This window comes from Helianthus annuus, chromosome 11, assembly GCF_002127325.2.
Source record: "Helianthus annuus cultivar XRQ/B chromosome 11, HanXRQr2.0-SUNRISE, whole genome shotgun sequence".
In the NCBI taxonomy this organism is placed as follows: Eukaryota; Viridiplantae; Streptophyta; class Magnoliopsida; order Asterales; family Asteraceae; genus Helianthus; species Helianthus annuus.
The window spans coordinates 124,868,003-125,012,181 of record NC_035443.2 but is presented as its reverse complement, the minus strand read 5'-3'; the positions used below and the strand labels follow the sequence as shown (position 1 = coordinate 125,012,181).

The following is a 144,179-nucleotide window of genomic DNA, read 5'->3' as shown; positions in this document are numbered from 1 at the left end:
ACACCAACAAAGTAAGTTTAACTAACTCACATCCTAGATCAAACTATCATTAGCATTGAGTTACCCATCCAAATCATTTGCTCCACCACTCACATGTGCGGATATTGAGCTCTCAAAATCAGTAACTGAGAAATTAGTCTGGATACCATGCATCCGAGACTCATAGATCAGTCTTTCATAATTTACTCCCTAGGAGTCAGCTGACTCCAGGATCCGGCGAGTTCGACGGAGCTTCGGTCCCGAAACGACGTGTTCGGTGCGTTTATTAACGACATAAACGAAAAGAAACGAGTAGAAGATAAATACGACACCGAGTAGTCACTAATAATCTGGTCTCTAATGATTATTCAACGATTACAGCACCACGAGACCAGTTGGAAAACATTTCCCCTCTGGGAACCAAAAGCTTGTCCAAATGGAACCCCAAGTTTCCTATTTATAGACAACTCACACTCAGCCTATCCGATCGAATTGCCACCCGATCGGATTGCCACCCGATCGGGTTAACCTTTATATTAACGCACCGTGTCCAACTTTCTCCTATACTATACAATATTCAACACACGCTCTATCTAGCTATTCGTACAGTGGCAGACGTACGAAATATGCACCAACAGTTTCCCCCTCGGATGTCACTGTCGAATCGTCTTTAACAATATTGTGAACCTTGAGCCGTGTTTGAATATTCTGCAATCTTCAACTTTTCTGCAACTTCAATCAGGATCTTGATCTTACAATACAAATTCCCCCTCAATTGATGATTCGGGTTTGCTTTTGTCACAGTATACAGCATGAATTCCCCCTGGAATAAATCTTCAGGTCTTTTGCACAGTTTACGACTCTCCTCCGATTTGCTAAACTGCAACCTTCACGAACAATCACCAACTTGAAACTAGTCAATGCAGCATTTTTTGTTTCAACTTTACCCGCATCTGAGTTCAGTTTTTGATATTACAATGTAAGCACCACGATCTGCATTCCGCCTGCTCGATCTAAGAATGTACAAAAACTCAACCGGCATATGATAGAAACTTCAAACACCCCACTGGTTAACTTCAAATCTGTGATTCCCCCTAAAGATCTGATATCCGTTTACCGTGATCCACGTTAACGCACCGTAAGAATGACAGATCCGTGTAAACGGTATTCTCTACAATCAGCAATTCTTCATCGGAAAAACAAATCATCTGGTAATGTAATCCGATCTCCGAAGGATTCGTCCACAATTAGATTCATCTCCTCGAATAATCTAGATCTCAGAAGCTATCATCCACGATCACTCTCAGATCTCCGATGCTCGATCAGATACCAACACCTTGGATCATCTTGATCTCGAAAGTCTTCACTCACGATCAGATTCACATTCCCCCTGACAATCTGAAGTCGAAACTACCCGAATACCGTTGCAGTGTCACGAATTTCAAAAATGCCGGAATTTTAACATACGACATTGAAATTTTGATTCCCCCTCATTTTTGCAAATTCTGACGCATCTATCACTGAATTCCCCCTCAAAATGAATTTAGTTTCTAATTCTTTTCTCCGAAAAACTCTGACCAATCTAGAATATCACAATATTCGCCACAATTATCAGTTTTTCGTCGTTGCGGATTTTACGTTTTGGCCCATAAATAGTCAGATACTTCAGAATATAACAATACTGCATCAATATCCTGACTACCCCACTAATTTCCACAATCCATGATCGCATCATCAAATATGTTCACTGAAGCCCCCGACGGTGTCCCCGAACAACCCAGCTTGGTTGATAAACAGCCGAAAAAATTGACAATCATCAAATTTTTTTTTTTGGAGACTCTCCTCGTCGTTGCGATCAAAAAATGCCTTTTTTAGGCATTTGATCATCTGGTCGAATGTCAAGAATCGGATGGTCATCCGATCGGATTGCCACCCGATCGGATTGCCACTCGATTGAAGGACAAAATGATATGATGGAACGGATTGCCACCCGATCGGATTGCCACCCGATCGGGTTACAAAGGAAACAAACAAGTGTCTGTGGATCGGGTGGTCATCCAATCGGATTGCCACCCGATCGGGTTGTCATGCGATTGAAAACAACTTGATCTTCCAAACATCCCATAGTGACAAGAATCGGACGGTCACCCGATTGGATTGCCACCTGATCGGATTGTCATCCGATTGAAAGCATCTTCAGTAAACCTTCAAGTATGATGGTGATATGGATCAGATGGTCACCCGATCGCGTTGCTACCCGATCGGGTTGCCATCCAATTGAAAATGTTCTAACAGCTCAAGAACACTCCAAATCACGTTTTTTCGATCCAGAATCTTTATTTGTGTGAATTTCATGATGAAACATCACAGGATTGTGCGCAATCCAATTCCGAACAGATTGATGTCTTCAATTCCAAAATCCATCTGTGAATTGACCGATATTTTTATAATTTTCTCTGTTTAACGTCAAAACTCCCGTTTAACCCGAAATTGATGAGCTTTGGGTGATTTAACCGACTGTTAGATCGATTAAATCGGTACCGTAGCTCTGATACCACTGCTGACTCCAGTATCCGGCGAGTTCGACGGAGCTTCGGTCCCGAAACGACGTGTTCGGTGCGTTTATTAACGACATAAACGAAAAGAAATGAGTAGAAGATAGATACGACACCGAGCAGTCACTTATAATCTGGTCTCTATTGATTATTCAACGATTACAGCACCACGAGACCAGTTGGACAGCATTTCCCCTTTGGGAACCAAAAGCTTGTCCAAATGGAACCCCAAGGTTCCTATTATAGACAATTCACACTCAGCCTATCTGATCGGATTGCCACCCAATCGGATTGTCACCCGATCGGGTTGACCTTTATATTAACGCACCGTGTCCAACTTTCTCCTATACTATATAATATTCAACACACGCTGTGGCAGACGTATGAAATATGCACCAACAGTGTCAATATATTAGTGGCTGAATATTACTGACCAATAAAATGGCGCCATTTTTATTAATGGGGGCAGTTATTTAGGACTGGATTTCAGTAACCAATAAGTTAATTTATTTTTAGACAAACATATTTGTGACTAAAGTTCAGTCTCAGATAAGTGGTCTAAGTATTAAGGACTGATTATTAGTCATGGACATCAGTCACAAAAAAAATCAGCCTCTAATACAATTAGTAACTAATAAATTAGTCTCATATACTACGTATTCGAGACTAATAGATCAGTCCCTCATAATTTAGTACCTAGGTATCAATATATTAGTGAATGAATATTAGTGACCAATAAAATGGCGCCATTTTTATTAATGGGGAAATTATGTAGGACTGAATTTCAGTAACCAATAAGTTTCCCTCCAAAAATTATTTTTAGACAAACATATTTGTGACTAAAATTCAGTCTCAGATAAGTGGTCCAAGTATTAAGGACTGATTATTAGTCACGGACATCAGTCACAAAATGCAGCCTCTAATACAATTAGTAACTAATAAATTAGTCCCAGATACTATGTATCCGAGACTGATAGATCAGTCCCTCATAATTTAGTCCCTAGGTGTCAATATATTAGAGACTGACTATTAGTGACCAATAAAATGGCGCCATTTTTATTAATGGGGGCAATTCTTTAGGACTGAATTTCAGTAACCAATAAGTTTCCCTCAAAAAATTATTTTTAGACAAACATATTTGTGACTAAAATTCAGTCTCAGATAAGTGGTCCAAGTATTAAGGACTGATTATAAGTCACTGATATCAGTCGCCAAAAAATCAGTCTCTAATACAATTAGTAACTAATACATTAGTCCCAGATACTATATATCCGAGACTAATAGATCAGTCCCTCATAATTTAGTCCTAAATGGTCATTTTTCTTGTAGTGATTCCAGCCGTTCGCGTTACCAGACTTTGGCAATGATTTACCCTTGTTGATGGTTTCCCTGACGAGGATCCTTTTGTCATCCCTGATCCAGTCCATGACCACCTCATCATTGATAATCCCGATGGTGCGCACATCGTGGCTTCAATCCTCGATCATGTTCCTCTTGAGGTCATTCTTCCCGAGGATTGGCCTTTCGACGATTTGTTTGATGATGACATTGATTTGTTTATTGATGATCCTCATGTCGACGCCCATGGTGATGGAGAGATAGATGAGGACATTGTTGCTGTTCCACCTCCTGAGATTCCTGTCATTGAGGTATCTTCTGGTTCAAGTTTACACTCGGTTTCAGACTCCTTTGAGTCTGTGACATCTTCAGCTTTACAGGCGACCGGATTTCAGCTTTTTACTACTGACTCCGATGACGACACTTCTATGTCTACTTCACCATCACCTGCTCAAGATCCCACACCTCCACACGGTACAGAACCTGCTCCTGAGTTAGCTCCTGTTCCTTTTGATCAGCCTGATGACACACTTGCTTATCCCGGGCCGATTCCTGATCCTGACCATGTTCCATTTGAATTACCAGATATTGCACTCCCTATTCCCGACCCAGTACCTGCACCTGTTAATCTTCCTTTTGCCGAGCCATTTATTCCTCCTCCCGCACCCGCTGATGTTGCTCTTCTCCTTTCTGTAGAGTCTGATGTCCATCGCACTGATTTGCCGAAGGTTTTCTTTAGGACATCCCTGCACCCCGTCCAGGGGAAGGTACTTCAGGCCAGCACCCGCATGACGATCCTCTTGTTTCAGCAACTTTTCCACAGATCCCTCAGTCTACAGCGTTTGCTCCTTTCACTTCTTCACCACTTGATGAGCCACTCCGATGGTTCCCACATTACTCTACGCCGATTTTAGATCCCTATCATCCCTCCCATTTTGTTGACTATACACAAGATGAGTTACTTTATTCGCTTCAGCTTCGATTTGAGGTTATGAGTTGCAGAGTCTTGGAGCTTGAGCTGAATCCGCGTCCCCCTACCATGTCCTTGTCAGCTTGTTTTTGTTCCCCTCGTTCGTCACCGTCCCCTTTCGCTCGTCCACCTGCTCCTCTTACTCCTTTTCAAGAGTTTGATGCTCGATTCCTTACCGTCGAGAAGCAGATTAGTTACTTGCTTCGTCATGTGCAAGCTCGAGGAGGAATTCGCATATGTTCTTAATTTGCTTTTCCTCCCTCCTCCACCTCCGCCATCAGTACAATAGGTTTTTGGTATTATGCAGATTGCATTATTTTTGGGGAGAGCACTACTATTGAGCCGAGATTGTGAAGCCTTTTGGAGACCACCTTTTGATCGTATGATTTTGTATATTGACAGACTTATTGGACAAGGGTAGTGTGACCCTATGTCCCTCTTGATGTAATACACTTTGAAAACAATGTAACTGTGGTCGGTAATTAATGAAAGCTCAGTCGTCATGCACTCACTAAACACATTGTTGAATTACTTGTTTACGCTATGATTGTGTTGTTGCATGATTGTTTGATATGATGATTGTTTATATATATGTACATACGACCTCTAGACGATTACTTATTTATGTAACAAATAAGACCTGACCTATCCCATCTTCTTCTTAGAAGATGTCGCCTCGAAGGAACACCGATACCAACAGACCTATCCGATCTTCTTCTTAGAAGATGTCGCCTCGAAGGAACACCGATACCAACAACCCTCTGCCAACGACAGAGGCGGAATTACAAGAACGCATCTCACAGGCCATCGCACAGCACGAGGCCCTTCGCTCCGAACACAACGAAGGTACCTCAGGAAATAACCCACCCAACGGTAATGTTTAGTTACTTAAGACACAATACAAAACGTTTGGACATTTCCAAGTGTGCTTTGCTAACGCCTTATGTGAATGATGTTGCTTATGTAGCAGGCTGCACTTACAAGCAGTTCTTGGGCTGCAAGCCCCTGGATTTCGATGGCACTGGGGGAGCCGTAGCTTTTGTGTGTTGGGTTGAGAAGACGGATTCTGTTTTGCGATTGAGCAAATGTACTCTAGGGCAACAAGTCACGTACATACATTTCTGGACGTTTTCTAGATGGGGCTCTGTCATGGTGGAACCTTCAGGTTCAGACGCTGGGCGAGACTGCTGCATATGCTTTGACGTGGGACGAACTGAAAGAGCTAATGCGTAAGAAGTATTGTTCGAGGGCAGAAATCCAGAGGTTGGAAACTGAATTCTGGAACTTGAAAATGGAAGGTTCAAAGATAGCTGAGTATGTGCAAAGGTTTCATGATTTGTCTAGGGTGGTTCCTTATTTGGTAGAGCCAGAGTTTAAGAGGATCGAACGCTTCATCTGGGGATTGGCACCTCAGATTCTAAGCATGGTGACAGCATCTAAACCTCTAACGATTACCGATGCTATTGACTTAAGTGTGGCGCTCACTGAAGAAGCAGTTAGGTTGGGAAAATTCTCAATCTCTAAGGAGAAGAAGGAGACTCTTGTAGAGTCATCTGGTGAGAACAAGAGGAAGTTTATCAATTTCAAGAAGGGTACTCGGGCGAATAACATCAACAATGCCAAAAAGGAAGAAAGTGCACATGGGTATCCTACCTAAGTGCGACAATTGTCAATGGTACTGAGCGACATAAATATGGAAAATGTGATAACTGTGGCAAAGTAGGGCATATCAGGGAGACGTGTTGCCATGGTACTGAGCATGGAAGTGGAGGTCGAGATGGTAGCGGAAATCGCGAAGGAAACAATGACAACAACAACTATCAAGGCGGAAATAGTGATGATCAAGGACGTGGTAAAGGTTGTTTTAACTGTGGAGACATAGGGCATTTCAGGAAATATTGCCCTAAAAACAATCAGGCACGTGGAAGAGTGCTCAACATCGGAGCTAGGGAAGCATGCTAGGATCCAAATGTGGTTATCGGTATGTCCCCTGTTAGTCAACGTTATGCATCTGTGCTGTTTGATATTGATGCCGATTTTAGCTTCATATCTCTAGAGTTTAAGAATATACTTGGTTTAGTAGCAAGTAAGTTAGATATCCCGTATTCGATAGAACTAGCTAATAGGAAGCTAGTAGAAGCCAAGGAGTGATTAGGGGCTGTGTGATAGAGCTTGGAGAGCGTGAGTTTTCGTTAGATCTTCTGCCAGTTGAGTTAGGCAGCTTCGACGTTGTAGTTGGGATGGATTGGTTGTCGAGTAATCGCGCAGAGATTGTTTGCCATAAGAAGATTATCCGCATCCCGATGACGAGTGAAGAGATGATCGTGATTCATGGGGAGAAGCAGGATACGCTCCTACGAATTATTAGTTGTTTGAAGACACGGAAGTTTTTGCGTAAAGGATGTGTTGTCTTCTTAGCTCATGTCGTGGACAAAGAAACCGAAGAACCGAAGCTCGAAGATATCCCTGTGGTAAGGAAATATCCTGAAATCTTCCCCGAAGACTTGCCAGGATTACCTCCTCAACGACAAGTCTAGTTCCACATTGAGTTGGTTCCAGGCGTCGCGCCTGTAGCTAAGACACCTTATCGACTTGCGCCTTCAGAGATGCAAGAGTTGTCAACGCAGCTTCAGGAGTTGTTAGATAAGGGATTTACAAGGCCAAGCATCTTGCCTTGGGGAGCTCCAGTTCTGTTTGTCAAGAAGAAAGGCAGTGGTTTTCAAATGAGTATCGACTACCAAGGGCTGAACAAGCTAACCATCAAGAAATCGGTATCCCTTGCCGAGGATTAATGATGTATTCGACCGACTGCAAGGATCCAACTACTATTCTAAGATCGATCTTCGATCAGGTTATCGCCATCTGCGGATTCAGGAAGAATGTATACCGATGAACAGTGAGTCAAAATTTGTTATTAGACATGCGCTATTGAACACGGAACACAAAGCCGTTACACACGGAATACAATCTTTGAGGGTTTAGGAAACATGCACTTAAGACCTTCGGGAACTTATGTCGAAGCTCATAAAAGGCTAGCACGTAGGAACCATGTCTATTAACTCGGGCAAACACCATTATTTTGCCATGCATGATATTTTCAGTTAACCGAATAGATAAAGCACTCAAATTTCATTTATTTAAATTCCCACTTTTGCTTCTAGCAAATAGATTTTTACATCTCTACTTCTCTTAATGGTAGTTGCATCACGACAATTTTCTTTATTAGAGCAAACACTCATTCGCTTCGGTACTTGATCATTTCATATGATACACATGCAATCGTTTGTTATGCATGTGGTTTTCCTTCTAATGATCGTTTTCATCCAAGTTACCAATTTTATTTCGCTATATTCAGTTATTGCCTTGTGTCTTGGATAATCAGCATTATTGTAAGTATCGACTCCTTGATACTGAGTCAACAAAACCTTCTTGAAATTTCTTTTCTTTTCAGTTACATACATGGTTTATCCTTGTAACCATGCCAAAATTCCCTTGTCGATACATACGTTTATTGTCAGATTACGCTCAGATTACGCTGAAACCAAGTTCAATTGCTTGAACTTGTCCATTTCGCATATTCAATTCAAGACACCATATGATGTATTGAAAGCATCATATTCAAATTCATTTTAGCAAGTGTTTCTTTTGTTCCGAGTCATAGTAGACTTGTTTGATCTGCGACTCCATTAAATCGTTTGTCGGTTTTGAAACCTTGTGGTGATGTTTTCACTAAATTACAGCTTGCGCTAATCTCGTTTACGCATCTCGTACACAGATTTAATTATTTATTTATTGACTTGCTCTAAATCCACACTGTTTTATCATGATTAAAGCAGCCTTAACACAATCGTGTGTTCAGAGAATGGTACACAAATTCATTTTATATTCCAATGTACCTCCTAACAGTTCTTTCATTATCGATTGAATGCCTTGCAGTACTTATTGCCTTATTCATCGTCAATCGAAAACAGTAGTTCTTTGATTTTGCATATTCAATCGAAAATCCTATGATGTTGTTTGAATTTCAGATTTGTTTCATTGTGCTTTCGTATGATTTCAATCACATTTGGTCACCGCTATTATCAAATTATCTCATTCACTACGACACCTTATAGCATCGGTATAAACTTGTAGCTTGTGCTAATCATGGTCAACCGTTTCATACGAAACTACGTATACCTTTCGTCTGACTCATCATTTAAACGTTCTTAATGCAACTACGAATTAAGACAATGATACACCAGATTCAGTTGTATTTCATTTCGGTGTATTCTCGCAATTCAATAATGTCAACACACTAATTTTAGACATTTCTTTGTTCGAAGGTTGACAGATCATTTTCATGTCACTATTACATTTGAGCTGGCTGATTTTGAGTGCCTCTAGCGGATGCTATTGTTTCCAGAACTCATTTGCATATTGTGAATGATCGTTCGGAGTTCTATTGGTCGAAACTCTTTTTTCCGTTGAACCCCTGGTAACTAAGACACACTAGGTTATACATCTATACATCTCGAATCCATTGACATCAAATTCTGAAAACATATACCTTTTAACTGATGGGTTCTTATTGTTGTAATACGTCCCTGGATTCACTTGATTCGAATAAGTCTTGATTCAGTTTCGTGGTTAATGACTTTGGTATTATTCGTATCCCTCTATGCATAACGTAACCCTAAGGAGTTAACATAGTCTAAATTTCGAGGACAAGATTTTCTTAACAGGGGGAGAATGTGACAATTGTCAAAGTTGCATGCATCCGTAGAATTATTAGACAATGATTAATGCTTAATGACTGTGCTGATTTACAAGTTATGACATGAATTGCTTTCTGATTATTATCATTATACATACATGTGCATCATATATTGCAAATGATATAACATTATTGCATGCAAACTTTATTTATTCAAATGGTGTACGAAACAAAGATAGCACAGTTATCACACAAATCAGAAAAATGCATGCTGATGGAGTTCAGTACATAGACAGACATGGTATCGGGATACAGAATTACACTAGTATAGTGTGTATGAAAGTAAGGATCATAAAACTGCCCTCCTAGTGATAGTTTAAGTGACAGAAAGTGCCTAAAACTCACATAAACTGCAGAATTCAGCTTTTAAACAACTTAATATTATGAAAAAATATGGTTAAATGGTCCTGAATGCTTTCCTAAGTGTCGGGAATCAAAACTGTCACAAAAGGTAACATAAAGCACACTAAACTGCGACGTAGTTTAGCACCTTAACGACGTAGTTTAGCACCTTAACGAACCGGTAACCAACCGAACAACCGGACACTACCCGAAACACCAAATTTTCACCAAAAGCATTGTCTTAACATTACCAAGCTAGTTATGGTCTCCGAACATCATAACACACTATATAACATCTAGTAACTAAATAACCTAACTAGATACTTGATTTCCAACTAACTAAACTAACTAATGGTTACAACCTACTCTAGACACCCCCCCCCCCAAACCTAGTTCACGACCCAACATGTGGGTCCTACCTTTGATTGTATTTTCTTATATAGTTGGATCTTGATGTTCCCTTTAGAGACATATTATACATGGGATAAGCACTTGTGAGAAGATCTTGATATAAACCACCATATCCTTAACATAACTTCATCTTCACAAAACAAGAAACCATCATTCTCTCTCCCTCCTCCATTGGCTACGGCCATGAACAACCACCACACCACCACCATTTTTCAATCATCAACAACCATTCTAAGCATATCCTTAGGTGTAAGAGGAAAATTTAAGTAGCTTGGTAGCATTGGAACTTGAAGGACCTCTCTCTAGTGCTATTAACCACCTCATCTTCATCTTGTGATCATCCCTAGCTTTGAGCTAGTAATAAGAACATCTACACCCATTTTTACATCTTATTAAGTTGGTTAAAAGGTGATACAAGTAACTAATCTTGAAGAACACTATGAATCATGAACATGAAACTTAAACATAAGCTTAAAAATCATAAGGAATCATGTTGCTTAAGTGTTGTTATGCTTGATTGATTGTTGATTGCTCATGTGTATGATGTTAAACATCATGTAATCTTGCTAGATGGTGATTAAAGACATAATCTAGCAAGATGAGAGGATGATTATGTTAAGATCAAAGTAATCATCCATATGTAAATCATGAACTTGAAGTGTAAATTATTTTTCTTGTGAAGTGATGATCAAAGTAAATGTAAAGTCTTGTAAATCTATGATTTCAAGAATGATTTTTCAAGAAACCAAGTTAAAAATACAAAGTTTACGAAAGCTTGGTTCTTAAAGGAATTAACCACATTTTTAGTGGTTAAACAAGTATGGAAATATATATGTAACAAGAAAAACTCAAAAAGAAACATATTTAGAAAAATGATTTACAAGTTGTAAACATCTAACTTCTTTAAAAATGATGTTTTTAAATAAACAATCACACTTTAAAGGGTAACTAAGCCTACTAAACACACTAGTAAGTTACTACAAATTTTTGTAAATTTTCAAGTTCATGAAGTAGATATTTATGCTTGATTTTCGCAAATTGGTAAGCGTTAATTGGTTTATTGTTGATTGTGGTGATTTATAAAAGAAAATGATATGCTTTAAAAGCATGGAAACCTACATTTTTAAGGGGAAACCATGGCAAAAATTTTCTAAAAATTAAACACTTAGAAAAATATTTTTAAACAAATATTTACAAGTATATTTTAAACCATAAATTTTCATATAAAGTTTGCCATAAATTTTGTTACAAAGATTATAAACATTGGAGGTTGGTTTTTGTAAATAAAAGTGACTAAATATGTATTTAGGAAAATATATATTTAGATGTCACCATGTGTGTGATTATATGTATATTATGTGTATTAGTTATAGTATTTTAGGACTTGAAATAATATAACTCACCAAAATACCAAGAAATTACAATCCAAAATATTACCAAAATTACAAGAAATAAATATATAATTTATATCCAAAATATTGGTAAAACCGAATAAGGAATATAACCTACAAAAATATTCTAGAATTTAATTCATAAGTATATTTTGGTAATTAGTATTTTGGACACCAAGAAGAACAAAAATATGATTTTTACAATTGTTACAAAATATATCTTATTTTTTACAAGGAGAAAAATATATTATTTTTGCTAAGTAAAAATATATATTTTTTCTTGAAATTTATTAGAAGATATACTATTTTTGGGAGAAAATATATATTTTCTTAAATAAACTTGGAACATATTATTTTTGGATGGAAAATGGATTTGTATATATTTTCTAAGTTAAACTTGAAAATATACTATTTTTGAGACTTATATGAAAATAAAAATATTTTGCCAAGGGAAAAATTATAAATAATTTTTCTATGTAATATCTCTTAAAATATATATTTTGAGAATATATATTGATGAATTCTTATTAGAAAAAATATTCCGGAAAAGTTTATACAAAAATTAAGTATAAGATACTTAATAAACACAATAAAAATACGTATTCTCGTACGTATAAATACACACCGGAATACGCCACCGATACTTGGCAAAAATACGCAAGGTTAAGAATACGAGTATGAATACCCCCATCCTTGGGGAATATATACATGTGCAAATACGTTATGTGACAAGTTAAAATATATTGTTTTAACTAATATTCCAAAAGTTAATAAATATAATTTAAGTTAAAATATTTATTATTTTAACAAATAATTATATACTTGGAATAACATTGATGACACAAAGAAATGTAACTCAAATATACTAAATAAGACCAAGGTCAAGGCATGACCCACCCATCTAATGAACCGTAGTACGCATGTAGGTAGTCGTGCAATACCAAGAACGCAAAACTGTGAGTTCATGTTCCCCCTTTTCTTTTAACTGTTTTCGGTTTTATGACTTCGGAGGTGAACTGCATGTTACAAATTGTTTACAAACGTTTATATGTGGTATGGTTAGCTAAGGAAAGGTACTGCTAGATCATGTGAGTGGTGGGTACAACGTTTAAGACCATTAATCCTCGTAGAAGGACCGAGGGACATGAGTGATAGATCTATTTGGGTGTAGCGATCCCCGCCCATGAGCCCATAGGATGGACCATGAGGTGACTATGTCTTACGGGCGGAGGCTGGTGCAAAATCTGCTAGGTTTGAGCCTTCCTGCATCACGTCACAAATATTAATGATGTATTAGCTACACATTAATTGATCTGTTTCCTTGTTGCTTTCGTACCGGTTTACAAGTACATACATACATACTTACAAATATTTTCAAGGATGTTCGTGCACACATACAAAACACATGAACTCGCTCAACTTTTGTTGATGTTTTCAAACTACATGTATTTCAGGAAACTAATTATGGATCTGGTGGGCGTCCAAGATATCAAGTTGTGTCTCAAATAAGTGATGTCTGAGTCGTGTGCTTTATCCTTGATAGGATACATGGTTTAAAGCCTCGTTTATATTAGAGTCTTTTGTGAAGTCCAGTATGGAACTTTAATCTTTGGTTGTAGTGTACTTGAATTTGAAGTCTTGGGTTTTGGTTACACAATGACGATTGTAATGTTTTGAAACTTAATATATGGATGAACATTATGGTTTTATCATATAGATGTTTGTTATGGTTGAATGCAATGATATTAGGCAAGTCACACATAATCACGCTTCTGCAAAAGTCAGGGTGTGACAGATATGGGGATTTTTGTGGATTTGGTTGTTGATTCAGAGATGATGGTGGAGGGTGGTGTGATGGTGGTTGTAGATGATGAAGGAGGGTGGTGGTGGTCGGATGATTTTATCTAACAACGAAGGTCTGTTCGGAGACGCTCATTTAATTCCGGCATGTTCAGTTCGGTCAGGTGAATGTGATAAGATTAAAGCTTACGCAGCCACCGGCTGGACCATTGCCACTATTATCTTCAAGGAATGGTTCTCAGATTTAAACCGGCGCGGGTGGTGGCATCATTTTCCGGTAAAGGACCTAACGGGATGAACCCGGAGATTCTTATGATTGCTCCCGGAGTTAACATTTTTGCTGCATGAACCGATGCGGTTTGGCCGACGGGGTTAGGTTCTGATGCCTGAAAACTGAGTTTTAATATATTGTCCTGGACTTCGATGTCTTGTCCCATGTGAGTGGTGGTGCAACTTTGTTGAAGTCGATTAAAAAAGTGATAATGTGTTACTGTGATTTTTCCCCACTATATTAAATTATTAATGCTTACATAATTTATCCTTGGAGTTGTATATAAAAAACGGTTTTAATCCCTGTAGTATACAATATATAGTTTTGCTATTAAATAAATCAGGTAAAAAGACTAAAATACTCTTAGGCAACCAGATTTAAATAAACAAAAATTAATTGGGTTAGCCTCAAAGGACATATCGTGTAAGAATTAGAAACATTAAGCACAGAACTCGTCAAGTTTTGCGACAAAGGATACTGCCTGCAAAAGGGTGTTAACGTAAAAGACAAAACTTTACTCTTTTTTTATTAATAGCAGTCGTAAATGTTGTAAAAAGCTGATGCCATACTTATGTTTTTAGTTTGTTACAGTTTTTGTAACAGGCCGAAAACACCACTTTAATTTTTTTTACAGCCTGCTTTGGAATATTTTAAACTAAGGGTGTAAAAAAAAGTAAGGTCGAAACTCGCACAAAAATATCAAGTTCTTTAAAAACGTCAAGTTCTCTAAATTCTCACAACGGGTTTTCTATTAATTTTTATCATATAAATAATAACATCCAAACAATAAACACATGTTGTCGCTCTATTTGCGACTGTCTCTTTCACCCTGAAACTCTCCACAAATTTTACCCAAGTGTCCTCCATACTTGTTACCCCACGTGTTTGCATGAAAATTAAAGCATATGCATTAAGTTTCCCTTTCCTGTGACACAGTCCCATCATCCCATCATGTTGGATTTTTCTCTACAATATCATATATGTATTTTTTTAACAACGATTTTTCTCACCGTACTTGAACGTCTCTTAAATCTACTTCTGATTTTTTGTTCGAATACTGTCATATGGATAACGTTAACTTATCGTTGCAACCTGTAAAAACTAGTTGCAACATGTAAAACTACAATTTATAATGAGGTTTTGAAGGTAATCGTGAGCACAAAAAATATTGCAACAATATTCAATAACCATTTAAAAAGAATACTGAAACTACTTAATCGAATGCGAGACTTTTTTTTTAATATGTATAAATTGATCTTTTCTTAGTATGTATTTAAAATCTTGGTGTTGGCGTTTAAAAATCTAGGGGCAGTCGAAAACAATAACATACTGATGGGTGCCGGTGAACCCACATAGTCCATTTTTTCCATGCATGTTTTTAGTGTTTAATTACTTTCAATGTTTCATTTATGTTTATAGGTTAAGTTAGTTTGTTAGTTGTATACTAGTGGGAGTTAATCTTTTTTGTTTCAGTTGTTTAATTACGTAAGGATATAAGGCAATCCGTAGTGGGACGGTATATGGTGGTTGAGTGAGCTATGGCACCCCATAGCGTACGGCCACACCGCTATGGCCAGTGCTATGGGTTTTTTTGTGTGTCCTCACGGAATACATAACGCTGGAAAACTTGAAGGTTTCAAAAAAACGACCGTTGAGCAGTCATGTTAATTAAAAAAATAAATTCTTTTAAATTTCTATATGTAATCACCTTTTCAACTCATTTTTTAAACAATCTACCACTATCTTCTATCTGTCTTTATTTTATAAAAATCTAGGTTTTTATATAATGCATCCCTACAACCGCGGTTTTGTTCCTCCGCGTTCTAGTGCGGACACGAACCAAACGACCAATCCTAGCCAACCCATTTCTCCGGTTCCCACTCGACCCGCCCCCTACGGATCCGGTTTTATCGAGTACAATCAAAATCAAACCGGCTTTATGAACCTACTGAACCAGCCCCTCTCATGGAACCCAAATCTATACGGTTGGAACCCGAATTACAACATGGGAGGAATCAGGTCGTCTCAAGCCTTCGGCTCGCCACTACGCGAGCCCGACTTTGTCCCGGATACACAAACGAAGCCACAACCGGTAGTAGAGGAGGCACAACAAAACAAAACCAAACGCAACCATAAAAAGATCGAGGAGGCGGGAGTCATCGTCGATGGGATCCGACTTGACTAATGCCTTTCGGAGATGAAACGACGCCTTCAAGACATACTTGACCTAGGGGATCAACATATGGAAGAGAATCGGGAAGTGACTGAGATTATACGGGATAGACAATGAGAAAAAGAATTTGAATTCTACTCGAAACTGCACGACCACCTAACCGGAAAAGCGTTGAAGATGGCGATACAACAAAATGAGTGAACCGAAAAAAGTATAATCTTTGAGTTTTACAGTTTTTTTATTTTATTGTAATGTTTTTTAATTTAATGAAATGGTTTTTTTTACTTTTTTAATGGTTTTTAATTTTATAAATTTACAAATTAATTATAAAAATTAGAAAATTAATAATTGAGTAATGTTAGGTATGAGGCTTTACGACTACACTCTCTTGTGATATAAAGCTCCATAAAGCCCCTCTCTTGCCCTTTTCACCAGTTGTTGTCGCATAACGCCCCCTAAAGAGCTTTATGACTACACATGGTATAAATAGCCAATAGTATTTTCATTAGGGATTATGAATGAAAATTATGAAATTAGTCTGATTATCCCTCTATAATTCTAATCTGATTTCCATCTATTTTCTTGGCCAATCGATTATGGGTTGGAACCACAACTCATACCTAACATATAAAAATTAAAAACTGCAAGGTCGACTGACAACACACCTTATATACTAGGTTCCATGCTAACCAAAAGGATTAGATAAATCAAAACTTGCACTAAGCAGGTGACCTTCAAGAGGCTATAACAGAAAAAACTGATGAAAACGAGACTTGAAACTAAGACATTTTTCAGAGGTAAATCATATGTTCCCATTGAACTACCCATTTAAGGTTATAAAATCGTATATTCACATATTCACGTACAAATCGTTATTCAGTTGGTATACTATCTCAAATTAGATGAAATGTGTGGTCTATCTTGGTGAATGGTGATGAATCTAGATCCCCACCACCATAAAAAAAATCTTCAAACACTGGTTCACACCTTTATAAATTCATGCATGACTCATGTGTTCAAGTGTCCAACATATTGGAATGAATTCGCTGATATAGATCAGAATGTATAATCTTGTTCTAGATTGAATTGGTAAATCTAAATGATACATACGATGTTTAATATATACATCAGAGGGTTTAAGAATAACTGCCCTAACTTAGGATAAAACTAATAATAATAGAAAAACATAATATAACCTATATTATATCGGATATAACTTATAATAAGATCTAGCTTAATACTGATATCCGTCTAATACCCTCCCGTAAGCTAGATCAGAGTTGTTGGTGATTCTTCAGGTATGTCCATCACCTACTTGCAGTTGATTCTTTAGTCGTGAAAAACTTTTGTATTGCAATGCCTTAGTTAAAACGTCTGCAATTTGACTTCCTGTGGAGCAGAAGCAGACATCAACATTGTTATTCTTGATCAAATCTCGAATAAGTGATATTTGATCCTTATATGTTTGCTTTTGCCATGAAACACAGGATCCTTAGCCAGGCAAATTGTAGATTTGTTATCACAATAAATAGTTACTGGGCATTTGATTCCTTCTTGAAGTTCGTTTAGAATCCCTTTGAGCCAAAGTGCTTGGCAACCAGCCATGGAGAGTGCAATGTACTCGGCTTCCGTCGATCATAAAGCCACTACTTTTTGTTTCTTTGATTGCCATGCTATCGTTCCTTTTCCTAATTGAAATACATACCCTGACGTGCTCTTGCTATCATCAACATTCCCTGCATAATCGCTATCACTGTAACCGATTAGTGTTCCTTTGCCTCCTTTTGAATATACAAGTCCTTGATTTAGAGTTCCTTTTACATATCTAAGTATTCTCTTCCCGGCTTCCCAGTGACTTCGCTTGGGTTGTTCCATGAATTGACTTATTTTGTTCACTGCAAACATTATGTCCGGTCTTGTATTGGTTAAGTACATAAGACTTCCAACTAATCTCCTATATAAATTGGGATCTACCTCATCATCCGGATCATGTTTGGACAGCCGTAACCCATACTCCATTGGAGTTGAAATCCCAGAGCAGTTCAACATATTGAACTTGCTTAACAAACCCTTTGCATATTGCTGTTGAGATAGGATGATGTTTCCGTTGTCAAATAAAACTTCCATGCCCAGAAAGTAGTGTAAGATTCCCATATCAGTCATTTCAAATTCAGTTTTCATTAAGTCTTTGAAAGATTCAAGACTTGACATTGAATCACTTGCAATAATGAGGTCGTCTACATACAAGCAAATGATTAATTTTCCTTCCTTGGATATTTTAGTGAATAAAGTATGTTCATAAACACACTTCTTGAAACCATTTTTGGTAAAAATATCCTTCTATTCTACTGTACCATGCTCTCGGAGCTTGTTTTAAACCATACAAAGCCTTTTTTAACTTGCACACCTTTCTTTCTTTTCCCTTTACAACATATCCTTCCGGTTGTTCGATAAAAACATGTTCTTTTAAGTATCCATTTAAGAAAGCAGTTTTTACATCCATTTGATGCAAGTGCCATCCATATTGTGCTGCTAGTGCAAGTACAAGTCGAACTGTATCAAACCTGATAACGGGTGCAAAAACGTCTTGATAATCTATTCCATACTTCTGATTATAACCTTTTACAACCAACCTTGCTTTGTGCTTGCTTATTTCCCCATGTTCATCATACTTAGTCTTATATATCCATTTAACGCCTATTGGTGTTTGATTCGGAGGTGGATCCACTAATTCCCATGTGTCATTCTTGATAATCGATTCCATTTCTTTATCCATGGCTTCTTGCCATATTGCTTCTTTGCTCGCTTCAACATAAGTTGTTGGATCCGTATCCGCATACAAAACAAAATTTACCACTCCACTCGAACGGCCTTGATCCTTCTTATAGAGTTCCTTTACTTGTGCATCGGTTAATTCTGTTGAGTCTTGATATACTTGAGTTATCGGCTTAGTTCAAATAACTTCATTTTCCGAGTCTGATGAGGAGCCAGTATCTTCATTATTTATTGTTTCTTCATTGTTTACTGTACCTTCATTAGGAGTTTCAGTAATTTCGTCGTCTATGTTACCAGACTGCACATTGCTTTCATCATTTATCACTGGTTCATTGATCTGATCTTCCACTGCAATATTTCTGTCTTCTTCACTTGTATTACTTATCTCTATGCAGAATTCACCATTATTTTCTTTAGTGGTTGCCCAATGTTGATTTTCACTGAAAATCACATCTCTACTAATAATCATTTTGTTTGTTATCGGGTTGAATAATTTGTATGCTTTGCTATTTTCGCTATATCCAACAAAGATAACCCGCTCAGTCTTATCATCTAGCTTGTACCGATTTTGCTTGGGAACATGCACATAGGCAATACAGCCAAACACGCGGAGATGCTCTACATTTGGCTTTCTTCCACTCCATACTTCTTGTGGAGTTAACTTTGGCACACTTTTAGTAATTGCACGGTTCAACAGGTAGGTAGCACAGGCCACTGCTTCGGCCCAATACGCATTTGGTAATTCTTTCATCTTTAACATACTTCTACTTAATTCCATTAAGGTTCTATTTTTCCTTTCAGCCACTCCGTTTTGCTGAGGGGTGTAGCTTGTCGTGAGTTGATGATGTATTCCATTATCCTTGAGAAGTTTCTGAAATTCATGTCCACAGTACTCGCCTCCCCTATCTGTTCTTATGCCTTTTATTTTGTGTTCCGCCTGGTTTTCAACCAGTTGTTTGAAGTTCTTTAAATAACATAGTGCTTCAGATTTGAACTTCAAGAAATATAACCATGTCTTTCTTGAGAAATCATCTATAAATGTGATGAAATATTTGCAGCCTCCAATAGATGGTGTTCTCATGGGTCCACATATATCAGAGTGAACAAGTTGTAATGGTTTTCTTGCTCGCCATGTAGCCTTCTTTGAAAATGGTTTTCTGGCATGCTTTCCGAAAATACATCCCTCACATATGTGTGCTGTGATTTGGCAATCTTTGGCAGTCCTTCCACTATCTTATTCACCCCCATATCTTGCAAAGTTTCAAAGTTTAAATGCCCATATCTCCGATGCCACAAGGTTGAGTTATCTTGTGTAGTCATATTACATACTCGCGGAATTACGTCATGTTTTAGATTCAACGGGAACATTTTGTTCCCTGTCATCTTTACGGTTCCTATATAACATCCAGACGAATCATTAATAATGCATCCTTTGTCATTAAACCTCACATCATAGCCCTTTTGCACTAGTTGTCCAACACTTAAGTGGTTGTGTTTCAATCCAGCCACATAAAATACGTTTGGTATTCGCTTCTCGTGGCCTTTAATTCTAACATTGACATCACCACATCTGAGAACTTCTAGTCTTTTGTCATCGCCGGTTCGAACCTCTCGTCTCTCTGATTCATTCAGGTTTATAAATAAATTTTTGTTACCTGTCATGTGATTACTGCATCCACTATCAAGATACCAGCAATCATCCTTAACTACTTCTTCCATGTTGAAAATCATGAACATGGTATCCTCGGTTTCTTCTTCTGCATCTTCTTTATGTAACAATGCATTGTTTGACCGATCACCTTCTTCCCGTTTATTGCAAAACCTTGCCGTATGCCCTAATTTTTGGCAATTATAACATCGGATCATTTTATTAAATTTGCCCTTTCCTTTCCCTCGTCCCTTTTCGGTGTTATCAAATCTAGATGATCTGGATTTATCAAAACCATTCCCTTGAACTTGAAAAGCCTGTTCTACTGATGTATCATCATCATATTGCTTTAATCTTAATTCATGCGATTGAAGGATTCCTAGCAATTCCTCCGTGGAGATTGCATTTAAATCTTTTGACTCCTCAATCGCCACTACAACCGATTCGTACTTCCTAGTCATATTTTTTCAATTACGCGTTGTTCTTCTATTCGTTCTTCATTCATGCGTAATTGATTGACTATTATGGTAATTCGGTTAACATAATCTTCTATAGTTTCTGTTTCTTTCATTCTTAAACTATCGAATTCACATCTTAGGGTTTGAAGCCTTACCATTTTAACCCTATTCTCGCCCCTGTAGACTTTATGAAGAGCTTCCCACGCATCCTTGGATGTTTTGCATGTTGCAATGCGTTCAAACACCATTTCATTCACTGGTGCACCTGTTGCAATTTCTGTATAGCCTTCCTCCACAATTGTCCACAAGTCCTGCGATTCCAGTAATACCTTCATCTTTATGTGCCAGTGATAGTAATTTTGTCCCAGTAATTTTGGGATTTGAGTTTGAATTCCACCATTAGAGGCCATATTTGTTGAATCGTTGAAATAGAGATTTGCGGATCTGAGATCTGATGTGATCGTGTAATTTGTGAATTGTTTGAAATTGAAACTTGATTGCGGATCGGTGGCTCTGATACCACTATATTGGAATGAATTCGCTGATATAGATCAGAATGTATAATCTTGTTCTAGATTGAATTGGTAAATCTAAATGATACATACGCTGTTTAATATATACATCAGAGGGTTTAAGAATAACTGCCCTAACTTAGGATAAAACTAATAGTAATAGAAAAACATAATATAACCTATATTATATCGGATATAACTTATAATAAGATCTAGCTTAATACTGATATCCGTCTAATACAACATCAGTTACTTCTTCTTCAGTTCTCTCTAGATCAACTTTGATTAGGGAAATGGAGATACCCGTGATCGACCTCACACTGTACATGGACGCAGCTTCTGGCAAGTTCAATTGCGACGAACGCCTGCATCCTGAACTGGAAACGGTGTGCTCAGAGGTGAGCCGGATTCTGAAAGAAACCGGAGCTCTTCTGGTCAGAGATCCGCGATGCTCGACCGAAGATAATGATCGATTTATCGATATGATGGAGAAGTATTTCGAACAACCAGAAAAAGTTAAGCGCGTCCAAAAGCGTCCTCACCAGCATTACCAGGTAAACTTGGTCACTGGATTAGTACAAAACTAATGACTTTTTTATTTCACTACAAGAAAATAGACCTGTGGGGACAAATTTTTTTAAGCTTTTAGGGAGGACATGTCGTCCCTACAGGTCTCAACAGCTTATAGAGACGACTAGTTGTCTCCATAAGCTTCATCTCTACAGGGCCGTCCCAATAGGTCTCTTAGGTCGTCTCTAAAGGTGTTGTCCCTATAGATTAACTTTTAGAGACGACTTTTCGTAACAACAATAGAGCTACCTTAAAAAAAAACTATTTTAAGTCTGTAAGGACGACATGTCTGTAAGTAATACTATTACTTGACAGGTGGCGTTGGTGATACTCATTTGTTTAGCAGTGATTTTGTGAATTGTTTGTGTATTTTCTTGATCTATACAGGTTTTTGATTGCAATGGATAATACTCGGAAGGATTTCATGTAATCCGGATCTTGAATGGGTTCCGATCTTAATCGGATCCAAACAAGACCCATTTGGTTCTATATTATTTCACAAAATGATAGAAGAAGAGGTGTTTAAATAAGAAAACATAATACCTGTCATTATTAAATGTTTGAAAAAAAGACACGTGTTGGTCACCCTTTTAGCGACGGGGTGTTAGCGGTGACCTATTAGCAACCACAGGTTGCCGCTAATATACTCTAAGACACTAAAATAGTAAAAATGATTTTTAGGTTTCACTTACTATAAAAGGTAGAAAACACTTCTAGCGAAAAGAACGTTCAATTAAGAAAGATTACAATTTTAAAGTTTGTCGTGATCGTTAGAGGAATTGACTGAGCAGATAACCTAAACCACCAATAAAATAAATTGAGTTTTTTTTTTTACATTAGGGGTGATTGTTAGTGATCGGTAGAGATCATAAACTTGAACTGATTACCGTCGGTGTCGGTAACCTGTAACTAATAAAAGTAATAACCAACGTATTTAATAAGATTTTTTTTAATGTATGCTAGTGATCCGTCCTTAAATTTGAAGATAAAACTTTCTAAACAAGGGTGCATTATTTGTAATTTTTTGTCACTCACTTCCAATGTATTAAAAGATTGATGACTAAAATTGTTTCCTTGTTTACGCATACTCACAAATTTGCATATATTAAAGATGCATTATTTGTAATTTTTACGAAAAAAAAGTAATTTAAGGCAAACTGAATAAAGTTAAATTGATTTAAATTGTAACAAACTAGCATTAACAAATATGTGCAAAATCAAAAAATAATAATTAATTAATCATTTTATATAGAAAGAATCATATACACCAGTTGAGATTAGCATTAAATATCAGTAAGTATTTACTGAATTTACATGTAGATTTTGATGTAATAAAGTTGCACATCGTATAAAAATAATAATGACCTTAAAAAAAGGTTCAAATTTGAAGCTAAATTATGTAACAGGTTGGTTCAACACCAGGAGGAGTTGAAATACCTCGTAGCTTGGTTGATCTTGAAATGCAAAAGAAGTTGAGAGCACTGCCGAAAGATCGACAACCTAAGATTCCAACCGGTCCAGATCTGAAGTCACGGTACACGTGGAGGGTTGGCCCTCGACCATCCAAAACTCAATTTAAGGTTAGGTATATACACCCTCTTTTCGAATGAATCTGTTTTCATGTTTGGTCATTAATCTTTGTTTTGTATGTGTTTGTTTGTAATCTAGGAATTGAACTCTGAGCCAGTCATACCTGAAGGCTTCCCCGAATGGAAAAAGATCATGGATTCATGGGGATCTAAAATGATATCAACCGTAGAGGTGTGTCATTGTTACATAAATTGAAAGTTGTGGTCCAAAATATTAAATATTGCAACCGGATTGTAAAATTAACGACCATCGACAGCTAGCAATCTGGTCAACGGTTGCACTATTTGTGACCACTTAATTTTGAATGCAAAGTTGACTTTTTTTTTACATTTTCTCAATTGCAAATCGGTAAAAAAAAAAAAAAAAAAAGAACTGAAACTACAAAATAAATAAAAAACGACAATGGTTGCAAAATTGTCGCAAAAATTGAGCCCTTTTTGGTCGAAAAATGAAATAATAAATACAGTTTGGTTGAAAATCGATCACAAATACTGCAAACGTTGCAACACAGTCACATACACTTATCGCATAAAATAGGTAAAGATAAATAAATTAAAGTTTATATTGCGGCCACAAAGTTAACAATCATGTCATATCCGCCGCAAAACGATCAAAAATACGAAAATATCATTTAATTTTTAAATTTCCGTCGCAAGTCGTCGCAAAACTTTGGTCACAAATCGTGGTAACATTTGCAACCGCAAAAGTAGTCCCCAATTTCAATTACACACAAAGATTTTTGCGACCACGGTTGCGGTCGCAAATTGCATTTGAACCGAAGTTGCAATTGCAACTATCCAATTTTCACGTAATGTGTAGTGTGTAAGACTATTAGTGATCGTCATTCCTTCATATTGTGGTGTATGTTTGTTTATTTAATTACTCCAATATGTTCTCAGGCTGTTGCTGAATTGGCTGCAATTGGATTCGACTTACCAAAGGACTCCTTTAGTAATCTAATGAAGTTGGTGAGTCTCTTCATATATCTTCTCTCTAATAGCAGATTATTCTAATAGAACCATATAATAGATTAGAGTTCAACCTTTGGCATTGCAGGGTCCACATCTTCTTGCACCAACAGGAAGTGACCTCGGACACCATGGTGAAGAAGGAAATATGTTCGCAGGTAATAGCCGATATATAATAGGAAACCATATTTGTTTATTTGTATGTAAATATTCTATCCATAATAGGAGATCTCTTGTAATCTTTATATATGATCATTGTGAATGAGAAAGATCAAGGAATTTTACAACCTTTCATGGTATCATACCTATAATCGGTCCTTCTCTTCCCCCTTCCGTCTGTGCAACCTTCTTTCTCTCACAATCATGTCTTCCTCATCCCCACACCCCGCTGTCACCGTCACTTCCATTAAAAACCTCATACCTATCACCCTTGACATCGAAACCGGTCACTACACCACGTGGGCTGAGATGTTCAAGATTCAATGCAAGGCTCACCTTGTGTTCGATCATCTTCAACCCAAATCAGCCGACGACACCTCTTCCTCATCGACCAAAGACAAAGCACCAGAAAAACCCGCATCGACACCTACCGAATCATGGGATCGACTGGACTCCATTGTCTTACAATGGATTTACAGTACCATCTCCACCGACCTTCTGCACACTGTCCTCAAACCCGACATTACAGCCTACGACGCCTGGACCACCATCGCTAATATTTTCCAGGACAATAAAGCTACCCGCACTATTGACCTGAACAATAAATTCGCCAACACTCACCTCGATCAGTTCCCAAATATGTCTGCGTATTGTCAGGCTTTAAAGGTCATCTTTGATCAACTGACCAACCTCGGCTCCCCGGTCACTGATGAACAACTGGTCTTACAACTTCTTACGGGTCTGAATGAACAATACGAGAATACCGCCTCTGTCATCCAACAAATGAAGCCTCTTCCTGATTTCTATGATACCCGCTCGAGGTTATGTATGGCCGAATCCCGCAAAATAAATCAGGTTCGTCAATCGGCCCAATCGGCGGGCACCGCTCTTCACACCGCGGCTGAGCCGCCACATCATGACAAGTCCGATTCTCGGGAGCAGCGTAGTGAATCTTCAGACAGGGGTCGCGGTCGCGGACGCGGCCGCGGTCGTGGAAGAGGGCGACATAACAGTAGCGGCGGTCGAGGTAAGGGAGGTTCAGGGTACTCCGGTCAATCATCTGGTAGCGGCGGTTATCCGCATACCCCTGGGAATCATAACAGCAGCGGCTTCTTCCCTTGGCCCTACTACACACCTTGGGTCGGCCCACATGCTACTCAGTCACCACATAATTTTCCTTGGGCTTCTATCCCACCTTGTCCCTACCCAACTAAATCAACCAATTCTGTTGCGGGTATTCTAGGACCTCGTCCGACTCAGGCTTTTGCTACCATGCCCACTGATATCAACCAGTCCATGTAGGTGATGTCGCTAAACGACCCCTCTTGGGCCATGGATACAGGTGCCACAGGTCACATGACTTCTAACTCTAAACTTTCGTCTTTATTTAATAAAAGCATGATTAGTAATATCATTGTGGGCAATGGTCAAACCATTCCCGTGTACGGACAAGGCGACCTTACCTTACCCCTTCCCCTCCCACCTTTTAAACTTAACCAAGTTCTTTATTCACCCTCACTAATTAAAAATTTACTATCTGTTCGTCGTTTTACTACCGATAATCAATTATCTATTTAATTTGACCCGTATGGTTTTTTGGTGAAGGATCTCAAGACTCGGAACCCTATCCTACGATGCAATAGTTCTAGAGATCTATACACATTTGATCCATCCCAAGTCATCAAGTTCACTCCCACCGCCCTCACTGCTATTTCTCAAGACACATGGCATCAACGACTCGGTCACCCGGGATCGTCTTTATTGCATTCTCTTAAACATTCTGATTTTATTACTTGTGGACCTTTAAAGAATAATGTTTGTCAATCTTGTGTTTTTGGTAAACATATTAAACTTCCTTTTGTTGATTCTACTAATATTACGAAAATGCCTTTTGATATCATCCATAGTGACCTTTGGACTTCCCCGATTCTTAGTGCGGGGGGTCACCGTTATTACATTATTTTTCTTGATGATTTCTCCAACTTTCTATGGACTTACCCTCTCACACAAAAATCTCAAGTCTTTTCCATCTTCACTACTTTTTCTAACATGATTTTCACCCAGTTTGAACGAAAAATCAAACAGTTCCAATGTGATAACGGTAAGGAATACAATAATCATATGTTCAAACAATATTGTAACCTACATGGCATGCATTTTTCGTTTCTCTTGTCCCTATACCTCATCCCAGAATGGCAAAGCCGAAAGAAAACTACGGTCCACTAATAACATTATCCGCACCTTATTGGCCCATTCTTCCCTACCCAATACATATTGGCCCCATGCTTTGGAGGTTGCCACCTACCTACAAAACATTTTGCCAAGCAAACTCCTTCACAACATTTCTCCAACTCAAAAACTATACCACCGCATCCCCTCGTATTCGCATTTACGAGTTTTTGGTTGCCTATGCTACCACCTCATCCCTCATACCAATATTCATAAATTGCAATATCGTTCCATGCCTTGTGTTTTTATTGGCTATCCTTCAAATCATCGGGGTTACAAATGTCTCGACCTAAATACACGCCAAATCATAATTAATCGCCATGTTATGTTTGATGAATCTATATTCCCTTTTGCCAATAATCCCCAACCCTCTATACACTCATACGATTTTCTCTCCGCCAACATTCACTCACCACCACCCAACCCAATACCACCCACTGCCCCTCCTTCTAATTGCCAACCCACTGCCCAATCCGATACCACTACTCACCATCACCCTATTTACCCACTATCGGCCCACTCCAGCCCATCATCCACATTACCTAACCCCGGCCCAACTTCCCCCCTCTCGGCTAACTCTAACCCACTTCCTACTTCACCCATATTAAGCCCTGGCCCAACTTCTCCATTTTCCAGCCCAACTCCCAATCACTCTATGTCTTTCGGCCCACATATATCACCCACCAGCCCCATTACCTCCACACCCACTGAATCGACTTCTTCCTCACCTTCTCACAGTACCCCTTCTCCCTCACCCTCACCCCCCCCCCCAACCCCCTACTCGCACTATACGCACCCGTTGGATGGACGGAATAGTCAAACCGAAAAACATTTTCAACCTTCACTCTTCGTCCATCACCCCACTTCCTAAAATCCCAAGGACGCCTTGTCTAACGCGGAGTGGCATAATGCCATGACCACCGAATTTAATGCTCTTATTAAAAATAAGACGTGGGTTTTAGTTCCACGGCAACCTCATATGCATGTATTACGTAGCATGTGGCTCTTTCGCCACAAATTTCGATCAGATGGTACACTAGAACGCTACAAAGGCTCGCCTTGTTTGTGATGGAAGTAATCAACAAATTGGGGTAGACTGCGGTGAAACCTTTAGTCCTGTTGTGAAGCCCACTACCATCCGTACTGTTTTATCGCTTGCACTGTCACAATCGTGGCCGATTCATCGACTAGATGTTACCAACGCATTTCTTCATGATAACCTTAGTGTCTGTCACAATCGCTTGCACTGTCACAATCGTGTCCGATTGCCACCCGATCGGGTTACAAAGGAAACAAACAAGTGTCTGTGGATCGGGTGGTCATCCAATCGGATTGCCACCCGATCGGGTTGTCATCCGATTGAAAACAACTTGATCTTCCAAACATCCCATAGTGACAAGAATCGGACGGTCACCCGATCGGATTGCCACCTGATAGGGTTGTCATCCGATTGAAAGCATCTTCAGTAAACCTTCAAGTAAGTATGATGGTGATATGGATCAGATGGTCACCCGATCGTGTTGCTACCCGATCGGGTTGCCATCCAATTGAAAATGTTCTAACAGCTCAAGAACACTCCAAATCACGTTTTTTCGATCCAGAATCTTTATTTTTGTGAATTTCATGATGAAACTTCATAGGATTGTGCGCAATCCAATTCCGAACAGATTGATGTCTTCAATTCGAAAATCCATCTGTGAATTGATCGATATTTTTATAATTTTCTCTGTTTAACGTCAAAACTCCCGTTTAACCCAAAATTGATGAGCTTTGGGTGATTTAACCGACTGTTAGATCGATTAAATCGGTACCGTAGCTCTGATACCACTGCTGACTCCAGGATCCGGTGAGTTCGACGGAGCTTCGGTCCCGAAAGGACGTGTTCGGTGCGTTTATTAACGACATAAACGAAAAGAAACGAGTAGAAGATAGATACGACACCGAGCAATCACTTATAATCTGGTCTCTATTGATTATTCAACGATTACAGCACCACGAGACTAGTTGGACAGCATTTCCCCTCTGGGAACCAAAAGCTTGTCCAAATGGAACCCCAAGGTTCCTATTATAGACAACTCACACTCAGCCTATCCGATCGGATTGCCACCCAATCGGATTGCCACCGATCGGGTTGACCTTTATATTAACGCACCGTGTCCAACTTTCTCCTATGCTATATAATATTCAACACACGCTCTATCTAGCTATTCGCACAGTGGCAGACGTATGAAATATGCACCAACAGTGTCAATATATTAGTGGCTGAATATTACTGACCAATAAAATGGCGCCATTTTTATTAATGGGGGCAGTTATTTAGGACTGGATTTCAGTAACCAATAAGTTAATTTATTTTTAGACAAACATATTTGTGGCTAAAGTTCAGTCTCAGATAAGTGGTCCAAGTATTAAGGACTGATTATTAGTCATGGACATCAGTCACAAAAAAATCAGCCTCTAATACAATTAGTAACTAATAAATTAGTCTCATATACTACGTATTCGAGACTAATAGATCAGTCCCTCATAATTTAGTACCTAGGTATCAATATATTAGTGAATGAATATTAGTGACCAATAAAATGGCGCCATTTTTATTAATGGGGAAATTATGTAGGACGGAATTTCAGTAACCAATAAGTTTCCCTCCAAAAATTATTTTTAGACAAACATATTTGTGACTAAAATTCAGTCTCAGATAAGTGGTCCAAGAATTAAGGACTGATTATTAGTCACGGACATCAGTCACAAAATGCAGCCTCTAATACAATCAGTAACTAATAAATTAGTCCCAGATACTATGTATCCGAGACTGATAGATCAGTCCCTCATAATTTAGTCCCTAGGTGTCAATATATTAGTGACTGACTATTAGTGACCAATAAAATGGCGCCATTTTTATTAATGGGGGCAATTCTTTAGGACTGAATTTCAGTAACCAATAAGTTTCCCTCAAAAAAATATTTTTAGACAAACATATTTGTGACTAAAATTCAGTCTCAGATAAGTGGTCCAAGAATTAAGGACTGATTATTAGTCACGGATATCAGTCGCAAAAAAATCAGTCTCTAATACAATTAGTAACTAAAATAAGTCCCAGATACTATGTATCCGAGACTGATATCAGTCCCTCATAATTTAGTCCTAAATGGTCATTTTTCTTGTAGTGATTCCAGCCGTTCGCGCTACCAGACTTTGGCAATGATTTACCCTTGTTGATGGTTTCCCTGACGAGGATCCTTTTGTCATCCCTGTTCCAGTCCATGACCACCTCATCATTGATAATCCCGATGGTGAGCACATCGTGGCTTCAATCCTCGATCCTATTCCTCTTGAGGTCATTCTTCCCGAGGATTAGCCTTTCGACGATTTGTTTGATGATGATATTGATTTGTTTGTTGATGATCCTGATGTCGACGCCCATGGTGATGGAGAGATAGATGAGGACATTGTTGTTGTTCCACCTCCTGAGATTCCTGTCATTGAGGTGTCTTCTGGTTCAAGTTTACACTCAGTTTCAGACTCCTTTGAGTCTGTGACATCTTCAGCTTTACAGGCGACCGGATTTCAGCTTTTTACTACTGACTCCGACGACGACACTTCTATGTCTACTTCACCATCACCTGCTCGAGATCCCACACCTCCACACGGTACAGAACCTGCTCCTGAGTTAGCTCCTGTTCCTTTTGATCAGCCTGATGACACACTTGCTTATCCCGAGCCGATTCCTGATCCTGACCATGTTCCATTTGAATTACCAGATATTGCACTCCCTATTCCCGACCCAGTACCTGCACCTGTTGATCTTCCTTTTGCCGAGCCATTTATTCCTCCTCCCGCACCCGCTGATGTTGCTCTTCTCCCTTCTGTAGAGTCCGATGTCCATCGCACTGATTTGCCGAAGGTTTTCTTTAGGACATCCCTGCACCCCGTCCAGGGGAAGGTACTTCAGGCCAGCACCCGCATGACGATCCTCTTGTTTCAGCAACTTTTCCACAGATCCCTCAGTCTACAGCGTTTGCTCCTTTCACTTCTTCACCACTTGATGAGCCACTCCGATGGTTCCCACAGTACTCTACGCCGATTTCAGATCCCTATCATCCCTCCCATTTTGTTGACTATACACATGATGAGTTACTTTATTCGCTTCAGCTTCGATTTGAGGTTATGAGTCGCAGAGTCTTGGAGCTTCAGCTGACTCCGCGTCCCCCTACCATGTCCTTGTCAGCTTGCTTTTGTTCCCCTCGTTCGTCACCGTCCCCTTTCGCTCGTCCACCTGCTCCTCTTACTCCTTTTCAAGAGTTTGATGCTTCATTCCTTACCGTCGAGAAGCAGATTAGTTACTTGCTTCGTCATGTGCAAGCTCGAGGAGGAATTCGCACATGTTCTCAATTTGCTTTTCCTCCCTCCTCCACCTCCGCCATCAGTACAATAGATTTTGGTCTTATGCAGATTGCATTATTTTTGGGGAGAGCACTACTATTGAGCCGAGATTGTGAAGCCTTTTGGAGACCACCTTTTGACCGTATGATTTTGTATATTGACAGACTTATTGGACAAGGGTAGTGTGACCCTATGTCCCTCTTGATGTAATACACTTTGAAAACAATGTAACTGTGGTCGGTAATTAATGAAAGCTCAGTCGTCATGCACTCACTAAACACGTTGTTGAATTACTTGTTTACGCTATGATTGTGTCGTTGCATGATTGTTTGATATGATGATTGTTTATATATATGTACATATGACCTCTAGACGATTACTTATTTATGTAACAAATAAGACCTGACCTATCCGATATTCTTCTTAGAAGATGTCGCCTCGAAGGAACACCGATACCAACAACCCTCTGCCAACGACAGAGGCGGAATTACAAGAACGCATCTCACAGGCCATCGCACAGCACGAGGCCCTTCGCTCCGAACACAGCGGAGGTACCTCAGGAAATAACCCACCCAACGGTAATGTTTAGTAACTTAAGACACATTACAAAACGTTTGGACATTTCCAAGTGTGCTTTGCTAACGCCTTATGTGAATTATGTTGCTTATGTAGCAGGCTGCACCTACAAGCAGTTCTTGGGCTGCAAGCCCCTGGATTTCGATGGCACTGGGGGAGCCGTAGCTTTTGTGCGTTGGGTTGAGAAGACGGATTCTGTTTTGCGATTGAGCAAATGTACTCCAGGGCAACAAGTCACGTACATTTCTGGACTGTTTCTAGATGGGGCTCTATCATGGTGGAACCTTCAGGTTCAGACGCTGGGCGAGACTGCTGCATATGCTTTGACGTGGGACGAACTGAAAGAGCTGATGTGTAAGAAGTATTGTTCGAGGGCAGAAATCCAGAGGTTGGAAACTGAATTCTGGAAGTTGAAAATGGAAGGTTCAAAGATAGCTGAGTATGTGCAAAGGTTTCATGATTTGTCTAGGGTGGTTCCTTATTTGGTAGAGCCAGAGTTTAAGAGGATCGAACGCTTCATCTAGGGATTGGCACCTCAGATTCTAAGCATGGTGACAACATCTAAACCTCCAACGATTACCGATGCTATTGACTTAAGTGTGGCGCTCACTGAAGAAGCAGTTAGGTTGGGAAAATTCTCAATCTCTAAGGAGAAGAAGGAGACTCTTGTAGAGTCATCTGGTGAGAACAAGAGGAAGTTTATCAATTTCAAGAAGGGTACTCGGGCGAATAACATCAACAATGCCAAAAAGGAAGAAAGTGCACATGGGTATCCTACCTAAGTGCGACAATTGTCAATGGTACTGAGCGACATAAATATGGAAAATGTGATAACTGTGGCAAAGTGGGGCATATCAGGGAGACGTGTTGCCATGGTACTGAGCATGGAAATGGAGGTCGAGATGGTAGCGGAAATCGCGGAGGAAACAATGACAACAACAACTATCAAGGCGGAAATAGTGATGATCAAGGACGTGGTAAAGGTTGTTTTAACTGTGGAGACATAGGGCATTTCAAGAAATATTGCCCTAAAAACAATCAGGCACGTGGAAGAGTGCTCAACATCAGAGCTAGGGAAGCATGCTAGGATCCAAATGTGGTTATCGGTACGTCCCCTGTTAGTCAACGTTATGCATCTGTGCTGTTTGATATTGATGCCGATTTTAGCTTCATATCTCTAGAGTTTAAGAATATACTTGGTTTAGTAGCAGGTAAGTTAGATATCCCGTATTCGATAGAACTAGCTAATAGGAAGCTAGTAGAAGCCAAGGAGTGATTAGGGGCTGTGTGATAGAGCTTGGAGAGCGTGAGTTTTCGTTAGATCTTCTGCCAGTTGAGTTGGGAAGCTTCGACGTTGTAGTTGGGATGGATTGGTTGTCGAGTAATCGCGCAGAGATTGTTTGCCATAAGAAGATTATCCGCATCCCGATGACGAGTGAAGAGATGATCGTGATTCATGGGGAGAAGCAGGATACGCTCCTACGAATTTTTAGTTGTTTGAAGACACGGAAGTTTTTGCGTAAAGGATGTGTTGTCTTCTTAGCTCATGTCGTGGACAAAGAAGCCGAAGAACCGAAGTTCGAAGATATCCCTGTGGTAAGGAAATATCCTGAAATCTTCCCGAAGACTTGCCAGGATTACCTCCTCAACGACAAGTCTAGTTCCACATTGACTTGGTTCCAGGCATCGCGCCTGTAGCTAAGACACCTTATCGACTTGCGCCTTCAGAGATGCAAGAGTTGTCAACGCAGCTTCAGGAGTTGTTAGATAAGGGATTTATAAGGCCAAGCATCTTGCCTTGGGGAGCTCCAGTTCTGTTTGTCAAGAAGAAAGGCAGTGGTTTTCGAATGAGTATCGACTACCAAGGGCTGAACAACCTAACCATCAAGAAATCGGTATCCCTTGCCGAGGATTAATGATGTATTCGACCGACTGCAAGGATCCAACTACTATTCTAAGATCGATCTTCGATCAGGTTATCGCCATCTGCGGATTCAGGAAGAATGTATACCGATGAACAGTGAGTCAAAATTTGTTATTAGACATGCGCTATTGAACACGGAACACAAAGCCGTTACACACGGAATACAATCTTTGAGGGTTTAGGAAACATGCACTTAAGACCTTCGGGAACTTATGTCGAAGCTCATAAAAGGCTAGCACGTAGGAACCATGTCTATTAACTCGGGCAAACACCATTATTTTGCCATGCATGATATTTTCAGTTAACCGAATAGATAAAGCACTCAAATTTCTTTTATTGAAATTCCCACTTTTGCTTCTAGCAAATAGATTTTTACATCTCTACTTCTCTTAATGGTAGTTGCATCACGACAATTTTCTTCATTAGAGCAAACACTCATTCGCTTCGGTACTTGATCATTTCATATGATACACATGCAATCGTTTGTTATGCATGTGGTTTTCCTTCTAATGATCGTTTTCATCCAAGTTACCAATTTTATTTTGCTATATTCAGTTATTGCCTTGTGTCTTGGATAATCAGCATTATTGTAAGTATCGACTCCTTGATACTGAGTCAACAAAACCTTCTTGAAATTTCTTTTCTTTTCAGTTACATACATGGTTTATCCTTGTAACCATGCCAAAATTCCCTTGTCGATACATACGTTTATTGTCAGATTACGCTGAAACCAAGTTCAATTGCTTGAACTTGTCCATTTCGCATATTCAATTCAAGACACCATATGATGTATTGAAAGCATCATATTCAAATTCATTTTAGCAAGTGTTTCTTTTGTTCCGAGTCATAGTAGACTTGTTTGATCTGCGACTCCATTAAATCGTTTGTCGGTTTTGAAACCTTGTGGTGATGCTTTCACTAAATTACAGCTTGCGCTAATCTCGTTTACGCATCTCGTACACAGATTTAATTATTTATTTATTGACTTGCTCTAAATCCACACTGTTTTATCATGATTAAAGCAGCCTTAACACAATCGTGTGTTCAGAGAATGGTACACAAATTCATTTTATATTCCAATGTACCTCCTAACAGTTCTTTCATTATCGATTGAATGCCTTGCAGTACTTATTGCCTTATTCATCGTCAATCGAAAACAGTAGTTCTTTGATTTTCCATATTCAATCGAAAATCCTATGATGTTGTTTGAATTTCAGATTTGTTTCATTGTGCTTTCGTATGATTTCAATCACATTTGGTCACCGCTATTATCAAATTATCTCATTCACTACGACACCTTATAGCACCGGTATAAACTTGTAGCTTGTGCTAATCATGGTCAACCGTTTCATACGAAACTACGTATACCTTTCGTCTGACTCATCATTTAAACGTTCTTAATGCAACTACGAATTAAGACAATGATACACCAGATTCAGTTGTATTTCATTTCGGTGTATTCTCGCAATTCAATAATGTCAACACACTAATTTTAGACATTTCTTTGTTCGAAGGTTGACAGATCATTTTCATGTCACTATTACATTTGAGCTGGCTGATTTTGAGTGCCTCTAGCGGATGCTATTGTTTCCAGAACTCATTTGCATATTGTGAATGATCGTTCGGAGTTCTATTGGTCGAAACTCTTTTTTCCGTTGAACCCCTGGTAACTAAGACACACTAGGTTATACATCTATACATCTCGAATCCATTGACATCAAATTCTGAAAACATATACCTTTTAACTGATGGGTTCTTATTGTTGTAATACGTCCCTGGATTCACTTGATTCGAATAAGTCTTGATTCAGTTTCGTGGTTAATGACTTTGGTATTATTCGTATCCCTCTATGCATAACGTAACCCTAAGGAGTTAACATAGTCTAAATTTCGAGGACAAGATTTTCTTAACAGGGGGAGAATGTGACAATTGTCAAAGTTGCATGCATCCGTACAATTATTAGACAATGATTAATGCTTAATGACTGTGCTGATTTACAAGTTATGACATGAATTGCTTTCTGATTATTATCACTATACATACATGTGCATCATATATTGCAAATGATATAACATTATTGCATGCAAACTTTATTTATTCAAATGGTGTACGAAACAAAGATAGCACAGTTATCACACAAATCAGAAAAATGCATGCTGATGGAGTTCAGTACATAGACAGACATGGTATCGGGATACAGAATTACACTAGTATAGTGTGTATGAAAGTAAGGATCATAAAACTGCCCTCCTAGTGATAGTTTAAGTGACAGAAAGTGCCTAAAACTCACATAAACTGCAGAATTCAGCTTTTAAACAACTTAATATTATGAAAAAATATGGTTAAATGGTCCTGAATGCTTTCCTAAGTGTCGGGAATCAAAACTGTCACAAAAGGTAACATAAAGCACACTAAACTGCGACGTAGTTTAGCACCTTAACGACGTAGTTTAGCACCTTAACGAACCGGTAACCAACCGAACAACCGGACACTACCCGAAACACCAAATTTTCACCAAAAGCATTGTCTTAACATTACCAAGCTAGTTATGGTCTCCGAACATCATAACACACTATATAACATCTAGTAACTAAATAACCTAACTAGATACTTGATTTCCAACTAACTAAACTAACTAATGGTTACAACCTACTCTAGAAACCCCCCCCCCCCAAACCTAGTTCACGACCCAACATGTGGGTCCTACCTTTGATTGTATTTTCTTATATAGTTGGATCTTGATGTTCCCTTTAGAGACATATTATACATGGGATAAGCACTTGTGAGAAGATCTTGATATAAACCACCATATCCTTAACATAACTTCATCTTCACAAAACAAGAAACCATCATTCTCTCTCCCTCCTCCATTGGCTACGGCCATGAACAACCACCACACCACCACCATTTTTCAATCATCAACAACCATTCTAAGCATATCCTTAGGTGTAAGAGGAAAATTTAAGTAGCTTGGTAGCATTGGAACTTGAAGGACCTCTCTCTAGTGCTATTAACCACCTCATCTTCATCTTGTGATCATCCCTAGCTTTGAGCTAGTAATAAGAACATCTACACCCATTTTTACATCTTATTAAGTTGGTTAAAAGGTGATACAAGTAACTAATCTTGAAGAACACTATGAATCATGAACATGAAACTTAAACATAAGCTTAAAAATCATAAGGAATCATGTTGCTTAAGTGTTGTTATGCTTGATTGATTGTTGATTGCTCATGTGTATGATGTTAAACATCATGTAATCTTGCTAGATGGTGATTAAAGACATAATCTAGCAAGATGAGAGGATGATTATGTTAAGATCAAAGTAATCATCCATATGTAAATCATGAACTTGAAGTGTAAATTATTTTTCTTGTGAAGTGATGATCAAAGTAAATGTAAAGTCTTGTAAATCTATGATTTCAAGAATGATTTTTCAAGAAACCAAGTTAAAAATACAAAGTTTACTTAAGCTTGGTTCTTAAAGGAATTAACCACATTTTTAGTGGTTAAACAAGTATGGAAATATATATGTAACAAGAAAAACTCAAAAAGAAACATATTTAGAAAAATGATTTACAAGTTGTAAACATCTAACTTCTTTAAAAATGATGTTTTTAAATAAACAATCACACTTTAAAGGGTAACTAAGCCTACTAAACACACTAGTAAGTTACTACAAATTTTTGTAAATTTTCAAGTTCATGAAGTAGATATTTATGCTTGATTTTCGCAAATTGGTAAGCGTTAATTGGTTTATTGTTGATTGTGGTGATTTATAAAAGAAAATGATATGCTTTAAAAGCATGGAAACCTACATTTTTAAGGGGAAACCATGGCAAAAATTTTCTAAAAATTAAACACTTAGAAAAATATTTTTAAACAAATATTTACAAGTATATTTTAAACCATAAATTTTCATATAAAGTTTGCCATAAATTTTGTTACAAAGATTATAAACATTGGAGGTTGGTTTTTGTAAATAAAAGTGACTAAATATATATTTAGGAAAATATATATTTAGATGTCACCATGTGTGTGATTATATGTATATTATGTGTATTAGTTATAGTATTTTAGGACTTGAAATAATATAACTCACCAAAATACCAAGAAATTACAATCCAAAATATTACCAAAATTACAAGAAATAAATATATAATTTATATCCAAAATATTGGTAAAACCGAATAAGGAATATAACCTACAAAAATATTCTGGAATTTAATTCATAAGTATATTTTGGTAATTAGTATTTTGGACACCAAGAAGAACAAAAATATGATTTTTACAATTGTTACAAAATATATCATATTTTTTACAAGGAGAAAAATATATTATTTTTGCTAAGTAAAAATATATATTTTTTCTTGAAATTTATTAGAAGATATACTATTTTTGGGAGAAAATATATATTTTCTTAAATAAACTTGGAACATATTATTTTTGGATGGAAAATGGATTTGTATATATTTTCTAAGTTAACTTGAAAATATACTATTTTTGAGACTTATATGAAAATAAAAATATTTTGCCAAGGGAAAAATTATAAATAATTTTTCTATGTAATATCTCTTAAAATATATATTTTGAGAATATATATTGATGAATTCTTATTAGAAATAATATTCCGGAAAAGTTTATACAAAAATTAAGTATAAGATACTTAATAAACACAATAAAAATACGTATTCTCGTACGTATAAATACACACCGGAATACGCCACCGATACTTGGCAAAAATACGCAAGGTTAAGAATACGAGTATGAATACCCCCATCCTTGGGGAATATATACATGTGCAAATACGTTATGTGACAAGTTAAAATATATTGTTTTAACTAATATTCCAAAAGTTAATAAATATAATTTAAGTTAAAATATTTATTATTTTAACAAATAATTATATACTTGGAATAACATTGATGACACAAAGAAATGTAACTCAAATATACTAAATAAGACCAAGGTCAAGGCATGACCCACCCATCTAATGAACCGTAGTACGCATGTAGGTAGTCGTGCAATACCAAGAACGCAAAACTGTGAGTTCATGTTCCCCCTTTTCTTTTAACTGTTTTCGGTTTTATGACTTCGGAGGTGAACTGCATGTTACAAATTGTTTACAAACGTTTATATGTGGTATGGTTAGCTAAGGAAAGGTACTGCTAGATCATGTGAGTGGTGGGTACAACGTTTAAGACCATTAATCCTCGTAGAAGGACCGAGGGACATGAGTGATAGATCTATTTGGGTGTAGCGATCCCCGCCCATGAGCCCATAGGATGGACCATGAGGTGACTATGTCTTACGGGCGGAGGCTGGTGCAAAATCTGCTAGGTTTGAGCCTTCCTGCATCACGTCACAAATATTAATGATGTATTCGCTACACATTAATTGATCTGTTTCCTTGTTGCTTTAGTACCAGTTTACAAGTACATACATACATACTTACAAATATTTTCAAGGATGTTCGTGCACACATACAAAACACATGAACTCGCTCAACTTTTGTTAATGTTTTCAAACTACATGTATTTCAGGAAACTAATTATGGATCTGGTGGGCGTCCAAGATATCAAGTTGTGTCTCAAATAAGTGATGTCTGAGTCGTGTGCTTTATCCTTGATAGGATATATGGTTTAAAGCCTCGTTTATATTAGAGTCTTTTGTGAAGTCCAGTATGGAACTTTAATCTTTGGTTGTAGTGTACTTGAATTTGAAGTCTTGGGTTTTGGTTACACAATGACGATTGTAATGTTTTGAAACTTAATATATGGATGAACATTATGGTTTTATCATATAGATGTTTGTTATGGTTGAATGCAATGATATTAGGCAAGTCACACATAATCACGCTTCTGCGAAAGTCAGGGAGTGACAGATATGGGGATTTTTGTGGATTTGGTTGTTGATTCAGAGATGATGGTGGAGGGTGGTGTGATGGTGGTTGTAGATGATGAAGGAGGGTGGTGGTGATCGGATGATTTTATCTAACAACGAAGGTCTGTTCGGAGATGCTCATTTAATTCCGGCATGTTCAGTTCGGTCAGGTGAATGTGATAAGATTAAAGCTTACGCAGCCACCGGCTGGACCATTGCCACTATTATCTTCAAGGAATGGTTCTCAGATTTAAACCGGCGCGGGTGGTGGCATCATTTTCCGGTAAAGGACCTAACGGGATGAACCCGGAGATTCTTATGATTGCTCCCGGAGTTAACATTTTTGCTGCATGAACCGATGCGGTTTGGCCGACGGGGTTAGGTTCTGATGCCTGAAAACTGAGTTTTAATATATTGTCCTGGACTTCGATGTCTTGTCCCATGTGAGTGGTGGTGCAACTTTGTTGAAGTCGATTAAAAAAGTGATAATGTGTTAGTGTGATTTTTCCCCACTATATTAAATTATTAATGCTTACATAATTTATCCTTGGAGTTGTATATAAAAAACGGTTTTAATCCCTGTAGTATACAATATATAGTTTTGCTATTAAATAAATCAGGTAAAAAGACTAAAATACTCTTAGGCAACCAGATTTAAATAAACAAAAATTAATTGGGTTAGCCTCAAAGGACATATCGTGTAAGAATTAGAAACATTAAGCACAGAACTCGTCAAGTTTTGCGACAAAGGATACTGCCTGCAAAAGGGTGTTAACGTAAAAGACAAAACTTTACTCTTTTTTTATTAATAGCAGTCGTAAATGTTGTAAAAAGCTGATGCCATACTTATGTTTTTAGTTTGTTACAGTTTTTGTAACAGGCCGAAAACACCACTTTAATTTTTTTTACAGCCTGCTTTGGAATATTTTAAACTAAGGGTGTAAAAAAACTAAGGTCGAAACTCGCACAAAAATATCAAGTTCTTTAAAAACGTCAAGTTCTCTAAATTCTCACAACGGGTTTTCTATTAATTTTTATCATATAAATAATAACATCCAAACAATAAACACATGTTGTCGCTCTATTTGCGACTGTCTCTTTCACCCTGAAACTCTCCACAAATTTTACCCAAGTGTCCTCCATACTTGTTACCCCACGTGTTTGCATGAAAATTAAAGCATATGCATTAAGTTTCCCTTTCCTGTCACACAGTCCCATCATCCCATCATGTTGGATTTTTCTCTACAATATCGTATATGTATTTTTTTAACAACGATTTTTCTCACCGGGGTAGGGTTTCTTTTAGTACTTGAACGTCTCTTAAATCTACTTCTGATTTTTTGTTCGAATACTGTCATATGGATAACGTTAACTTATCGTTGCAACCTGTAAAAACTAGTTGCAACATGTAAAACTACAATTTATAATGAGGTTTTGAAGGTAATAGTGAGCACAAAAAATATTGCAACAATATTCAATAACCATTTAAAAAGAATACTGAAACTACTTAATCGAATGCGAGACTTTTTTTTTAATATGTATAAATTGATCTTTTCTTAGTATTTATTTAAAATCTTGGTGTTGGCGTTTAAAAATCTAGAGGCAGTCGAAAACAATAACATATACTGATGTGTGCCGGTGAACCCACATAGTCCATTTTTTCCATGCATGTTTTTAGTGTTTAATTACTTTCAATGTTTCATTTATGTTTATAGTTTAAGTTAGTTTGTTAGTGGTTGTTGATGCACTTTTTGTGTCTGTCACTAGTCTTATATGTAATGTTGTATTTTGTACGGTCTTTATTGATTATCGAGTCTGTATTCGCAGTCGACCAAGTCGGATATCCTCCTATCCGCTTGTGTGTGACTTGTTTGTCTCTTTGTTTTATGTATTGGTCGTAAAACTATGCATGTTGCATGTTAAGGGTATATCTGTCATTTGTTTGTGTATTTGTGCCTTCTGTTTCTGCTGCATGTTGTTTGCAGAAACAGTCAACTGTTTGCAGGCTTTGGCGAAACACTATGTTTCGTCGAATACCTGTCGACGAAACAGACATGATAACTATTGGTTCTGTTTCGTCAAAGTGGTCAACGAATCATATGTGATTCGTTGACTGTTGGGCTTAGTCTTGGGCTTTCTTCTGTTTCGTCAGCCCAGATTGTGATTCGTCGAGCTTTTCAGCCCATCTGCTATATAAGGCACAGATGGTTCACAGTTTAGTCCTAGAGTTGAGAGAATACCCTTCAAGTTTGTAAGCTGTGTTTGTATCAGTTTGTCATTCTCAACCAGTTAATCAAACGAGTGTGTTTCTTTGGTTAACCATTGTGTGTTATTGTGTTCTATGTTTGATTGGATTAGTTAAGTGGATTCCGCACACTTAACTTTGTTTGTTATAAACAAGGCTTTGCTAGTGAAAATCGATCCTCCGATTTCGGGACCTACAAGTGGTATCGGAGCGTGGCTCTTATCCTTGTTTAAAATCAAACATAGTTCGGTTTGTTTTACAAGTATTTGTGTTCTTCTCAGAAATTGGTTCTCAATAACTTAATATTTTCTGGAAAAGATCTCATAAAAATTAGTGACTGTTTTGGTGTTTGCTAAAAATTTTACCAAAAACCTTGCTTGTTTAGGTGTTCACACATTAGCAGTAGGTTTTTGCTGAAAATTCTAGCCAAAAAATTGTGTTCGGAAGTTGCAAGTATACTGAAGTGCTCGTGTGTTCTTCAAACCTTCAAGAAATATTCAAACTGTTCTTGAGCATTTCCACTTTTTGATCCATATTTTTCAAGAGATAAGGTGTTTTCATGCTTTGAAAATTGAAATAGTCTGTACTATTATCCACCATACTTTTAGGTTGGTAAGAAAAGCATGGTTGAAAGTCGTGTGAGTTGACAGACAGTGTATAAACAAATCACCTACTTTTACCAACCCCTGACAACCTTTTTGACGAATCAGCTCTCGACGAATCAAGAAGTCAACGAATCAGAAAAGTGTTTCGCCAAAGTTCCCTTCGACGAATCAAAAGTGTTTCGCCAAAGTTCCCTTCGACGAATCACAAGTGTTTCGCCAAAGGTCCCTTTGACGAATCAAACATCTGTTTCGCCAAACTTCTTTGACGAAACAAAATCTGTTTCGTCATCAGTTGTTTCATCAAAACATAATTCTGTTTCGTAGAAAGTGTTTCGTCGTGAAAGTTATCACTTTTCAACAGAAGGTTTGCAAGTTCATCATAACATTGTGTTTTCAAGTGTTTGTTCAGGTATTCCACTAGTATACATCAAAAATGAGTTGTACAAGTCCGTGGGACTGGAGTACGGACCCACAACCCGGTCAAGATCAAACTTCCGCAGCCGCATGGGCAAGAAGTATGTTTCCTCAACCAGCGATCAGTGCAAGTCAATGGGCGTTGGTATCCAATCAGAATCAGAGTATTCAAAATCTTCTACTCAGCGAAAGTGAAACGGGCAGCAACAATCGCCCACCAAAGTTGAATTATATGAATGACTTTCCATCATGGAAAAACCGTTTTCACACATATGTTCAAGGGCAAAGCACCGAACTGTGGACGTGTTTCATCAATGCATTCAACCCTAATCTCGAAGTTGCAGCATCCACTTCAGCGGGTTATGCTAATATGCTTGAAGATGACAAGAAAGCCTTTGACTTGGAGAAAAAGGCTTTTGCAATTCTTACACAAGCGCTCACCAAAGAAATTTATCATCAGTTCTCTTACTGCAAAGACACGAAAACTTTATGGGAGGCCTTAGTAGCAAGAGGAGAAGGCAATGCAGCTACTCGAAAGTCTCGCCATGATTTGTTAAAGAAAGAATTTGAATCATTTCAGTTTGTTTTTGGAAAATGAGACCCTAAATGATATGACTACACGTTTTTATCACTTGATTAGTGAAATGTTTGCTTATGAGGTTATAGCATCTCAACAGGAAATGGTGACTAGATTTGCTGATGCTCTACCTCCAAAGTGGAGTTCATTTATTGAGCTGCTGAAGCATACGGGTACTCTGAATACAGTCAATATCTATGAATTCATTCAGAAGCTGGAACACAAGAATGATGAAGAAATCCGGAAAGCTAAACGAGTTCCTGCTCCTCAAAATATGGAAATGTATCTTCCAGGTTTTGACGCCTTGGCCAGATCCAGTGCTGCTCAGCAACCAAAATTGCAAACGGCATTTGTGTCCAATACAAGTTCCTTTCCGTTTCCTCAGTCAGCTCCTGCACTGGTTTTTGATCCAAGGGCTTATATTCCAACACCACAACCTCCACCTCAAGTTAATCCCGCACAACCTCAATTTGATCCGAGGGCTTACATTCTTGTCCCATCAGAACCACAACCACAAGTCCAATCACAACAACAAGCTCATTATACCAACAATCCTCAACCTTAACCTCAAAACCCTAACACTATCCGAGTCGACACCTCAAACCTTTCTCAAGTTAGCATTGAAGTAGCAAAGGAGCATATGGAACTTATCAATACAATGGTCAGTGCTTATTGCGGTTTGGTAGCCGGTCAGATTGGAAACATCAACATGACCCACGAAGATTATCAACAAATCGACAAGGATGAAATGGAGTTGATGGATATCAAATGGGCTTTTGCTAGTGCAATTAGAAGGGCAAAAGACTTCATGGCTCGAACTGGAAGAACTTCGTTGGAAGGCAAGAAGGATACGAAGTACGGGTTTGATATAAATGCTGTCACATGCTTCAATTGTGGCGAGAAAGGGCACTTCAAACGTGAGTGCACCCGACCAACTAAACAAGGCAATCACAACCCATTCAGAAACTAGACGAGTACTTCAAATGTGAATGCCCAGCAAGAGAATCGTGACAGGAGGATGGTGGCAGTCAACAACAATCAGAGCCAGTCCGGACCATCAAATCCCAATCGGGCTTTGACTGTTCAAGCTGATGAAGGATGTGACTGGTCTGTACAGTTTGGGGAAGTCGATCAAGGAGGTGGAACAGCATGTTATGCAAAGATCATCAATCACATTAAGCATGTTCATAAGGAAGAGTTTTCTTAAAGTGACGACAGTTCTGGTTATTCTGGGAGTTTTGATGAAGAAGGTTCTATTTCTGGGGATAATCACTCTGAGCCTGATGTGAAGGAGGAAGCAGGATCTGATGTTGAAGATTTATTAAATGAAGCTAAGGAGTTGAAAAGTCAGAAATCAGTTCTGATCAAGAAGGCTGCTGCTGTATCTAAGGAAATGGAGAAATTCTTTTCTGAAGATGGATCTTTTTCTTTTCAAACTGCCTTTATGGCAAACGTCTCAGCCTCTTTGAGTCAGGTAAATTCTGAAACTCCTGCCCCTAGTATTTGTAAATCTTGCGCAGATATGAAACTTGAATCAGAAAAGCTTCATAGTCATAATCAAAATTTGGTTATTGAACTATCTAAATGCAAAGAGGCAAATATGGCTTTAACTCGGAATGAAAAAGAATTTAAATCTGTAATCGAAACATTAAAGAAAAGCGTGTCCGAAGTGAACAAAGTGGTTTACCATAAACAAGTGAGTATAAATGAGTACATAAATATTGTTGAGGAAACCAAAAAGCAACTAGCCATTGCCAAGTGCGAGCATGATGCAATCAAACAAAAATTGGAAAGTTATTCTAACTCCCGATTTGTGCTTGATCACATCATCGATGTTCAACAACTGAAAGGAAACAAGAAAGGTGTAGGGTATGAGAAATGTCCACCCCCTTTGAGACATAACTATACCAAAATGCCTGATGAAGAAGATATGCCACGGTATGAACCCAGTGTGCCTCTTGATTATGAGGAATTTTCTACTGGCCTAGGGTTCAAACCGGACAGTTCTTCAAATACATCCTCTAAGCAACAAGAAACCTCAACATCCATGAAACAAAGTCCTCCAATTATCGAGGACTATGAGTCATCGGATGATGAATCAGAATTAGATGTAAGTGATCAGGATAAATCACTTGACAAGATGAAAGGAGTAGTAATTCCACTTGAGAATCACATTCTTTGTGATCCTGATACTCCTGCTGTTCCATCAGTTGTCAAACAAGTGATAGATCCTGTCAAAGTTGACAAGACGTCTGTGTCTGCTGTTAAAAGCAGTACTGTGTTGTATACATTGGTTGGTGGTGATAAAATCTACTCAGATCGCGATTTTCCAATTGAAAATGTCAATCAATCTTTGATTGATAAAGTCTTTGAAGATAACACAAACAAATTTTTGGGAAAACACTTCCGGGAATTGTTGTAACACAATGTGATCCAATTCCTAAGGCTGAGATCAGAAAACAGTTTGGTAATCAAAAATCACCAACCACTCAACAACCTAGTGCTTCTAATGGTAAACAACCTGTCAAGCGAGCTCAAAAGCCTAATGTCTCTCAAATGAAATCTGAAACGAAAGGAGCTCGTTTTCAAAAGAAAGTGAAAGATGTCAAATTCGTGTCATCCAAGGGTACTGATAAGATTGAGACTTTTGAGAACAAGTCAAACACCGATTTTGTACAACAAGTCACGATCTTAAAACGTAACAGTGATAACAATTACACTCAACATACAAACGGGTGTGATGAAAAGGCTAGTACCTCAGGTTCCACGGGATTGACATCTTGTGGTCAATCAAATTCTCCTAAATTTGTGGAAAGGAGAACATGCTTTAAATGTGGGGAATTTGGGCATATCATTAAAAATTGCCCAAACGCTCCAAAGGATAAATTTGTTGAGAAAGCATCACCTAAAAAGGTTCACCCTCAACGTCGGTCAGTTTCACCAAAACATGATAAATGAACAGTTAAAGAACAAGAAACGAAGCAACGACGTAAGAACATAAAAACTGTTGAAAAAGCTTTAAAATCTGAAGTTAAAACAGTTAAAAGGGAACCAAGTGTTTCACAACCAGTCAAACCAGAAGCTTCAAAAACTGTTTACAACACTCAATCTGGTAGGCAAAAACAAACTTGGAAACCTAAAGCGGGTGATAGTTCAGGGGGAGCTACTGTTTTTGAGAATCACCAACAAATTGAGATCACGTTTCGTGATGCTCAGGGACGACCAGAAAACTACAAGAAAATTGGCACTCGATGGGTTTTCAAATGCAAGAAGGACGACCGCGGAGTGGTTATTCGTAACAAGGCAAGATTGGTCGTTCAGGGATTTCGTCAAATCGAGGGGATTGACTACAATGAAGTCTATGCACCAGTTGCTCGTCTGGAAGCTATTCGGATCTTTCTTGCTTACGCTTCATTTAAAGGATTCAAAGTCTACCAGATGGATGTCAAAAGTGCTTTTCTTCATGGGATAGTTCAAGAAGAGGTGTATGTCGAACAGCCTCCAGGTTTCGAAGATCCTGTCCATCCCGATCGGGTTTGGTTGCTCAACAAAGCTCTTTATGGTTTACATCAAGCACCTAGAGCTTGGTACGCAACCCTATCCAACTATCTTCTGGAGAATGGATTTCGACGAGGTCTTATTGATTGCACTCTCTTTATCAAGGAACAAAATGGAGATCTTCTGCTGGTGCAGGTATACGTTGATGATATCATATTTGGTTCCACTAACGAGTCTTTGTGCAGGCAATTCGAGCGTATTATGCAGGAAAAGTTCGAGATGAGCGCTATGGGGGAGATGAATTTCTTTTTGGGCCTACAAGTTCAGCAAACCGAGTCTGGGATATTCATCCATCAGACTAAATATGTTGGTGACATCTTGAGCCGGTTCCAGATGTCAGATGCAACGCCCATTGGTACCCCTCTTCCGCAGAATCACGGGATTACTCCGGATTTGAAGGGTGAAAGCGTCAACTCCTCCTATTATCGTGCTATGATCGGGTCTCTCATGTATCTTACTGCTTCGAGGCCTGACATCATGTATCCAACGTGCCTGCTCGCAAGATATCAAGCTAATCCGAAGGCCTCCCATTTGTCAGCTGCAAAAAGGATTTTTCGCTATTTGAAGGGATGTCCAGACACCGGTCTTTGGTACCCTAGGGATGATAGCTTTGATTTGACTGCATACAGTGATTCTGATTTCGGCGGTTGCAAAATTGACGGCAAATCAACAACAGCAGGATGTCAGTTCTTAGGAAGTCGCCTGGTTACGTGGCAGTGCAAAAAGCAGACGTGTGTTGCTACATCAACCTGTGAAGCAGAATACATTGCTGCCTCCAGTTGTTGCTCCCAAGTCTTGTGGATACAACAACAAATGCGCGACTACGGTTTTGAATTCCTATCTACTCCTATTTTTGTTGATAACAATGCTGCCTTACAGATCACTAGAAATCCTGTGCAGCATTCCAAGACCAAACACATCGAAATTAAATATCACTTCATACGTGATTGTTTTGACAAAAGATTAATCGATGTTGTTCATATCCCCACCGATCACCAACGTGCCGACCTGTTTACTAAAGCATTTGATAAATCACGGTTTGATTATCTACTTTTGGTCAACGGCATTAAGGTGATACCCGAGTAAACCGCTTTGGCTAATCGTTTTTGTAAATATTTTCTTTCAAAATTCGAAAAATACAAAAAGATTTTCACTTTCGTAATCTTTTAGCATTTTAGGGGGAGAAAATTTCAAGAAAATACAAAAACATTAGAAAAACTCAAAAATCCAAAAAGATGTCTTTATGATTCTGTCTTTTCATTTGAAAAATTCAAAAAAAAATAGAAAACCCAAAAATGAGTTTCTTGGACAAAGGAAGGTGATGATATTTGTAACAACTGTCACTAAAATCCATAATTAGGATGGTAATTAGCTATTAAGGAAACCCTAATTGAGACACCCAAGTGATTCTACGCAAACCCTAAAATTTTCAGAATCATCAGAATCAGGATCAGGGCCCCTAAAACTCAGGGGGGGCAAAACCCTAGTTACGATTATCCTCATAACTATCTGTCAAATTCGAAATTTAAGAAACTGTCGACTCATCCAGCCTACATGCACGAAGGGCTACCCTATGAAGTAGGGTGACCCCTCGCGTAGCGCGACGCCCATGGGGGTACCCCTCGCGCTACGCGACGGGGGTCAAATTTCGTGTATAAATAGAGGAGTCTGGGACTTGAATTTGAGAGTTGAAACGACGAAAAAACTCACTGTATACGCTGAATTATAGCAGAAATCGTTCACAACACACACAATTCACGAATCGCTGCCGCAATCAGGGTAATAACTCGATCGCTATTACGATTCAACGTCCGATCGATTATAACTATCCAACGATAGTCCAGGTGCTGCTCAATTGAGCTTGTACTTTGATTATTCGTCGTGATTTCGACTTGAATATTAGAGTGCTGTTCGAATTCGGACTATGCTCTGTTATTCGTTGTGAATCCGATTGAATTATCGAGTATTGCACTGATTAATCATTGTGAAGGTTTAATCTCGTGAAGTGACGTAATTGCTGTATTAGTTACTAACCTGTGTGTGTGCATTGTGTTAAATTAGGTTTAATCAAGGCTAATCAGTAGGCATTATCTATTTGCTCGTTAATCTGCAATGTGAGTCATTCTTCTTTTTAACTGTTTTCTCACAGTTTGTGAGTAAGTATTACAATACCTCAAATTATTTTCAAAGTTATAATTACAGGGATTAAGTCTTTGTAATCACCAAATTACAGCTGGTATGTGGGGTATTGTGCACATTACTATTTTTATCACTCTATGTGAGTGAGTATTACTCTATGTGAGTAATTATTACTCTGTGTGAGTAAACCGTCACTATTGGGGCAACGGGACCCAATAGTGGTATGACCACAGTCACAGATCCGGTCGAGTGACAAATACCCATTCTTGATAATTGGTTGATAGAAACATTGTAATCGCTCTTAATACTGTGATTTATAACTAACGGGTCGTTTTAGAAAATGGAATGATTCACTCAGTATTCCCCCGCTGACAAAACCTTTTTCAAACATGTTTCAGGTGATCTGTGTGATCCAGGAAAAGTGCAGTAAAGCACTACAAGCTCAGAGAAGTGGCTCATTGTGAATAAATAAATAAAACATGTTTTGGAAAATAATGATTTCTGTGTGAAATCAACTGATTGTAAATGATGGGATTTATCCCTAAAAACTTCGTGTAATATATTAAAACGAGCATTTTCCGGTGAAAAGATCCTGTTGTAAAAAGACTTCCGCTGTCGCATAAATTAAATACCACGGGTACCACACTGAAATCTGCATCGCGGGCCCCGACTACGTCCAGGGTGGGTCGGGGGCCGCGACAATATTCACTGGTGTGGTCGGTCAACATGGTTAAAATCGTTAAACAAATGATAAGTATCTCTTCTAACGATGTATCGGTAGGCTCACAATCAAACTAAAATGTGCAGGATGATACAAACCTAAGGACTTCAAGTCAGATGGGAACCATTCATTGGCATATGGTCTTGGTACCGAAATTTCGTTTGATAGATTGCCGAGGTTCTGAGATATTCGGTCTTTATGCTGCTTATCATCTGGGTATCATGGTTGTATCTTTTACCGAAAAATAACGGGGACGCAAGTCTAGATCTTCCATGATACCATACATACGTGTACATATTGCATCCGACCTCAATAAGTGATAAACAATCACATGTCCAAACTAATAAGTGATAAAATATCACATCTATCCGGGAGTCAAGTTCGTCTCTCTGTTGTACGAAAGTACTGACCTGTTCACGGACTTGCTCCTATGCCCTCATGCATCGAAAATCAAGTTCCTCATCAATAAGTGATTCTATCACATAGGGATTGGTTTTCAAATCAAAATAAGTGAGTATCTCACATCTTATACGGTCAAACAGATGATAATCGGTATACTCACCGGTAAGATGAATTCTTGTGCATACCTTGATACGGGAATGTGTCGTGAAGTGGATTCACATCGACTTGTAAGTATAATTCTTACCGTAAAGCGTATCTCCTAAGTGTGATTACGTTTGATAAGCATGAGTTTATGTGGACAACAATATCGATAATCGAGGTAGTATACTTATCAAGAACTTTAAACAGAAATCAAATCATGTTGACTAAGACCGTAAGCTGGTATGATTCCTTATCCTTGAAACTCGCAAAAGTTGCATCTATATAGTTGTTTATCTTGTCAATTTCAATTGCATTTAGTTTACTTTTCAGCGTTTTAAGATTTACTCGTAGTGTAGTGTTTAAGTGTGTTTTGATTATGCCAAAGATGTTGCTTAGTGTTTATGACCGGAAGCCTGAAACCTACTTCATAAATCGTCCTTGTATTTGAAAATTCAAACTAATGTCAAAATGGTAAATTGCTAAAACCTGTGTGAAGTATGCAAAATATTTCATGCCTTGGTGATTTTGAAACAGAGGTCGACGAATCAAAACATAGTCGACGAAACAAACTGCTGTTGACGAAACAGAAATTGGTCAAAGTCAAAGTGTGAGCATTGGTCAACTTTTGGTCAATCTGTTTAGGGTTTGACGAAACAGATTGTCTCGTCAAGATGTTGACGAAACAGGAAGCCCAAAATCTGTTTCGCCATGGGCTAAATTCTCAGGCCCAAGTCAAGCCCAATTTCAGTTTCGTCAAAGCCCAGCATGCGATTCGTCAATTTCTATTTCGCCAAAAAGGTGAGTCGGTGTATAAAAGTCCTTCATGTCAGTAGAGTTGGTTACTATTTTCAAACCACTCAAGTTTCAACTGTTGATCTCCTCTCCCAAACACTCAAAACCCATTGTTGCGGTAACCCCATTTTTCACTCATATCTTCAGATTCTCATCAAAATCTCACAAAAATCAAAGGTGCAATCTTGTTCATTGTTATGTCTTCGGTATTTGGCACCATCGGGTTTCACCGGAAACCATCGGAAACCCCCTCTGTGACCGGATTTCCTTTTAATATTACATGTTTTTTTATATTAAACTTGTTGCCATTACCTTATATGACTGTTAAATCTAAGCATGTTGTGTTTGTTTTGCCTATGATTCGGGTTGGGGTTTGGATGAAAAACAGAGTATTGTAAACCATGTGAAAGTTCAATGTTTTTAAGTGGGTTTTTAACCGAAAACAGGGTTTTTATCATCTTAGGATAGGATCTAAAACTTGTTTAGGTTATTCATTAAGTTGTTGTTGATTTATGATCATCTGCACTCGATTTGAATGATGTTTGGCGAAACGCCCAAATTTTGAAACCCTAACTCCGGCGAATCGCAGTCGGCGAATCACAGTCAGCGAATCAGATCTTTGACGAATCAAAATAGTCAACGAAACAGAGATGGTCAAACATTCTTCTGTTTCGTCAAAGACATTATTGACGAATCGGAAGAGTCAACGAATCAGAACTGGTCAATACCAGACTCTGTTTCGTCAAACTTGTTTCTGTTTCGTCAAAGGATCTTTTGACGAATCACAGTGGTCAACAAAACAGATTTGGTCAACTATCAGTTTCTGTTTCGTCAAGCCATCCTCTGTTTCGTCAATTGTTTTCTGTTTCGCCGACCATGCCTTAGAAAATTTAACAGTTTGCAAGTGTTCACAGTGGACATGGTTTGACAGTCTGTCTGTCAAGTGGATACATGAACTTGTATCCATACATGTCTAAATGCATATGTAAGTGATTGTCGCTTATTGTGGACGTTTTCAAATTGCAGATGGCGCCGAAAGAAGGTAAAAGGAAGCCGGCAACCAAGAAGGAAAATAAGACGGAGGAGGAAATTATGTCCGAAAAACGCCATAACCAGATTGCTTACTTGGATCCGGAGGAGAAACTTACTGAATTAAAAGACATTACCAAGTGGATCCGGGAATCTCGTATCAACTATGCGGTTACGTTCACAACGCCAGTGTACAAGTCTCTCGTCAAGGCGTTCTGGGATTCCGCGAATGTTGGTCAAGTTGATGGTAAGGAAGTTATCAGTGGACGTGTTGAAAATGTGGATGTAATCGTGTCCCCGGATATTCTAAATGAAGTTCTTCAGTTACAAGATAGTCCGGACGCTCCAGATTCTGTCCCGATTATGTGTACTCGAGGCTGTTTATTACGGATGAAATGCACCGGAGATATCTTTAGCACGCAGATTAATAAAGGTGATCTGCGGCTGTGATACAAATTTCTGCTACATGTTCTGATCTAGTGTTTGAGCAATAAACAGGCCGGTTACGACATGGCTGGCAACGATCTCGTGGGTCTTTTGGTGGCCTTAGTGCTAAACAAACCGTTTAGCATTTCAAGGTACATCTTTGAGAACATGAAGGAGAATTTAACAAGAACAGGAAAGAACAGGACCATTGGAAGCAAGTACTGGATGTATCCACGTTTTCTACAGATGATAATGAATGTTCAACATCCAAGTCTTCCAAAAGCAGACAACGATGTGCTAAAGATAGAGGCTATGAACTTCAACTCGTTACGAATTATCAAGAACTTAGCTCACAAAAGATACAAGGAGAGCGTTCCTCCAAGAAAATTATTTGGTGCTCTTCATAACACAGCGTACGTTGCTCCTGCAGACAACAAGTGGCGTCATGAAGATAGTCAGTCTGATGATGAAGAACCTGAGCTGAAAAGAATGATGAGTGAGAAGTTTGGTCCTGAACCAGATGTGTCTGATGAATCGGACAGTGATGATGATGGTAATGAAGGTGGTGATGGTGGTGATGTTGGTGCCGTTGGTGCATCAAGTGTAGGAACTACTGGTGGCGTATCAGCTGGTGGTACTTCTGTTGGTGGTACCTCAGCAGGGGGAGTGTCAGCTGGTGACACATCAGCCGGTGGTGATGATGAGGCTGATTCTGACTCTAATGATGATCTTTTACTTGAACCTGGATACGAGATGTATCTGGATGAACGCGGGGTAAGAAGATACAGGAAGATCAGACAGGAAGATGATCCGGAATATGTTCCTTCTGATCCTGAAACGGAACGTGCAAGAAAAAGAAAAGCCGAAAAATCAACAGAGCATCAGAAGAAAAAGAAAGCTCGGAGATACTTGAGTACCTCCTCCCGAGGTTCTGTGCCACAAGCTCCTATTCCAGAACCACCTGTGGTATCGTCACCGTCTGCAGCTCAACCTGTGTCTCCTCAGGCGACTCCACAGCGATCAATGGCAGCTTCAATTCGAGCAACCACAGCTCAGCCTAGTGGTGAACGCCAAAGGATTTTCACGGATATGACACAGGAAGAAAAGAATAATTTCTTGTTTATGCAATTTGAGGCTGCAGCAGACCGCATTCAAAGACAGGCTGATTTTATTCGTATCACGAAGAATGATCAAATCCATCATCAAGTGGAGATTGATAGGTTGAAATCTACTGTTGGTGAACAACAAGCTACAATTCAACGCCAACAAGTAGAGATCGACTTTCTTAAGGCTGAAAACGTTCGGTTAAGAGCTGCAGACGAAGAGAGACAAAGAAGTAGCTCTGTACTTCAAAAGCTGGCTGAAGACCTGAGAAATAGATGCGATGCCATGAAAGAGTGGTATGACTCGCGAAATACCACAATACTTGAAGGGGCTAGGAAGATGAGTGCTAACTTCGATTTTCTCCGTAAACGAGTTGCTACTTTGTGGGAGGATAGGTGTAAGCAGCAAGAAATTCTGCAGAAAAGGGATGAAGATCCTAAGGATCAAGGGAATCCTGATTCAGCTGCTACAACACAACAGCCCCCAGCTGGTACATCATCTGCTATAGTCGTTTATCAGTCGTCAGTGATAGGATCATCTCAAGGGACATCCAGCGGTACAGTCGGTGAAGAACAATTACTTGAAGCTTTAGCTGGTACACCCTCTGTCCCTAGTTCAGCTGACTTGGCATTACAGGTTGTGCATCCGGTTACCGGAGAATCTCTTGAAGAGGGTGAGATTGTTGATGATCTCACGCCTCAACAGTTGATCACATTGAAAGCGATGCGAGACATTAATGATGATGAAGTTGAGAAGATGCCAAGTGAGCCGGAGTCTATAAATGTTGAAAACGTTGATGAGATTGTCTTCGAGGGTGATGTGAAGAAATCATCGTATGTTGTACAGGATGGTACCGAATTTGCTCCGTTTGATGAAGACTGGTTGAAAGACAACGTTGAAGATATTGATGAACATCTGAAAAACCGTGATACTTCAGAGAATGCCACGGATGCGTTCGCTGCGTGGCGTCAACGGTTTTTATCGAGGGTTTCAAAGCCTGTTCCAGAGGCTACACAAGTTGATTTCTTACAGCTGGAAAAGGCTAAGCCTAGTGGGCGAATCCTGTGTTGGATGTTTGTTAAGGAAATTCATTGTGTTGCAATCAAGCGGGAGTTCGGGATCCAGTATTTTAGGTCACTGCTGAGCATCCTATCTTTTCCATTTTATGATATGGCTGCTTTGACAAAGATAGATCTCATCAATTGCTCAAAATATGATGGTGCGACGTTATTTGAGCGATTGATTAGAATGAACAAGAAATCAGGGTGGAAAGACAAGTCTTACAAGCCGCAGTTCCCCAGGCATCAACAGATAAAATTCACTCTTGATCCGGAAACCAACACCGGGAGATACAAGCTTGTGTACGAGCCGGCGAGAGTGGTGGACAAAATTCCGTTAATGCCGATGAAACAAGATTTTCTTGGTGATATGCGCTTATGGTGCTATGATCCCGACTCTCATGAGGCAGTTATTGTGTTTAACGGTGATAAGGAAAACTTCAGGATGTTGGATCCTATGTGGATAGTCAATATGTCTGCATCCGACATCACCAAGCTGTACCGGCATGACATCTTTTATGAAGACAAGGATGCACACCAGGCACTAAAGTTTCAGCGCGTCGCCTGCTACTGTTACTACAGGGGAATCCATTCGGGCAGTTCCTGGTCCGAACGTCACTGAAGAAGAAAGAAATGAAGACCGAAGACGAGTAACAGACAAGGGGGAGTTTGTTGATGCACTTTTTGTGTCTGTCACTAGTCTTATATGTAATGTTGTATTTTGTACGGTCTTTATTGATTATCGAGTCTGTATTCACAGTCGACCAAGTCGGATATCCTCCTATCCGCTTGTGTCTGACTTGTTTGTCTCTTTGTTTTATGTATTGGTCGTAAAACTATGCATGTTGCATGCTAAGGGTATATCTGTCATTTGTTTGTGTATTTGTGCCTTCTGTTTCTGCTGCATGTTGTTTGCAGAAATAGTCAACTGTTTGCAGGCTTTGGCGAAACACTCTGTTTCGTCGAATACCTGTCGACGAAACAGACATGATAACTATTGGTTTTGTTTCGTCAAAGTGGTCAACGAATCATATGTGATTCGTTGACTGTTGGGCTTAGTCTTGGGCTTTCTTCTGTTTCGCCAGCCCAGATTGTGAATCGTCGAGCTTTTCAGCCCATCTGCTATATAAGGCACAGATGGTTCACAGTTTAGTCCTAGAGTTGAGAGAATACCCTTCAAGTTTGTAAGCTGTGTTTGTATCAGTTTGTCATTCTCAACCAGTTAATCAAACGAGTGTGTTTCTTTGGTTAACCATTGTGTGTTATTGTGTTCTATGTTTGATTGGCTTAGTTAAGTAGATTCCGCACACTTAACTTTGTTTGTTATAAACAAGGCTTTGGTAGTGAAAATCGATCCTCCGATTTCGGGACCTATAGTGGTATACTAGTGGGAGTTAATCTTTTTTGTTTCAGTTGTTTAATTACGTAAGGATATAAGGCAATCCGTAGTGGGACGGTATATGGCGGTTGAGTGAGCTATGGCACCCCATAGCGTACGGCCACACCGCTATGGCCAGTGCTATGGGTTTTTTTTGTGTCCTCACGAAATACATAACGCTGGAAAACTTGAAGGTTTCAAAAAAATGACCGTTGAGCGGTCATGTTAATTAAAAAAATAAATTCTTTTAAATTTCTATATATAATCACCTTTTCAACTCATTTTTTAAACAATCTACCACTATCTTCTATCTGTCTTTATTTTATAAAAATCTAGGTTTTTATACAATGCATCCCTACAACAGCGGTTTTGTTCCTCCGCGTTCTAGTGCGGACACGAACCAAACGACCAATCCTAGCCAACCCATTTCTCCGATTCCCACTCGACCCGCCCCCTACGGATCCGGTTTTGTCGAGTACAATCAAAATCAAACCGGCTTTATGAACCTACTGAACCAGCCCCTCTCATGGAACCCAAATCTATACGGTTGGAACCCGAATTACAACATGGGAGGAATCAGGTCGTCTCAAGCCTTCGGCTCGCCACTACGCGAGCCCGACTTTATCCCGGATACACAAACGAAGCCACAACCGGTAGTAGAGGAGGCGCAACAAAACAAAACCAAACGCAACCATAAAAAGATCGAGGAGGCGGGAGTCATCGTCGATGGGATCCGACTTGACTAATGCCTTTCGGAGATGAAACGACGCCTTCAAGACATACTTGACCTAGGGGATCAACATATGGAAGAGAATCGGGAAGTGACCGAGATTATACGGGATAGACAATGAGAAAAAGAATTTGAATTCTACTCGAAACTGCACGACCACCTAACCGGAAAAGCGTTGAAGATGGCGATACAACAAAATGAGTGAACCGAAAAAAGTATAATCTTTGAGTTTTACAGTTTTTTTTTATTTTATTGTAATGTTTTTTAATTTAATGAAATGGTTTTTTTTTTACTTTTTTAATGGTTTTTAATTTTATAAATTTACAAATTAATTATAAAAATTAGAAAATTAATAATTGAGTAATGATAGGTATGAGGCTTTACGACTACACTCTCTTTTGATATAAAGCTCCATAAAGCCCCTCTCTTGCCCTTTTCACCAGTTGTTGTCGCATAACGCCCCCTAAAGGGCTTTATGACTACACATGGTATAAATAGCCAATAGTATTTTCATTAGGGATTATGAATGAAAATTATGAAATTAGTCTGATTATCCCTCTATAATTCTAATCTGATTTCCATCTATTTTCTTGGCCAATCGATTATGGGTTGGAACCACAACTCATACCTAACATATAAAAATTAAAAACTGCAAGGTCGACTGACAACACACCTTATATACTAGGTTCCATGCTAACCAAAAGGATTAGATAAATCAAAACTTGCACTAAGCAGGTGACCTTCAAGAGGCTATAACAGAAAACTGATGAAAACGAGACTTGAAACTAAGACATTTGTCAGAGGTAAATCATATGTTCCCATTGAACTACCCGTTTAAGGTTATAAAATCGTATATTCACATATTCACGTACAAATCGTTATTCAGTTGGTATACTATCTCAAATGAGATGAAATGTGTGGTCTATCTTGGTGAATGGTGATGAATCTAGATCCCCACCCCCCATCAAAAAAAAATCTTCAAACACTGGTTCACACCTTTATAAATTCATGCATGACTCATGTGTTCAAGTTTCCAACATCAGTTACTTCTTCTTCAGTTCTCTCTAGATCAACTTTGATTAGGGAAATGGAGATACCCGTGATCGACCTCACACCGTACATGGACGCAGCTTCTGGCAAGTTCAATTGCGACGAACGCCTGCATCCTGAACTGAAAACGGTGTGCTCATTCTGAAATAAACCGGAGCTCTTCTGGTCAGAGATCCGCGATGCTCGACCGAAGATAATGATCGATTTATCAATATGATGGAGAAGTATTTCGAACAACCAGAAGAAGTTAAGCGCGTCCAAAAGCGTCCTCACCAGCATTACCAGGTAAACTTGGTCACTGGATTAGTACAAAACTAATGACTTTTTTATTTCACTACAAGAAAATAGACCTGCGGGGACAAATTTTTTTAAGCTTTTAGGGAGGACATGTCGTCCCTACAGGTCTCAACAGCTTATAGAGACGACTAGTTGTCTCCATAAGCTTCATCTCTATAGGGCCGTCCCAATAGGTCTCTTAGGTCGTCTCTAAAGGTGTTGTCCCTATAGATTAACTTTTAGAGACGACTTTTCGTAACAATAGAGCTACCTTAAAAAAAACTATTTTAAGTCTGTAAGGACGACATGTCTGTAAGTAATACTATTACTTGACAGGTGGCGTTGGTGATACTCATTTGTTTAGCAGTGATTTTGTGAATTGTTTGTGTATTTTCTTGATCTATACAGGTTTTTGATTGCAATGGATAATACTCGGAAGGATTTCATGTAATCCGGATCTTGAATGGGTACGGATCTTAATCGGATCCAAACAAGACGCATTTGGTTCTATATTATTTCACAAAATGATAGAAGAAGAGGTGTTTAAATAAGAAAACATAATACCTGACATTATTAAATGTTTGAAAAAAAGACACGTGTTGGTCACCCTTTTAGCGACGGGGTGTTAGCGGTGACCTATTAGCAACGACAGGTTGCCGCTAATATACTCTAAGACACTAAAATAGTAAAAATGATTTTTAGGTTTCACTTACTATAAAAGGTAGAAAACACTTCTAGCGAAAAGAACGTTCAATTAAGAAAGATTACAATTTTAAAGTTTGTCGTGATCGTTAGAGGAATTGACCGAGCAGATAACCTAAACCAGCAATAAAATAAATTGAGTTTTTTTTTACATTAGGGGTGATTGTTAGTGATCGGTAGAGATCATAAACTTGAACTGATTACCGTCGGTGACCTGTAACTAATAAAAGTAATAACCAACGTATTTAATAAGATTTTTTTTTAATGTATGCTAGTGATCCGTCCTTAAATTTGAAGATAAAACTTTCTAAACAAGGGTGCATTATTTGTAATTTTTTGTCACTCACTTCCAATGTATTAAAAGATTGATGACTAAAATTGTTTCCTTGTTTACGCATACTCACAAATTTGCATATATTAAAGATGCATTATTTGTAATTTTTACGAAAAAAAAAGTAATTTAAGGCAAACTGAATAAAGTTAAATTGATTTAAATTGTAACAAACTAGCATTAACAAATATGTGCAAAATCAAAAAATAATAATTATTTAATCATTTTATATAGAAAGAATCATATACACCAGTTGAGATTAGCATTAAATATCAGTAAGTATTTACTGAATTTACATGTAGATTTATATGTAATAAAGTTGCACATCGTATAAAAATAATAATGACCTTAAAAAAAGGTTCAAATTTGAAGCTAAATTATGTAACAGGTTGGTTCAACACCAGGAGGAGTTGAAATACCTCGTAGCTTGGTTGATCTTGAAATGCAAAAGAAGTTGAGAGCACTGCCTAAAGATCGACAACCTAAGATTCCAACCGGTCCAGATCTGAAGTCATGGTACACGTGGAGGGTTGGCCCTCGACCATCCAAAACTCAATTTAAGGTTAGGTATATACACCCTCTTTTCGAATGAATCTGTTTTCATGTTGTAGGTCCCTTTTCGCGGAGGATTACGAACCTAAACCTTGTTATACAAACCTACTAGCGAGTGCGGAATCCAAGCTAGCAAGCAAACCGAGTTAGTAGCAAGTAGAGAAACAAACACACAAGTTCACCGATTAACACAACTTGTATTAATGCAATGAGGGTTCGGTTACAAGCTCAATGTTTACAGAAGTGTTCTATAAACTCTCTAAGTGTGTGTGTGAGTTTTGGACAGAATGCTCTCAACCTATCTCTCGGTATCTTTCTGTCTGTGTATCTGTCTATCTGAAACTCAACACATGCATGGGTATATATACCCAGCCCATGAAGTCTGGATCGAAGGATCTGATAGATGGTCCGAAGGATCATCTATCGATCATAGTTCACACGAAAGATCAGCATGGACCTCGAAGGATCATCCTTCGAGGTCTAATGGTCGAACCATGGTCGAACCATATCTTTCGATCACCTCGAAGGATCAGGTGTATCCTTCGAGGCTATCCTTCGATCAGAACATCTTTCAACTGTTGTCCAAGTCAAACCGGAGGATGGTTGACTTGGTCAACTTACAACACAAATCAGGACATCGTTTATATCAGACCGAATACAGACAAAGTACAGACACAAGTGCACCAACAAACTCCCCCTTGGCTGTAGCTTTGTCTTTGTCTTCCAATAAATGTAGACTCGTCTTGGACTTCGACGGTCTTTGGTCTTCGAGTTCCCAAAACTCTGACGTCCTTACAAGTCTTCAATGTCGGAGGATCTTCAAAGTCTTCACGTCTTGAAAGTAGAGAGTGTATCAACAAACTACCCGTATCATGTAGGAAGTGTGTTGACAAACTCCCCCTTAACATAAGCTCCCCCTCGAGTTATGCTCGTGAAAAGACTTTATCTTTATGAAGTGAGATCCTTGTGGTGTTGATGATGGCCAGCGGCAACTCGATCATCTTCATCTTTTGAGCGCCTTCTCGTCGTGTCTTCATTCCAATGCTTGTCATCGACCATGTTCTCCTAGCCTTTAGAATCTGCACATGCAAGAAATCTAAACGCATAATGAGAACAACTGCTTGGAATATAGTATAAACAAATGACACACGAATGACCATGTCATAATCAAACACCGTCCGACAGTTTGAAAGTTTAATAAATTTGCCAATTTTAGTTTTTAACTTTCAAACATGCAAATTTTTGACCGTTTATGAAGATTTAGTCAGTTCGGTTTTCAGTCAGGTTTCAGGTAACGAAGACTTAAGCTCCAACATCGTACGATCGAAAATAAAGTAGAAAGAAAATCTTTTTGGCTTTTATAAAGTTTATATTAAAACACTCCTAAAATCTTTTTGGTATTTTGAAAGTAAAAGACAACAATTTAAAATCCTTTGAGTGTTATCAAACGACATCACCGCTAATGTCGTGCTGATATGCACCAAACGACGAAACTGTTTAAAAGAAATAATAAAAGTTAAGCAGTAAATAAATAAATATATACAGACATTCTTTTTGTGAGTTTCGAGGGTAAGAGAATCATATCAGTGTACGGTCATGCCAAAACACTCTTGTTGTTCAGTTAATTAACATTAAGATTAGCATCCTATAACAATTATCGGTATTGTTGTCCACTTAAGCTCAACTTATCAGATGTAATCATGTTTAGAGGATACGTTAATGTATGATTTATACTTACCGACCGGTGTTCATCCACATCACGACACATTCCCGTATCAAGGTATGCACGAGAGTTCATCTTACCGGTGAGTATACCGATTATCATCTGTTTGACCGTATAAAATGTGAGATACTCACTTATTTTGAATTGAAAACAAGCCCTTTGTGATAAAATCACTTATTGATGAGGAACTTGATTTTCATATGCATGAGGGCACAGGTGCAAGTCCGTGAACAGGTCAGTACTTCCGTACAGCAGAGAGACGAACTTGACACCCGGATAAATGTGATATTTTATCACTTATTTGTTTGGACATGTGATTGTTTATCACTTATTGAGGTCGAATGCAGTATGAGATATGTGCACGTATGTATGGTATCATGGAAGATCTAGACTTGCGTCCCCGTTATTTTTCGGTAAAAGATACAACCATGATACTCAGATGATAAGCAGCATAAAGACCGAATATCTCAGAACCTCGGCAATCTATCAAACGAAATTTCGGTACTAAGACCATATGCCAATGAATGGTTCCCACCTGGTCTTCAGTCGCTTAAGATTTATATCACCCTGCACACTTTAAAATGATTGTGAGCCTACCGATACATCTTATATAGAGCTGCTTATCGTTTTTCATTTAAGGTTTAAAGAGGTTTGGATAGACCACTGATGTACTATCACTTTCTCTTTTGCTCGCCAGGAAACTCATTTTTGTTTTTCTATTGTTTTTGTGTTTTTGAAATTTTTCGGTGTTTTTGTATTTTCAGATTTTGGATTTACTCCCCCTAAAATCAATAAACTAAGATAAATTTAAAAACACACAAAGATATTTACAAAAATGATTTTCCGATGTTGGTTTTACTCTTGCTTGACCTTAATGCCGTTTACCAATAATAAAAAGTCAAATCTTGATTTGTCAAATGCTTTGGTAAATAAGTCGGCACGTTGGTCATCGGTGTGGACCTTAACAACATCGATTAGCCTTTTCTCAAAGCAATCACGTATGAAGTGATATTTGATTTCGATGTGTTTGGTCTTTGAATGCTGCACAGGATTTCTAGTGATATCTAAAGCAGCAGAATTATCAACGTAAATAGGAGTAGTTAGGAATTCAAAACCGTAGTCTCGCATTTGTTGTTGGATCCAAAGAACTTGGGAGCAACAACTTGAGGCAGCAATGTATTCAGCTTCGCATGTTGATGTAGCGACACACGTCTGCTTCTTGCACTGCCATGTAACTAGGCGATTTCCTAAAAACTGACATCCAGCCGTTGTGGACTTGCCGTCGATTTTGCATCCGCCAAAATCAGAATCACTGAAAGCTACCAATTCAAAGTTATTATCCCTAGGATACCACAGACCGGTGTCAGGGTACGCCTTCAAATAACGAAAAATCCTTTTAACAGCAGCAAGATGTGAGGCCTTCGGGTTAACTTGATATCTGGCAAGCAGGCACGTTGGGTACATTATGTCTGGCCTTGATGCTGTGAGGTACATAAGAGATCCGATCATAGCGCGATAGATTGAAGGGCTAACAGCTTCTCCCTTCAAGTCTGGAGTAATTCCGTGATTAGTTGGCAATGGGGTACCAATGGGCGTTGCATCAGACATCTGGAACCGGCTCAAGATGTCACCAACATATTTAGTCTGATGGATGAATATCCTAGACTCCGTTTGTTGTACTTGTAGGCCCAAGAAGAAAGTCATTTCCCCCATAGCACTCATCTCGAATTTATCCTGCATGATGCGCTCGAATTCCCTACACAAGACATCATTAGTAGAACCAAAAATAATGTCATCAACGTATACCTGTACCAGAAGAAGATCTCCATCTTGTTCCTTGATGAAAAGTCATCATACTCAAACATCCAAGGTTGACCCGGATTTTTGACTGGCAAGGTGTGCCTTTGTACTCTGACCTCAGACCATTCCTCGACCCTTTTAGTCTCTAGATTCCAGACTCGTAAGTTAGGGGTGGCATACCCAAGAAAGTATCCATCAATTGCTCTTGCCCCAAACTTTCCATTAGGATCGATGATCGTGCATGGAGCTCCAAACGGTTCGAGATAAGACAAATCTGGTTTCCGTTTTTGAAGAAGCTCAAAGCAGGTCTTGTTGTGCCTTTTGACTGTAAGGACTCTGTTCAATGTGTAACATGCAGAGGCCACCGCTTCAGTCCAGAATGGAATGGGTAGCTGCGACTCTACTAACATTGTCCTAGCAGTTTCGATCAATGTGCGGTTCTTACGTTCAGCGACACCATTCTGTTGAGGAGTATAAGCTGCACTAAACTCATGAAGAATACCCTTTGAAGTGCAGAACTCCGCCATGGGATGATTCTTAAATTCAGTACCATTGTCGCTACGTATCCGCCTAACCTTCAACTTATACAAATTCTCAATCTGAATGATCAAGTTTTTGATGATGCCAAAGGTTTCACTCTTGTGTGCCATGAACGCAACCCAAGAAAATCTTGAATAATCATCAGTAACCACGAGGCAGTATTGATCACCCCGAATACTCTTGTGCTTGACAGGACCGAACAAATCCATGTGCAAACGCTCAAGAGGAACTGCCACTGTGTTGATCTTCTTTGTAGGGTGCTTCTTCTTTGTTTGTTTTCCTTTCTGGCACGAAACACAGATGTCTTGAAGATGAAAATTTTTGAGGGGAACACCATTCACCAATTCATTTGAAACCAAATGATTCATTTTGCGTAAGTGAATGTGACCCATTCGTCTGTGCCAAGAGATAGTGTCTTTTTCTGTGGCTTTAGAAACGAAACAAGTTGCTTGTGCAGACGTAGTAATAGCCTGGCTCATGTCAAGGACGTACAAATCATTTATCCTTGGAGCCGACAAGAGAATCCATTCTTTTGGAATTTTGAAGCCGGGTTTCAGCACATAACATCCATTAGCATCAAAGTGTACTGAAAATTTCTTGTCACAAATTTGAGAAACACTAAGAAGATTGTGATCAAGTTGTTGCACAAAATTGATCTTGTCAAAGCTGACAATCCCGTTAGATATCATTCCTTCACCCGTAATGTATCCACCTTTATCTCCAGCAAAAGCAACATAACCTCCTCTAATAGATTTAACGTCGTAGAGAAGCTTCATGTCGCCCGTCATGTGCCTGGATGCCCCACTATCAACAATCCAGTGACTACTGATAGTTCCTCCTGAAGCACCCTGCACATGAACTCAAATGAATTAGTTGGAGATGGGGACCCAAGCCATTGTGGTCTTGGGTCTTCCATTTTCATCAATGACAATAACTTCTTGTCTTTGATGGTTGGTGAATTGTGATGGTCCCCCTGATTCAGTAACCGATTTAGGTTTCCAAGTCTGTTTGGTTTCACCAGTGTTTTTCTTTAAAATTTTAACTTCTTGATGATTTGAAGTTTTAGAATTTTCTGGTTTTACAACAACAGATTGTTTTTGAACCACATCAGTTTTAATTGCTTTTTCAATTTTCTTGACCTGTTGGCGTTTCTGTGTCTTTTCCCTTTCTTTTACAAGGCGGGGATCTTGTTTTGTGGAAACAGTTGGCTTACGGTCAGTCTTACCACGGGGATCATCAACCTTTCCTTTTTGTTTATGAAGATATGGGCAGTTTCTAATAATGTGCCCAATGGTTCCACACTCAAAACATGATCTTCGTTCTACAAACCCCGAAGAATCATGTGATCGTCTAGCCGATGATGTTGAACTTTGTGAACCCGAGGTACTAGGTTTTGAACTGCTTGGTTCGTTTCTTTTCTCGACAATAGCTTTCTTGACAAAATCTAAGTTAGATTGATTTTCAAACTTTTCAATTTTGTCTGTTCCCGTCGATTTCACAAAGTTAACATTCTTCTTCTTCTTTTGGTTCGGCTTCTTGTTAGCTTGAGCCGGTGTTTTACCTTTGGGTTTGGTGTGATTTTGCTGTGTTGGCACTGTTGGTAATTTCTTGTTACCAAATTGTTTTCGAATTTCAACCTTTGGAATAGGAGGACACTGTGTAACTGTAATTTTAGGTCCTGCCTTTCCCAAGAACTTACTCGTCGAATTCTCAAAGACTTTGCAGATTAAGGATTGATTAACATTCTTAATGGGAAAATCTTTGTCTGAGTAAATTTTATCATCACCAACTAGAGTGTACAGCAAATTCACACTCTCCGGCTCTCCTGCAGATGAGGACTCAGTTGCAATAGTCTTAGCGGGTTGTACAGGGGGATCACATAGAATGTGATTCTCAAGAGGTATGTCCTCATTTTTGGCTACCGCATCAGACTTTGCTGGGACAGTATCGTCAGATTCATCATCAGACGAATCAGCATCCTCAATCACAACTGGAGGATCTTGATTCTGTTCAGCACTCACAAATGTATCTGCTGACACATCTGAATCTGAGGATACTTCCTTTTGGTATCCAAGTCCTGCAGCAAACTCCTTAACATCTAGAGGCACAGAAGGTTCAAAGAAAACCCTGTCCTCTTCATCAGGCATGGCGTCATAGTTATGTCTCACTGGTGGTGGACACTTCTTGTAGCCTATGCATGTGACATCTCTCTTTTCCTTCTGAACGTCAATGATGTGATCTAACACATAGCTAGAACTCAAATAACTGTCTAGCTTGAGTTTGATCGCATCACTTTCGGTTTTCACACAAGCCATCTCTTTTTGCATACTCTCAAGGCGAGATATATACAAATTAATATCAGTTTGTTTTCTTGAAACCATTTTAGTCAGTTCTGTTTTATCCTTCTTTAATGTTTCAATTACTGACTTAAATTCTTTTTCATGGTTTTCATAAAACATGTTGGCTTCTGTGCATTTAGAGAGGTCCACAGTCAACTTCTGATTGTGGATGAATGTCACATCATATTTCTCTTGCAAAGCCTCATGCTTGCTGTGCAAGTCACTCAAATTCTCATTCACAGTAGTATGTTTGTCTTGCAAGTCAAACAAACTAGCTTGTAAAGCATCATGTTTGCCTTGCAACTCAGACATACTTTTCTCCAGATCAGCACATCTAGCATGCAACCTAGCACATTCATCACAATTAACAGCAGTGGGTTCATCGACACATACCTGACTTGATGAACCGTCGACATTAGCCATAAAGGCTGAATGGAGAGAAGACGAAGTATAAGCAGCTTGATCCACCAGAATAGATCTTCTTTGAGTTTCTGCTACAGCTTCCCCCAAGAGTTCATCAATGTCAATATCATCCGAAACATTAGATGTCTCACCCACATGATCATCACCAGAGTTGGATGATTCTTCATCAGCACTCCTGCTATAACCAGAAGAGTCTTCATCTTCAGACGATTCACCACCACTGGCAGAAGATTCTCTACCACTGGTGTGAACCAACTCTTTCACAATTTGAGCAAAACATGCTGTTTCATCAGGAGCATCACCACCCAACTGGATTGACCAGTCACAACCTTCATCCACCTGAACTGCAAGTGCTCGGTTGGTTTGGTTATTTGCAGGCACCAATGAACGCTCATTGTTTCTGTTCTGATTCTGCTGGTTGCCTCGGTTTCTGAAGGGATTTTGATTCCCGTGCTGTGCTGGCTTTGTACATTCCCTTTTAAAATGGCCCCGTTCACCACAGTTGAAGCACTTAACAGCTTGCTTATCGAACCCATACTTGGTGTCTCGCTTACTTTCCAAGCTGGTTCTGCCAGTACTTTCCATCCAATCCTTTGCTCTTCTCACTGCACTCGCAAAGGCCCACTTGATGTCCATCAAGTCCATCTCTTCCTTATCAATCTGCCTGTAATCTTCTTGTGTCAGATTAATGTTTCCAATCTGACCTTCTATCAACCCACAGTACGCGCTCACTACAGTGTTAAGCAGCTCCATGTGTTCCTTAGCTACTTCTACACTGATTTTAGAGAACCTTGACGTGTCGAGCTGTACTGTACTTGACTTTGATTGTTGACCTGCAGCAGATGATGTTCCTCCATAACACGCATATTGAGGTTGTTGAGCAGGAGGAGGAGGAGGTGGTTGTATTGGATTTCCATACAGATCTGTGGTTGGAGGCGGCTTTACAGGAACTTGCACTGGATTGCCATACATATCCGTGCTTGTGACAAACGCCGTCTGAAGTGGAGCATGTGAACCGCCTTTTGCAGATGAAGTAGTGGAGGTGCCATAATACATCTCTGGATTCTGTGGCACTGCAACTCTCTTTGCCTTCAACGTTTCTTCCTGATCCTTGTTCTCCAGAAGCTGCACGAAATCGTTGATATTTGTGGTTTTCAACGTTCCGTTGTACTTCAAGATTTCCAGGAAGTTATTCCATTGAGGAGGCAATGCATCGGCAAACTTCTTTACCACCTCTGTTGGAGTCGTTGTGACTTCAAAGTTTGTCAGCTCAGTAAGCAGGTGATAGAAACGGCTTGTCATATCTCCCAAGGACTCCTTATCCATACATGTGAAGCCATCGAATTCTTTCTTCAGTAGATCTCGTCGTAGTTGACGTGTGGCTTCATTACCTACTCCTCTTGTCTTCAATGCATCCCACAGCTTCTTCGTAGTCTTGAAACTGACGAACTGATGATAAATATCCTTGCTCAGTGCTTGAGTGAGAATAGCGTATGCTTTCTTTTCTAAGTCATACGTCTTCTTTTGATCATCAGGAAGATCGGCAAATGTAGCTGTCGAAGAAGCAGCAACCTCGATAGTTTGATCGAATTCCGTAGTGAACCGCAACCACAACTCTGTATTTTGACCAAGAATGTATGTATGGAAGCGATCAACCCATCCCGGATATTCATTAAGATGCATCAACTTTGGAGGCCTGTTCAAACTTCCGGTTTCACTTTCGCTTAATAGAAGACTTTGAATACTCGGAGTTTGATTTGAAACAAACGCCCATTGACCAGCTGGAGTGGCATTTGTTTGTGAGGATGTAGATACTGGTGATTCGGCCCATGATGGAGATTGACTGGTATTCATGTATTTTCCACTGTCTGGAGCCGGACTTCCCCACCAACTCGGATTCATGATATATAAGCAAAATAAATGCTAAGTAAGAATGATCCGAAAGATACACAGCCGAAGGATCCTGGTCGAAGGATCTGAAATCACAGAAACTTGTTAACAACAAACTGACCACAATCGAAAGATATAACCTTGTTCGAAGGATCAACAGTACTCGAAAGATTACTGTTGATTCTCGAACAATGATCTCGAAAGACTCAAGAACACGAAAGATTCCCTTTTGAAAGATCCTTATCTTTCGTGTTAAATCCTTATCTTTCGACCAACAGATCTCGAAAGATTCACCAATACGAAGGATCCTAATCTTTCGGACACTAGTCTTTCGAAAAGATTCCTTTCTCGAAGGATATAATTCAAACTTTGAAAGATGAATCGAAGGATAGTAATCTTTCGACCCTTTCTTGATCGAAAGATGATCTTTCGATATCGAAAGATATCCTTCGAGACTTCTGACACAAACAAATCTGATGTGAAAGGTTGGTGAAAAGGTGACAGGTTGGTAGGTCAACTTTCGGCAAGATGGTATGTGCAGGCTGTCCTATCACCACCAACTTTGAAAGTTTGCCAAAAAAAGTTTTCCAAAAATGACAACCTTATCTTCAACACCAGTCACCGGAATTTTGAACCGGAATATAGCCGGAAAATTCAAAATCACTTAAAACAATTTTTCAAGTTACCCAACCCCACTTTAAACACTCCCGGTTAGTTTAAACACGTTTTTACTCAGAGAAAATGCAAGAAACTAAGTAAAAACAGGTGCAAAACCAAGTGTTTCAACACACCAAAACTTGTAAAAACCCGGTTTTAAACAAGGTAAAGAGCGAGGCTCTGATACCACTTGTAGGTCCCTTTTCGCGGAGGATTACGAACCTAAACCTTGTTATACAAACCTACTAGCAAGTGCGGAATCCAAGCTAGCAAGCAAACCGAGTTAGTAGCAAGTAGAGAAACAAACACACAAGTTCACCGATTAACACAACTTGTATTAATGCAATGAGGGTTCGGTTACAAGCTCAATGTTTACAGAAGTGTTCTATAAACTCTCTAAGTGTGTGTGTGAGTTTTGGACAGAATGCTCTCAACCTATCTCTCGGTATCTTTCTGTCTGTGTATCTGTCTATCTGAAACTCAACACATGCATGGGTATATATACCCAGCCCATGAAGTCTGGATCGAAGGATCTGATAGATGGTCCGAAGGATCATCTATCGATCATAGTTCACACGAAAGATCAGCATGGACCTCGAAGGATCATCCTTCGAGGTCTAATGGTCGAACCATGGTCGAACCATATCTTTCGATCACCTCGAAGGATCAGGTGTATCCTTCGAGGCTATCCTTCGATCAGAACATCTTTCAACTGTTGTCCAAGTCAAACCGGAGGATGGTTGACTTGGTCAACTTACAACACAAATCAGGACATCGTTTATATCAGACCGAATACAGACAAAGTACAGACACAAGTGCACCAACACATGTTTGGTCATTAATCTTTGTTTTGTATGTGTTTGTTTGTAATCTAGGAATTGAACTCTGAGCCAGTCATACCTGAAGGCTTCCCCGAATGGAAAAAGATCATGGATTCATGGGGATTTAAAATGATATCAACCGTAGAGGTGTGTCATTGTTACATAAATTGAAAGTTGTGGTCCAAAATATTAAATATTGCAACTGGATTGTAAAATTAACGACCATTGACAGCTAGCAATATTTGCGACCACTTAATTTTGAATGCAAAGTTGTCTTTTTTTTTTTTTTACATTTTCTCAATTGTAAATCGGTAAAAAAAAAACTGAAAATACAAAAAAAAAATAAAAAAACGACAATAGTTGCAAAATTGTCGCAAAATTTGAGCCATTTTTTTAGTCGAAAAATGAAATAATAAATAAAATTTGGTTGAAAATCGATCACAAATACTGCAAACGTTGCAACACAGTCACATACACTTATCGCGTAATATAGGTAAAGATAAATAAATTAAAGTTTAAATTGCGGCCGCAAAGTTAGCAGTCATGTCATATTGGTCGCAAAACGATCAAAAATACGAAAATATCATTTAATTTTTAAATTTCCGTCGCAAGTCGGTCGCAAAACTTTGGTCACAAACCGATCGTAACATTTGCGACCGCAAAAATAGTCCCCAGTTTCAATTACACACAGATTTTTGTGACCACGATTGCGGTCGCAAATTGCATTTGCAACTACCCAATTTTCAAGTAATGTGTAGTGTGTAAGACTATTAGTGATCGTCATTCCTTCATATTGTGGTGTATGTTTGTTTATTTAATTACTCTAATATGTTCTCAGGCTGTTGCTGAATTGGCTGCAATTGGATTCGACTTACCAAAGGATTCCTTCACTAATCTAATGAAGTTGGTGAGTCTCTTCATATATCTTCTCTCTAATGGCAGATTATTCTAGTAGAACCATGGCATTGCAGGGTCCACATCTTCTTGCACCGACAGGAAGTGACCTCGGACGCTATGGTGAAGAAGGAACTGTGTTCGCAGGGTATCATAACGACATCAACTTTCTAACGATTCATTACAAAAGCAAGTTCCCTGGTCTAAGTATTTGGTTAAGGAATGGGGAGAAACTTGAAGTGAAAGTTCCTGATGGATGTCTACTTATCCAGGCCGGAAAACAGGTATGTAACAAGGCTATCATCAACTCATTTCGAGTATTCTAAATTAGCGGCTCGAGTGTAAAAAGATAAGCTGAAGCTTGGGGCCTATATTTACTTAAGGGGCCCCAATTATTTAGAGCTTGGCTACGTTTGATTAAGGGAGTGATTGTTGGATTAATCGGGTTCGTTCACGGGTTAGACCGGCCGCGAGTCACGGGTTTTAGTTCGGTCATCGGGTTGCAGATAAGGAAGCTAATGAACCAGAGGTAGATTGGTCATTTAGTACCTTATGTTTACGTGACTGTAACTGGTAGAAGATTTGGTCAAGGATTTGACCGAGTTTCATGCTTATGAACGTGGGTTTATTATGCATGTGCTTTTTTATTAGTTTTGTTATTATAAATAGGATAGTTAGTGTTCATTTATTGATGTACCCTTCTTTTGTTTATCGAATATAACAAGCTGTTGAAGTTCCTTCTTCTCTGCAACTTTACACACAACACATACAAACATAAACAGAGTGTACTGAGTGTGTGAAATTTGGGGCCTGAACCAACATTTGGTATCAGAGCCTAGGGCTCGTAGAAGGCGAGTTTGAAGATAGGAGGAAGCCTCCGCTACCGGCGGGTGTGTCGGTTGGTGGAGGGCAGTCGTAAAAGAAGGTGTTGCTTCGGGATTGTTTAACAGCAGAAGACGGAGACCGGGAGGTTGTTCGTGTCAATCGTTGTCGTGCGGAGAGTACCGGTTGGGATGACGGGGGTGACGGGTGAACATCGGTGTGTCTGGTGGCTGTTAGTTGTGATTAAAGTGGAAGAAAAGGCTGTAGCGATCAGAGGTTACCTGTGTGCAGTGATCGGAGGTGATAGATCAGCAGTGATCGCGGGTCGGTGGTTTCGAGGGTTACCGTTCTAGCAGGTCAAGAGGGTAGCGGAGACGAGTCGAATGCCAAATCAGCGGGCTTGTCAACCCAGTTTGTTGATCGAAGAACGAAGAAGAGATCGTGTATTTTAGTTGTCGGATACTCTTTCTAGCCTAGGAGAAGAATTGCAAGGGGTGCAGAATTCTTTGGGTAGAAAAACCAACGGGTGTAGCGCAGTAGAAACGAAACAGCAGGTGGCTGAGATATTCGTTTAGGGACTCGAAGACGGTGCAGGTGGTAGGCGTCTAGTTGCTGGTAGATACGCAAGGTGTGCTTATCAAGGAAGAGCTTGACAGAATAGTGAAATAACGATCAGGGGGTGAACGGCTTTGGACGGGGCTGAAGTGACCAGAATGTCCGAGATAAGTCGAGTTGAAGAAAATCAGATGTGACCGAGGTTGAGGGCGGGTGTCCGGTAGAAGTCGAGATGATTCGGGAGAGGAGACGGTGACTCGGGTGTCGTGAACGAGTGGAGTGAACAAACCGATTAAGGGAGTGATTGTTGGATTAATCGCGTTCGTTCACGGGTTAGACCGGCCGCAAGTCACGGGTTTTAGTTCGGTCATCGGGTTTCAGATAAGGAAGCTAATGAACCAGGGGTAGATTGGTCATTTAGTACCTTATGTTTACGTGACTGTAAACTGGTAGAAGATTTGGTCAAGGATTTGACCGAGTTTCATGCTTATGAACGTGGGTTTATTATGCATGTGCTTTTTTATTAGTTTTGTTATTATAAATAGGATAGTTAGTGTTTATTTATTGATGTACCCTTCTTTTGTTTATCGAATATAACAAGCTGTTAGTTCCTTCTTCTCTGCAACTTTACACACAACACATACAAACAAATACAGAGTGTACTGAGTGTGTGTAATTTGGGACCTGAACCAACAATATCTTCTGTCTGATCACAACTCCCTCGTTTCCCAATCTCTAGAATTCTTTTTTTCATGAAATTGTGTGATTTCTTGCCTTTTACAAAAAAAATCATACATAAAATGTGTTATGATACTAAGCAAAAAAAAAATTACAAAAAAGACCTTGATTTTAGAATCCGCTTTAGGCCCCGAAAAGGATGAGCCAACCTTATAAATTTGTGTAATCATATTCCCCACGTTTTAGGATCCTAAGCAAAAAGCCTTTGGAGGGTATCCTCAACTGTGAGTGCATGATCAAACTTTCATCTTAGATCAAATCATAGTGTAGTCTATGGATTTAACTAAATCCTGAACCCTAAACTCTAAACTCTAATGTTGATTTTATTGTTCTTTGTTTTGCTAGCTATTTTCCAATGTAGCATCTGATGCTGTGTTGAAGCCTTTGGGACACTTTGCAAAATCACCTCTTGCAGCCAGTTATCCTCCCATGTATGCCGGAGATTATTTCGAAAAGGAGCTTTCTGTGATTAACCTCAAAGGAAAGAATGGGGCTTAGATGCTCATTTTAGTTAAGAATATATCATATATTTATGAAGTGTGTAAGATATAAGGTGAATAAAGAACATGATATATGATTGTTCCGTTGCGAGTTTGATATGATCTTGCAATGTTCATGAAGTTGTATTTGTGGTACCAAGGATTGTAGTCATATGTGGTTTCCTCTCTAAGTGTGTAAATCGCACTTTATATCTATGTAAGTCATGAATATGTAGTCATTTTTGCACATATTAATATAATTGCAGACTCCATTATACTAGTACACTTATGTATAGACTACGAATTCTCTACTCTCTACTGAAATTCATTGATTTTTAGTTCGAATTAAGAGTTAGGATTGTTCTGTTTTTTAATTTGTGATTCATGCTTTAGCTAATGCTTGTCAAAATATGATGGATAATCTTATGATACAGATTGTTCTGTTTTTGAATTCTTGATTTAGTTGAACAATAAGTTTGGAATTAGGGGTTGTTGTTGTGTAATTTGGTAAATGATGAGTCAGTCTTCATACAGAGCTTGATTGGTTGGGGAGTATGTGGCTGGGAAACAGCTCGGGTCGGGTTCGTTTTCTGTGGTGTGGCATGCGAGGCATATGGTTTATGATACGGAAGTTGCGATTAAGGAGATTGTTACTAGAAAGTTGAATAAAAAGTTGGAAGAGAGTCGTGTCTAGTAGATATAGTTGATATTCTACTATGAGTCAAGGATACAGGTGCTGGTTTTGATGAGCCCCTCACTAATGATTGTGTCAAAGCAATCATTCTAGTAAGTACATGCAATGAAAGTTTATCATGTTGTGTAACTTAAACTCAAAAATTTAAAATAACTGATACAAATGTTGTGTGGCAAATTTAGGAAATGTTAACGGTTGGGACAAGTTAGTCTTCGATGACAATTGAATGGGCATTTTGTAAAATGATGAAGAACCCGGAGAAAATGAGGAAAACGCAATCCGAAGTGAGGGAAGTCGTGAAAGGAGATTCGATCACAGAGGCCCGACATACAAAGTATGGATTACATGAAGTTGGTAGTAAAGGAAACAATGAGGTTACATTGTGTGCCTGATATGTGCAAAATGCAACATATAAATTACATCAAATGAGGCATAAAACTAACCTTTTTTAGTACTAATGTTGGAAAAAGTGCGTTTCTTTGTTCCTTTTGAATTTACAGGACCAAACGAGCTTAAAAGAACAAAAGGAGCAAATAAGCAGCCAAAACCAACATAAATAAAAAGAAGGAATAAGCGTAACATGCCCGACCCCTCGGCAGCATCTCCCAAAGCAAAAACAAGGAAACAGAGCCTGACCACGGGGCTGTGCCTAGCTGGGCATGGGGTGTGGTCAGGAGCCTTCACAACAAGACAAACCTGCAGAAGTTTCTACGCCCACCACGGGGCCGTGCCCTGCTCTACACGGGGCGTGGCCAACTCTAAGATACGCAGAATCTTGATAGTACAGCAAAGAGTTGACCACGGGGCCGTGCCCAGGAGACACGGGGTAGTGTGAGACCCTCTACTGACAATTGCAATTAATAAAGAAAGAGAAGATGCTAGCCACGGGGCGTGCCCACTGGACACGGGGCCGTGGCCAGGGCTCTGTTCAGGCTATAAATAGGGGTGTTTGGTTCATTTCAAAGGCATCCCTTAGCAAGCCACTACTCTTCCACTTTGCCACCACTCCACCACCACTACAACACCAACACCCACCACCATCATCCATCATCCATCTTTAGAGTGTGTGTAGTAGTCTCGGGATCCAAGATTGATTGTAAGAGTTCTTGCCAATCAAAGGCCATGTTTGGCTAAGCCTCTTACATCACTTGGTGAAGACAAGTTTTTAATGTATTACTTTTGATTTTTAATCTTTGGGCACTTTTTATTTCGGTTTGTATTAATGACTTTAATAACTAGTTTCTTATGTTGAAGGTGAATTTTCTTTAATTTTTTCATGGTGTCTTGAGGTTACTTTACTGTCTATATAAAGTAAATGATGTCATCATTCGTGTCTTTACGGTCTATATAAAGCGCGTTAACTACCTGGAAGGGGGATAGGGGGATGGTTTGGTAAAGTTCTTGTCTCGTTAAGTGTATAGATCCTGCGAGGACTTGGTTCAAGCTTACTAGGACCTCCTTCAATGCCCAACGGTATTGGATAGTGGGGGTGCGAATAGCTTGAACCCCTCATATGTAAACTACTATTAATACTTTAAACCGACTTCTTGGGATTGTATCCTTGCTGACTCAAACCACTTAGCAGAGGGTAACGTCACCTTCAAAAGAGGGGCCTACCACTTTTCGCATTAATAACTTACTTAATTGTCTTTCAATATTCCGACCCTTTGGGATTGTATTCTTGCTGACTCAAACCACTGGGTTGAGGGTAACGTCATCTTCAAAAGAGGGGCCTACTACTATAACTAAGATAATCTCTTAAAAAGTCCGAAAGTGCGAAAATCATCAAAGGATACGTTAAAGATGAGTTGGATCCAAGTGATTCTATCTTGTCTATCTGTTTTTATTTTATTTATCTTTTCATTTTTAGTTTTATTTTCATGTTTCAAAACTTTTCTCAAAAATTTAGATTGATTAGACGTTGACGCTAAACCGGTGTTAAAACCTCTTGTGTCCTTGGACGACCTCGGTATCTTACCAACACTATACTACGCTCACGATGGGTGCACTTGCCCAAGTGTGTGTTTAGTGTTAGTATAATATCGTGTTTTATAAATTTAAAACTTGAATAATGCATAAAATGGGCTTAAAATGTTAATAAAATCATATCACACCGCACACCAGTGCCCATTTTGCTGACAGGCCCGCAACCACAACTGCTAAAATATTTTTTTATGAAGGTTCAAACATAGGATGGGCACCTTATGGGAACTATTGGAGACAACTAAAGAAGTTTGCTACTTTAGAACTCCTTAGTGCCAAAAAGGTCGATCATTTTTCTATATTCGAGAGGACGAGCTTACTCGTGTGTCTAAGTTTCTTGAATCTTCTTCGGATCACCGATCAACTTTAAGGAAATGACTAGACAGATAGTCAATAACATATTTAGCAGGGCTACATTAGGAGACATCTGCAAAGATCAAAAAATCCTTCTAGAAAATGTATATTTCATGTTGAGAACATTCAGTTCTTTTAACATGTCAAATTATTACCCTCGTTTGAATTTCCTCAATGTCATTCTGGAAAGAAAGCTGAATGGTTGAAGATGCACAAAGAGATTGATATGATCTTGGAAAAGATCATAAAGGAACATAGAAGTAGACACTATCTACATTGAATTTGTATATTTACTAGTTACAATTTTCATGCCTATTTTTTATCTAATCCCAACAAGTGATGCTAGCTAGAATCAGCTTATTTTTTTGGATAATATAAATTTTAGCAATAACTATAAGTGGTCATTTATATGAATTCTTTTAGAAGTTTATTGGTTAATCGAATAAAAATCGGAGTTAGCTTGCCTTTTGTTTTGACCACCTGTTCGAATCGATTTTAGTACTTTACTTGTTCAGTTTCAGTTTGTGATTTTCAAGTGCAGTTTATCTATTTTCACTTGATTGCCATTCTAAAAAAAAGACCCGACCCGACCTGAAACCCATTCTGACCCAGACCCGTTCCGACCCAAACGAAAACAACCCTTTTTATAATTGACTCATTTTGACCCGAACCCGTTTTGACCCATGACCCGACCCATTTGCCAGGTCTATTGATAAACACCCTGTGGTACCGCCCCCTTCCTTGCCTCCCAACCCTCATGCTCAACCCACTCTTGTTGTTGATGAGGAGTGTGTGCTCAAATGTATCCGCTCCTTTCCTAAAGGGACATCTTGTGGTAGGGACGGGATGCGGGCCCATCACTTGTTAGAAGCTATCGGGTGCGAGGGCTCAACGACTTCCTCGGGTTTGCTAACGACCATTACTGAAGTTGTCAACTTATGGCTTGGAGGATCCTACCCTAAGGTGCTGGCGGAGTTTGTTGCCTCAGCCCCCCTTACTCCTTTATTGAAACCCCATAAAGGAATTCGACCTATTGCTGTGGGGGGGTATCTGGCGAATGTTGGTTTCCAAGGTGGCAATGAAGAAGGTCGGGAAAAACATGGCCCAGTACTTTAGGGACTTTCAATTTGGGGTGGGGACGTCAAACGGTGCAGAGGTGGTGCTTCACAGTGCGAACAGTGCGAACAGGTTTCTCAACTGCTTTCATGCAGATGGTTCCTTAGCTTTGCTTACTGTGGACTTCTCCTATGTGTTCAACACGGTTGACCACACAACCTTCCTTAAAGAGGTTCATCAACATTTCCCATCAATCTATCGATGGGTCCAATTCCTTTACGCACATCCTGCTCGGTTGTATGTTGGTAATGAGTGTACTAGGGCTACTACCAGAGTGCAACAAGGGGATCCCTTGGGGCCCCTTCCCTTTTATCTTGCCTTACACCCCCTTATTCTCCGAGTAAAGGACCGTTGTAACCTCCCGTGTCATGCTTGGTACTTGGATGATGGGACGATTATAGGCAACGCGACTGAGGTTGCTAGGGCCTTAGACATTATTAACGAGGAAGGGCCATCTCTAGGGCTTTATCTCAACATTAAGAAAACAGAGGTTTTTTGGCCGACATGTGATGGGCGGAAAGTTCAAGACGGGCTTTTCCCGAGAGGGATTGGCAGACCAGAGAGGGGGGTTAAGCTCCTTGGTGGAGCTGTTAGCCGTGACCCTAGCTTTATTGGGGAGTTGGCAGCGCGGCGGGGGCGATTGACCTCATGAAACTATTGCCCTGTCTTAGGGACCCTCAATGTGAACTCCTTCTGCTAAGGTCTTGCATGGGGGTTGCTAAGTTACTTTTCGGGCTGCAGACTTGCCAACCTCATTTGATGGTGGATGCGGCATCCCGATTCGATGATGGCCTCTGGGAGGCTATAGAAGACATAGTCGTGGGTGGTGGCCCCTTCTTTGGGGATCTCCAATGGCGTTTGGCATCTCTGCCAATGCGTCTAGGTGGTTTGGGCCTGAATAAATATTAGCAAGACCCCGGTTTTTTGTCCTCTCAGCTCGAGATGTTGGGGTTTATGCTTTTGTGGCATCTAGAGCTCAGTCTTGGGAACTACAGGATCATATCCTTCGAAACAGTGGGGTTGTCGGGCTCGACGGGGACTATATGCAGGCGCTCAAACGATTAAATGTCTCTCTCCAGACTTTGATATCGGCGGTATCTCTAACAAGGACACCGCCCCACGAAGCCACAAAAAACTTTGGCGTAGGCTCTGTTTAGCATAATCGCTCAAAGCCTGGGAGAAAATTTTGATTGTCATCTTGCCAGATGGCGGTGCGGGAGTGCCTAAAGGGTCCCCACGCTAAGGATTTTTGACCGTTATCCCAATTGAGGGGCTGGGACAATGTATGTCAGCAGTAGAATACAGAGCAATCCTTAAATAGCGGCTGATGATCCCTAGTACCCAGAAGATGTAACCTTTTCGATATGTCGTAAAGCTTGATGGATAAATACGGAGAGCACGCAGTGTATTGTAAAGAGCTCCCTGGGTTCAAATATCGGCATGACTAGGTGCGAGATGTTTTGTGGGACATCCTGAGAAGAGCTGGGATTTCGGCTAAGAAAGAGGCTCCTATTGTCACACCCCCAAAATCCACCATGCGGAGTACCACCGCTTGGAGGCGTGACATGACCAGGATCGAGCCACCAATCATATCGAACAACATAATTAAGTAATTAAAACCAAATACAATACGGTTGGTGACCAAAAGGAAGTAAACCGATTTTAGGTTAAACAGCGGAAGCATAGAACATAAGTTCAAAACATAGTCCATAGTCCATGGTTCATAAGTTTAAAACGTAGGTTTAATAAGTTCATAAAGTTTATTCATTAAATACAGGACATATCAGTTCGCATCCCACAACGGCCACCTCCATATGCAAGCTCCAAGCATTTAACGACCTGTAAGGCATGTAACAACGAGTCAACAACAAAGTTTTAAGTTGTTTTCCGAAAACGTGGTTTGTCTTTCGTTGGCGTAATTGCCGTGGGGGTTACCCCGTAGTTGAAAGAAAGTTTAACCAGTTCATTCTTTATTACCCATACCCTGTTCATGATTAGTGGGGGCTTCCCCATGTGAACTACTAGACCGTATGGTATCGACTACTACGCAAGTAAGTTGTGCCCTACATCAGTGTCTATCATCACTGATGGTTTGCCATAGTCCATTAGTACACGCCCGTCCGACTGGCACGGTGTGAGGTTTGTTAAACCTAATAGCGCTATTAACTAATGACCCGCTCGCCATTGGCCTCGGCGATTAAGTCGATATAAAAATGAGGGACTTATGATAGAGTTTTGTCTAGTAAGTTGTAAGGTTGTTGTCCTACCCAAGGAGGACGAACGTACGTAGTTCTACCCAAGGAGAATACGCAGGAGTAATATTGGCATCCTACCCAAGGAGGATGGCCGTACATATCCTACCCAAGGAGGATATGTAGATTCAGTTTTAAATTCTTTAACCCATTCCCAAACCACCGGGAATCCCATGCCTTAGAAAGTGTGTGAACTCACCTCGGTTTGCTCGGTTAGATTCTCAATATAGCTAACAGTCAAGGTCGGTCAATCACGTCCTAATATAATTTACCAGTTAGTCATTTAGTGGCTTTCAAATAGAACACAAAGTTCCTACACGTATCTATCACATAACATGCATTGTTTTAACGGTTTATGCCCATCCAAGTTTCCCATCCATTCCCCACTCAAAATCAAACATACGATAATGCACATAACATATATAACATGTTAGATCATTCACGGATAGCATACTCGACATTTAGACACGCAAGGTCACAACTTATATCAATTCAGCATTAATATTCAAAACCGGCTGTTTTCGGACGTTTTAAATAAAATAGTTAAATTATTCCAAAAATTCCCAAATTTTTACAAGATGTCTTAAACGTTCCATATTTTATTGTGTAAAAATATCGGGGTCCGGTTCACTACCAATTTTTTATAAAAAAAATCATATTCCGGACTGAACTTAGATTTATGAATTTCTGACCATAGTCCACGGAACAATTTATTAAAAATTCATCGAGTGTCCGATTTACGAAATTCCAGTGGGGTAATTACACATGCATCGGTTTTCCTCTACTGTACAAATTTCATGGTCCGATTCATCAGAAAACTCAGGTTATGACTGAAAGTACGACACCCATTTATTGCTGTCAAAATTCAGCTTAAGTTGCTGTTACAAATTAACACTTTAAAAATAGTAAACGAAGTCCAAAAATTACGATTCCGGTGCCATTAGAACCGTATTTCATAATATCACATTGTAGACTTAAAATATCAGTTTTTCGTTAGGTTTATTACCTGTTTACAGCCAACTGAAGTTGGCTGTAAAACTTGGACAGATTCTGATTTTTAGTGTTTAACCTTCTAAATCGTGTTCGATCGATACCGTTAACAAGTTTAGTATTCACAACAACATCAAACATTAATATTATCCAGCAATACTTCAGATCATCAACCAATAATCATAATCACACAAGATCTACATGCTTTACACTAATATTCATTCATTAACCACCTTGTTCATCATTTTAGTGGACTTTTAGATTTGGATCTTGTATGTTCATAATTTTTAACCGACTAATCTCTTATTAACCACATCAAACATGAACAAGAAGTTGATTAGAAGCACTTACAACTAGCACAAGGCTAGGGAAGATCAAAGGCGTAAAAGTGGTGGATAAAAGCAAGATAACGAGGTCCTTCACCTTCCGTTAGCTCCAAGACTCCTTATGCGTGACCCGAAAGACTTGTGTGTGCTTGGAATGAGGAGATCAAGAGCCGAAAATGGATGTAGTGGCAAGGGGGTGTTCGGCCGTGAGCTAGGGAGGAGAGGAGAGAAAGAGAGTTTTGGTGGAATGGTGGTATTTATAAGATCTTCCATATAGCATATTCCTAGCATATTCCAAGCATATTCCTAGCATATTCCTAGCATATTCCTAGCATATTCCTTAGGATATTCCTTAGCATATTCCTTAGCATATTCCTTAGCATATTCCTAGCATATTCCTAGCATATTCCTTAGGATATTAACAAATACGTGTAAGCATAACACAGATATCAGAAAGCAGTTAAGTAATTCCACACAGTCGTCAGACACTTTAATTATCATTAATAATTTGTACGGAATACATGGGATTTTGAGGGTTGTCACACCTATGAATTTCCTTACGGACACGTTGGAACTAAACATAAATGGTTAGTTCTAGTTGTTTATGTTTATCTAACTTAGTATATTAGAAGTGTTTAAAGTACTTGCTTCAAGAGCATTGCAAGCACTTGCACTAATGGGTGAAAACGGGTCAAATGGGTAGGGTTGACCTAATTAATAGAGTAATGGCGAAAATCATCAAGAACGCATATAACGAGTTGGATAAATAATACTTAGGTATTAAAAGGGTCGTTATGTGTTCTATTGATTTGCAAGTTAACTTGTTGTTTAGCAGGTATGACATAGATGGGAAACAACGAGTAAAAAGGATGGCATGGGCGACAACACTTCTATGGGAAAAGGTGAGTGACGCTTCACTCAAGTAGTATGTTTTATTAAGTATATTAATACCTTCGTGAAATATTTATATGGTGTGTGGTAAGAACTGTAAAGGAGAGTTAATGTTAGTACGAAGTTGTGTTATAATGGTAATTATCATCGGTGATATAAATATCCGAGTTTATTAGTATGATTAAATCATAAACAAGGTGATGGGAGTAAGATACAGATATTGGGAGTAATAAGCAGTGTAGACCTACCACAAGATCGTTAATATTGAGTATTGAGTATAAGGTGTGTGATCTTTATATATATTTAGTTTGTCTAATATATGAAGTAAAGGAATTGGAACTAATAGGGACAAGATTATTGGAAACAAGGTTGATGGATTAAACCAATGGGTGGTAAGTATCGAGTATGAGATTTTTATTAATATTAAAAGGGGATTGGGATAATAATTATTTGATTGCAGGTTTGTGAGTTGCGTACTTAGCAAGTACACGGGGAAAGCTGTTATGCAAGCTTAAACATAAGGAAGTTTGAATCCCGTATTTGGGAGTTAAGGAGCCTTGTTGTCACGCTTTATAAATTGCGTTAGTTAAATGCAGATGTTTTATTAACAAATCCAAACATTGTTTTGACTAACTTATGGTGTTGTACATCTTAGGTGAATTACAAGTGAAGAGTAAATGGATTTAGTGATTCTAATATGAAAAATGGATTTCAAGAACAGATGGGACACTGAGCAGCTAGGGATAAATGAAATGAGATCCGAGTTAATAAGCTGGAACTGAATGACGAAAGAACGATGGGAGTGACCTACGAGTTACTCAAGTTGAATGTGGTTAAGAATTTGGCTGATCTAAGGCGAGAGTGATCAAGTCTTGGGTCAATAAGAGGAGGATTGGGTTGTGATTTGCCCAACAATTATATGTTTTGGTTATTCAACCTAGCGAGTCTAGTCTTTTGTACTCTAGTGTATTTTGTTTTGCTTATTGCTAGCTCGTTAATGTTTAAAAAGTTATGTTGGTTATGAATCATAGGTTATTGACACAGGTTTTGGTTTTCGTAAGGGTTGTTCGTTAAACGAACGGGTCATGCAGAAATTTTATAAAAATCCTTGCACGTCGTGTATGTAGGTTTGTATCAACTAGTGATTTAAGTATATGAAAGGGATGTTATATTGAGTATAGTTTTCTTTAAAAAAATCTGGGCCTATTTTCCACAAAGTATCAAAATATTGTTTTTATTAATTATGGGTGTTACATGTTGGTATCAGAGCCGTAGCCGTAGGTTGAGAGAATTGAATATGGAGTGGTATTCAGATTCAACCTTAGTGCTCTTAATGGGAGACGAATATTAACCCGAGACTTGATCACGAAGCCAAAGACATGAGGTTAGTAAAATGCTATGGTTATTTGTTAATTTTGTTAATATATCAACTAATGGCAAAACCTTTATTGCCGTAAGGTGGGGAAAGGGGATTACGAACATATGTTAATAAACATAAGTTGAGTTGATAAATCAAATGGATATTTATTACCATGTACTGTGACGATAAATGTTAGATGAAATTCATTGCTTTTGACATGTTGTGGCAATAATAATAATAAGATGTCTGGATAGTATGTGGGCGAATACGCAGGGCCCACGTATTAGTCAACATAGGATACTAGGATGTTCTTTGCGTAGCCATGAATGTGTTAGGAGTACTGAAAAGTAACTGGAATGTTCTACTGATTATGTTGGAAATTGTAATGACAGGAATAATGGAGACAACAAGATGTGGATGAGCACCCATTGGTTGGAATTGTTACTAGTGTGTGAATTTTGGCTGTCAGTAAGTGATGGTATAACTATGAGATAAATTGAGAGACAAAGATCTCTTATATAAAAAAAGAGTGAGGCTTGAGTTGGCAAGCCCTAAAGATGGGAGTGGGTGATCTCCTGACATGTGGTGAATTGGAAGATGCTATGGACGGAATGTCTAACAATAAAGGCAACTCAAGCGAGCTTTGGGAAGCCAAACTGGGAAACAACTTGTCAAAAAGGTAATTTCTAAGGTATGTAATTACATTTGTTTACGAATAACATGTTGTAATGAGCTAAGTAGAAAAACTCTAAAAAGAAGAAGAAATATGAAAGACCTTTTTAGATCACCAGGATAATTAATCTTAAGTAATATCGTGTGAATGGCATGTAAAACCAAAGTATAAATGACCCATGGGGTCGTAGAAGTGGATGTGCTGCCCATTATTATCAATCATAGTCGTGGCTGTGGTTAGAAATGAAAGTAAGCTTGACATTGTCGAATGTAATGGAAAGATGTTAAGAAAAGATAATGCCTTAGGGTATTATGGAAAGAAGTAAAGTAAAGATGATACCTCCATGTAACATGGAAGAAAGTTAAGTAAAGGTGATACCTTCGGGTATCACGGAAAGTAAAAGTAAAGTAAAGTTGAAATTTTCGGATATCATGTAATGAAAGTAAAGTTGATATCTTCAGATATCACGTAATGAAAGTGATGAAAAGTTGATATCTACGGATATCATGGAATGAAAGGTGATTGTCCACGGACATCACGAATGTAAGGTGATAGTCTATGGACATCACGCATAATACTTGGAGTGTAAGGACTCTAAGGGAAGTAAAAGTGAAGTGTAAGGACTTCACGGGTAATAGTGGGGTTTAAGTATCTCATAATCTAAGGGTAATAATTGGATTACAAGTGTTAATGGTTGTAGGACATATGTACTTATTAAGTACACAGAAGTGTGGTGTGCGCACTTGTAGGTACGCACGAAGAGCCCCCTACTTACTTATTAAGTACGCATGTCTGGAAAAGTTTTTGTAAATTGTAATATGGGAATATGAATGTATGTAAGTATGTATGAACCCATATAGGGATATTTAATGAATGAGAAGAGAATACATAAATATGCATATTTATGCTTATGATAAAGACGTTAAAATCCTATGTGATTGAATTATGCAAATAAAAGGGAGGAATTAGAATAATAAATTGTAATAATAGTACTGGCGGATGATAACTCGAAGTGTACGGAGTTCAAGGGTGTTAACATGAAGTGTCCAAACTTCATGGGTAATAACATTGGTGACTAAAGACTTTATGGGAAATGATCATGAGGATAAGTACCTCATGAGTGATTAGATTGAAGCTTTAAGCTTCACGAGTGTCAAGTAATATTTAATTCCCATAAATTGTAATGTATAAAACCAATGTTAAGTAACTGGGTAAAAGTTGAAAAGTTACCTTCATGAAATGTGAATGTAAAATGATTAGTAATCGTTTTCAAAACGTATAAATACTTGGATGTGGACTAAAATGTGAAAGAAAAGTTAATTAATGATAAAGGAATTAAGTGGTTTTACCTTGATTGAAATAATGTATACACTAGAGGTTGAGTAACCTCGTATAAAGGAAGGGGTTCATGTTAGAACTCGTGCTTAATATGGGACACGCATTTTAATTACATTTAAATAAAGATGTATGTTACAAGTGGAATGATAGAGTGATAAAAAACAGAGGTGACAAGCCTTGCAAAGTAGATAAAGCATCACAAGAATGTGAGTATGGTAAGGATTGTAATGATGGATAAGAAGATGGAGGTTCAGGTGCTTGGGGTTGAATGATGGCCAAAGAAGATGGAGTTAATACAGGATTGTTCAATCCCAATAGAAACGAATAACACGAAATTGGAATCCTTAATCGGCGTATTTGTGAGAATTCTATGGGCACTTGAAGTGTTAGAGGTATGGATAAATAATGATAATGATAATTTATATATTGCTATGGACAATTGTGTTAAGTTATTGCAGTATTGTAGCAAGAAACCTGTCAAATATGTGTGTGTGGTGGCCAAGAAGTACCTAGAGCTAAAAGCTGATGGAGTGTGCAAGTTGCATAGGTGGTGTGTAACAAGACTCAAACGAGCATGGATGATGTTCTACTTATCGTGAACGCAAGTAAATTCTAAATGTGAAATCCATTTAATGGATACTTTAGTTTTGATAATAGCTGGATAATAGAATAACAGCTTGCTTAAGCTTAAGGTAGCAAACAAATGGGATGGTGATTGATTATTACCATAAGACCATAACGTAGGGTAATGTATTATCCTTCATGTTGATACGTGCATAGTTGCTATGTAAATAAAGAAGCAAGTACGATTCAAGACTCATTAAAACCAAAATACATGCAGTAGTATAACGTCATTACAAGAATAGACTTATGTTGTTGAGTAATATTGATGTCCAAAAGAGACACATAAATGGCTTACTTATGAGATTACATTGTCACACCCTGATTTTTGCGGAAGCGTGGGTTCATTTGGTGTGACTTCTTAATACCATAGCAATCAATCATAACAATGTTATATGATAAAAACAAGAGATGTTCATCCATTAATAAGGTTTAGAAATAACAATACAACATCATTTTTTTTAAAATGTCGACTCATAAAACAAAATACAACCACAACATAATTTAAAACGTGTTCATATGACACAATAATAGACTTGAATAAAAACACGGTGTAAGGACATGTAACCCGTCCAGGTAAGGGTTACACCTCCTGAACCTACTACCCTGGATGACGTCTTTATTTAGTACGCAGCTTAACACAAATGCAGACACTTGCCAGATTCCTTAGTTTTCCTGAAATACATGTAAGTTGAAAAATCAACAAAAGTTGAGCGAGTTCATGTGTAAGTGAGTATGTATAACCTTTATAATGTGTTTGTATGTATGAAAATCCCTGGTATGTAGCAATTAAGGAAAAAGAGATCACCATTGGGTTGCAAAGCCAATGATATGTGTGAAGTGATGCAGGAAGACTCAAACCTAGCAGATTTGTACGTCGGGCACATAGTCACCACATGGTCCACCCGGCGGACTCAGGAGTGGGGCTCGCTTCACCCGAATAGATCTATCACTTATGACCCTCGGTCCTACAACGAGGATTAATGGCCTTAAGTTCTACCTACCCACTCACATGATCTAAGTAGTATAAACCCTCCTTAAGCTAATCATACCATGTTTAGTAATGTCTGTAATAATTGTCGCATGTATTTCACCCCCGAAGTATAAAACTGAAAAACAGTAAAGAGAAAAGGGGGACATGAACTCACAGTATTGCGTCTTCAGTACTTGTAACTCAAATTTCCTCAACAAACACGACTACCTACAATGGTCTAACGTCTATTAGACGAACGGGTCGTGCCTTGTCTTAGTATTTATGTTTTTGAGTTACGTTTCTGATATTATTCCAAGTTATAATGATTATATTTGGTTTTGGAATAATTGTTTATACAATATTTCTGTATTAATACTTTTCAAGTATTCGTACTCGTATTTCCTTCCCAAGGATGGGGGTATCTTATACATGTATTTTCGTATTTGTATTTGTATATCTTGCCAAGTAACGGCGTCGTATTTCGGTGTATTGTTCTAAAAAAAATATGTTAATATATTCCCAATAATTTTTCCAAAGCCACGTATTTCAAGTCTCACTTAAATATATTTAAATCATTTGTCTAAAACATCTTAATTCTCAAAATATATATATTTTTCCCAAAAATATTATATTTTACTTCATAAATTTTCCAAAATAATATTCTACCAAAAATATACGTATAAGAGTATTCTTCCGAAATACCACGTAAGTTACGTTTTAGTGTTTCGTATTATATCAATACTTGTGTAACTTATATTATTTATTTTGCGAAAGCTTCGGTATTATTTTTGGAGTCGTAATCTCGTGATACCATAAGTTATATTATTTTTACCCTAAAAATAATATAACTAGTTAACAAAACAAGCAAATATTCACACAAGAGTTTTAGTATAAAATATATATTCTAAATATATATTTATTAAGTTTTATTTACGAAAATCAACCTCCGAGACTTTGTATTTTTGTAATAAAATGATGGCGAAGTTTATTTCGAAAAATAAAGTTAAAAATATATTTGTAAAGACTTTGTTAGAAAAATATTTCTAAGTGCTGAAATTCTAGAAAAAATTCGCCAGAGTTTCCTTTGTAAATGGAGGTGTCCATGCTTTTTAGCATATCATTTTCTTTTGTAAAATCATTCAAACAATCATCAATAAACCAACACAAAATTTCTATTCACCAGACTTGGCAAAAATCAACATGAACCATAAACTTATGAACTTGAAAGTTTGTAAAAATATGTAGTAACTTACTAACACAATTAGTAAGTCTTGTTACCTTTAAAAATGTGATTAGTTTCTTAAAAGCTTTATTTTTAGAATGTGTATTTTCACAACTTCTAGTCATGATTTCCAAAAATATTTCCTTGTGAAATTTTCATGTTACACAAGTGCTTATACACTTGTTTACTTACTAAAAATGTGTTTACTTCATGTAATGTCCAAGTTTTAACAAAACTTGTTCCTTTCACTTGGTTCTTTCAAAAAAAAACCGCTCATAGATCTTTAGATCTACAAGTTTATAACTTTATTTTTCTAGAAAACTTACATTTATTCAAGTTCAAAGCTTATGTATGGATGGTTTCATCGTCCTCATATCCAACTTTCACATCTTGCTAGTTCATGTCTTTAAACATGATCTAGCAAGTCCATGTGATGAACCATACCATTCTATCTAACAAACAACATTCAACAAGCATGACAACACAAGAACGACATGATTTTATCTTCTTTTTAACACTATTTCATCTCATGGTTAGTTTATGTTCAAGAGTTTTGATTATGTTCTTTAAAATTCTTGTTATTTCACCATTCTTTTCACTATTAACCACCATAAATATGAAGAATATGAAGATCTAAGGAACTTACTACTAGCACAAGGCTAGGGGAGTTCAAGTGCGTAAAAGTGGTGGTTAAAAGAAAACGTGGGCGGTCCTTGAGCTTCCGAGTGCACCAAGCTTACTTGTCGGGCTTCTTGCACCTTTGTATGTATGTAGAATGCTTGAACAAGACTTGAAGGTGGTAGTCTAGTGGTGTGGTGGTGGCGGCTGAAACTCAAGCAGGAGGAAGAAGAAAGAACTTGTTTGCTAAGTGGGTTTGATGAGAGAAGGTGTTAACCTTATGTGTATTTCTAAGTTTAACCACCATGTAAAATGTTCCTTTAACCAACGTCACTAGCAATTAAATAATCAAAGAAATGTGGGGGTGTGTCCCACCCCTTGTAACCGTCAATTAGGGGGGGTATGGGGTTGGGTTGTGATGGAACTAGTTACAAGTTAGTTGAGTTTGAATGATAAAGTTAGTGTGTTATTGTGTGTTATATAATATAAAGTGTGTTAGGGTGTTCGGGGACCCTAACTAGCTCAGAAAAGTAAAAACAATGTGTTTGGCAATATTTTTATGTTCCGGGTAAAGTCCGGTTGTTCGGTTTGATGTTGTGCGTTAAAGTGCTAAATTAACCTTTAAAGTGTCTTTTACATTATTTTTAATGACACAATAAATTCCCAACACTTTGAAAAGTATCTAGGACTATTTTACCAAGTTTTTGCACTTTACTAGCATTGTTAAATGCTGAATTTTGTTTTAAAAGTGCAGAATTTTGCATTTAAAGTATGTTTTAGGCTCTTCCGGGCACTATAACTATCACCTAGTGACGCAGTTTTATGGTCCTCACCTCCCTACACTCCCTACTAGTGTAGTATTCTATTCCTGGCTCACACTGGCCTCGAAAATATTGTCTGTCGAGGTGCTGGCATTGTCAGCATGTTTCTGGGTTATCCGCTCACTGTGCTAACTGTGCTTTGTGCATCAAGTTTGTCACTAACGTTTGTGTGTAAATAATAGAGTGACAGTATAAAATGTGATGCATGAGTATGTATGTATCAGAAAACCGAAAGCAGTTTAATCATAATTGAAATCAAGCACAGTAATTAAGCACTAATTAAATATTAATTAATTCGTACGGATACCCGTAGATGTGAGGGTTGTCACATTCTCCCATGTTAAGAAAATTTCGTCCTCGAAATTTGTACTACCTTAACTCTTTATGGTTACGTCACACGTGTATGTATAGAAATAATATCAAAGTAAATAATCACTAAACCGAATCAAACCTTACTCACATCAGGTGAGTTCAAAAATATATAATCACCCGAATCCTATGGGTAAAAGGGTATGTACTTTTGGCCTTTGATGTCAAAGGTACAAGACGTAATTTGTGTATAGTCTAGTGTAATCCAACTATCAGGGGGTTTCGCAAAAGAGGAGTTTTGGCTAATAAGATTCTCAAATGATCGATCGCAATATGCAAACGAGTTTTCACAAACCACGGCATTCGCTATATGGATTTAAAATCAATAATTCAAAGGTAATAGTAAAATGATCTGTCAACTCCCGAATAAATGAATGGTAAGGTTTAGTGAGTTGACATTCTTGAATTGCGAAAGTACGCCAAATGAAATTCAAGTGAATTTGGTGTCTCATTGTAGTTGCATCGGAAATGATTAAATGACGAGCCAAACGAAAGTATATGCAGTTTTGTGTGAAACGGTTGACCATGATTAGCACAAGCTACAAGTGAGGTGTCGTAATGACATAATTCAAGTATAGTGGTGGCCGATCAAGTTCACTGTTTTGGAAATCAAATGAGAGTGCACTGAAACAGGCCAGAAGATTTGATTTACACAACGTCATGGGGTTTTCAGTTGAATATGGAACGTCAAAGAGTCACTGTTTTCGGTCGAATGTGGGAAAGCAATAAGTACCGCAAGGCATTCGATTGATTGTAAAAGGATCGTTAGGAGGCACACCGTGATATGAAATGAACCCATGTACCTTTGCCTCAACACACAACTGTGTTGAGACCGATTTCATCGTGATAAACAAGACGGATTTAGGGCAAATTATCAAATAATCAATTAAATCCGTGTATGAAGTGAGTAACCAAATAAGCGCAAGCATCAATTTTGTGAGAGTATCCCCACAAGGTGTCGTAATCAACAAATGATTTAGTGGAATCGTAGACAAGACAAGTCTACCTCGACTCGAAATGAAAGAACCTTTGTAAAATATTCGAATATGATGCCCTCAATACATCATATGACGTCTTAAACGGAATATACGAAATGGATAAGTTCAAGCAATTGAACTTGGTTTCAGTGTAACTCGGCAATAAACGTATGTATCAACAAAGGAAACCTCGGCATGGTCACGAAGATAAACCATGAATGTAACTTAAAATAAATGAAGGAAGTTTCAAGAGGTGTGCTGACTTGTTAGCAAAAGAGCCAACAGCCACAATAATGTAGATCATTCGAATTCACAAATCGGTAATTAAATTTAGCGTCCTAATATTTGAACTCAAATGAAGCGTTTGAAACGAAGTGAAGTCGCACGCGTAGCAAATGGTGCATGCATGACAAATAAGCTTCCAAGAAAGGAATAATGAGTATCTGCTAAAATGAAGAAATGACCAGATATCGAACCAAATATGTGTTCGCTCTTTGCGAAGAAAATTAACATGATGCAACTACCATTAAGGGGAATAGAGATGCAAACGTCTACTCGCTAGAAGTAAAAGAAATTCAAGTACTTTCGGTTTGGTCAACGGAACTGGCATATGTGTCGGGTTAATGGTGTCTGCATTGAGTTAACGGATGTGGTTCCTAAGTAACAACCTTTGTAAGTTTGGACCTGGATCCCTATGGTCCTAAGTACAGGTTTCCTAGATTCTCAGAGTTTCGTATTCGGTGTAGAATCGTTCTGTGCATCGTGTAGGAAACGCCATTCTTGTGTACGCTTAAAACAAGTTATTGTCCCACAATTTTCCCCCGATATACTTTCTTTCTGAATTTACAGCTACTCGATCATCGATCAGTCGAGAAATACTGGTTGGATCCTCGTAGTTAGTCAAATAAGTAGTTCGCCAATCCTTAGCAAGATTCGCTGACTCTTGTTGGCTAGCTTGTCCGGCTCCTGGTAGTTTAATGTTCATTTGAGAGTCATCGTCCTTTCTCTTGACAAGCAGAACTGGGGTTACCTAAAATGGAAATTTTGGTCTGTTATCTTCCTTCTCTATCCACTACTGAAACTACACTGTCAATTCTTGCATTTCCGAAGGTGTATGTCTCTTAGAGTGCATTTACTACAGACGCGGCGCCTGTAATCGAATCGATGGGAAACTTGACTTGTTGTTGAGGAGGTATTTCTGGAAAATCTTCGAGGAAGACTTTAGGATACTTCCTTATCACAGGAATATCTTCATGTTTTGGTTCTTCGACTCCCTCGTCCACGACATGAGTCAAGAACACAACACATCCTTTACGCAACATCCTTCGTGCCTTCAATCAATTTTAGTAATTTTGCAGAGGCGTATCCCGCTTCATGAGTCAGGATTATTTCTTCGTTCGCCATCGCGGTGCGGATATCAATCTCCTATTGATCATTTGTCAACCAATCCATCCAGCTACCTTGTTGAAGTCTCTCCATTCACTGGCAGTAGTTCAAGTGTAAACTCACGCTCTCCGGGTCCTATCTTGCCATGTCCCATTTACTACGTTCGCTTCTACTAGCTTCCCATTAGCTAGTTCTGTCGAGTGCGGGTTATCTAACTTACTTACTACTAAACCGAGTATTCTCTCAAACCCTAGAGATGCGAAGCTAAAATTTGCAATAGTATCTAGCAGCGCAAGTGCATAACGTTGAGTAATATGGGACGTACCGATATCCATGCTTGAATTCCTGGCGTGCTCCCCTAGCTCTGCTACCGAGCTTTTATCCTTGTGCCTAGCTCTTCTTAGGGCAGTATTTTCTGAAGTGCTTCTTGCTCCCACAGTTAAGACAACCTTCAGCATGTTTTTGTTTGCCACTCGTCCTGCCTTCGTCGTTGTCGTTGTTTCCTCCGTGACTCTCGCTATCATCTTGACCTTTATTTCCACTTTCAATACCTTGTCTACAAGTCTCCTTAGGATGCCCCCTCTTACCACAGTTATCACATTTTCCATACCTACATCGCCCGACATGATAACGTAGACAATTGTCGCACTTAGGTAGGATAACCATGTAGTCTTTTCCCTTTTTGGCCTTCTTCTTGTTACTCGCCCGAGTAATCATTTTGAAATTTGCGAACTTTCTCTTGTTATCTCCATGTGACTCTACAGGAGCCTCCTCTTTCTTTTCCACATTGGAAAATTTTCCTTGTCTAATTGCTTCTTCAGTGAGTGCCACGCTTATGCTGATAGCCTCGGTGATCGTTGAAGGTTTAGATGTTGTTACCAGGCTTAGAATCTGAGGTGCCAATCCCCGGATGAAACGTTCGATCTTCCTAGATTCTGGTTCGACCAAATGCAATGCAACTTGTGATAATTCGCCAAATCTCTGCACATATTCAGCTATCTTTGGACCTTCCATATTCAGGTTCCACAATTCAGTTTCCAACTTCTGGACTTCCGCCCTTGAGCAATATCTTTTGCGCATTAGCTCCTTCAATTCGTCCCACGTCAAAGCATACGCAGTAGTCTCGCCCATTGTTCGAACCTGAAGGTTCCACCATGGCAGAGCCCCATTTATTAATAGCCCAGCTACGTACGTAACCTGATGTTCTGGGGCACATTTGCTCAGCCATAAGACAGAATCTGTCTTCTCAACCCAGTGCACGAAGGCTAAGGCACCCCCAGTGTCGTCGAGTCCTCGAGGTTGGTGGTTTAAGAACTGCTCGTAGGTGCAGCCGCTAGGTGGGTTATTTCCTGAGGTGTCTCCACCGTGCTCGGAGCGAAGGGCCTCGAGTTGTGCGATGGCTTGCGAGATGCGTCCTTGCAGTCCCAACTCTAGAGTTATCGGTAGAAGGTTGTTGGTATTGACGTTCCCTGGCATTGACATCTTCTGAGAAGAAGACGGGTTAGGTCGGGTCTTATTCGTTCGGGGAGTGCATACAGTTGTTTAGAGATCATATGCACATACACATAATAGGTTACCAACCAATTAAGCGATAGTATAATCATAGTATAACCAAGCAACTTGGTAATTACATTTATAGCAAGTAAGCACGTAGCATTATAATTATAGCACACATATATAGGTCAAATACGCGCTTAATGAAGACATAGCGATTGAGCTTTCATTGGTCATTGGTCACAAAGTATTGTCGCATGCTTAATGATGATTGACTTCTCATTATTCCATGGCCACAATTGTATCGTCTTCCAAAATGTATCACATCAACAGGGACACAGGGTCACCCTACCCTTGTCCATTAAATATGTTAGTGTATCAAAATTATGCAGTCAGATGAGGTCTTCAAAAGTCTCCACAATCTCGGCTTGTCATTAATGTTGTAACAACTGTCACTAAAATCAATAATTAGGACGATAATTAGTCAATAAGAAAACCCTAATTGAGACACCCAAGTAATTCTGCATTAGCCCTAAAATTTTCAGAACAATCGGAATCAGGATCAAGGCCCCTAAAACTCGAGGGGGGCAAACCCTAGTTTAATAGTTATCTAAAATAAACGTTGCTAGCCTCTGATTGGCCAAAATTTTGAATCATCCAAGCTATACCCGAGCCTAGGCAGCCTATGAATTAGACTGCTTAGCTTACGGACCGCAAAGGAAACGGCATACGGTCCGTAAGCGAGTCCCAAAAATTAGTATAAATAGCAGACATTGGGACATGAACAGAACACTGAAAACGACGCCCAGATTCTCTGTGTACGTCGAATTAGAATCGTTATACTACAATTAAACACACACGATACGAAGTGCTGCCGCAATCAGGGTAATAATTCGATCGCTATTACGATTCAACGTCCGATCGATTATAACTATCCAACGATTGTCCGAGTGCTGCTCAAATTGAGCTTGTACTTTCATTATTCGTCGTGATTTCGACTTGAATATTTGAGTGCTGTTCGAATTCGGACTATGCTCTGTTATTCGTTGTGAATCCGATTGAATTATTAAGTATCTAGGACTATTTTACCAAGTTCTTGCACTTTACTAGCATTGTTAAATGCTGAATTTTGTTTTAAAAGTGCAGAATTTTGCATTTAAAGTATGTTTTAGGCTCTTCCGGGCACTATAACTATCACCTAGTGACGCAGTTTTATGGTCCTCACCTCCCTACACTCCCTACTAGTGTAGCATTCTATTCCTGGCTCACACTGGCCTCGAAAATATTGTCTGTCTAGGTGCTGGCATTGTCAGCATGTTTCTGGGTTATCCGCTCACTGTGCTAACTGTGCTTTGTGCATCAAGTTTGTCACTAACGTTTGTGTGTAAATAATAGAGTGACAGTATAAAATGTGATGCATGAGTATGTATGTATCAGAAAACCGAAAGCAGTTTAATCATAATTGAAATCAAGCACAGTAATTAAGCACTAATTAAATATTAATTAATTCGTACGGATACCCGTAGATGTGAGGGTTGTCACATACATGATCAAAATATGGATTAACATTAAGGATAATGTGATAATATATAATAATTTAGACACGTTACGTGAATGACATGGATATATGGTGACCCATTTAATGAGTACACAATGAAGCTTGTTACACAATTGATATGATTACAGGTGAAAGCGAATATATGTTGAGAACATGTCCTATATGCAAATGTCTAGTATTCAACAGGTTAGACCGGTTAACAAAACGAGCTCTATTTCAGGCTCGAGCTCGGGCTCGGGCTCGTTAAGGCTCGGCTCGTTCGAGCTTTTAACCGAGCCGATCACGAGTAGCTCTCGAACCTCTACCAGTTATACAAGAGTTGAATCATCCAAAAAAAATGGATGATACTTAACTAAAACATGATAAGAGAATTCTCACCAATAACGAGGTACGTGGTTTATCACTTAAACAGTTGATGCTAATATTAACAAGTATTATAGAGGAATTGATTGAAAAAAAATTATTCAAAGCTTTGTAATCTATAACTTAATGATTTTACGTGAAAGTTTTGGGTGAATCATTGAGTTATAACTTATGTTTTTAGTATAATCCGGTTTCGAGGGCGAAACCTATTTTAAGGGGGGTAGATTTGTAACATCCCAAATTTGGGGATGTTCATATATTGACACGTCATGATTTATGTAGCATTTTATATATGTTGAACTAATTAATTATAAAATGAGCAATTCTATTTGAGAATTTAATGACTTAATTTAAATAGCTTAACCTTGTTTACCAAGGTAAGCTTCATTTAGTATTTAAAATATGGTAGAAGTATAAAACTTAACAAGTATTGTAAGAATAAAGAGGTTTGAGAATGGAGGGGCTTATCTTGCCAAATTGTGAAAGATTATCTATTAACCTGAGGTGTAGAGAATTCCAGAAAGAAAAAAAAAAAAAAAAGAAAGATACGTATGTGTGTGGGTGCCATGGGAGCCATGGGTCAAGAAGAAAATCAATGGAAAGCTTCAATACATCGATTTTAGGTAATTGATTAAAGAAATTGAAGAACTTATGAACATCCTCTGTTGTGTAGAAGCCTGGTAAGTAATATCTATACAAAAACCCTAGATTTTCATGTGTTCTTGAGTTGAAAGTGTAATCATGATGAAAGTTAAGGTTTTTGGTGATAGATGATTTATTTCATAAGTTACAGATGATTCTATCATAGTTAGTTTATGTTAATAATACTTAGAAACTCCATTGTTGATTAATATGCATGTTAGGGTTTCTTGTTTAATTGAACAAGATATGACTATAATCTGAATTTTATGACTTTATGTTGATGTTAGTAAGTTGTAATTACCTCTTTGATGATTAGCTATGGTTGTACTTGATCTATGAAGATTAGGGTTCTTGATTTAAATTTGGGATTTTGGAAATTGGATAGTTTTGGAATGATTGTTTGCAAATTTGTAATGTTTTGCCATCCATTGATATATAATTAATGTGTTTGATGTTCCTAACCCTTTCTAAGAGTTCAACAAAAGTTTTAACTATGAAAAGGGGCTGAATTTTATGGTTTGGGTCGAAGTTAGAAGCACCATAAACATGATTTTCACAGCTTTTTAATCAGATTTTGGGCAGACTTCGAAAAATCATATAAAATCAACCGAGTGTCCGTTTGGGGTGTTCTTTATATGGTTGGAAAGCCCCAGGAGTATATTTTCTAAATATGTTTGGAATGAGAGGAAATAAGAATGATAGATATACGAAAACTGCAGTATAAAACAGCTTAGCAGATTGGTTTAAAGCTGAATTATTAGTTGATTTATGAATAGTCCTGTTTCTTCCGAAAATCATAGGAAATTCCAATTGGGGTGATTTTCTTTGGGTTGAAAAGATATAAGAATGTTTTACATATCATATTTGAAGATGTCGAACCAATTAAAACTGTACAAGGGTCTAATAGGCCGAATACAACAGTTGCGCAGAATAGTGGTGCACTAAAATAAAGTTTTTGTAAAACTAAATAAAGAAGAATGTTTGAACACGTTGGAACTAAACATAAATGGTTAGTTCTAGTTGTTTATGTTTATCTAACTTAGTATATTAGAAGTGTTTAAAGTACTTGCTTTAAGAGCATTGCAAGCACTTGCACTAATGGGTGAAAACGGGTCAAATGGGTAGGGTTGACCTAATTAATAGACTAATGGAGAAAATCATCAAGAACACATATAATGAGTTGGATAAATAATAATTAGGTATTAAAAGGGTCGTTATGTGTTCTATTGATTTGCAAGTTGACTTGTTGTTTAGCAGGTATGACATAGATGGGAAACAACGAGTAAAAAGGATGGCATGGGCGACAACACTTCTATGGGAAAAGGTAGTGACGCTTCACTCAAGTAGTATGTTTTATTAAATATATTAATACCTTCGTGAAAAATTTATACGGTGTGTGGTAAGAATTGTAAAGGAGAGTTAATGTTAGTACGAAGTTGTGTTATAATGATAATCATCGTCGGTGATATAAATATCCGAGTTTATTAGTATGATTAAATCATAAACAAGGTGATGGGAGTAAGATACAGATATTGGGAGTAATAAGCAGTGTAGACCTACCACAAGACCGTTAATATTGAGTATTGAGTATAAGGTATGTGAGCTTTATATATATTTAGTTTGTCTAATATATGAAGTAAAGGAATTGGAACTAATAGGGACAAGATTATTGGAAACAAGGTTGATGGATTAAACCAAGGGGTGGTAAGTATCGAGTATGAGATTTTTATTAATATTAAAAGGGGATTGGGATAATAATTATTTGATTACAGGTTTGTGAGTCGCGTACTTAGCAAGTACACGGGGAAAGCTGTTATGCAAGCTTAAACATAAGGAAGTTTGAATCCCGTATTTGGGAGTTAAGGAGCCTTGTTGTCACGCTTTATAAATTGCGTTAGTTAAATACAGATGTTTTATTAACAAATCCAAACATTGTTTTGACTAACTTATGGTGTTGTACATCTTAGGTGAATTACAAGTGAAGAGTAAATGGATTTAGTGATTCTAATATGAAAAATGGATTTCAAGAACAGATGGGACACTGAGCACCTAGGGATAAATGAAATGAGATCCGAGTTAATAAGCTGGAACTGAATGACAAAAGAACGATGGGAGTGACCTACGAGTTACTCAAGTTGAATGTGGTTAAGAATTTGGCTGATCTAAGGCGAGAGTGATCAAGTCTTGGGAGCGGGTCAATAAGAGGAGGATTGGGTTGTGATTTGCCCAACAATTATATGTTTTGGTTATTGAACCTAGCGAGTCTAGTCTTTTGTACTCTAGTGTATTTTTTTTAGCTTATTGCTAGTTCGTCAATGTTTAAAAAGTTATGTTGGTTATGAATCATTGGTTATTAACACAGGTTTTGGTTTTCGTAAGGGTTGTTCGTTAAACGAACGGGTCATGCAGAAATTTTATAAAAATCCTTGCACGTCGTGTATGTAGGTTTGTATCAACTGGTGATTTAAGTATTTGAAAGGGATGTTATATTGAGTATAGTTTTCTTTTTTTTAAATCTGGGCCTATTTACTGCAAAGTATCAAAATATTGTTTTTATTAATTATGGGTGTTACAATTTGCAATTCAGAAAGGGGTGGCGGCGTAGCTTGTTGCCCGTCTACCTTCTGTTTTGATGTAACTTGGCAAGTATGAATGAAAAGCAAGAAAAGGACAAAATTATAATAATGAGTAATGACAAATTAGATGAAAAACTTCATATCTTACAAAGTTTTTAATTCGAAACTATAAATAAGGTGTGCACCTCTGAAGAAACTAAAACCCGTAACTGCAACCCACCACCAATTGACCAAAATATCTACACTTGGAGAACCAAATACCGCAAACAAACTAGAATGGAAATTTTACAGTTCCTCCATACATGGTGTTGTCATTCTTAATTCCTCCCTTAGGGTCTGCTCTCCCTTTATGCGTGAAGGAAGCAAACGAGAGGTGGGTATTTCTTATACAAGCTACTAGCTAGTTACCGAAACTTTAGGGATGCTAGCTAAGATCACTTTAGCTTATTCCAAGTCCTACACATTCTCCTCAAATAAAAATCATTTTCTTTTCTTTCAGATCCATCTCTTATCTTTTCCACTTTGAAAATTCTTAGTTTTTAACCCTTTCATATTCTTATCCTAAGATCGAACAACTAAATAAATTCACACTTTATACAAATAAACTAATTACTTTTCAAGAGTTCCAAAAAATGCACAAAGTCACAAACTGAACTGAATAACTCAATGTGAAGTTTTCTACATTTTTACCACAAAGAAATATTCCCTTTTAGACATCTTGAGTTGATAAGTAACTTAGTTTAACACACTGAATTTTACCATAGCTTTGTACATTCCTCATGCAATTAAGTAAAGTTCACCCTCTTTAAATACTACAGTGAGTCCCTCCCTAACAACAAATATACCTATTGAAATTTAGCCATGTTGCTTCCTCAATATGATACACTTTCATGTAGTTAGCTCTTGTATAGTGCATCGTTTATGCTCAACTAACTGCATTTATCATGTCTTCAATTCAAATTCTTAATTCAACAGACTCGCTTCTCTAACTAATTCTTAACTAAAACTATATTATTCTAATTCTGACTCAAAAGAGTAAAATGCCCGGATAGTCCATGTGGTTTGTAAAGTAACGCCTATAGTCCCCAACTTTTGTAAATTACACCGGTTCTCCCTGTAGTTTGACAGTTTGTTACTCGGATGCTCCCTGGAGTGAATGGGGGTCAGTTTTCTCAGTTAAGTAGGTGTGAAATGACTATAATACCGTTAATATAAAATAAAATAAAATAATCAAGTATTAAATAAATAAAACATGTATGTATATACACACACTTACTGACACTTATATATCTTTCTCTTTCTACTCTCTCTTTCTATCACTAAAAACCACCATCACCATCACCTCCACCGCCGCCATCACCACTCCCCACCACCGCCATCCCCTTCCACCACCACACGCTCCGCCTCCTAACCCCATACCTGCCTCCACCATCAACCATCAACCACCCATCCCCAAATCAACCACCCCCATCCACCTCACCCTGTCGCCTTCACCAACCCCACCACCCTCCACCACCGATCGTACACATAATCTAAAACCGATTTCAAGATTAAGCTCCTAGCACCTGCGAATTTCAAATTTTGTATAATTTTATACAACTTTTATGAAAATGAAAATTTGTCAGAATTTAGGGTTTATTGAGGTTCAATTAAATTAGGGCAAACTGATTTACCTTGTGAAACGGCTACGACGGTTTTTTTGGATCATCGGAGTTGTTAACTCTCACACGTCTGAGCCTCTTTTTGTTCTGTGTTTGTCTAATTTGTCCATTAATTATGGAGGTGCACGATTGGGGTTGGGGGGGGGGGTTGTGGTGCTCTGTGATTTGCAGGTTGCACACCGATGGAAGTCTGATTTGCAGGTTCAGGAGGTGTGCTAGGTGGAGTTGAACGTGATGCGAAGGGTGACAGCTCTAACTTAACGGAGAAAACTATCCCCCATCGATTTCAGAGGTGATGAACTAGGGTTCGATAATGGCTGGCGAACTCGTTCTTCCGGTGACTTAGGTAGTGTCGCCGGCAAGAAGGTGGGGTTAATGGTGTGCTAGATGGAGAAGAAAGGGTGAGGTTGAAGATGTTGTTTTGGTGGGTCCCACAACTATTTATTAATGGATTTCTTTTAATGTTTTAAACTTTGTTTTAATAAGTAAGGAGTAATTTTGTCATTTTACATAGATTTAACTGAGAAAACTAACGGACATCCACTCCAGGGACTATCCGAGTAACAAACTGTCAAACCACAGGGAGCACCGGTGTAATTTCCAAAAGTTGGGGACTATAGGTGTTATTTTACAAAACCACAGGGACTATCCATGCATTTTACTCAACTCATAATAAAGCAAACTTAAGCATTCCTATGTTGTGTAGCTAGTAGCTTTTTTAAGCATGGTTGTAAAAATCCCGACTAGCATCCGATCAGTCACCGATTGATCGCTAGTTGAAGGTTCACCGAGTATTTTATCTCTAATCGTCCAATTAATCCAATTAATCGCTAGACAGTCAAAGGCGGCCCTAGGCGGTCCTAATCAACCAAAAATTGATGGTTCCAGCCAATTACCGGCCAAATTCTAGCCATTTTCTAGTCAAACCTTGAAAATTTCGGTGATTAATCTTGTCTACCTAAAGAAATAAGTTGACGAGGGATTAAACCTTGTCTTGCTAAAAATATTATCCATAAAAATGTGTGTGTATATATAAAAAACTAAATAGTAAATATATAAATCCCAATCCGATTAATCGATAGTCCGTACCTCACCAGCTTCACCAGCTGACTAGCGCCTAGCGATTCTTACAACAATGATTTCATAGTATACCTAGCGATTGCTGAGTTTGGTAGTTAGTTAGCTAAGTTTGCAAATGATAATTAATCTTTGACCAAATACTTAAAGCTGAGCATGTATATTTTAAGAATTTGCAACTTAAACACATTTCACAGTATACTTAGCTTTCTCCCTCTAGATTAATATTCTTAGATTTTAGCTTATAAGGGCTCAATAAGTGACCTGCAGGTTGATCCCTATATAGCATCTATAGTCAAATGAGCCTATACATGTTAATCTATCATGTGCATAGAATCAATCTACAAGACACTCAAAATGTACAAACTACAAAATACCATCAAATTAGCATCTGTAACCAAGATAAAAATAGCCAAAATAGGAACTTCATCAGTTTACCAAATCGCATGGGACTTCAAACCTACATCAACTTCCATGAACAAACAACAACGCCAAACACCAACAAAACCCATAGCCTTACCCGGTAATCATCTTCCCAGCCCCTTCACCCGTAAGAATCTCCAACAACAACGAATGATCCAACCGCCCATCAATAATACGCGCAGTCTTCACCCCTTTCCCAAATGCCTTCACACAACAACTCACTTTCGGAATCATCCCACCCGCAATCTTCCCATCATCTATCATCCTCCTCACCCCACCCACATCAATCTCCTTAACCAAACTCCCCGGATCATCCTTATCCCCCAATATCCCTGCCACATCCGTCAACAACAACTTCTCCGCCCCCAATGCCACCGCCAGCTCCCCTGTAGCCGTGTCCGCATTAATATTATAACTTTGCCCCGTCCCATCCGCTGCCACCGAAGCAATAACCGGTATATACCCGTCCTTCACCAACGGTTCCAACACCGACGTATCCACACTCGTAATTTCTCCAACAAAGCACAGCAGTAAATATCCGCCCATCTATTCCACACAACCCGCCCGCTTTATTACAACCCAACCAAATGCTTATTCACCTTACCCACCAAAACCATGGACACAATCTCCATCGTTGACACATCAGTCACCCTCAACCCGAAAAAACTCGACTGAATCCCCAACCGGTTCAGCCACTGGTTAATCTCAGGTCCCCCACCATGAACAAACACAATACGGAGGCCAATGCAGGAGAGTAGAACAAGATCGGCTATTACGGAGGCTTGCAGGGCTTTTGATTTCATGGCGGCGCCGCCGTATTTGACCACCACAGTTTTGCCACGGAACCTTTGGATGAATGGGAGGGCTTCTGAGAGGATTTTGACTCGGGTGTTGTTGTGAGGGTTTGTGTTAGTGTTTGTTGAGATGATGATGATTTGATAAAAATCTTGAGGGTTTTGTGGATTGAAGGGCCGAAGAGAAGGGTTTTTTGTCGTGATTACTTTAAAAAAACAATAAGAAGAATTAATATTACAACAGGAAATGGTAAGAATTTTATTAATGGGAACCAAGAAGGAGATGAGAAGCAGAGGATTACAAATGAAATGGGAAAAAGAAAGTAACAAAGAAGGTGGGAAAGAGAAACCAATAACTAATTTCATCATGCATGCTCACACACTCCTTGCTCACCCTTATTTAACCTTGCTGCATAAGTTCGTTGTAACAAACTACTAATGTGGCTAAATCTAGTCCCTTAATCTTTCTGGCACCTTTTTAATACGTGAGCTTCTTTTTAAATCAGGCTGGAACATTGAGTCATTCTCTGTTATTGGATTGTTTGGGCCCAAAGTGTTCACAACATTATTGCTGCAGACATGGTAGTGTTGTGGGGAAATTTGCAGGCGGGGCGAGGGTTTTTCAGTGTGTGACTGTTCTCCTAGTTAAACGCCTTCTTAGCAAATTATCGAAACCAACCTGTGCACCTGTAACCGGAAGAAGTGAACTGAAGTGTAAATTTGGTTTTTGTTTCAGTTCCTAACAGTATCCCAATTGTGAATTCGGTTTGGTTAAACAAAGTTTTAATTCGGACTGGTTCGGTTTTCGATTAAGGCCAACAAAATTCAAAAGCAAATAAACCCATATCCAAATCGATGGACATCCCTATCGTTACGCAAGATGTTGGAACCTTTTAGGTTGCTCAGGCTGAACTTAGAAAGCGTCTAAGTGTCACATGAAGGTTCGAAAGTTTAACTCTGTGACACTAAGCTCAACAACATAAGTTTGTTTTTTTATATAAAGCTACAATTTTACCAAGTATAAATCAAAGCTTCATATTAACTCTTCAACTCTGTCATTCAATAGGTTTGGGTGCATGCCTAATGAGATGGGGCAAACTTTCCACCCACCCAATCATATTGTGCCATGTCATTTCCGCTCTCATTCTCCCCTCTTGGCCAAAAAAACATAGGGGTTGGTTTCCCCCAAACCATTTAAAAAACACAAAACATCATTGGTTGAATGCTAGTGGGCCCCACCCAACATGCATGTCCAACGTTCCCCTTCTCCCTTCCCGCATGCGGCAAGCATCCCCCGGAAAGTCTCCACCCCGCGCGGCAAATCATGGTGGTGGCGGTGTTTGCCAATCGGTAAAGGGCTTGCCGCGACCACCCCGTACACCCTTAGGCAACTTGTTATGAAGCCAAGTGGGGCTAACTTACTTGGTAGAGGTTCTTGACTCTTAGTAGGGTGCATTATTGTAAATATAGGGGTTTGGGAATAGTAAGATTAGCCGTTCTAAATGTTAATGTATACTATAAAAGTTAAAGATGTAATGAATCATTTTAACTTCTAATGATTCCATTCTTATAGTAATGAAAAGCTTATATCAAATTTAAAATACACCTTATTACATTTTTTAAGTGGCAATATATTATACTAATTAGGTCAAACGTCCGGGTCAAGTCGCGGGTCAGAACAGGTTCGGGTTAGAATGAGATCGGGTCAGAACGGGTTCAGGTTAGAACAGGATCGGGTCAGAATGGGTTCGGATCACAGCAAATCTAATTTGGTTTGGGTTAAAATTGAACAAAATAAGTTTAGGTTAAAACAGGTTCTGATCAAAATAGTGCAAATTAAAAAAGGTTATGACCAAAATGAGTTCAGGTTGATACGAGGTTGTTTAAAAAATATCAAATGCTTTTTTTACCATTTTCTCTATCATAATTTTATAAATATTTATTATTCCACTAGCCATTGATTGATGCTATTGGAGTACTGGGTGATATTATATAAATGCCACATGTATATTTTTGTAATATGTTACACCAACTTTGGAGGTGGAGACGATTGTGGATATTTTGGTTACAACAATGATTGATGGTGGTTGGTGGTTTCAATTGCGTTAATTGGTGGTGGTTGCGGCAACGTTGGTTAGTGGTGATTGATGCGATGTTGATTGGCGGTGCTTGTGGTTATGGTGGTGTGTTTGTAGGGGTGGTTGGTAGGCGGTAGTACATTGAAGCTAGAGTTGAGGTGGTGGTCCGTCGAAGTTGATGTTTGTCATGAAACGTATAACCAACAATCTCACGTGATTTTATCATCTAAGATGTCGTCGACGCGTTCTTACTTGTTCTAACACGTCTGAATCCGATCCGTTATAGTATGTTCTAATCCGTTTGAACCCGTTCTAATATTCAAATAGGTTTTACGTCGCCCATTCTAACCCATTCCATGCAATCTAATGTTGCTGCCTATTTTAGCCCAAAATATAAAATTTCTTGCCCAAACAAACATGTTTCCACTACTCAAGGTCAATAAGCCAGGACTAATATTTGGTTTAAATAACCGGGCAAGTATCACCTAATACCATACATGTTTGAACCTGTGAAAAATATATAATTTATATCATATACGGTATTCTAGAATTACGGGTTCAAGTTTTCCTACCATCACCAGCTAAACATGCTCTTGAAGTCAAATAATCAACTTCATTTACATAATTTTTTTTAAAGAATGGGTTATCTAATTCTAAACTTACATCGAATGACGTTGGTCTTCAATCCGGGACCGTATCATGTCCAAATGGCGTTTTGGTGAAAATACACTTATTGATAGCAAAGCTGAAATCCCATAATTTGGAATAGCTTGTTTGGTGTTTAAGGGACATGATTACAAATCGAGTATCTAACTGAGATTGCCACTGGTGTGTCATTACAGTTCACCCGACTATGATTATGGATCACATAAGACATGACTTAAATCGAATTGATGATAGTAAAGTTGGTTGCACAACAAAAAAGTGATTATCTCAATGTGCATGATTCCATAATTATCTCTTAATAAACTAAAAAAATAGATATAAATATATAAAACATCTTCTAAAACAACTAACTAGTGGTTATCTCAATGTACAATCAATCAAATAAACAAACACCTTAAAATCAGCATCGTGAATGAAAAAACATGTTTTTTAAACTGGGCACGCCACACAATACAACCATTGACATCTGTGATTAGTTACCATTTTGTCCAATGCACACACTTCAAAGCTCAAATCAGAGCACTAAAATTACCACTTTTTCCTCATGCTCTACGGTTTCTATGTATCTTTTAATACTAAGGCTGGCTGAAGAGTGTGGTATAAAGCTCCTTATTACGCCACATCAGCGTCATGTCACATAAGGAGTTTTAAAGCCCCTCCCTTTAACTTGCATGCAATGGTTTAAAGCCCATTTAAAACCCTCTATTAAACAAAATAAAAAAATAAAGAGAAGAGATTTGATTGGTTGAAAAGAATGTGCCCCACCTTCAAAGCCATTTTCTGGTCGTTAGCGTGCTGGCGGACAAGGGGTAGCGCCCCCTTGGTAACATGCAGGGGAAGGGGGAGGGCGCCAAAGGGAGCCAAACTTGGTGATGTGGCGTGGTGGTGCGAGGCCACACCCCTGGCCTAAAAGGATCTAACCTATAAATATTTTGAGAAAAAGACAAATACAATCCTGTTGGATGTTGGAAATGGAAACCTTGATAATATCCTTTGAACCATTTTCATGTTCCTTGTTTCAACAAGATCGACATCCTTGAAAAGCAATCAAAGCAAAAACAAGATTCACAGACAGACAGACACTCATCATTGATGTTTAAGCACACAGACAAAGCATCAAAAGCATTATTCCCTTTATTAAATCTTCATTCTTTTCATGCTTTAGGAAGCATTTCAACTTTGAAGTGTTCTTGATCAACATCCAATCCAATGGTATGTCAAACTACCATTCTGGTTGTTTTTTTAGGGTAATTTAAGGTCAGAAGTTTAAAGTTATTCCATTTCAAACCTAATTAAACAATGGCTGAAATTAGAGTTAAAAAGATTAGAAATGTACCAATTGTTGTAACTCTCCTTATCCTCCTGATATGTTTCCTAATAAACCCAAATCATCATCATCATCACCATTATCGTCTTCACCTTCTAAGCACCAAAAACATGCCCAAGAAAAACTTGATAAGAAACCCTCATGTGGATCCTTAAAGTCAGAAGAGTTAATTACACAGATTGACCCTGTGCTTTATAGCTAGCTTCACCTTTGGGTACTAACTTTTTTTTAACAGGTTTAGGTTTTATGGTTTCAATTTTGTAACATCTTTAGGTACTAACACTAAAATTATCAATATAATGACTAAAATACCCTTCCAGTTTTTTTAATTTTATCAATGTAACACCTTTGGGTACTAACACCTAATTTTATTTAAGTTTAAATCAAGTTTACAAAATCTATTTTTTTTATTTTCATCTTTTTATTATATCTCTTAATTAACATAAAATGTCACACCCCCAAAATCTACGTGCGGAGTACCACTGCTTGGAGGCGTGACATGACCAGTATCAAGCCACCAATCATATTGAACATATAAGTAAATAGTAAAAGTCATTCATCAATACGAAAGGTGTTTTCAAAACAAAACATAGTCAAATGTGTAGCGGAAGCAATACTGTAAAAACCCAACATAAGTATTAAGTTGAAATGTCATAAAAGTGTTTATCATAACATCCACCATCTGTGCCCACAACGACCGCGCCTCCCGTGCAAGCTCCATGGGTACCTATGGTCCTGCAAGGCATGTAACAGAGACTCAACAACTAGTTGAGCGAGTTCACAGTAAGTAAGTTCGTAATAGTAGGTCCGTTGCATCACCATGCGTTATTAACTAAGTCAATTGTATGTTCATTTAGTGGGGGGCTTCCCATGAGTGTATGTACTAGACTGGGTATAACCATAAGTGTTCTTCTAATCCCGAGAACAGTAGTACGTACAAGGTTTACGTAGGTTTTACGTAAGTGTCCTTCTCAACCCGAGGACAGTGGTACGCGGGGGTTTACGTAGGTTTTACGTAAGTGCCTGTCACAACCCGAGGCAGTAGTGAATATAAGTTTACGTAGGTTTTACGTAAGTGTCCTTTGCATCCTTAGGACAGTGATAAGTACAAGTATACGTAGGTTTTACGTATGGGTCCTTCGCATCCGAGGACGATGGTAGTTAGTCTAGTAACAGTGTAAGTACAAGTAATCGTTCAACCCCATTATTCAAACCCATTCCCTACCCCGGGAATCCCATGCCTTGGTAAGAGTGTGAACTCACCTTGGTTTGCTCGGCAGATTACACGAAAAGTTACTTGAACTAAGAGTGGTCAACCACGTCCTAACAGGGTTACCATATAAGTCAGGTCTCGGTTCAAGTAATGCACATAATTTTCACACAAGTTAACATGTTACGAGCACGTATAGATCATGGCAACACTTTAACAGATAATTACATAACATAATCACTCTTGTACGATTCAAGGGATTGGGCTCGCACAAGTCTAACCGCCTTGTGCGATTCACCCTTAGAAGCCCAATAGTACCCGGCCCAAATTAAGCATAAACAGTCCAACATGTAACGGCCCAAACAAATAAACATCGGTCTTGTGCGACTGAAAGTGTCTTGTGCGACTGAGGACATCTTGTGCGTCTGGCACTTGTGCGATCCAGTTGGGTTGTGCGAGTGAATATTGGGCTTTCAGGCCCAACAGTCCAAATGTTTGTGTGTGGCCCAAGATCTTGTGCGATCGGCACCATCTTGTGCGATCCACCAGACCTTGTGCGATCATGCATAAATAAACAGTACTAGGTGCCTTATGTGATTGTACCCTGTCTTGTGCGATGTACTTGTGCGAGATCAGGTCTTGTGTGACCTGATCTTGTGCGACCGAGAGGGAGCTTGTGCGATCTGTTTTAATAGCCGGATATTATGCTATTCGGTTAGCATCATTCAAGAGTTTCCTTCTTTACACTTTATCAATTAACAAATTTCCAATTATCCGTTTAACATACAATTGATCAAACTGAGCATATTCTAATAAATTCTCATGAACCCTAATAATCATAGTTATGAGCAATAATCAAACATTCAATCTGGATCATTAGGCTAGCAACTTTTATATCAACATGCAATACTAATCATCCTACAACCACAGCCGATTATATATATATATATATATATATATCCGATTCTAAATCTAGATCATTAGTTGCATCATATGTTTTGACAACCCTATATCGATCAATAATATCATACATGTGAGCCGCCTATCATCTATTCATAACATAAATCAATCGTATCTCATCCGTAAAGCATCACGAAGGAACATATGAATCACAACATCATACAATTAATAATTAAAGTACTAACCGATTAGGAGGATCAAATAGAAAGGGTGATCCGAACCCAAGAAATCTTCGATGGGAAGTGAGGGGTGTGTGTGGCTGCCGTCGGGTTCGTGAGGGAGAGAGAGAAGAGTAGGGTTTGTAAACTTGTGTGATTAGGTAAAGTGTGGAATTTATACCCACACTCTAGGTGTTGTGCGATTAATAGAGTGGGTCGAACCCTCCTAATGGGCTCCCCTTTATGGGTTTCGAGTACAACAAGTGTAGTCCGAATAGACTTGTGCGATCGACCAAGCATTGTGTGATCAGTTTATATTTGTGTGATAATAGTACATACATACATTACACAAAACACATAACATTTCATTAATCAATCAGTTCACATAGTCACATAGTGTTCACATTCGTTACATCGAAGCACACAACAAGAGGTTTGAAATACGATTTGTCACATTATCCCCAAGTTGAAAGAAATTTCGTCCCGAAATTTGGTACGTACTTACTGAGGAAGCTAGTTAAGTTGAATGGTTTTCCTGGGGTGTCACATCCTCCCCCCGTTGATCTGGAATTTCGTCCCGAAATTCCGTGGTAGCTTCAGCCTCAGTAGTGGTTGTACTGTTTACGAACAATTGGGGATACTTTTCTTTCATTTGGTCTTCGCGTTCCCAGGTGAACTCTGGGCCACGACGGGAGTTCCAACGAACCCGAACAAGAGGTATTCTGGTGTGCTTGAGGACCTTAACATCCCGGTCCTTGATTTCGACTGGTTCCTCGACGAATCGCAACTATTCGTCGATAGTGAGCTCCTTCAAAGGAACTATGAGGGTCTCATCTGACAGACACTTCTTCAGATTCGACACGTGGAAGACGTTGTGAACTGCACCGAGTTCTGCTGGTAGGTTTAGCCTGTAGGCTACCTTGCCTATTCTTTCTATGATTTCGAACGGTACGACATACCGCGGATTGAGTTTGCCCCGTTTGCCAAAACGAACCACACCCTTCCAGGGTGAGACTTTAAGTAGCACTCGATCCCCAACTTGGAACTTGAGCGGTTTCTTGCGCTTATCAGCGTAACTTTTCTGACGGTCACGAGCCGCCGCCATGCGTTGCCGTGTCTGTGCAATCCGTTCAGTAGCATCAACTACCATTTCTGGACCTGTGATTTGACTATCCCCCACCTCTGCCCAACAGAGAGGTGACCGGCATTTACGTCCGTACAATGCCTCGAATGGAGCGGCTTGAATGCTGGTGTGGTAACTGTTATTATACGAAAACTCCACCAAAGGGAGATGTTTTTCCCAGCTGCTGCCGAAATCGATAATACATGCCCGAAGCATGTCTTCTAGGGTTTGAATCGTGTGCTCAGACTGCCCATCCGTCTGAGGGTGATAAGCTGTGCTCATGTCTAATCGAGAGCCAAAAGATTTGTGCATCGCTTGCCACAGTTCTGAAGTGAAACGTGCATCACGATCCGAAATAATGGAGGTTGGCACTCCGTGCCTTGAGACAACTTCCATGAGATATATGTCTGCTAGAGTGGAGAACTTATCCGTTTCCTTGATGGCCAAGAAGTGAGCAGACTTTGTGAGTTGATCCATGATCACCCAAATAGTATCGTTCCCACGCTGAGATCTACGTAGGCCAGTAACAAAATCCATGGAAATTTCCTCCCATTTCCATTGTGGTATTTTGGGTTGCTGAAGTAGGCCTAATGGTTTCTGGTATTCCGACTTGACTCTTGTTGGATCTGAGTTTGATTTTGATTGTATTTTGTGTTTGAAAATGAGATGAAAGTGGATGAGTGTGCAGCGGAATTAAGATGAAAACAAACTTTGCATACAATCAAACGAGAGTAATACTTTGATCAAACATCTTTACACAATGAACCGAAAGATTGAATTTATTTCAACAACGATTACAATGATTGATGAATGAATGCAAACTCCCCCTCAGCTAGAGCTCAGTTGTTTGTTCGTGCAAAGAAGACAAATGATGCAAAAGAGCTAATAGAACAGTACAAAGTACTGAACTATTTATAGGCACTTGCAAACTACTGAGCATCTTAGCTGACGTCACCATGAAAGTGACATCTAACCTCCTAACAAACTCTAACCTCTGATCTATACAGACACTGCTTGTGTTAGCTACTGCTAATACATTCTATTACAAAACAGACTTTAGAACAGCTGCTGCAACCTTCTACTGCTGTGAACCCAGCAGCACTTGTCCGGATCAGCAGTGCTTGACTCAAAGCAGTAGATTGAATCAGCAGGACTTTAGTCTTCCATCAGATCTTTTACTTGAGCAGCAGTTGTAGGTCAGCACTTTGCAAGATCAGCATATAGGAGGTCATTAGTTGTTGTAATCACTTTCAAGGGGAGAGACTTGTATGTAAACATCTGCTTATTCTGGATCCACTGCTCTGATCCAGTTTTGGCTTTAATTATCTGTTCCTCTGATAGGGTTCAATCCCAACAATCTCCCCCTGGAACAGATAATGCCAAAACTCTTCATTATTGTGGACATTTTATTGCCTCATTAACAGCTCCCTTATCTGACCTTTAAATTGTAGTTCAAAGTCAAGGGCATCTGTGTCTTCATCATCCCTGCTAAGTGGAAGATCAAGGAGATCCTGCAAATCTTCAAGACTCAGGCCAAGAGCTTGTTCCCTTGATATTTTCTTCACTTCTCCACCAGACCTGATCAAAGTCAATACGCAGGTCTGTTTGTCAGTTTCCCACTTTTGTATTTTTGAGCCTGGTGGGTTTCTTGGGAGATGTTTATTAGCAGAGGTATTTGGTGAGACTGGCCTATTCATTACTGACTGAGCAGTATTTGCAGTTTGACCCAAGCCAAGAGATTCTATGAACATTTTCTTTATGCCTTCTTTTACAAGGTCATCTCCTTTTATCATCTCTTGGATGGTTTCATCTCTCAACTGTTTGTGTATCCTTCTTTTATAGATGGCATTACCAGTTGGAGCAGTGGCTCTCCTGATTTGCAGCTTTGATGGTCTTTTTGAAACCGCTGCTTCAGGATAGTCAGGTTTTTGAGGAACTTTTGGATCTTTCTTTCTTAATTCCTCCAACCTTTTGTAGGTTGTCCTGACCACATCTTCTTTCCATCTTGCAATTTGTCTTTTGTTACCATATTCAACAGCAACCATTCTTCTCTCATTCTTTTCAGTTCTACCTGTTTGTCAGGTATATTCTTTCTAAACTTTGCCCCGTCAGGAGGAGTGTGAGTGACTTTCCCTTTTATCATGTCTTGAATTCTTGCTGCTTCATCTTCAAGCTCAGGAACAGTCCACTCTTTGTACATGTATCTCTCTCCTTTGTACTTCTTGTGAGCCATGATGCTTTCAATGTAGACTTTCTTCAAAGTTTCAGCTGCTCTTTCTGAAATTTGTTGACTGACATTTTTTGCAAATCGTTCAAGGGAGCTGACTTGTGTGAGCAGATATTGGTAGTATCTAGAAATTTCTTTGTCAGATTTCCCTTGTGTGTTTCTTTTCGAGATATCCTCTGCTTGCTTGGCCTTTATCTTCAAATATTCATCAACATTTTTGGGCCAGGAATATCCTTTTATTGATGGCAAACTCCTTTTGGCAGGGTCATCCTCGTAATAAAAAGATTTTATTTCTTCTCTAACAGCTTCTAGTTCAAGAGGAAATTGAACACCTACAGGAGGTAAGGGCTTGTGCATTGGAACTGAAGAAAGAGGAACTGGTTTTGGTATTGTGACAAGAGCTAAAGATTTTGAAGAAGTTTTGGATGGTGAAGTGACATCGTCTTTAAGAATTAGCCTTCTCCTCTTTATTTGAGGAGGGACTGATGATGTTTTGGATGGAATGGTGGTTGTAGTGGCAGTGGTTTGTGATAGACTAACAGTTGTTGAAACAACTGGTGTTCCAACCACTGTTGTCTTTACAGCAGATGTTATAACAGCTGCTGTCTTCTGCCTTTTGGCAGGAGGTGATTTTGTTTTTGGTGGTGATGGTGGTAAGGCAGTGGATGTAGTGTGTGTTGAAGTGGATACAGCAGGAGTTACAACAGCTGTTTTAGGTGGTGGTTTTGGAGCAGACTTTGAACGTCTGGTTGGAATGGATTTGGGTAGCCTGATTCTTCTTGTAGGCTTCTTCTTTTCATCAATAAGATTTTCATCATCTCTTGACCCTGAAGTACCCTGATCCGGATAATCCACCCTGGCTTTCTTTTTGGCCTCTCTATCCCTTTTTACACATGCAACTGCTTCTGCAAGTGCATTTGTAGTCACATCAATTTTCTTGCTCCCATCTGGCAAAGGGATCTTTTTGGTCATGTTTGAATTTTCTGGTGCAAGGTAAAGACCATCCTCTATTCCCTTTCTTCTCCATTCCTGAATTTTCTCCCCCTTTTTGGCATTATCTTCGGGAAGTTTATCAATGAAGAAAACTGGTGGGTGAGCAGTGCCAGTGGTGTGCAGGATCTGAGATTTGAGAGCCTTTAGATCTGCCTGGGTGTTTTTGAACCTTGACTCCATTACATTTCGCATCTGTTGAACATGTTTTTCATGTTGCTAATCTGCTATTTGTGCTTGATGATGGAGAAAAGGTTGAAATAGAGTCCAGAGCTCATTTGTAGCAGATGCCTGGGGTGGAGCAGGTGCTTGAGGTGGAACAGCAGTGGATTGTACCTTTTGTACTTGTAACAACTGTTGTAGCATATCTTTGAGTTCTGCAACAGAGTTATCAAGTTTCTCAACACGAGCCGTCAATTTCTGGTACTTTAAACCATCACCCAACTTAATGGGATCATCTGATTTCCCACTAACAGTGGTTTTATCAGTGGTTGAAGTAGGGAGTGTACTCCAAACATTAACCACTGATGCCCCTTTTTCTTGGTACTGGGGTCTTCTTCCTTCAACACTTGACAACCTTTTGATGTTGCCAGTAGGATAAATAAATCCACTGGTGGTTGGCAGAGGTGCTATAAAAGGAATTGCCTCCAAGGAAGTCTTATTGATGTAACCACTGTCCAACTGAAAACCAGTGGGTTCAACAGTTGTAGTGCTTCACTTGGATTACCACAAAGAGTTACTTGTAACTCAATGGGTGTAACCTCCTCAGGTTGTGTTGGTGGGTTAGCAATGAATGATACAGCAGGTTCAGTTATTTGTTGAGGCATATTCTCATTAACAGGTGATTGAGAAGGACTGGGTAATGCCTGGTTCAAATCAATTGCATCCAACAGAAGTTGTGTTTTTGGTGGAATTGTGGATGTGATGGTGGGTGTAGAAAGCGGATTTGCCCCGGGCATTGAGCTGTGGATGATGGAAACGAGTGTATCTAGAGCATCATAATGTGGTGGCCCTTTGTGTACAACCTGTTCTTTTTGTGAAGAAGCAGGAGGAGTTATGGTTATGGGTTGAGATATTTGTACCAACTGCTGTGAGGAAGAAGCAGCAGTGGTTTCTTGTGACATTTGTGTTGTCACAGGCATTAACTCTGGTATCTCATCCTCCAGAGATGCCGTTTTGATTGGTTTGGGGGGTTTTTGATTTTTCTTTTTGTATAGCCTTTTGGGATTGGTAGGTGTGGGTTTCAAAACAGTTGGTCTGCTGCTTTGATCACCTAAAGCAGTAGGCTCAACAGCAGATATGTAACACCTCGAATTTTTGTGTCCAATGATGTGTTAACACGTGGCATTTGTTTACACGTGGCATCTATAATAAATAAGGGACTAATTTTGACAAACCTTGAAAGTATGTAAATTCGAGGGTTATAAATGTCAACAAGGGTAAATATACTGTATAGTATCCCTAAATAATGCTTAAACCTTCAATCGAATAAATTATAGATCGTACAAAAATAAAACGCGGAAGAAAGTGAGAGATTACAAACTACAGGGGTTAACTGTGTCAACATGTTTAATAATACCTCTGAGTGACCCTTTAACGTTCCAAAGACTTTGTAACGGTATTATACCCTCACTAAAATAATATATATGAATTTCGCGAAGTTTCGATATGAAACGAGAAAGTTACGATCGAATTCGTAGAAGAAGGGTTAAAAGCGTCAACAGTGAAAGTTAAGGCTTTCCAATATAATTAATAAATAAACCGGGGACTTAATAATGCGGGTAATTAACACGAGGCCCCTATCGGTAAATAACCGAGGGCCAAACCGCAAAGTTACCCCTTCAAACCCGAAAGGTCAGGTAAATCATTACGAAAGATCTCGTTATTAATGGTCGGATTCTGCAATCATTACAAAAAGATTTAAAAATCCTGAAATCTTAACCTTAGGCGACCCGCGTGAAGGTTAAGGATTAGTTGAGGCGGGCCACGAGCCTCCTCACTAATTCGCCTGATTTCTTAACCTTTAGGCGACCCGCATTAAAATGCATGGGAACTCCCATGCGGGCCGCGTAAAGTGCCCAGATGCAGAATGGTTGTAACTACTTGGCTTTTGGAGCTTTTGAACGATCAAACAACCATTTAATTGAGCATGGGTGCCCCCTACACGACCCATACCACTTAGGGACACCTGCCCATGATCCATGATCAATTGTAGCTTGTTGTGTAATGATCTTGAAGGCTCTTAAGCACTATAAATAAGCTACATTGGCTCATATCATTCACAACATCAAAACACACAACTACTGATCATTCTAAGTGCTCCCAAGCATTCTCTTCTGCTCCATAAACAAGAACACACTTCTGTAAGTCGTTCACAATCAATTTGGTCTTGCATTTCCATAGTTATAGCTCATAAACGCAACCGTCGTAACTAACGGTTGTCATTGCAATATCTTGCAAATGGTTCAGTCTTATGACGAATCAAAAATGGTTATGAGTTGGTATTTATGTGGGTATTAAACCTCTAAAATGGTTCCCCCTGATCACCACTCTAACTATGTCAATTATCGAGTCAAACGTGCGGTTAAAAAGTCAACAGAAAGCTATTTTAGCGATTTAAGCATAATCTGTAATGTATATGTTATGGAACCTGTTTTGACAATCATAAACCATGATAATAAGTATATAAACCTGTTTGCGCTCGTTTGAATCGATCATTTACTATATAGAACCGGTTCGGAGCCGAATGTCGCAAAAGTTTGACTTTTGCTTTGACTTCAGTTCTGACCCGTTTTAGTGAGGTATGAATATACCTTAGGACTCTCTTAGGACCAGGTCACATGTTGGAATACGCCTCTGTGGTCGGTTCATGAGTTATCCAAGACTTTAGCGCATTTCCGTCATTCGCCTAAAAGTTGACCGTAACGGCCTTTTAAAATTAAAACAAGTATTTCGGACACGTGAACGGACCAAAACCTTGCTTGTTAAAATATAAGCATGTCCCTAAAGTTTCACGTCAATCCGAGGTCTAGAATGAGAGTTATGCTAAAAGGCGCACTTTTAAGAAAGTTTTGTAATTAACGGCGCAATTAGCATAACGCCCATCTAACCCAAGTTTTCGTCACCAAAACTTTTACCCACTGTGGTAAAATAATATTTTGGGAATTTTAAAGATTTTTAATAATTTTTACCTTGCTCATAACCTGCGGTTATGGCTACGGTTCGGTAAATACCGAATATGCCCTTTTTGGCCAAAACGAGAGTTCTACAAGGTCTTTTGACCCGATTCCAATTGCCACTGGTTTTAAATAATAAATAAAGTATTTTAAGCTTTATAAGCTGTTCGGGAAACTCAGATTTCCTGTAGAACTCGAAAATCCCTTATAAAGTCTTTAAAATGACCGAAAAGCCCCTACGAGGCATAATATTGACTTAAACTCGTTACGGGCATTACGGAAGGTATCCTACTGATACCAAAATACTTTTAAGGCATATTGACTTAGGAAATAAGCGTACGACACTTATGGTTAACCGTTTCGCCTATTTGCGCACACGGTACGGCTCACGGAACTAGTTTTCGTGCAATAGCCGATACGGGTCAAATTATATTATTTGAACCCCAAAATCTAGAGTATGAACTATAAACCCATATAAAACAAGTCACTGAACTTGTTGGGTCCAAATCATACTCCATTCTCGGTTTTCGCCTTTCCGTGCGAATTAACCATATCTATGTATCGGAATCAACCGGTTTAAGCTACGGCTAATACAAGGACCGTTAGGATTCTAAGTGGTTAATTAAAACCTTCGTTCCAGATTAGGAGCCCCAGTAAAAGCTATCGGTGACTTGATCTAAATTAAGGATTAATACTTGCAAAGGTAAATACTTTAACTTATTTCCCCTATATGGGCTTGGGTTACGGTATATTAATACCGCTTGATTGAGCATTATATAATTCCATCGCTTAGGTGGTTAATTGATTAAATATGATTGGCTCATTTAAACAGTTTTGTTGCTTATAAGCCTTTGGGGGGTTTAATGACCGTTGTCCCGGATATCCTCGGCATCATTTTACGAAATGGCCACGACCATCGACATCCCGGTGTAGGCGTACACCCGGTATAAAGTGTCGACACTAAAACTAAAAGACGTAGCCGTTGGTTTCTGTACTACGGTTTTACGCAAACGTGGTGTGTCTATAAATCTTTAACCCGGCACGACCCGGGCTACTGAACGCATAAAAGAACATGTAAAACGTTCACAAGATCACTATGAATTTTCCCAAGTTATGAAAGAGTTTGTGCCTTGTGCATTCAAATCAATTTTAATAAACATTTTCAAATGTGTCAGTTGAATGTATTTACCAGTGTAAACTGACGTATTTTCCCCAAAAAGATTAAGTGCAGGTACCTAAACGTAATTGGCTGGTATTAGCTCCCTAGCGTCGGGATAAGCCTCGCAAGCTTGATTGCAGTATCTAATGGAACAATACTTTATCTGTATTTACGATCCACTGTGGATATTCAACTTTTGTAATACATTTTGATATTACAATCAGAGGTTGAAATTATATATTTAAATTAAGCTTCCGCTGTGCATTATATAATTGTGTGGTTTGACTATATTGTTGCCAACATCGTCACGGTAATCCCCCACCGGGCCCACCGGTGAGACACGTGGAAATCGGGGTGTGACAGGTTGGTATCAGAGCCAACATTGAGTGAATTAAACACTATCCTATTGTGTTTAATCTCAATGACACAATTGCACATACTTGAGTCTAGACAAGAACTTAGGACAAATTCGGATTGATACTCCTTTTTGTCTTTATTTTTCGATTTGATTTTTAATAAGTTTTGGAGCAGGAAAATGCCACCTGTTATATTCCGAGGAAGAGGAAGGGGACGAAGAGGCCGAGGAGAAATCGTGACACATCACGATCAAGAAGCTGGACCATCTGGTACAAGACATCCTTCGATGACACGAAGCGAAGAGCCACAACGACGAAGAGATCTTTACGAACCAGCGAGGCATTCCACTTCGCACAGCTCGACGCCATCCTACCGGCACTCCTTTGGGCCAAATTCAGAAAATGATCCCAACAACCCACAACCTTCCTTCATACCTCTACAACGTTCGGTTTCGCACCGGAATTATGACGACCCTACTCCATACTACGTAGCTCAGTTTAATCCAGCTGACTACATACAGGAACCTTCAGGTTTTGTTCCACTTGGGCCACAAGACCATTTTTCTGAAGATCCCATGGAGGAAGATGAGGATCCAACTGAACCAGCTCGTGGTACGCCCACGCATCCGATAGAAGTATCTGATGGATCTTCATATCATGGTCCGCAGTATCAAGGCCCAGACAGCTTTATGGCCTTGTTTGACCGACACGAGTGGTACAACACACCATCTCATCAGACACAACAACCGAGACATCCACAGGATCCCTCTGAGGATTCACGCTTTGAGGCAGTTACGCCACCACCTCCGCCACCGGCACAACCAGTAATACCTGATCCGCCGAGGCGTAGGAGGACCAATGCTCGTATGTCTACACGAGGAGGAGGGGGTAACCACTTCAGCACTCCTCGACATTCTAGTAGCAGCCACTATCCGCCGCTACAAGAAGAAGGACCTTCAAGTCCTATACAAGAAGCGAACTCCGCACCTACTGCACGAAATTCGCCACCATTTGGGTATGACCAACCCATACCAGCTTACACAGGTCCAACGGCTTACAACCCGTTTGAACCGTCACAAGCACAATACAACTACGACTATGAGCGCGACCCATATGTGGTGTCGGCTAGATATAATGCGCGCTACCCTGACGGAGCACATGGAAACATGGGACCACCGGATTACTCAGCTCATGGGTATCCAATACCTCCCAGACCTCCAGTTCCGCATCAAGCGCCACAACCACGATTCTCTCCTCCTGAACAGGAAGAAATACTCCATCGACTAGATCGAGTGGAGAGAGAATTCGAGGAAGAGAAGAAAAGCCACCGAGGATTTCTCAAGGGCTTGGCGAACCTACTAAAGGGCAAAAAGAAGAAACGTGACCACTAGCCCTTAATAGTAGTACTACTGTAATTTCTACTTTAAAATAAGTCCCTGTGTGGACAACTTATCGTATTTCAGTCCCTACGTGGACTTATCTTTAGTCCTTGCATGGACACCTATCTTATATTAGTCCCTGAGTGGACTTGTCACTTATTTTAAAACCTCTATGGAGGTATGTATTATTTGAAAGACCCGTTTAGGGCAATATGTAATTGTATTTGAGATTTTGGAATGTATGTTATGAGTTTTTAATATATATAAAAAAAAATAAATCAAAACCATTCCTTTTACATTGATCTGCCTAAATAAAGAATCTTAAGGGGGTGAAACCTAGCTTGGGGTCTTTTAAGATCAGTCAAGATGGTACGACCTAGCTGAAAAGATTCTGATTCCCTGTTAACCTCTGTACGCATGTTAACATTCATGGCAGATGTGATTCGTTAAAATCACGCACGTCATTCTTATACAATAATCCTTTAAAGGATTTCAAACCCAACTAAATGATTTATAAATCGTGGGTTAAATCACCAATGAAGGTGATCAATACTAAAACATCCATTAGTGATGCAGTGCCTACGGGCCAGAACTATTAAAACATCCATTAGTGATGCAGTGCCTACGGGCCAGAACTATTAAAACATCCATTAGTGATGTAGTGCCTACGGGCCAGTATTATAAAGACATCCATTAGTGATGCATTGCCTACGGGCCAACATATTAAAACATCCATTAGTGATGCAGTGCCTACGGGCCAGAATTATTAAAGACATCCATTAGTGATGCGTTGCCTACGGGCCAATATTATTAAAAAAAAACATCCATTAGAGATGTAGTGCCTACGGGCCAACCATATTAAAAAACATCCATTTGAGATGTAGTGCCTACGGGCCGACCATATTAAGACATCCATTAGAGGTGTAGTGCCTATGGGCCATAATAATTGTCTTATAACGACAAAAGACAGTGGTGGTCTATGACTCCCTGTCGAAAAGAGATAAAGAACTACGGTTCAATTCTCTATGCCTTTGATTCTCTGAAATCTCGGCTAATATTATAAAACATCATCATGATTAGGCTTTATGCCGCCAATATTATCTATATAGTTGAAATAGGAGATATTCAAATCCTAATATTTAATGAAATAAAAAGTTAACCAAATATGGTCTCTGTACCATGGTTGACAAATTGTCATAAAAGACAATCATATAATAATCTCCTAAATTAAAATTTTGTTATCTTCTGTAACAGATTCAAGTTACAAATGGCGGATCCCAATGGAGAGAACAGCCACACGAATGAAGATGACTATGACAATGCGTCAGTACATTTGACAGGCGCACAGCTAAAGGCTCTGATCAACAATGCTGTCCAGGCAGCTATTGATCGTCAAAACACTGAGTCTCAAGGCAGATCTGTGTCAAAACCACCCTCTAAACCAAAGACACACTCCAAACCACCCTCTGAACCCAAGAAAGATGACGACAAGCATTCGTCTACTGAGCACAGCGTTCACCGCGATAGAGAATATACTGATGCGTCCAGTGCTAAGGGTTGCACCTACAAATACTTTGTATCATGTAAGCCCCGTGAATTTACAGGGGAAAAAGGTGCGGTTGACTGTATCACCTGGCTGGACGAGATGGACACGATAGTGGACATCAGCGGGTGCGCTGAGAAGGACGTGGTTAAGTTTGTGTCCCAGTCATTCAAGGGCGAGGCCCTGGCATGGTGGAGAGCTCTGGTGCAGGCTTCAGGTAAGTCTGCCTTGTACAAAATGTCATGGGGGGAGTTTATTACCCTCATAAAAGAAAACTACTGCCCTCAGCACGAGGTTGAGAAGATTGAGGCTGATTTTGTCTCACTAGTGATGACAAACCTGGATTGTCAAGCTTATCTGACAAGCTTTAACACTATGTCACGCCTGGTGCCATATCTTGTGACACCAGAACCACGAAGAATTGCCCGATTCATTGGGGGCTTAGAGCCGGCGATCAAGGCCAGCGTAAAGGCCTCTAGGCCAACGACCTTCAGGTCAGTTACTGACCTCTCCTTGTCTCTTACACTTGATGCTGTCCGTCTGAGGGCACAAAGGAGCAAGGAGGCTGAAAAGCGAAAACGTGAGGATGATACCTCACGAAAGTCTGGGAAAAAGCACCGTGGAAACGGTGAGGGCAAGAGAGGGTCGGAGGCAAAGAAGGAGGGGCAAGCTGATGGAAGACCTCACTGCAAGGTCTGCAAGAAACCTCACTCCGGGAAGTGTAGGTTTGCGTCTGGTTCGCAGTCGCAACAAAGGACTCCACCCTGTGGGCTATGCAAGTCCAAGGAGCATAAGACAGTGGAGTGCAAAAAGATAAAGGACGCAACTTGCTATAATTGTAATGAAAAGGGGCACATAAAGAGTAATTGCCCGAAGTATGCCAAGAAGGCAGAAGAGACTAAGAAGACAAATGCGAGGGTTTTTCGCTTGGATGCAAAGGAAGCGGTCAAGGACGACAATGTGCTTACAGGTACCTTTCTCGTAAATAATATATTTGCAAGAGTACTGTTCGATTCTGGCGCTGACAAGTCCTTTGTAGACCAGAAATTTTGCCAACTACTAAATATGCCAATCAAAACCCTTGACGTAAAATACGAAGTAGAGTTAGCAGACGGCACGATAGAAACCGTCTCTACTATTCTAGAAGGATGTGAAATATCCATTAGGAACCATTCTTTTCCTTTATCTCTACTTCCCTTCAAATTGGCGGGTTTTGATATCGTGCTAGGCATGGACTGGTTATCCCATAACCAGGCCCAAATCATTTGCGGCAAAAGGCAAATAGTTTTAAAGACTCCGAGTGGTGAATCTCTTACCATTCGAGGGGATACGCATTACGGATTGCCCAAAGACGTATCTATGCTGAAAGCTTCAAGGTGTTTGAACAGAGGCTGTGTAATTTACATGGCTCAGGTGATAATTGAAGAACCAAAGCCGAAGATCGAGGATCTTCCTGTCATTTCTGAATACCCCGAGGTTTTTCCTAAAGAACTACCTGGTTTGCCACCAGATAGACAAGTGGAGTTCAGAATTGACATCATTCCTGGAGCAGCTCCGATAGCAAGAGCACCTTACAGATTAGCGCCAACGGAAATGAAAGAACTGAGGACCCAGTTGGATGAACTGCTGGCGAAAGGTTTTATCAAACCTAGTTCATCTCCCTGGGGAGCTCCTGTCCTATTTGTAAAGAAGAAGGACGGATCGATGCGGTTGTGCATCGACTATAGAGAGCTGAATAAAGTTACCATAAAGAACAGATATCCTTTGCCAAGGATCGATGATCTGTTCGATCAGCTGCAAGGAGCGAGCTACTTCTCAAAGATCGACTTAAGGTCGGGTTATCATCAACTAAGGGTCAGAGATGAAGATGTACACAAGACTGCATTCAGGACTCGCTATGGTCATTACGAGTTCCTAGTGATGCCTTTTGGGCTCACAAATGCACCGGCTGCGTTCATGGATCTCATGAATCGCGTTTGCAAGCCGTACTTGGACAAATTCGTCATAGTCTTCATTGACGATATCCTTATCTATTCCAAGAACCAAGCTGACCACGAGAAGCACCTCCGTTGCATTCTCGAATTACTACAGCGTGAGAAACTCTACGCCAAATTCTCGAAGTGTGAATTCTGGCTACGAGAAGTTCAGTTTTTAGGACACGTTGTGAGTGAGCGTGGTATCCAAGTGGATCCCGCTAAGGTGGAGGCAGTCATGAACTGGCAAGAGCCAAAGACGCCTACCGAAATCCGTAGTTTCCTGGGATTAGCAGGATATTACCGGAGATTTATTGAGAATTTTTCAAGGATTGTTGCGCCCTTGACTTCCTTGACCAAGAAGAAAGAAAAGTACATTTGGGGCCCAAAGCAGCAAGAGTCCTTCGAAATACTGAAGCAAAAGCTAAGCAACGCACCTGTGTTGACATTACCGGAAGGTACAGATGAATTCGTAGTTTACTGCGATGCATCACACACAGGCATGGGGTGTGTTCTTATGCAAAAGGGCAAGGTGATTGCCTATGCTTCAAGGCAATTAAAGGTGCATGAAAAGAATTACACCACCCATGATTTGGAGTTGGGTGCCGTTGTATTTGCACTGAAGTTGTGGAGGCATTACCTTTATGGTATTAAATTTGTGATTTATTCTGATCACAAAAGCCTCCAGCACCTGTTCAACCAGAAAGAGTTGAACATGAGACAACGCCGTTGGATGGAAACCCTGAATGATTATGACTGTGAAATCAGGTACCATCCTGGCAAGGCGAATGTGGTCGCCGATGCATTGAGCAGGAAAGAAAGGGTAAAACCCATTCGAATCAATGCCAAGAGCATTGAAGTTAAAAATAATTTGATTGAAAGGATTTTGGCTGCACAGCGAGAGGCTGTGTTGGAAGCTAATTATCCAAATGAAAAACTGGGAGTAACTGAGGAGCAGTTGACTCTTAGCAAGGATGGAATCCTAAGACTGAATGGACGTATATGGGTTCCAGTTTACGGAGGACTACGTGATGTTGTTCTCCAGGAAGCCCATAGTTCCAAATACTCAGTCCATCCTGGTGCTGATAAGATGTACCAAGACTTAAAGGCAAATTATTGGTGGATAGGCTTGAAAAAGTCTGTAGCCGCCCATGTAGCAAAGTGCTTGACTTGTGCTCAAGTCAAAGCCGAGCACCAAAAGCCGTCTGGCTTGCTACAACAGCCTGAACTTCCCGAGTGGAAGTGGGAATGCGTAACTATGGACTTCATAACCAAGTTACCCAAAACCAGGAAAGGAAACGATACAATATGGGTCATAGTTGATAGGCTAACTAAATCAGCTCATTTTCTACCCATCAAGGAGACGTATAGCTCCGATATGTTAGCCCAACTTTATGTTGATAAGATTGTAGCCTTACACGGCATACCTGTGTCTATTATCTCCGACAGGGATACTAGATACACATCTCACTTCTGGAAGAGTTTCCAGCAATCTTTGGGCACGCGTTTAAATTTTAGTACGGCTTACCATCCACAGACGGACGGTCAAAGTGAGCGTACTATCCAAACGCTAGAAGACATGCTTCGTGCATGTGCGATCGATTTAGGTGGTAACTGGGATAAAAACCTACCCCTGATCGAATTCTCCTACAATAATAGCTACCACACCAGCATAAAGGCTGCGCCTTTTGAGGCATTATATGGTAGGAAATGCAGATCGCCTGTTTGTTGGGCGGAAGTAGGAGAGGTCCAATTATCGGGACCAGAGATTGTTTTCCAGACGACGGACAAGATTGTCCAGATCCGGGAACGTCTCAAGGCTGCCCGCGATAGGCAGAAGAGCTACGCTGATCCAAAGCGTAAGGATTTTCACTTCGAAGTAGGTGAAAAGGTATTACTTAAGGTGTCACCCTGGAAGGGGGTGATGCGTTTCGGCAAGAAGGGCAAGCTGAGTCCGAGATACATAGGGCCTTTTGAGGTCATTGAACGAGTCGGATCAGTTGCCTATAAACTAAACTTGCCTGAAGAGCTCAATGGAATTCACAATGTGTTCCACATCTGCAATCTCAAAAAGTGCTTCGCCGACGAATCGTTGGTGATTCCACACACAGATGTGCATATAGATGAGAGCTTAAAGTTCATAGAAAAACCTTTGTCGATTGAAGATCGACAGGTGAAGAAGCTTCGCAGAAAGCACGTACCGATTGTAAAAGTCAAATGGGATGCTCGTAGAGGTCCTGAATATACGTGGGAAGTCGAAGCTACAATGAAAGAAAAATACCCCTATTTATTTGAGTAAATCTCGGGTCGAGATTTATTTTAAGGGGGTGAGGATGTAACACCTCGAATTTTTGTGTCCAATGATGTGTTAACACGTGGCATTTGTTTACACGTGGCATCTATAATAAATAAGGGACTAATTTTGACAAACCTTGAAAGTATGTAAATTCGAGGGTTATAAATGTCAACAAGTGTAAATATACTGTATAGTATCCCTAAATAATGCTTAAACCTTCAATCGAATAAATTATAGATCGTACAAAAATAAAACGCGGAAGAAAGTGAGAGATTACAAACAACAGGGGTTAACTGTGTCAACATGTTTAATAATACCTCTGAGTGACCCTTTAACGTTCCAAAGACTTTGTAACGGTATTATACCCTCACTAAAATAATATATATGAATTTCACGAAGTTTCGATATGAAACGAGAAAGTTACGATCGAATTCGTAGAAGAAGGGTTAAAAGCGTCAACAGTGAAAGTTAAGGCTTTCCAATATAATTAATAAATAAACCGGGGACTTAATAATGCGGGTAATTAACACGAGGCCCCTATCGGTAAATAACCGAGGGCCAAACCGCAAAGTTACCCCTTCAAACCCGAAAGGTCAGGTAAATCATTACGAAAGATCTCGTTATTAATGGTCGGATTCTGCAATCATTACAAAAAGATTTAAAAATCCTGAAATCTTAACCTTAGGCGACCCGCGTGAAGGTTAAGGATTAGTTGAGGCGGGCCGCGAGCCTCCTCACTAATTCGCCTGATTTCTTAACCTTTAGGCGACCCGCATTAAAATGCATGGGAACTCCCATGCGGGCCGCGTAAAGTGCCCAGATGCAGAATGGTTGTAACTACTTGGCTTTTGGAGCTTTTGAACGATCAAACAACCATTTAATTGAGCATGGGTGCCCCCTACACGACCCATACCACTTAGGGACACCTGCCCATGATCCATGATCAATTGTAGCTTGTTGTGTAATGATCTTGAAGGCTCTTAAGCACTATAAATAAGCTACATTGGCTCATATCATTCACAACATCAAAACACACAACTACTGATCATTCTAAGTGCTCCCAAGCATTCTCTTCTGCTCCATAAACAAGAACACACTTCTGTAAGTCGTTCACAATCAATTTGGTCTTGCATTTCCATAGTTATAGCTCATAAACGCAACCGTCGTAACTAACGGTTGTCATTGCAATATCTTGCAAATGGTTCAGTCTTATGACGAATCAAAAATGGTTATGAGTTGGTATTTATGTGGGTATTAAACCTCTAAAATGGTTCCCCCTGATCACCACTCTAACTATGTCAATTATCGAGTCAAACGTGCGGTTAAAAAGTCAACAGAAAGCTATTTTAGCGATTTAAGCATAATCTGTAATGTATATGTTATGGAACCTGTTTTGACAATCATAAACCATGATAATAAGTATATAAACCTGTTTGCGCTCGTTTGAATCGATCATTTACTATATAGAACCGGTTCGGAGCCGAATGTCGCAAAAGTTTGACTTTTGCTTTGACTTCAGTTCTGACCCGTTTTAGTGAGGTATGAATATACCTTAGGACTCTCTTAGGACCAGGTCACATGTTGGAATACGCCTCTGTGGTCGGTTCATGAGTTATCCAAGACTTTAGCGCATTTCCGTCATTCGCCTAAAAGTTGACCGTAACGGCCTTTTAAAATTAAAACAAGTATTTCGGACACGTGAACGGACCAAAACCTTGCTTGTTAAAATATAAGCATGTCCCTAAAGTTTCACGTCAATCCGAGGTCTAGAATGAGAGTTATGCTAAAAGGCGCACTTTTAAGAAAGTTTTGTAATTAACGGCGCAATTAGCATAACGCCCATCTAACCCAAGTTTTCGTCACCAAAACTTTTACCCACTGTGGTAAAATAATATTTTGGGAATTTTAAAGATTTTTAATAATTTTTACCTTGCTCATAACCTGCGGTTATGGCTACGGTTCGGTAAATACCGAATATGCCCTTTTTGGCCAAAACGAGAGTTCTACAAGGTCTTTTGACCCGATTCCAATTGCCACTGGTTTTAAATAATAAATAAAGTATTTTAAGCTTTATAAGCTGTTCGGGAAACTCAGATTTCCTGTAGAACTCGAAAATCCCTTATAAAGTCTTTAAAATGACCGAAAAGCCCCTACGAGGCATAATATTGACTTAAACTCGTTACGGGCATTACGGAAGGTATCCTACTGATACCAAAATACTTTTAAGGCATATTGACTTAGGAAATAAGCGTACGACACTTATGGTTAACCGTTTCGCCTATTTGCGCACACGGTACGGCTCACGGAACTAGTTTTCGTGCAATAGCCGATACGGGTCAAATTATATTATTTGAACCCCAAAATCCAGAGTATGAACTATAAACCCATATAAAACAAGTCACTGAACTTGTTGGGTCCAAATCATACTCCATTCTCGGTTTTCGCCTTTCCGTGCGAATTAACCATATCTATATATCGGAATCAACCGGTTTAAGCTACGGCTAATACAAGGACCGTTAGGATTCTAAGTGGTTAATTAAAACCTTCGTTCCAGATTAGGAGCCCCAGTAAAAGCTATCGGTGACTTGATCTAAATTAAGGATTAATACTTGCAAAGGTAAATACTTTAACTTATTTCCCCTATATGGGCTTGGGTTACGGTATATTAATACCGCTTGATTGAGCATTATATAATTCCATCGCTTAGGTGGTTAATTGATTAAATATGATTGGCTCATTTAAACAGTTTTGTTGCTTATAAGCCTTTGGGGGGTTTAATGACCGTTGTCCCGGATATCCTCGGCATCATTTTACGAAATGGCCACGACCATCGACATCCCGGTGTAGGCGTACACCCGGTATAAAGTGTCGACACTAAAACTAAAAGACGTAGCCGTTGGTTTCTGTACTACGGTTTTACGCAAACGTGGTGTGTCTATAAATCTTTAACCCGGCACGACCCGGGCTACTGAACGCATAAAAGAACATGTAAAACGTTCACAAGATCATTGTGAATTTTCCCAAGTTATGAAAGAGTTTGTGCCTTGTGCATTCAAATCAATTTTAATAAACATTTTCAAATGTGTCAGTTGAATGTATTTACCAGTGTAAACTGACGTATTTTCCCCAAAAAGATTAAGTGCAGGTACCTAAACGTAATTGGCTGGTATTAGCTCCCTAGCGTCGGGATAAGCCTCGCAAGCTTGATTGCAGTATCTAATGGAACAATACTTTATCTGTATTTACGATCCACTGTGGATATTCAACTTTTGTAATACATTTTGATATTACAATCAGAGGTTGAAATTATATATTTAAATTAAGCTTCCGCTGTGCATTATATAATTGTGTGGTTTGACTATATTGTTGCCAACATCGTCACGGTAATCCCCCACCGGGCCCACCGGTGAGACACGTGGAAATCGGGGTGTGACAAGATACCTGAGGAGCAGTGGTAGCTGCTAAATTCTGCTCAGGCACCCCTGCTTGTGTTTTGCAAGGTGCTAACATTCGTGAAAAAGTTTCAGATGTTAGGCAGTTTATTACAGTTATCTCACCTTGGTTTATTAAAGCTAAATCATCCTTACTGAATTTCTTTTCAAAATAGTAACTTAAAAACCTTGGAAACAGTAAGAATGATTTGGTTTCAACATTATTAACCAAATCTTTAAAGATTTCCCGAGAATAGTTAAAATTTTCTTCTTGAAGAATTGCATATCCCAGATTTTGAATCTTTATAGGGATCTCATTAAAAGAAGTGGTTTTGTTTGAAACACATAGTAGGAGGGTATGAAATAGGAATCTGGTTGTAGGAGGAAAATAACCTTTTTCTAAGGTAAGTTTCTTCATCATTGTAGCTTCATACCCTCGTTCAATGAAGTCAATGTGCAACTCGTTTTTAGTGAAGGAAGTTTTACCTGCCTGATCATCGAGTTGAAAGACTTCGGAGATGGATTGTGGTGTGATTTGGACCTTTTTACCCTTTATAGAAGAGTGTATGGTGGTTGCAATGTCTCCTTGTTTGTCAAGGTTGCATTCTTCCAAAACTCCCTTTGGGTCGCCAAATAGATTGGTGCATCGGCGGTGAACAAAGTTTTGTACTTTGATTTTGCCATGATGGTAATAATGGAATCGAAAACATTGGTGGTTCCTGGTTTTGTGAGAAGACCCAGGAGATTGTGAGATGATTTGAATGGAATTTCAGTGGAGGTTGCCTTTTTAGAGGCTGTTTTTGATGATGATTTTGATGTGGGTTTTGCAGATGGCTTCGATTTTGTCATTTTTGAAACGAATGATCGAAGGAAACTGTGAGAGATGAGAAGAAAAACTGCTTTGAGAAGAGAATTTTTTAAGAATTCAATTCGACAGTAAAACCCTGTTTTGGTGGTGAGTGGGGGATTTTATAGGGAAGAGAGTGAATGCTGACGTGACAGCCGTTACAAAAGGTCTGACTGCTATGTACTGCCCACGTGACAACCCCTGGTGAAAATGAAGGACAGTACTTTGATGAAAGCAACTGATGAAGGCAGTGGTAAGGAAGCAGTGGATGATTTTCACTATCAGTGGATAGCATATCAGTGGATAAGACACTGCTTTTGAACAACAGAGGTTATCAAGAAATGAGAGAACAGAGGTTGCCTTTCAGCAGTGGGCAGGCTTTTTGAAGTAGAGCAGACTTTTGAACAATCAGTGGTTATGGCAGACTTTTAAGGATTTTAATGAAATTTTCATTTTTAGCTATTTTTAAGGATGGATTTTTGATTTTCTGAAAACATTTTGTTGCTTTTATTCATAGAAAAACAAGATGTTGCTTGTTATTCCATGTTTAGCATCCCAATCCTAGAGACCAAGCTTTCAAAAGTGGTTGTATCAAGTGCTTTTGTGAGCACATCTGCCAGCTGGTCTTTAGTTGGGACATGATGCAGAGAAATCAAACCTTTTTCATAGCAATCCCTCACAAAGTGATGTCTGATGTCGATGTGCTTTGTGGTAGAGTGGGAAACTGGATTTTTTATGATATTTTCTGTTGCCTGGCTGTCCAACATGAGTGGTGTCTTTAAGGCAGTGATACCAAAATCCAATAACTGATTTTGAAGCCACAGGAGTTGGGCTGTACAGCTTGCAACAGCAATGTATTTAGCCTCAGCAGTGGATGTTGAAACTGCTGCTTGCTTTTTGCTTTGCCAAGAAACTAAGCAATCACCTAGAAACTGGCACCCTCCTGAAGTGGACTTCCTTGTGGTGTGACATCCAGCAAAGTCACTGTCTGAGAAACCTGAAAGCTTGATATTCCCATTAGCTGGATACCAGATACCAAGTGTGGGAGCACCTTTTATGTATCTGAGAATCCTTTTTACAGCAATGAGATTTGATTTTCTGGGAGCTGATTGACTTCTTGCACAGACACATGTTGCAAACATGATGTCTGGTCTAGATGCAGTTAGGTACAATAAAGACCCAATCATGCTTCTATAAAGTGTTTGGTCAATCAGCTCATCCTTTTCATCAGACATGACCAGCTTATTTGTTGCCATTGGTGTGCTGCATGGTTTACAATCATTCATATCAAATTTGGTTAAAAGTTCTTTAGCATATTTGCTTTGATGAATGAAAGTTCCATTTTGCAATTGCTGTACTTGGAGACCAAGAAAGCATTGCAGCTCACCCATTGCACTCATTTCAAACTCAGCTGTCATGAGTTCTCTAAACTCTTCACACATTTTGGTACATGTGCTTCCAAAAATAATGTCATCCACATAAATTTGGACAATCATTACATCTTTCCCTCTCCATTTAAGAAACAGTGTTTTATCAATGGTACCTCTTTTGAAACCATTTGAGAGTAGAAAGTTGGAAAGAGTTTCATACCAGGCCCTTTGTGCTTGTTTCAAGCCATACAAGGCTTTGTTTAGCCTGTAGACATGATCAAGATAAAATGGATCCTCAAAACCTGGAGGTTGACATACATACACCTCTTCATGCAATGTACCATAGAGGAAAGCACTTTTGATATCCATCTGAAACACCTTCATGTTGTGGTTGACAGCAAAGGCCAGGAATAGTCTAATAGCTTCCAATCTTGCAACAGGGGAGAATGTTTCATCATAATCAATCCCTTCTTCCTGTCTGTAACCTTGAACCACAAGCCTGGCTTTGTTCTTGACAACAATGCCCCTTTCATCTGTTTTGTTCTTGAAGACCCACTTTGTGCCAATGGGACTAACCTCTTCTGGCAGTGGTACAAGCTCCCATACTTGTTGTCTTTTAAACTGTTGGAGCTCCTCTTGCATGGCTTCTACCCAGCTGTTGTCTTTTAGTGCCTCTTGGTACTTGACTGGCTGATGGAGTGATAGAAAACCAGCAAAAAGACAAATGTTTTGGGTTTGGCTTCTTGTGAGCACCCCTTCATTGATGTTGCCAATGATTTGATCAGGTGGATGAGATCTCAAGAAGATTAAATCTCCTTGGTATGGTATGATGGCATTTGTTGGTGAAGGCTGCAAATGTGTATCATCTGAGCTAACCATTGCTGGTGACTTTGATGACCCAGCAGTGGCTTCAAAAGGTGGTGGAATAGGAGGTAATGAAGTGGACAACTGCTGACTTTTATCCACTGTTTGAGGACTTTTGTCAGCAGTGTTTGAGGATGTGGAAGCAGTGGTGAATGGGCTACTTTGGTCAACAACTGTTGATGTAGCAGTGGTTGAGCTTTGACATATGTTTTGAACAACTGATGCTTTTCCCTTTGTGGCAGACCTTTGAGGGATGATGATTTCATACCCATAGTCTGGTGTTGTATCCTCTGTTGGACCTGCACTGTTAGTCTTGACAGCAGTATTTTCAAAAGTAAACTTTTCAAGATCAAACAGATCAGCAGGATTTGCTGGGATTTTCATTGAAGAAAGTTCATTAAACTTTACATTCAAAGTCTCTTCCACTGCCTTGGTCCGTGTATTGAACACTTTGTAGGCCTTGGCAGTGGCTGAGTATCCCAGATGATAACCACAATCAATTTTGGCTGCAAATTTTGAAATGGAATCTTTTAAGTTCAAAATAAAGCATGGGCAGCCAAACACTTTGAAATATGAGATCAGTGGTTTGATTTTATACAGAATTTCATAGGCAGTCTTTTTGTGCCTGGGGTTTATTAAAACTCTATTCTGGACATAGCAAGCAGTGTTTACTGCCTCTGCCCAGAAAGTTAATGGCAAACCTGAATCTGCAAGCATAGTTCTGGCAGCCTCAATCAAGGTTCTGTTCTTTCTTTCCACAACCCCATTTTGCTCTGGTGTTCTAGGGATGCTGTACTGCCTTACAATCCCTTTCTTCACACAGAAGGCATCCAACTCCTTATTTTTAAATTCTGTGCCATTGTCACTCCTGAAGCTTTTCACTGGAAGGTCAAATAGCTTTTCAACCTGTGTCACAAAGTCTTGCAAAATGCCTGCAGTCTCATCCTTAGAGTGTAAAAAGAAAGTCCATGTAAACCTAGAAAAGTCATCAACAATAACCAAACAATATCTTTTCTTCTTAAGGCTCATGACTTGTACTGGGCCAAACAAATCCATGTGCAGCATTTGCAAACATTGGGTTGTTTTGGACTCTTCAATGGACTTATAAGAACTTTTATGCTGTTTTCCTTTTAAACAGGAAATGCAATGTTCAGAACAAGAAAACAATTTTTGTGGTAGGCCTCTCACCAAACCATTTTTTGAAATTTCTGTGATTGTCTTAAGATTTGTGTGCCCCAGCCTTCTGTGCCAAAGTTCTATCTCTTTGTTAGAGGCAGCTGAGAACAGACAGGCATCAGCTCTGGGACACTCTTTTGACATATCAACAACATAAACATTGCCACTTCTTTGAGCAACAAGTTTAGTTTGACCAGTTTTGATTATTGCTTCAATCTTTTTGACCATGTCTGGTCCAACAATCCTACAACAATCTTTTGTGAAGAATGACCCAAACCCTTTGTCACTCATTTGAGATACACTCAGAAGGTTGAATTTCAGATTGTCTATTAGATTGACATTTTCAAATTTTACATTTCCAGATTGCACTGTACCAGACCCCAGAACTTTCCCTTTACTATTATTCCCAAAGGATATATCACCCCCTCCATGGATTTTAAAGTCTTTGAGGAGGGCTTTACATCCTGTCATGTGCCTGGAGCCTCCACTATCTACATACCAAAGACTATCAAAGCATGCAGAAGCTCCCTGCACATGAAGTAAAAGGATTAGTTCATTAAGGACTCCAAAGCCAACAAGGCTTTGGATGGAGTCTCAACAGTGTCTGGTATGGATGCAGTGTGATGGACAGTGGTTAAGTCAGGGGTTTGGAGTGTTTTAGTACTGTTTCTAGCTAACCACTGTTAGGGGTCTTGACCAATCACCTGCTGATAACCAAAAAGATGCCTGTTCACTCTGGGTTTAGAGGGCTTTTTGTAGACCTCATAAACGTGTGGAATCCTTTGGTAAGACTGTTTTTCCTTGCCTTTTCTTAACTGATTGGCAGGAGGTGCATCAGTAACCTGAACATCTCTTTTGACAGATGTTTGGTTCAGCTGTTTTGTGACAGCTGTTTGAACTGGCACAAACAGTGGTTGTTTCTTGGTGAATTTGACAGATGGTGATGATGCTGATGAACTCAAGGATGTTTTAGCAATGTACTAATTCTTCTTCACATCAAAGTTTTTGAGATACACACATGCTTGAGTTTTATGGTTTGTTTTACCATAAACACTGCAACTTTCAGCTGAAGTAATGACACTTGTTTTGTTTAAATCATAAGCTTTTAAGTGGAAGCAGTCTTTTGTTAGATGATTCCTTTTCTCACAAAATTCACAAAACAAGTTATCATTTTTTTCTTTCTTCTTTCTCTTTTCAGACTCTTTTGCAGCAGAGGTTTTAACCACTGCTGGGATGTCTTTGAGAGGTATGATTTTAGCTTTTGGAGCTTTAACACCATCAGTTGATGTAAAGTCCATTGGCTTGAAATTTTCAAGAATATCACACTCATCAGACCATTTTGGTTTAAACTGATGATTCTCAATCTCCTCAAAAACAGAGGGGCCCAAAGGTCTATCAAGTATGATTTTGTTACCAAGTTTGTCAGTGATCTTCACTTCTTGGCCATTCTTGTTTGTGGGAATGAACTCAGCAGTCCCATCAGGGGTTGAGACAGATTTTCCAAAAACAATGTTTTCATCATCATGTTTTCTATAGCCAACCCCAAATTTCACATTGCTTTTTATCTGTTTCTCAAGCATAACCTCATACCCTTTGCATGATTCCACCCATCTCTCACATGTGATCTGGGTGGATTCTAACTCCTTTTTGCAACCTTGGTATTTTTCTACCAAGGTTTGGAGTTGGGTTTTGGTTATGCTTTGCTCTTCTTTCATGTTGCTAATCTCTTTCTCTTTTTCAGCCAATTTGTTTTTAAGTTCTTTTAGAGATCTTTCAAATTTGACTTCATCAGATAAGATTTTATCACGAAGATTTTCATTCACCTCTTTGATGTTAGCAAAAACAATAATGCAATTGTCAGAACATAGTTTTTCAAGAACTTGAGGTGATACCTTGGCAGCAACCATCATTGCACAATCACATTGAGGATTTTCCTCATCTTCGGCTCTCTCTTCTTTCTCACCTGCCTTTTCTTCTTCTGACCATGGATCTGTCAGTGGTTCAATCAGGGTGCCTGAACTTTCTCCCAACAGTACTTCATTAGCCACAGCAGTAACCACTGCTTCAATCACCACATCCACTGTTTCAGAAACCAGCTGTTCCTCTTCAGATTCAACACCCTCCTGTATTGACTCTAATGCCATCAAACAAAATTCATCATGAGAAGAAACATTGGAAGCATAGAGTGCAAAATTTTCATCACTAAGGTCTTCAGGCATACTGCTCCAGTCAACAAACCCTTGAGTGAAAAAGCTTTGTTGATCTGGTTGTACTGCTGCTGGAGCAGTGGTTTGAGGTGCAGGTTGCACTTGTGCCTAAGGGACAGGGGTTTGAACATATTGGATCTGTGGAGCAGCTGTTTGGACATAATGTACTGGCACAGGGGCAACAGCATAGTGAGCAGTGTTCACTTGAGCTGCTGGGGCATATTGGGCATAGTGCACAGTGTTTTGATTTTGAGGTCTAGGGTTTGAACTAGGATGAGTGATTATGGGGCCAGCAGTTTGACTCCTACATTCCCTAGCAAAGTGTCCTAACCTATTACACTTGTAGCACTTGATTTTCGATTTATCCAACCCAACCCTTAGATTCCCATGCAACCCTGGGAATTTTCGCCCTGTTCTTTTATAAAATTTGCTAGTTCTAACACTTAGAAAAGCCAGTTGATGCAGGATGTCCATTTCCTCTAAATCAGTGGGGTCAAAATGCTGTAGATCATTGAGTTCAAAGCTTAGATTGTCTGACATCTGGTTTTCGTTTGCAGTGAATGCATAACTTGTAGAGTAAGGATCAGGGTTGTTAAAATTTGCACCAGCAGTTATGTTAATGAAGTGATCATAACCCTGATCCTTACCACTACTCCCAGATTCTTCTTAACCTAAAAGAGCAATGTTACCGAATGTATAATCATCAACGGTTTTTCCTGAGTCTTGTAACTTCCTTTTCTGGTTCAACTCCCTTTCCTAGGTCAGGAGTCGACCATGGAGTTGGGTCAAGGTCAGATCCTTGAACTCAGGTGAATTTCGGGTGACAAAAGCTATGGTGTCCCATTTTTCTGGCAGTGACCTGAGGAACATGCTATTTTGAGTTGAGTTTGTAAAATTGGTTTTAACAAGCCTCAGTTCACTGATGAGACAACTGAAACGCTCAAATTGTTGCGTCAGTGATTCACCTTTAACATGACAAAATGTTTCATACTGTTGGTTCAGTATTTCCCTATTGTTTTCTATGACTTCTTCGGTACCCCCAAACTGTTCCTTAAGCGCGTCCCACAATTCTTTGGCACTGTTACAATGTAACAGCCCAGCATATATTTCATTGGGCAGCGTTGATGCTATGATGCTAAATGCTTTAGCATCTAGCTCAATCCTTTGAAAATCGGTTTTGGTATAATTTTCAATAGGTTTTGGAACGGATGCTTTAGCATCTTCAGCGCTTGGCACTGTAGGAACATGGGGACCAAAGACTACAGACCTCCAACAACCTGTGCTTTGTTGAGCGAGGATGTGACCCATCCTCCTCTGCCAGATGTTGTACTCATTTCTTTTTAGCATAGGTGGTTTAAAAAGCGAGCCGATGTTGTTTTTATCATCCTGAGATTGTGACGTCATTCTTGTTGTTTTACAAATACTGAGAAATCAACTTTAATGGTGATTAATCCTTACTCTGTTTTTCAACGACGAACAAACGATCAGTATCAACTATTATGAGCTGAACTCTTTACGTCAAAATGATTGTTAAATCAAATTTGACTGTCCTAGCTCTGATACCAATTGTTGGATCTGAGTTTGATTTTGATTGTATTTTGTGTTTGAAAATGAGATATAAGTGGATGAGTGTGCAGCAGAATTAAGATGAAAACAAACTTTGCATACAATCAAACGAGAGTAATACTTTGATCAAACATCTTTACACAATGAACCGAAAGATTGAATTTATTTCAACAACGATTACAATGATTGATGAATGAATGCAAACTCCCCCTCAGCCAGAGCTCAGTTGTTTGTTCGTGCAAAGAAGACGAATGATGCAAAAGAGCTAATAGAACAGTACAAAGTACTGAACTATTTATAGGCACTTGCAAACTACTGAGCATCTTAGCTGACGTCACCATGAAAGTGACATCTAACCTCCTAACAAACTCTAACCTCCGATCTATACAGACACTGCTTGTGTTAACTACTGCTAATACATTCTATTACAAAACAGACTTTAGAACAGCTGCTGCAACCTTCTACTGCTGTGAACCCAGCAGCACTTGTCCGGATCAGCAGTGCTTGACTCAAAGCAGTAGATTGAATCAGCAGGACTTTAGTCTTCCATCAGATCTTTTACTTGAGCAGCAGTTGTAGGTCAGCACTTTGCAAGATCAGCAGATAGGAGGTCATCAGTTGTTGTAATCACTTTCAAGGGGAGAGACTTGTATGTAAACATCTGCTTATTCTGGATCCACTGCTCTGATCCAGTTTTGGCTTTAATTATTTGTTCCTCTGATAGGGTTCAATCCCAACAACTCTCGCACAAGTCAAACATTTGCCGACGTAAGTTGCAATGTGGGCCTTCATACTAGGCCACCAATACGTAGTTCTACGATCGTGGTACATTTTATCCGAACCTGGATGTACCGAGTAGCGAGACTTATGTGCTTTGTCCATTACAAGCTCGCGTATCTTACCATAAAGTGGGACCCAAATACGCCCCGTTACATAATAGGCGCCGTCTTCCTTCTGTTCTAATCGTTGCCTTGAGCCGCGTAGGGCTTCTGCCCTGACGTTTTCTGGTTTCAATGCTTCCACCTGAGCATCTCGTATCCGTGCAGGAAGACTAGACTGAATAGTGAGTTGCAATGCTCGTACGCGTCTAGGCGTAGTGTCTTTCTGACTGAGGGCGTCAGCCACCACATTGGCTTTGCCCGGATGGTACTTGATGGAACATTCGTAATCGTTTAAAAGTTTGACCCATCGTCGTTGACGCATGTTCAATTCCTTCTGCTTGAAGATATGCTCGAGACTCCTGTGATCGGTGTAGATGGTGCACTTGGTACCGTACAAGTAGTGTCGCCATATCTTAAGTGCAAAAACAACAGCTCCCAGCTCTAAATCATGTGTCGTGTAGTTCCGTTCGTGACCTTAAGTTGGCGCGAAGCGTAAGCAATAACTTTATCCCGTTGCATCAATACACAACCAAGCCCCTGTATCGATGCGTCACAAATAGACCACAAAATCGTCCGTGCCCTTTGGCAATGAAAGAATAGGTGCGCTGCATAGTCTATCCTTTAAGTGCTGAAAAGCTGTTTCCTGAGTATTACCCCAATGGTAGGTGACACCCTTCTGTGTCAGTAGTGTAAGTGGCTGAGCAATCTTTGAGAAGTCGTTGATGAACCGTCTGTAATAGCCCGCCAAACCCAAGAATTGGCGTATTTCCGTTGGTGTACGTGGTGCAGGCCAGTTCCTGATCGAATCTACCTTGGATGGATCAACATGAATCCCATCCTTGTTTACTACATGGCCTAGAAAGTGGACTTCACGAAGCCAGAAGTCGCATTTCGAAAACTTGGCGTATAACTGTTCTGTTCGAAGGAGCTTCAGAATAAGTTGCAAATGCTGCTCGTGTTCCTCCTGACTCTTGGAGTAGATCAGAATGTCGTCGATGAATACAATCACAAACTTATCTAGGTAGGGTTTACACACCCTGTTCATAAGATCCATAAAGACTGCAGGCGCATTCGTTAGCCCGAATGGCATAACTAAAACTCGTAATGGCCGTAGCGAGTTCTGAATGCTGTTTTGGAGACGTCCTCATCCCGGACTCTCAGCTGATGGTAGCCTGACCTCAGATCTATCTTTGGGTAGTAGCTCGATCCTTGCAACTGATTGAATAAGTCATCAATACATGGAAGAGGATAGAGATTCTTCACTGTCACCTTGTTGAGTTGACGGTAATCTATGCACATCCTGAAAGTTCCATCTTTCTTCTTTACAAACAATACTGGGGCTCCCCAGGGCGAAGAACTAGGACGAATAAAGCCCTTATCCAAGAGCTCTTGTAGTTGCTTAGACAGTTCTTCCAGTTCTGTTGGAGCTAAGCGGTATGGTGCATGAGCTATGGGTGCTGCTCCAGGAGCTAGCTCGATCTGGAATTCGACCTAGCGGTGAGGCGGTAGACCAGGTAAGTCTCCAGGAAACACTTGAGGAAAATCACGTACAACTGGGATATCTTCCAATCTCTTCTCTTTTGTTGATGCGTCAGTAACAAGTTCCAAAATGGCAGTGTGACCCTTTCGTAAAAACTTCTGGGCCTTCAGGAAGGAGATGATGCCAACCACTGCACCACTCTTGTCGCCTTGAACTTCAAGAGGTTCTTGACCAGAATGGGGAACACGAACTATCTTCTCTTTGCATAAGATCTCTGCTTGCTGTTGGGATAACCAATCCATCCCAATGACGATGTCGAAACTACCCAAAACTATAAGAATGAGATCGATCAAGAAAGTCTGACCGGCGAGGATAAGATTACAACCCTGAACTATGTGTGTGGCCTCTAGACTTTTACCGTTAGCTAACTCTACGACGTGTTTAGTGTTCAAAAGTGTGGGTGTGCGCTTGAGCATTTGACTAACTTTCAAAGACATATAACTGGTATCCGCACCCGAATCAAACAATACAGTAACATAAAAGTCGTCAAGAAGAAACTTACCCATAACCACGTTGGGATCATTCCTAGCATCACCCTGCCCCAGCACAAAAGCACGACCCCTAGAGCCGTGGTTCCCATCATTGTTATTTCCCCCGTTGTTGTTTCCATTGCCCTGATTATTGTTGTTGTTGTTGCCCTGGTTTCTGTTTAACTAGGGGCAGTGTCTCTTGAAGTGACCTTCAGCGCCACAATGAAAACATCCTTTGTTGCCCTGTTGCTGATTCTGCGGTGTTTGCTGCTGCTGCTGGTTCTGAGTCACAGGCTGTGGGCTCCTACAATCCTTGGCCCCATGACCCATCTTGAGACACCTCTGGCAACGACCCTTGTTGCACTGGCCACTGTGGTGTCTGTTACAGTTGTTGCACCTTGGGTGATTTCCTTGGAGTGTAAGGACTCTAAGGGAAGTAAAAGTGAAGTGTAAGGACTTCACGGGTAATAGTGGGGTTTAAGTATCTCATAATCTAAGGGTAATAATTGGATTACAAGTGTTAATGGTTGTAGGACATATGTACTTATTAAGTACACAGAAGTGTGGTGTGCGCACTTGTAGGTACGCACGAAGAGCCCCCTACTTACTTATTAAGTACGCATGTCTGGAAAAGTTTTTGTAAATTGTAATATGGGAATATGAATGTATGTAAGTATGTATGAACCCATATAGGGATATTTAATGAATGAGAAGAGAATACATAAATATGCATATTTATGCTTATGATAAAGACGTTAAAATCCTATGTGATTGAATTATGCAAATAAAAGGGAGGAATTAGAATAATAAATTGTAATAATAGTACTGGCGGATGATAACTCGAAGTGTACGGAGTTCAAGGGTGTTAACATGAAGTGTCCAAACTTCATGGGTAATAACATTGGTGACTAAAGACTTTATGGGAAATGATCATGAGGATAAGTACCTCATGAGTGATTAGATTGAAGCTTTAAGCTTCACGAGTGTCAAGTAATATTTAATTCCCATAAATTGTAATGTATAAAACCAATGTTAAGTAACTGGGTAAAAGTTGAAAAGTTACCTTCATGAAATGTGAATGTAAAATGATTAGTAATCGTTTTCAAAACGTATAAATACTTGGATGTGGACTAAAATGTGAAAGAAAAGTTAATTAATGATAAAGGAATTAAGTGGTTTTACCTTGATTGAAATAATGTATACACTAGAGGTTGAGTAACCTCGTATAAAGGAAGGGGTTCATGTTAGAACTCGTGCTTAATATGGGACACGCATTTTAATTACATTTAAATAAAGATGTATGTTACAAGTGGAATGATAGAGTGATAAAAAACAGAGGTGACAAGCCTTGCAAAGTAGATAAAGCATCACAAGAATGTGAGTATGGTAAGGATTGTAATGATGGATAAGAAGATGGAGGTTCAGGTGCTTGGGGTTGAATGATGGCCAAAGAAGATGGAGTTAATACAGGATTGTTCAATCCCAATAGAAACGAATAACACGAAATTGGAATCCTTAATCGGCGTATTTGTGAGAATTCTATGGGCACTTGAAGTGTTAGAGGTATGGATAAATAATGATAATGATAATTTATATATTGCTATGGACAATTGTGTTAAGTTATTGCAGTATTGTAGCAAGAAACCTGTCAAATATGTGTGTGTGGTGGCCAAGAAGTACCTAGAGCTAAAAGCTGATGGAGTGTGCAAGTTGCATAGGTGGTGTGTAACAAGACTCAAACGAGCATGGATGATGTTCTACTTATCGTGAACGCAAGTAAATTCTAAATGTGAAATCCATTTAATGGATACTTTAGTTTTGATAATAGCTGGATAATAGAATAACAGCTTGCTTAAGCTTAAGGTAGCAAACAAATGGGATGGTGATTGATTATTACCATAAGACCATAACGTAGGGTAATGTATTATCCTTCATGTTGATACGTGCATAGTTGCTATGTAAATAAAGAAGCAAGTACGATTCAAGACTCATTAAAACCAAAATACATGCAGTAGTATAACGTCATTACAAGAATAGACTTATGTTGTTGAGTAATATTGATGTCCAAAAGAGACACATAAATGGCTTACTTATGAGATTACATTGTCACACCCTGATTTTTGCGGAAGCGTGGGTTCATTTGGTGTGACTTCTTAATACCATAGCAATCAATCATAACAATGTTATATGATAAAAACAAGAGATGTTCATCCATTAATAAGGTTTAGAAATAACAATACAACATCATTTTTTTTAAAATGTCGACTCATAAAACAAAATACAACCACAACATAATTTAAAACGTGTTCATATGACACAATAATAGACTTGAATAAAAACACGGTGTAAGGACATGTAACCCGTCCAGGTAAGGGTTACACCTCCTGAACCTACTACCCTGGATGACGTCTTTATTTAGTACGCAGCTTAACACAAATGCAGACACTTGCCAGATTCCTTAGTTTTCCTGAAATACATGTAAGTTGAAAAATCAACAAAAGTTGAGCGAGTTCATGTGTAAGTGAGTATGTATAACCTTTATAATGTGTTTGTATGTATGAAAATCCCTGGTATGTAGCAATTAAGGAAAAAGAGATCACCATTGGGTTGCAAAGCCAATGATATGTGTGAAGTGATGCAGGAAGACTCAAACCTAGCAGATTTGTACGTCGGGCACATAGTCACCACATGGTCCACCCGGCGGACTCAGGAGTGGGGCTCGCTTCACCCGAATAGATCTATCACTTATGACCCTCGGTCCTACAACGAGGATTAATGGCCTTAAGTTCTACCTACCCACTCACATGATCTAAGTAGTATAAACCCTCCTTAAGCTAATCATACCATGTTTAGTAATGTCTGTAATAATTGTCGCATGTATTTCACCCCCGAAGTATAAAACTGAAAAACAGTAAAGAGAAAAGGGGGACATGAACTCACAGTATTGCGTCTTCAGTACTTGTAACTCAAATTTCCTCAACAAACACGACTACCTACAATGGTCTAACGTCTATTAGACGAACGGGTCGTGCCTTGTCTTAGTATTTATGTTTTTGAGTTACGTTTCTGATATTATTCCAAGTTATAATGATTATATTTGGTTTTGGAATAATTGTTTATACAATATTTCTGTATTAATACTTTTCAAGTATTCGTACTCGTATTTCCTTCCCAAGGATGGGGGTATCTTATACATGTATTTTCGTATTTGTATTTGTATATCTTGCCAAGTAACGGCGTCGTATTTCGGTGTATTGTTCTAAAAAAAATATGTTAATATATTCCCAATAATTTTTCCAAAGCCACGTATTTCAAGTCTCACTTAAATATATTTAAATCATTTGTCTAAAACATCTTAATTCTCAAAATATATATATTTTTCCCAAAAATATTATATTTTACTTCATAAATTTTCCAAAATAATATTCTACCAAAAATATACGTATAAGAGTATTCTTCCGAAATACCACGTAAGTTACGTTTTAGTGTTTCGTATTATATCAATACTTGTGTAACTTATATTATTTATTTTGCGAAAGCTTCGGTATTATTTTTGGAGTCGTAATCTCGTGATACCATAAGTTATATTATTTTTACCCTAAAAATAATATAACTAGTTAACAAAACAAGCAAATATTCACACAAGAGTTTTAGTATAAAATATATATTCTAAATATATATTTATTAAGTTTTATTTACGAAAATCAACCTCCGAGACTTTGTATTTTTGTAATAAAATGATGGCGAAGTTTATTTCGAAAAATAAAGTTAAAAATATATTTGTAAAGACTTTGTTAGAAAAATATTTCTAAGTGCTGAAATTCTAGAAAAAATTCGCCAGAGTTTCCTTTGTAAATGGAGGTGTCCATGCTTTTTAGCATATCATTTTCTTTTGTAAAATCATTCAAACAATCATCAATAAACCAACACAAAATTTCTATTCACCAGACTTGGCAAAAATCAACATGAACCATAAACTTATGAACTTGAAAGTTTGTAAAAATATGTAGTAACTTACTAACACAATTAGTAAGTCTTGTTACCTTTAAAAATGTGATTAGTTTCTTAAAAGCTTTATTTTT

The 144,179-nt window shown here is 39.1% G+C and overlaps 2 protein-coding genes, 1 long non-coding RNA gene and 1 pseudogene across 5 annotated transcripts; 3 read left to right on the top strand and 1 right to left on the bottom strand.

The window, feature by feature from the left end:
• Positions 1–21,672: 21,672 nt before the first annotated feature.
• Positions 21,673–24,746, top strand: LOC110887894. The gene is made up of 6 exons (XM_022135455.2): positions 21,673–21,933; positions 23,356–23,529; positions 23,618–23,710; positions 24,439–24,507; positions 24,596–24,665; positions 24,733–24,746. Exons 1-6 carry the CDS (start codon positions 21,673–21,675, stop codon positions 24,744–24,746), a joined length of 681 nt encoding a protein of 226 aa, XP_021991147.1.
• A 33,321-nt stretch (positions 24,747–58,067) lies between these two features.
• On the top strand, positions 58,068–73,591 carry LOC110889799. The gene is given in 7 exon segments (XM_022137363.2): positions 58,068–58,164; positions 58,167–58,315; positions 59,728–59,901; positions 70,139–70,231; positions 70,923–70,991; positions 71,056–71,262; positions 73,439–73,591. Coding segments are annotated over 7 exon segments (942 nt in total).
• A 22,879-nt stretch (positions 73,592–96,470) lies between these two features.
• On the top strand, positions 96,471–99,105 carry LOC118484269. Of its 3 annotated transcripts, XR_004873132.1 has the most exons (3): positions 96,471–96,631; positions 97,851–97,917; positions 98,561–99,089. It is a non-coding gene; the product is annotated as an uncharacterized LOC118484269 (long non-coding RNA). The 3 variants fall into 3 exon arrangements; XR_004873131.1 differs by having other exon boundaries at positions 96,475–96,631; positions 97,851–99,105; XR_004873133.1 differs by having other exon boundaries at positions 96,484–96,631; positions 97,848–99,089.
• A 2,992-nt stretch (positions 99,106–102,097) lies between these two features.
• On the bottom strand, positions 102,098–103,493 carry LOC118484066 (annotated as a pseudogene).
• Positions 103,494–144,179: the final 40,686 nt, after the last annotated feature.

Excerpts from the sequence above, each read along its gene's own strand:
- LOC110887894 (XM_022135455.2), top strand. The coding sequence starts at position 21,673 with ATGGAGATACCCGTGATCGACCTCACACTGTACATGGACGCAGCTTCT. Across the intron at positions 21,934-23,355 it reads GTCCTCACCAGCATTACCAG|GTTGGTTCAACACCAGGAGG; the intron begins GTAAACTTGGTC and ends ATTATGTAACAG. Across the intron at positions 23,530-23,617 it reads CATCCAAAACTCAATTTAAG|GAATTGAACTCTGAGCCAGT; the intron begins GTTAGGTATATA and ends TTTGTAATCTAG.